The sequence below is a fragment of the Phocoena phocoena genome, chromosome 1, assembly GCF_963924675.1.
Source record: "Phocoena phocoena chromosome 1, mPhoPho1.1, whole genome shotgun sequence".
NCBI classification, from domain to species: domain Eukaryota; kingdom Metazoa; phylum Chordata; class Mammalia; order Artiodactyla; family Phocoenidae; genus Phocoena; species Phocoena phocoena.
Window position 1 is genome coordinate 56,438,735 of NC_089219.1, and position 144,179 is coordinate 56,582,913.

General features: G+C 37.8%; 1 protein-coding gene across 1 annotated transcript; it reads left to right on the top strand.

Moving 5' to 3' along the window:
• Window positions 1-17,452: 17,452 nt before the first annotated feature.
• LEPR (leptin receptor) lies at window positions 17,453-94,337 on the top strand. Its single transcript, XM_065884304.1, has 18 exons — window positions 17,453-17,512; window positions 22,254-22,583; window positions 25,158-25,281; window positions 40,477-40,685; window positions 44,594-44,739; window positions 46,556-46,700; window positions 50,829-51,119; window positions 51,279-51,396; window positions 53,904-54,103; window positions 56,515-56,663; window positions 57,677-57,836; window positions 57,954-58,036; window positions 61,092-61,308; window positions 62,122-62,304; window positions 63,725-63,820; window positions 65,203-65,305; window positions 66,238-66,313; window positions 92,993-94,337. The coding sequence occupies exons 1-18, from the start codon at window positions 17,473-17,475 to the stop codon at window positions 93,818-93,820; spliced, it is 3,498 nt and encodes a 1,165-aa protein (XP_065740376.1). The 5' UTR covers window positions 17,453-17,472; the 3' UTR covers window positions 93,821-94,337.
• The last annotated feature ends 49,842 nt before the right edge of the window (window positions 94,338-144,179 follow it).

The window sequence follows — 144,179 nt, forward strand, 5'->3', positions numbered from 1 at the left end:
AGACACAGAAATACTGATTATGTAGTAAAAAAATCCCTGTCAAATTTAAGTGCCATCAACTTGAAAGTTTAAAATCTTTTTTAAAAAAATATTTATTTATTTATTTGGCTGCATCAGGTCTTTGTTGCGACATGCAGGATCTTCATTGCAGCATGCAGGATCTTTCGTTGCAGTGCGTGGGCTTCTCTAGTTGCGGTGCGTGGGCTTCTCTCTAGTTGTGGTGCCCAGGCTCCAGAGCACTTGGGCTCAGTAGTTGCAGCGCACAGGCTTAGTTGCCCCGTGGCATGTGGGATCCCAGTTCCCCGACCAGGTATTGAACCTGCGTCCCCTGCACTGGAAGGCAGATCCTTAACCACTGGGCCACAAGGGAAGTCCCTAAAATCTTTTCCAGAATGTGAACACTGAATATGTCTAAGGTAGGCTATGTGAAATTTTTGTGGATATTGATTCTCACTGAATGAAAGTCAGCAAGTCTCTTATTCGTCCATAGAATTGATAGGCTAGATTCTTCCCACTTATACAATTTTATCGTACCAATAAAGTGTACTCCAAAGTGAATACAGCCCACTTTCAATTTTGCCTGGCATCAGCATCTTTAAGTGGTCCAGTCGGCTGGGTTAAAGCTGTGGCTTTGCTGAGCATAGATGGAGACTCGCTGAGGAGAGAACAGAGCTGTGGGAACCATTGTCCGTGGATGGTCTTAAAGGAGAGAGTCACGCATATGAGAACTATTTTAATGAAATTTTCTGGTACCCTGTGGACCTACTTAAATCAGACTAGAGTACTATGGACTAGCAAATAAAAATGACCCAAATGGAGACACCCTAAAGGGGCATTGTGATGTTGATATTAATTTTTAAGTCTTTGCCAATTAGAGAGAAAATTCAGAAACAGTACAGACTTACAAATCTGTATATATATATGTGTGTATAACAGTGAATGAAAAAGATAAAGAGAGAAGGAGGAAGGGAGGGAATGGGGGGAAGAGAGACAGACAGATTGACGGACTGACTGACCGACTCTACTCTTGGTCTAATAATTTCTATAATGTTTATGGAAATGTATAAATGTTTTATCTAGTTGTACCAGATAATAGCTAAAGATGTGAGCCGAGTAAGGATTCTCAGTGGCGTCTATAATGGTATTATAATAGGCTTTAAAATGTGAACTCATGTTTAAGAACAGCTGTTACCAAATAGCTGTTTAGTGAAGGCATAGGACAACTTAGTTTTTCTCAGAATTATATTTTCTCATTTTACTTTAACTAGCACGTGTTATTTGGGTGTCTAAACCTATGAGATAATCAAATAATTAGACTTCTGTATGCACCAACAAAGTTTCTGAACCAAACTGGTCAGTGTGTAGGAGATGAAAGAGAAAATAAATTATACACACACATATATGTGTGTGTGTATATGTGTTTATGCATAAACAGAGAGAAAACATACTGGCACATACATAATAAGCACCTGATAATTGTAGTTGCTGTTATATTATGAAGATGTTATCTGTTAGGATCATGACCTACCCAGGAGGTAGCTGAGTATTTCTCTAGTGACCTGGGTGTCTTGCGGTAACACTGCTGGTTACAGGTCTGATCTGAGAGAAGAAAAAGTTCTGTAAGAAAACCTTTTAAAATAATACTTACGATATGCTTCACATTCCTCCCCATTCTTCAAGAGGCAGTTAAATCCTCACTCCTCTCTGAAATCTGTTATGATTTATCCAAATTAAAAGTAATCTCTGATTCCTCCTAGTTACTGCTCTTTCCAGTTGTAATTCTTTAAGACATTGTGGATTTTTAAGATACACCACTGCTTTTGCACTGCTAAGAAAGAAAAAGCTCTGCCTATTTATTTTACAATGCTTTCTCATTGTTTAGAATTTTTGTTTTATATCTACTGAAAGAGCTCTTTTAGAATTACTTAGGTAAAGATTTTTGTTTAAATCATATCACTCTCATAAGGAAAGTAAAAGTCAAAGAAATCCATTAAGGAATTCGTTTTCTTATTCAGAATCCGGTTTTTCTGAATCATTTTTCAACTCAGTGTTGTTGATGTCAGTATTTTCCCAAATGGTATCATACTCTGGGTTATCAAGACTATTTGTTATATAGCACTTCAAAAGCACTTTCACTATGGTTTCTGAGATTTTCTTTTTTTTTTTTTTTTTTCCATCTGTTCCCTTGGGAGAGGGGGACTGTGGCCCAGGGGAATGCTGTTTGTGGGCTCTTACTATTTTTTTTTTGAATTTTGTTTTAATTATTTTTTTATACAGCACGTTCTTATTAGTCATCCATTTTATACACATCAGTCTATACATGTCAATCCAAATCTCCCAATTCATCCCACCCCCACCCCCACCCCCCACCGCTTTCCCCCCTTGGTGTCCATACATTTGTGCTCTACATCTGTGTCTCAATTTCTGCCCTATAAACCGGTTCATCTGTACCATTTTTCTAGGTTCCATATATATGCATTAATATATGATATTTGTTTTTTTCTTTCTGACTTACTTCACTCTGTATGACAGTCTCTAGATCCATCCACGTCTCTACAAATGACCCAATTATGTTCCTTTTTATGGCTGAGTAATATTCCAGTGTATATATGTACCACATCTTCTTTATCCCTTCATCTGTTGACAGACACTTAGGTTGCTTCCATGTCCTGGCTATTGTAAATAGAGCTGCAATGAACATTTTGGTACATGACTCTTTTTGAATTATGGTTTTCTCAGGGTATATGCCCAGTAGTGGGATTGCTGGGTCATATGGTAGTTCTATTTTTAGTTTTTTAAGGAACCTCCATAATGTTCTCCATAGTGGCTGTATCAATTTACATTCCCACCAACAGTGCAAGAGGGTTCCCTTTTCTCCACACCCTCCCAGCATTTATTGTTTGTAGATTTTTTGATGATGGCCACTCTGACTGGTGTGAGGTGATACCTCATTGTAGTTTTGATTTGCATTTCTCTCATGATTAGTGATGCTGAGCATTCTTTCATGTGTTTGTTGGCTATCTGTATATCTTCTTTGGAAATGTCTATTTAGGTGTTCTGCCCATTTTTGGATTGGGCTGTTTGTTTTTTTGATATTGAGTTGCATGAGCTGCTTGTAAGTTTTGGAGGTTAATCCTTTGTCCGTTGATTCATTTGCAAATATTTTCTCCCATTCTGAGGGTTGTCTTTTCATCTTGTTTATGGTTTCCTTTGCTGTGCAAAAGCTTTTAAGTTTCATTAGGTCCCATTTGTTTATTTTTGTTTTTATTTCCGTTACTCTAGGAGGTGGGACAAAAAAGATCTTGCTGTGATTTATGTCAAAGCTTGTTCTTCCTGTTTTCCACTAAAAGTTTTATAGTGTCTGGTCTTACATTTAGGTCTCTAATCCATTTTGAATTTATTTTTGTGTATGGTGTTAGGAGTGTTCTAATTTCATTCTTTTTTTTTTTTTTTTTCGCTATGCGGGCCTCTGACTGCTGTGGCCTCTCCCGTTGCAGAGCACAGGCTCCGGATGCTCAGGCCCAGCGGCCATGGCTCACAGGCCCAGCCGCTCTGCGGCACGTGGGATCCTCCCGGACTGGGGCACGAACCTGTGTCCCCTGCATCGGCAGGCGGACTCCCAACCACTGAGCCACCAGGGAAGCCCTCATTCTTTTACATGTAGCTGTCCAGTTTTCCCAACAGCACTTATTGAAGAGACTGTCTTTTCTCCATTGTGTATCCTTGCCTCCTTTGTCATCGACTAGTTGACTGTAGGTGTGTGGGTTTATCTCTGGTCTTTCTATCTTGTTCCATTGATCTATATTTTGTGCCAGTACCATATTGTCTTTGTGATTGTAGCTTTGTAGTGTAGTCTGAAGTCAGGGAGTCTGATTGCTCCAGCTCCGTTTTTTTCCCTCAAGACTGCTTTGGCTATTCGGGGTCTTTTAGGTCTCCATACAAATTTTAAGGTTTTTTGTTCTAGTTCTGTAAAAAATGCCATTGGTAATTTGTTAGGGATTGCATTGAATCTGTAGATTGCTTTGGGTAGTATAGTCATTTTCACAATGTTGATTCTTCCAGTCCAAGAACTTGGTATATCTCTCCATCTGTTGGTATCATCTTTAATTTCTTTCATCAGTGTCTTGTAGTTTTCTGCATATAGGTCTTTTGTCTCCCTAGGTAGGTTTATTCCTAGGTATTTTATTCTTTTTGTTGCAGCAGTAAATGGGAGTGTTTCCTTAATTTCTCTTTCAGATTTTTCATCATTAATATATAGGATTGCAAGAGATTTCTTTGCATTAATTTTGTATCCTGAAACTTTACCAAATTCATTGATTAGCTTTAGTAGTTTTCTGGTGGCATCTTTAGGATTCTCTATGTATAGTATCATGTCAAATGCCAAGTGACAGTTTTACCTCTTCTTTTCCAATTTGTATTCCTTTTATTTCTTTTTCTTCTCTGTTTGCCATGGCTAGGACTTCCAAAACTATGTTGAATAATAGTGGTGAGAGTGGACATCCTTGTCTTGTTCCTGAACTTAGAGGAAATGCTTACAGTTTTTCACCATTGAGAATGATGTTTGCTGTGGGTTTGTCATATATGCCCTTTGTTATGTTGAGGTAGGTTCCCTCTATGCCTACTTTCTGGAGAGTTTTTATCACAAATGGGTGTTGAATTTTGTCAAAAGCTTTTTTGCATCTATTGAGAGGATCATATGGTTTTTCATCTTCAATTTGTTAATATGGTGTATCACATTGATTGATTTGTGTATATTGAAGAATACTTGCATCCCTGGGTTAAGTCCCACTTGATCATGCTGTATGATACTTTTAATATGTTGTTGGATTCTGTTTGCTAGTATTTTGTTGAGGATTTTTGCATCTATATTCATCAGTGATATTCGTCTGTAATTTTCTTTTTTTGTAGTATCTTTGTTTGGTTTTGGTATCAGGGTGATGGTGGCCTCATAGAATGAGTTTGGGAGTGTTCCTTCCTCTGCAATTTTTGGAAGAGTTTGAGAAGGATGGGTGTTAGCTCTTCTCTAAATGTTTGATAGAATTCACCTGTGAAGCCCTCTGTTCCTGGACTTTTGTTTGTTGGAATATTTTTAATCACAGTTTCAATTTCATTACTTGTGATTGGTCTGTTCATATTTTCTACTTCTTCCTGGTTCAGTCTTGGAAGGTGATACCTTTCTAAGAATTTGTCCATTTCTTCCAGGTTGTCCAATTTATTGGCATAGAGTTGCTTGTAGTAGTCTCTTGAGATGCTTTGTATTTCTGTGGTGTCCTTTGTAATGTCTCCTTTTTTTTTTCACTGTATTTTTTTTTTTTGTGGTACGCAGGCCTCTCACTGTTGTGGCCTCTCCCGTTGCAGAGCACAGGCTCTGGATGTGCAGGCTCAAGCGGCCGTGGCTCATGGGCCCAGCCACTCCCCGGCATGTGGGATCTTCCCGGACCAGGGCATGAACCCGTGTCCCCTGCATCAGCAGGCGGACTCTCAACCACTGCGCCACCAGGGAAGCCCCGTAACTTCTCCTTTTTTATTTCTAATTTTACTGATTTTAGTCCTCTCCCTATTTTTCTTGATGAGTCTTGCTAATGGTTTGTCAATTTTGTTTATCTTCTCAAAGAACCAGTTTTTATGATCTTTGCTATTCTTTGTTTCTATTTCCTTTATTTCTGCTCTGTTCTTTATGATTTCTTTCCTTCTGCTATCTTAGGGTTTTGTTTGTTCTTTCTCTAGTTCCTTTAGATGTAAGGTTAGATTGTTCATTTGAGAGATTTTTCTTGTTTCTTGAAGTAGGCTTATATAGCTATAAACTTTGCTCTTAGAACTTCTTTTGCTGCATCCCATAGGTTTTGGATCATTGTGTTTTCATTGTCATTTGTCTCTAGGTATTTTTTGATATCCTTTTTGATTTCTTCAGTGATCTCTTGGTTATTTAGTAACGTGTTGTTTAGCCTCCATGTGTTTGTATTTTTTATGTTTTTTTCCCTGTAATTCATTTCTAATCTCATAGCATTGTGGTCAGAAAAGATGCTTGATATGATTTCAATTTTCTTAAATTTACTGAGGCTTCTTTGTGACCCAAGATGTGATCTATCCTGGAGAATGTTCCGTGCGCACTTGAGAAGAAAGTGTAATCTGCTGTTTTTGGATGGAATGTCCTATAAATATCAATTAAATCTATCTGGTCTATTGTGTCATTTAAGGCTTGTGTTTCCTTATTAATTTTCTGTTTGGATGATCTGTCCGTTGGTGTAAGTGAGATGTTAAATTCCCCCACTATTATTGTGTTAGTGTTGATTTCCTCTTTTATAGCTGTTAGCAGTTGCCTTATGTATTGAGGTGCTCCTATGTTGGGTGCATATATATTTATAATTGTTATATCTTCTTCTTGGGTTGATCCCTTGATCATTATGTAGCGTCCTTCCTTGTCTCTTGTAATAGTCTTTGTTTTAAAGTCCATTTTGTCTGATAGGAGAATTGCTACTCCAGCTTTATTTTGATTTCCATTTGCATGGAATATCTTTTTTTTTTTTTTTTTTTTTTTTTTTGCTGTATGCGGGCCGCTCACTGTTGTGGCCTCTCTCGTTGTGGAGCACAGGCTCCGGACGCACAGGCTCAGCGGCCATGGCTCACGGGCCCAGCCGCTGCGCAGCATGTGGGATCTTCCCGGACAGGGGCACGAACCGGTGTCCCCTGCATCGGCAGGTGGACTCTCAACCACTGCGCCACCAGGGAAGCCCTGGAATATCTTTTTTATCCCTTCACTTTCAGTCTGTATGTTTCCCTAGGTCTGAAGTGGGTCTCTTGTAGACAGCATATATATGAGTCTTGTTTTTGTATCCATTCAGCAAGCCTGTGCCTTTTGGTTGGCGCATTTAATCCATTCACGTTTAATTATCAAAATGTATGTTCCTATGACCATTTTGTTAATTGTTTTGGGTTTGTTTTTGTAGGTCCTTTTCTTCTCTTGTGTTTCCCATTTAGAGAAGTTCCTTTAGCCTTCGTTGTAGAGCTGGTTTGATGGTGCTGAATTCTCTTAGCTTTTGCTTGTCTGTAAAGCTTTTGACTTCTTCGTGGAATCTGAATGAGATCCTTGCCGGGTAGAGTAATCTTGGTTGTAGGTTCTTCCCTTTCATCACTTTAAGTATATCATGCTACTCCCTTCTGGCTTGTAGAGTTTCTGCTGAGAAATCAACTATTAACCTTATGGGAGTTCCCTTGTATGTTATTTGTTGTTTTTTCCTTGTTGCTTTCAATAATTTTTCATTGGCTTTAATTTTTGCCAGTTTGATTACTGTGTGTCTCGGCTTGCTTCTCCTTGGGCTTATCCTTTATGGGACTCTACGCTCTTCCTAGACTTGGGTGGCTATTTCCTTTCCCATGTTAGGGAAGTTTTCAACTCTAATCTCTTTAAATATTTTCTCCGGTCCTTTCTCTCTCTCTTCTCCTTCTGGGACCCCTATAATGTGAATGTTGTTGCATTTAATGTTATCCCAGAGGTCTCTTAGGCTATCTTCATTTCTTTTCATTCCTTTTTCTTTATTCTGTTCCGCAGCAGTGAATTCCAACATTCTGTCTTCCAGGTCACTTATCCACTCTTCTGTCTCAGTTATTCTGCTATTGATTCCTTCTAGTGTAGTTTTCACTTCAGTTATTGTATTGTTCATCTGTTTGTTTGTTCTTTAATTCTTCTAGGTCTTTGTTAAACATTTCTTGCATCTTCTCGATCTTTGCCTCCGTTCTGTTTCTGAGGTCCTGGATCATCTTCACTATCATTATTCTGAATTCTTTTTCTGGTAGGTTGCCTGTCTCCACTTCATTTAGTTGTTTTTCTGGGGTTTTATCTTGTTCCTCCATCTGTTACATAGCCCTCTGCCTTTTCATCTTGTCTATCTTTCTGTGAATGTGGTTTTTGTTCCACAGGCTGCATGGTTGTAGTTCTTCTTGCTTCTGCTCTCTGCCCTCTGGTGGATGAGGCTATTTACGGGGCTTGTGCAAGTTTCCTGATGGGAGGGAGTGGTGCTGGGTAGAGCTGGCTGTTGCTCTGGTGAGCAGAGCTCAGTAAAACTTTAATCCACTTGACTGCTGATGGGTGGGGCTGGGTTCCCTCCCTGTTGGTTGTTTGGCCTGAGGCGACCCAACACTGTAGCCTACCCGGGCTCTTTGGTGGGGCTAATTGCTGACTCTGAGAGGGCTCCCGCCAAGGAGTACTTCCCAGAACTTCTGTTGCCAGTGTCCTTGTCCTCACGGTGAGACAGAGCCATCCCCTGCCTCTGCAGGAGACCCTCCAACACTAGTAGGTAGGTCTGGTTCAGTCTTCTATGGGGTCACTGATCCTTCCCCTGGGTCCTGATGTGCACACTACTTTGTGTGTGCCCTCCAAGAGTGGAGTCTCTGTTCCCCCCAGTCCTGTCGAAGTCCTGCAATCAAATCCCGCTAGCCTTCAAAGTCTGATTCTCTTGGAATTCCCCCTCTGTTGCCGGACCCCCAGGTTCGGAAGCCTGACTTGAGGCTCAGATCCTTCACTCCAGTGGGTGGACTTCTGTGGTATAAGTGTTCTCCAGTCTGTGAGTCACCCACCCAGCAGTTATGAGATTTGATTTTATTGTGATTGTGCCCCTCCTACTGTCTCATTATGGCTTCTCCTTTGTCTTTGGATGTGGGGTATCTTTTTTTTTTTTTTTTTTTTGTGGTACGCGGGCCTCTCACTGTTGTGGCCTCTCCCGTTGCGGAGCACAGGCTCCGGACGCGCAGGCTCAGCGGCCATGGCTCACAGACCCAGCCGCTCCGCGGCATGTGGGATCTTCCCGGACCGGGGCACGAACTCGCGTCCCCTGCATCGGCAGGTGGACTCCCAACCACTACGCCACCAGGGAAGCCCCTGGGGTATCTTTTTTGGTGAGTTCCAGTGTCTTCCTGTTGATGATTTTCAGCAGTTAGTTGTGATTCTGGTGTTCTCGCAGGAGGGAGTGAGAGCACATCCTTCTACTCTGCCATCTTGAACCAATCTCCGAGAATTTCTTTTAAGTTGGTTCATTTTGCAAATTTTATGCTGGCTCTATATTGATCTTAGCAAAAGATGTCCACAGAAGGTTTTCAGATAGCACACAGGGCTCATATTCCTTCCTTCCTCAAATGGTCTTTCAATAGTTTGTTAACTGAAATATTGATGGATTAAAATTGTCCTGTCTGTCATTTGAAAAGCACCCCAGGTTTCTGTGTATGCAATCAATGACAACGAGGTCACAGCTGCTACCAGGCCATCAGTGGTTGTAAGATGACATCGATTTTAACAAGGATCCTGGTGTCAGAGGTGTTAAAATATTGTGAATCTTAGAATAGAGAAAATACAATACTACTCTCTCCCTTTGTATTGTATTTCTTGGAGTTCAACTAGTATGTCATGTCTGTGAACCTTTAATTAGCTCCTAGGACTTTGTTAGTAGCTACTTTCTTTGAAATCCATTAGCACTTAATTTAATTAAAAGGACAAAATAATAATTTTGCATGAAAAGAATCCATGCACATGGTTACAAAAACCTACTGTAATAAAACACAGTGGTCCCTTACCCCACTCACTTCACTTTTTTATTCCTGACTTTGAGAACAACTAACTTTAATCATTTCTGGGTTTGTTTCCTCCATTGGCTACCTCTGTAGGGCTAAATAATATGCTTATATTGACTTTTTTTCCTTTTATTTTCATTTATCAACTTTAAACAGGTACCATAGTAGGAAAGAATTTAGCTTACTAATTTCACCTTCTTTCTCTGACCCTCTTCTACATATAATTATATTAATTTTCTGACCTCTTTTATTGGTTCCGTTTATAATTCTATGACCATTTCTTGTTCCATTCAGTACAGATGGTTTCTCTTGACTCCCTACTTTATGAGGTTGGGATATTTCACCCTTTGCCTTCTCACCATCTCTCCTTTTATAATTATACGACTCCAATTTTGACAGCTGTACGGTGAGAATATTGATAATATTTTATGCTTAATATTTGCAATTAAATTTTTCATTTTTGTCTATTGGTTAGGCCAAAAAGTTGAAAAATGAATAAATAGCAACATTAATGTTATTGTGACTTTTTAAGTATTACTCATTGCAGAACTAGGAAGAGTTCTAGGATTATTTCGTTCAATATGACTTCTCAGCCACCCAAAGGAGAATGTTCCTAGAATCAAGGTTAAGGGGATTCTTTCTTCTTTCAAATGGATTTTTTAATTTCAGCATTTGCTCAAAATTGTGCCATATTTTATTTCAATTCATATTTAGATCAGGACTTTTTAATAAGGCTTTTCCCAATTAGCTGAATTTTTTCTTATTGGGAGAAGATATGTGAGCCTTGTTCATTATGGCTTTAATTTTAAGTTTTTTCCTCATTCCCTTTATTTTTTGGAATCCATTTCATTCTTCTTTTTGAAGCTTATTGAATGCGTATTCTTATTTGGACTAGTGGCTTCAATTTTGAACTAAGGCTTCCCTTTTTCCCTCATGTTATTCTGGTTTTTAGTTTGTTTTATTTTCAAATTTTTGCAGCTTCAGAATCATATTATGCATTAAGTTGCCTTCTGTCCTCACCTTTTTCTTGGCCATTTCCTTTCAGTGGTCATCTGTACCCCATCTACTATCTGGACAGTTCATTCTCAAGTCTGCAGAGTCATCAACTGGGTCGTAGTCAAGCTTTCCTGTATCCTGAGTCCCTGAATCCCTCTTTCTTGGTTTATTCCTCATTTTGCTGGAATACGTCATAAAATTACCTCTGAGAAAGAGATTCACGGGATATAAATTTTCTAAATCATTGCATTATTGAAAATATATTTGTTTTGCTCTGATACTTGCTTGATTGGCTAATAGAATTTTAAACTATAAATAATTTTCCATCAGCCATTACTGGATTGTTTTCTAGAATTCAGTGTTTTGAGATGAAACATTTGTTTTAATTCTGCTTACCATTCCTTTAGTGATTTTTTTCTCTCTGGAAACTCTTCCTATCTTCTCTTCTTCTTTGCTCTTCTGCAATTTCTTAATGATATGCTTAGGAATGGATTTTTTTTTTCCATTCCTCTTTCTTGGAAGTTGGTAGAATTTTTTTTTTTTTTTTTTTTTTTCAGTTTGAAGACTTATGTCTCTTATCAGCCCTGGGAAATTTTCTTATATTATTTCGCTGATCATTTTCTCTTTATTCTTTTTTTCTGTAACTGCTATTGGTTGGATATGAATCACTTGACTTTATTCCCCTCCCCCCCACCTTGGGGAGGAATTAATTATGCAAATGTGTTTTCTAACCTTTCCATTGGAAAAACTTTTTCATAACTCTTCCTTTTTTTTTTTCCCAAAGCTCTTTCTTCCTCTGATATTCCTTTGTCAGAACAATCTTTGAGTTTATGGGTGCAAAGTCTTTTGACACGTCCTCTTTAGCATTTGTTAAAGCTACTTTTTTTCCCTCTGATTTTTCTCTGTGTCCCCTGTGGTAGGTTTTCTTTTTTCTATCTTTCTTTATACAAAATTTTTCCATTATACTGAAGACTTCTTTCATGTCTTAGCTCACGTCTCCATTCAGGGTGGCTTTACGTGAAGAAATAAGAATGTGAATTCTGTGTGTATGAGCATTGTTTGCCATCTGACAGGCTTCATTTTAGGCCCTTGAGTAAGGAGCTGCCATTTATGCTGAAGGCTTATCCCCTTAAGTATCAGGATGTGTAAGGTCTTTACCATGTTGGTGCCAAGCCTATACTAGAAGCCCAAGTTCTCCTCCGATAACTTGTATTTCCCCCCCTTTATCATATAGGAGTATAAAGGACAATTATTTATTCTCTTTGGCCATTTGACACCTTTGAATACTTTGCTTGACTTTGGGGAATTCCCCACATTATAGATCCATATTTTACCAAGTTTTCTGGCTGTCTGAAGGTAGGTTGTGAATTAGGTTTTACCACTTAGAGGCATTCATGCCAGATTTTAGTTGAGAAGTGTGGGACATGAAAGGGCAGATGAGCTCAGAAGAACTCAGAGGTGGTAGGCACTATGATTTCAGTCATAACATACAGTGTCCTGTTGTGGTGTCAGGGCTGTGTTTTCTAGAGCAATTCTACATTAGATGTTGGGTATGGTTCTTGACTGTGTGCTTTACTGGCTGGGTTCTCTGGTCCTCGCTGAGGTTCTGTGACGTACCCAGTAATCTTTAGTAAGTTCCTTTTCTACTGTTGACTAAAAAAAATGCACAATATGAGAGTTGTAAGTTAAGTTTTATTTGGGGCAAAATGAGGGCTATAGCCCGGGAGAGAGCCTCTCAGACAGCTCTAAGAAACTGCTGTGAAGAGGTGTGGGGGGGCAGTATATATGTGATTTTGGTGAAGGGGGTACGTGCAATCAAGCACACATTTTGGCAGAGGGTAGCTGCTAGTCACGAGGATCAGATGTCTCCGTTAGTGACTGTGCTTTTCTAGATGTGAGAAGATGCAAGAAACTGGGCTCATAAAGTCTTCTGAAAATATCTAACTATCTGAAGGCCTGTTCTGCCAGGTTTTCCCAGAGCACAGAGTGCCTCATTCCTGATCTCCACCCTGAACTCACTTCAGGGTGTGTTGAAGGTCAGTGACTACAGTGGCTAATGACTTCATTCCAGATGGCAAGTGACAATTTTCAGTTGGCACTACTTAAACTAGGCAGAGTTGATTTTGGTTGTTTGTAAACCACTCCACTGACAGTTACAGGGAGCTAGATTTTGCTGTTTATGAGGGGATAAAAAAGTCAAACATTACATATAGAGACCAAACTATCCAACATCCAGGGTTCTCCCAAGCAAGTTTGTTTCCTCATTGATGACAGAGCCTTACCCAAATGTCCTAGGTAGTTTCTTCCTTCATTCTACTTTGTTAGTCTTTGTTTCGTCTTCCAGAAGTTTGTTTAAATCTCTTTTTTGCTGCTGGTCCCGTCATTTTCTCGTTCTAAGTGGATTGACTTTACTATAATTCTAAAGGCATCTCAGGAGGAAAAGAAGATCAATTTGTTTAGTTTGCCATCTTGAATCTGAAGTCCCATGGCACTTTATTCATACTGGAATTATAGTACTTTGACATGTAAAATAATAAAATAATGTCAGTATAAAATAAAAATTTAAAAATATTATTTCTTAAAGTAAATGATGATTTCTTCTTAATTTCTGTATAATTAGCACCCCATGTAATAACTTACATTTTACCAAGTATTCAACTAATATTTAAATGAGTTGATTTATGTACAGATTTTAAGTTACTTCGTATATTGGTAAGATGCCTATTTTGACTCAGCTGTGTTGACTTTGGTACTTAGGTTAATAAATCATAGCTTATTACTCTAATTTCAAGGAATCAATTTGCAACAAGAACACACAGTTAGAGTCATATCAGGAATTAAACTCGAAATTATGTTTTCAAAGGGACAAATGCTTACACCAGGATGAAGGAAGAAATTTATTATTTAATTAAAAAACTAATTTAAGTCTATAACAGCTACTTAATGGGAATAACATGACCAATTTCCTTCCTAAGTGAAGAAATAAAAGTAAACATACTTAAAATAATGAGGTTAATAGAAATAGACCAGGGTATATTTGCTAAATTTTGACACTCTAAGAGTTTTTTTCATTTATATTTAAATAAAATGCTTAAATGTTGTTATTTAGGTGAAAGATAAATGGCTGCTTCTCTAGCAGAAAGTAAACAAAAATTAGTGGCAGATGGAGCTCATTGAGTTTGTTCATCAAAACAACAGTATTGCCAGAATTGCTTTTCTTACTCGTAAAATTTTCTACAAATCTAGAGACTTTTTTAGATCATTGGAGAAAGTTGTAGTTAATTTCTTTTCTGCCCGGTGATTCATTCAAACACTAATTGAGACTATTCTGTTTATATATAAGTAGAATTTGATACATAAAAATCACACAAAAATTTTCTACAATAGATATTAAAGTCTGATAAAATATGTAGAGTACAGATTTTAATTTTTCCTTTTGTTTTAAGTTTAGTAATAACTGAAGAGTTAGTGATATGTTTAATATGCTTTACTATGTTTGGTATATTATGCAAATTGAATTAGTGCCTGTACATCCAGATATAATGGATGTGTCGTTTAGATCAGACTATGGGTGAATCTTTGTATAGTTTACTAAAGATTTCTTCAGATATTTCAGATAAGACACATTACTCTTTTTAACTATCAACGTAGAATGATTACATTCCAGGAATGATTACATTCCAGCAGAAATGCTAGGCCGTATTATCTCAAGCTCCTCATAACTTGATGTCTATCAATGACTCAATTCATGGAGCTATAATTATAGAGGGATGTGCACTTCATTTACCTACATTAGGAATTCTTAATCTGGGAGCTTTGGATAAATTTCAGAGAGTTTATTAACCCCTTGAAATTATAGCCCTAACTTTAGGTATATGTTCCTCCTCCTGCCAGTTGGTACATTGCTCTCACCAAATTCTCAACAATGTCAATGATCCAAAAGTAGTTAGGAATCACCATTCTGAAATTCTCTCTTATATTATGACAGTTTCTCAAAGAGCTGTATCTGGATGATATTAGAATGCCTCTTTTAAAGATTGCTTTTATTCAATTTTGTCTTGGTGTGATACCACCAGCCTATTTCGAAGGATATTTCAAGAAAGAGTCTTATCTTGACACTCATTTATTTATTTCTTCACTCATTCATTCAGTTACTACATATAGAGCACCTTCTATATGAGAGGCAGGCTTCTATGTGGGAAGGATATCATGAAAAGGACACAGCCAAAAAATCCCTTGGTCTAGAGGAGTTTAGATTCTAGCAGGAGGAGTTAGAAAATAAGCAAGAAAAATAATGGACCATATTCATGTTAGATAGTGTTAAGTAATAAGGAGAAAAAAAGTAAACAGAACAGCAGATATGACATGACGGGGTGGGGAAGGTGTTGGAATTTTAGGTAGGCTGTTCAGGGAAGGCTCCTCTGAGAAGGTGACTCGAGCAAAGGGGAGAGCAGCAGTTGATGAGATCAGAGGGGCACTAGAGATCCAGGACCTTGTAGTGTTGCACAGGACTGGGACTTTTACTCTGAGTGAAAATGTGAGCACTGCAGTGTTTTGTAAAAGAGACATGGGCTGACCCATATGTTACCAAGACCATTCTGGCTGCTGCATTGGAAACAGACTTAATTGGGGAGCGAGGGCTGCAGCCAGCAGACCAGTTAGGAGGCCCTTCTGATTGTCCGGGGAAGAGACGATCGTGCCTGGAGCAGGGTTTTGGCAGTGGAGGGAGAGAGAAATGATTGAATTTTGAACTTCCTGTGAAACTCGGTGCTGTTAGGATACCTATGAGGATGTTACTTGTTATCTTATGAAGTTACTCAGGCAAAATTTCTTTCTGTTCTTAGTGTTAGATTATTTTCCTAGATTATTCGTACTTTCCCCCTAAACTGTTGGTTTCACTTTTTCTCTGAATTAAAAAAAAAACTTAAAACAAATTAAAAGCTCATCTGTAGGAAGTGAATTTCAATTAATGGCGTTTTGCATATTATACTCATTTTGGTCATCTTACCATTAATTTTTCCCTTTGCTTGATTTTTTTCCTCACAGTTTTAAGATATGTCATTTTTTCCCTATTATTTACGTTTTTATAAACCTCCTCGTATATTCCTTTCTGGTACAATTTAGGGTGGATATAAATATTTCTTTCTTTGTGTCTGTCTAAATATCACCTTTCACAGTCTCTTCAGTGTTATGGCTATGCCCTCTTTACGCTTGTGATTGTTACTCTGTTATAGAAGAGTGAAACCTGATTGCAAGAATTCAAACCTAAGAGTAGTGTGTGTTTCGCCTGGAACATTAAATAAAAGAATGGTTGTCTTATGTAAGGAAGAACAATATGATGTATTGTTGATCCACTTGACTCAGTAGAACAGTTGAGTTAACAGTGAGTCAAATCAGTTGTTGGACTGAATTACTTAGTCATTAGTCACTTCAGTCGAAACACTTAGTCTAGTGATATGCTGCATTTATGACACATCCTGATTATGCAATGGACCTTGGGTTTGTTTTATGAGACAATGTTGTATCAGAAACAGCATAAAAAACCTGGGAGGACTTTGCATACATTTAATACCATTAGATAATTAAGATTGCACACTGAACCGATTTCTAGAAACCGTAAAGATACATTCTGATGTCAAGTGTGTAAAGAACCAAAATCCTGGTGAAAAACTCAGTCTGACAAACAAATTTATGAGACTACAAAATGGTCATACTCATCCATCTTTTTCCTAAGAGTCATGTAAGTTGTGAACTAAACAAACACGTTTTTCTGTTTGCTCATCACATGCTACCAGTTCTCAAATATGACTTATGAGACATGTTTCTCACTCAATACTTTATAATATTCTTTGTGCTCAAGCTGTGATTACTGTTTTAAACCAAAGTCTCCCCAGAATCATAGGCAGCTCTGAAAGGGATTGTAGAGATCGTCCTTCAGTCTGATTTGTAGATGAGGAACCTGAGGTCTAGAGTGGTGACGTCCCAAGTCCTATAGCTGATTAGTCAAAGAGCCTTGAATGGCACCCAACATTCCTGACGCTTAATTCAGGGTGTTTTACCTCAGATTAATTTTCATATAGTGAACCGAATTCCAAATATGAGATAATGAAAAAGACTCGGACATCAAAAGCCTTTAGTGTTTCCTTACAAATCTAAGTCCAATATGTTAACATAGTAGTACAAATAATCTTATTCATAATATATTCGAATTGAATAGAACTCATGGGAAAGTTTGTCTCTGAAGTCATCCCTATCATCTGCATATATGAAGCCATCAGACTTTCCTTCAATTACTGATAACTCGCCAATGTGAATGAATATTACCTCATTTGCAAATGAATGGGGGTTTCTAAAAGCATATGGGAAAATTTCCTCATCTTTATTGGAAATAAATGTGCAGTGCATTACCTATGCTATAATCATTTGGCTTTGTAGTATCATAGTGAAGATAAAGGCTTTAGGAAATAAGAGAAATTTAAGAACTGAGCACACACAAAAAATGAAGAGTGTGATACTTATAATGTTAGATCAGCTGTACATATTTAATTAATACTGTGAGCACTTTTCTTTAGTTAAAAATTCAATCTCATCTGTGATACCTGTCCTGGTTTGTCATGTCGTAAAGGAACATTGCCATTTTTTTTATTAAGCCATGTGTGAATGTATCACTTATATTTTAACTATGTAAAATAGTATGTGCAGAGGAATGAATCTATAACTTACAGTTTCACGTTAATGTTAAACACTGATACTGATCCAGAGTATTGTAGAGGATTACAATTTAAAGAATTCTTAATTATAATCCTTTTCCTTTTATATTTTTCCACAGACGGCTTGTGTATATGTCAGTTTTTTTATGTGCGTGTGTATTTGTTTTAGATTTACTGTTTTTCAGGCGCACTTCTCTGAAGTAAGATGAGTTGTCAAAAATTCTGTGTGGCTTTTTTACATTGGGGTAAGTTATTTGCTTTTTAAATATCCATATATGCGGTGGAGATTTTGCCCTTAGAGATGCTGTTTCCTTTAATGGCTAATCAAATTTCCCGTTTCCAGTTAGGAATTCTCTTGCCATGGTTAAAAATGCAAACCAAACAAACGTATAAGTGTGAAAATGAAAACTCTTCCCAACCTCCTGGAAACAATGTGATGTGTATCCTCCCAGGAACATAACACACACACACACACACATATTCATATCTCTAGTACAGTACACACACACACACACACACACATTCATATCTCTAGTTGCAAAAATAGAACTGGTCTATACATTCTGCATTTTTCTTTTTTCCACTTAACAGCTTTTCAATTTATCATGACAACTATTTTGCCAGTGTTTACTGATTTACTTATTTGTTTAATGGTTGCATGATAATGAACTGTATGAATGTACCTTAAATTATAAATTTAGTTGAACAATTCCCATTGATAGACAATTCTTTTTCCATAACAGATAATGCTACATTGAAATTCGTATACATATATCTTTGTGTATTTAGAAGAGTATTTCTGTAGATTAATTCCTAACGAGGAATTTCTGTGTTGAGTAGTAAGCACATGTTTGAATTTGATAGATACTGTGAAATCTTCTCCACAAAGCTCTGTGCCTTTTGCAGTCCCAACATGAGTATATGAGTGGTATTCCATTGTATTCCTGCCAAAGATGCATGTTATCATTCTTTTACTTTTTTGCCCTGTCAAAGCAAAATACAACATCTCACTTTAATTTTATTTATTTGGTTATTTGTGAGATTGAGTACTGTTTAGTGACCATTTCTATTTTTTTATGTGATTTTCTAATTCACATACTTTGACTATTTTGTTGTTGGATTTTATTTGTCTCAATTGATTTTTAGAAATTTCTAAAATGTAGATATTTAGCTCTGTATTATTCAAGGTTCTCCAGAGAAGCAGGAACAATAGGATTTATATATATCTAGGATGAGGTTTATTATAAGGAATTGGCTCACATGATTATGGAGGCTGAGAAGTCCCAAGATTTGCAGTTGGCAAGCTGGAGACCCAGGAGAGCTGATGTAAGTTCCTGTCCAAACAATGGCAGGTTTGGGACCCAGGAAGAGTAAAGCTTCAGTTTGAGTCCAAAGGAAGGAAAAGACTGACGTCCCAGTTCAAGCCTGTCAAACAGGAGGAGTTCCCTCTTACCCAGTCATTTTTGTTCTATTTAGGTCTTCAATTGATTGGATGAGGCCCACCCACATCAGGAATGGCATCTGCTTTACTCAAGTCTACTAGTTCATCCAGGAACAGCCTCACAGACACACTCAGATTAACATTTGACCAAATGTCTGAGCACCCCGTGGGCCTAGTGAAGTTGACACATAGCATTAACCATCACAAGCCCTAAGAATTTATTATGTTTTGCAAATTTTTTCTCCTTGCCCATCATTTATTTTCTAACTTGGTTTTCTTTTACAGTTCAGAATATTTATACATACACATTAACACCCTTATACATACTTGGAAACAAGATATCATGACATTTAAATATTTTAATTTTATTTAGCAAATGTAGCATTATTAAATTATGAATACATATATCAGATGATAGTCAAAACTTTAATTGTCTGTATCCAGGAGCAGTTTACTTGGTGATAATATTTAAAATAAATGGCTACCATACAGAATAACAGATTTGTTCTAAAATGCAAAGGAAATGTCATTTTAAATGGTATTCCCCATTATGACTCTAGTAAACAATGACAAGATAATGTTATAAGGGGATATTATCAAGGGATGATGTATACCTTGGGAATTCCCACCTTGACTATCACCAGAAGAATGTTTTCAAAAATTAAATGTGTACTAGTCTTTGGGGCTTCCCTGGTGGCACAGTGGTTGAGAGTCCGCCTGCCGATGCAGGGGACACGGGTTCGTGCCCCGGTCCGGGAAGATCCCACATGCCGCAGAGCGGCTGGGCCCGTGAGCCATGGCCGCTGAGCCTGCGCATCCGGAGCCTGTGCTCTGCAACGGGAGAGGCCGCAACAGTGAGAGGCCCGTGTACCGCAAAAAAAAAAAAAAAAAAAAAAAAAAAAAATTAAATGTATACTAGTCTTCCTCCTACCTATTCCTATCTCTCGAATATCCTTGAGAGAAAGCTTAATAGACATTTTTTTTAGAATCTTGTGTTTTAAATTTCTGTGAAGCATAGCAGGCTTCTGCTGGAAAGTAGTCACACAATGCCAGTGACTTTTGAGTATATAGTTGACCCTTGAAGAGCATGGGTTTTCGCAGGTCCACTTATACTCAGATTTTTTTCAATAGTAAATACTGCAGTACTGCATGATCCAAGGTTAGTTGAATCTGCAGATGCAGAAGAACTGTGTATACAGAGGAACCGTGTATAGGGAGGGCCAACTATAAGTTATATGCAAATTTTCCACTGCTCAGAGGGTCAGTGCCCTTAACCTCTGCATTGTACTATTCTTAGTTGTTTCTTACAGCATTCTAGAGATATTTTGATTTTTTTTAACTCAAATCATTTATTTAGACTGTGTTCCAAGTTTTGGAAATTAAAGTCAAGCTATCTTTAACAAAACCTGTTTTCTCTGGCAACGATCACCTGTGTGTCAGCTAGTTCTGGGCATCTTTTTGGCTACTCTAATCTTTTTTTTTTAATTTTTATTTTATATTGGAGTATAGTTTATTAACAATGATGTGTTAGTTTCAGGTGTACAGCAAAGAGATTCAGTTATACATATACATGTATGTATTCTTTTTCAAATTCTTTTTCCATTTAGATTATTTCAGAGTATTGAGCAGAGTTCCCTGTGCTGTACAGTAGGTCCTTGTTGGTTATCTGTTTTAAATATAGCAGTGTGTACATGTCAATCCCAAACTTCCAATCTTTAAAAGTGCTCTTGGAGCTTTCCTTGTTATATATACTGTTCTTTGTCATTTTAGCCATATATATATTTACTGAAAATATCCAGGATAATTCCACTGCTACAGATTTCAGAAAAACTAGACCACAGGGGGCTATCAAAGAGTGGTAACATTCTCTCTTACATTCTCTATCTAATTTTTATTAGGCTCCATGCTAATCTTTCACATTGGCTTTCCAAAAGGTTTGTGGTTTGGTCAAGCTTTGTGAATTGGAAGAGGTCTGGGGCCTTGTATAACATATGATAGGATGATAACAGATGTCATATGATAACATGATAACATATGCCTCCAGGTGAATATATATTTCCCTCTTTGGAGGGAAAGAAATATCATTTGCAAAGGAAGCATGTAAACAAAATAGAATCATCTTTTAATTAAACTGATTCAGTAGTTACTATGTCTAAGACATTCATTATTACATTTTAAGTTTTAAATAGTTCTTTGAGGATTTTAGGCTAATTTCAATTCAGCCAACCAAATCTTCCATGTGCAGCTATAAAATATAATGCTTTTAATTAGTACCAATACATATTCATGGTTTTGTAAAATGAAATACCCAGTTCTCTTTTTAGTGAGTTCTAATTTCAGAAATAAATGTTAGAAGGATTGAAGTCCAAAGGAACATAGTTGCAGTGAGGATTCACTTTTGGTGATGTTATAATACCTAATTGTTATCAGTGTGGGAAAAATAATACTAGTCGTGTTAATCATTTTTGCCTTAAATTTTGCATCTGATACATGTTTATATTAATTAACATTAATAGAAAGTTCTAGAAACCAAATTGTTAACAGTCATTACTTGTGTATTTGAATATTTTTACATGTATTACTTTTGTAATTTAGAACAATACTTTTGTGAATTTTTAAAAAAATTTCTATTTTCTTACATTTTTACGTTTACCATAATCCTTCAAAAGTCTCATTCTATACAAATTCATGAAAAATTCTTAGAATTTTAATTCTTCATTACTTTGTATATGAGGAAACACAGCTGTTGGATCGTTAGGGTAACTTATAAAAGAAAGAATTATGGAGAATTCATTATTTTATTATCAAACAACTACTCATTAAAATACAAGTATCACTTCTGAGGATTTTTGCGGGGGGTACAGGATTATAAAATTGTTCTTAATTTTATGTGTCTAAAAAGTGATAAATTGTCTTTAATCAGCAGTGGACGTTTCCTGTAAGAAGTCTGTCATTGTGCATCAGTTATTGGAGAATGCATTAAGGACATGTCTTATATGATGTCATATATCTGGAGAACCATGGGCAGATTCAGGAAATCATCCAGCTGTCCTGATGTTGAAGACAAACCCTTTCTAAAAGCACTCAGTGAAAGTAGTGTTAACATTTTGGTGTTATTCTCATTAAGAAATATTAAAACAGCACGTTAATGTTTGCTTATATAATTGCACATCCAGATACTTACCATTTATGCTGGAAGTTCATTAGAATAATTTATTTTTTAGAAAAGGAAATTGGAATATTTAGCTATAATTTCCTATCATTAAAATATAATTATGAGATGTTAGATTAATGAGGAAAATGAATTGTGAATTTCCAAAAAAGGGGTGCTAAGGAGTGAAGTTACCTCTATAAATAAATGCACCCTCTTAAGTGTAACACTTTGTTCAGTGGAAGCACAGAGCTATGCATTAGGCACTGATTGAGCACTTAGAAAGTTAAGTAATTACTATTGAGCACTACATGGCTTAATCTTAGATACTTCCTGTTTATGTCTAGTCAAAATGATTAATTGCTTTCTGTGTGTCTTTTAAATGTCCTAACAGAATTTATTTATGTGATAACTGCATTTAACTTGGCATATCCAATTACTCCCTGGAAATTTAAGTTGTCTTGCATGCCACGAAATACAACATATGACTTCCTCTTGCCTGCTGGAATCTCAAAGAACACTTCAAATTTGAGTGGACATTATGAGGCACTTGTTGAAACTAAACTTAATTCAAGTGGTACCTACTTATCTAACTTATCATCCAGAACAACTTTCCACTGTTGCTTTTGGAGCGAGGAAGATAAAAACTGCTCTGTACATGCAGACAACATTGAAGGGAAGGCATTTGTTTCAACAGTAAATTCTTTAGTTTTTCAACAAATAGGTAAGTATTTTAATGTTCCAAACATTACCTCTTACTTAACTGAATTGAACAAAATGGTTCTATTCTCTGAAACCTGTGTGAAATAGATGTCTTATGGATGTGATTCTGAGCACACATTATTATTTTATATTAGTAATAAAATTAGGACCAAACTAATAAGTCCCCAGTTACTTTCTATCCCCTAAAAATAAAATAAAAATGTAATGAGGGAACTTTTTAACCTTAGCATACATTTCTTGTAGTCTTCTAAATTGGCTTTAAAATAGAAAAAGCACAACTAATTTTTGTTAAGTAGATAAAATATCAAATGGCAGATAATACTGTTGAGTTAGTTAAAGCAAGCAAGGAATCTCTCCGTAACCAAGGAGAGATCAAAAAAACCAAATCAGGGTTTTTTTTGTTGTTTAAGTATAATGCATACTAAATGTAGCTCATGTTGTTAATAATTCTGCATGTGGAAATCTAAACAACAAAATTATCTCCAAGCCTCTGGAAAAGCTAAATAGAGCAGAGACAATTGACTTAACATTGTAGAGACCTACAGTATGAAAATAAAGACGTACATAATATAATACTCCTATGTAGGGTTAGTCAGAATTTCTCAACCTCAAAATTATTGACATTGTGGGCCAGATAATTCTTGGTTATGGGGGACTGTTCTGTGCATTGTGGGATGTTCGAAGCATCCCCGCCTTCTGCCCACTTAATGTCTGTTAACACTCACTCCCCAGTTGTGACAATCAAAACATATCTCTAGGGCTTCCCTGGTGGCGCAGTGGTTGAGAGTCCGCCTGCCAAAGCAGGGGACATGGGTTCGTGCCCCGGTCCGGGAAGATCCCACATGCCGCGGAGCGACTGGGCCCATCAGCCATGGTCGCTGAGCCTGTGCGTCCGGAGCCTGTGCTCCGCAACGGAGAGGCCACAACAGTGTCAGGCTCGCGTACCGCAAAAAAAAAAAAAACAAAAACATATCTCTAGACTTTGCCAGATGTCCCTTGGAGGGCCAAAGCAGCACTGATTAGATGGAAGAAACACTCAATTTGTTGAAATCAGGTTAGGAGTAAGGATAAAGTATAACTGTGCAATAAAATCAGAGTTTTTTTTTTTTTTTTTGCGGTACGCGGGCCTCTCACTGTTGTGGCCCCTCCCGCTGCGGAGCACAGGCTCCAGACGCGCAGGCCCAGCGGCCATGGCTCACGGGCCCAGCCGCTCCGCGGCATGTGGGATCCTCCTGGACCGGGGCACGAACCCGTGTCCCCTGCATCGGTAGGCGGGCTCTCAACCACTGCGCCACCAGGGAAGCCCCTAAAATCAGAGTTTTAAATCAAGTTAGATAACTCCCAGTGTCTCCAACTGACTATAAGCATTTAAGTTAATTTTAAATGACACAGTTCTTTAATTTGTAAGGGAACTTAACTTAGCCATTCCAATGATTATTAAATATATTAAGAATGAACTTAAAATGTTAGGGTCCCTGTGATGAGCTATAAAATGATCCAAAAATGTTAGGACTTTTTTCGATTATCAAGTGAAATGATTTTGATGCAGATTTTAATTTTACGTATATATATATAAAGGCTAATAATTCATTATTTTTAAATGAGTTTAAGTTTTTGTAACTAAAATTACTAGGTTAAGTGGTGGTTATTCAGGATTTCCATTTATATTCTGCCATATGGGCTGTTTACTTCATAGGGCTCAACCTATGCAAAGTCCCTACTAGCTAGAAATCCTTCAAATGGGGAAATATGTTAGTGGTGCTTAAAGATAAGTATTAGTGTTGTCTTAAGTTAGTCATGATTTTCAACTATTGCTATTCTTGCTCTCTAAATTACAAATCACTAATAGTTTATCATTGTCAGGTGAGTTTTTCAGTGTACAGTGAAATATACTCATATAAATTGTACGTGGGGTCTATAATATTACAATAACAAGAATTTAAGGGCTTCCCTGGTAGCGCAGTGGTTGAGAGTCCGCCTGCCGATGCAGCGGACACGGGTTCGTGCCCCGGTCTGGGAAGATCCCACATGCCGTGGAGCGGCTGGGCCCGTGAGCCGTGGCTGCTGAGCCTGCGCGTCTGGAGCCTGTGCTCCGCAACGGGAGAGGCCACAACAGTGAGAGGCCCGGGTATCGAAAAAAAAAAAAAAAAAATTTAAGATGTGCATCTTAGTTCCAATGTGAATCACCATGCTTTATTGCTAAAGCAGACACTTAAATACTGCCCCAAATTTGCTTGTACCTTGATATTTCATGTTCTCTCATCTCTTGGAAAGTGAGGATGAACTGAGCTAGGTGAATTTTGGGGTCTTCTGTCCTACTTAAGTGGTTCAGGATTTTAAAAATGTTTGAGAAACAATAATTGAATTTAATTATCTTACTTTGTGAAAAAGGAAACTGAAGGCCAAAGGGACTAAATGGGCAAACACATAGGATCAGTTAGAGCCTGTTCTTTTTCTTTCAGAATGGGCAGTGAAAGTTATATCAGAACACTGGTAAATTTAATTTAGCTCTTCTCTTTCACTGAGTTGTTCAGAATGTTTTTCTCGGGTTTAATTTAGTTTATTTTTAATTCAGGTGCAAACTGGAACATACAGTGCTGGATGAAAGAGGACTTGAAATTATTCATCTGTTATATGGAGTCATTATTTAAGAGTCCTTTCAAGAATTATGACCTTAAGGTCCATCTTTTATATCTTCTGTAAGTACCAAATAAATAAATTTGGACATTTCCATGACACAAGTTTTTTTGAAATGCAAGAGTTTCCATATGCAGAAGTAGATTATGAAAGCTCTTCTATCTCTGCATTTCCTTTTATATCAATGTACATTTCTGTACTTTTTATACAGCCATCTTCTCTATTAGGTTTCCTCTTTTCTCCTCATGTTGGTTCAGGTAGCAAAGCATTGCAGATATGGATGGGCGTATATTCTCAAAGAAGCGTGAACTTAATTCAGTAGTGTTAGATATTTGAGTGGAGAAGGGGAAATAGTTTATATTTATTTTTCTGGTGGATTTTTCTCTCATATTTGATCTTTTTATTATCTTAAAATGTAAGTGCTTTTTATTTATTTGTGCTAGGTAGAGAGCCATGATGGTGGTTTCAAACAGCCATACACTTATGATTCTAACAGCTAATATGTCATTCAATAATAATAATTCCAGTGATAATACATACCATTTCTATTTGAATTTTAACTCTTTAAAATTCATTCTCATTTGTTCTTTTATTTGATGCTTAAGAAGAATGTCACTCACCTCCCTCAGTTCTGCAGTTATTGAGGTCATATAATTAAGGGGCAGTGTGCTAGAAACTGTCCATATAAAGATGAATAGAGACAGAAAGTAGAATGATGGCTACTAGGGACTAGGGGAGGGGTAATGAAGAGTTCTTGTTTAAATGGGTTCAGAGTTTCAGTTTGGGGAGATGAAAAAAGTTCTGAAGTTGAATGGTAGGGATTGTTACCCAACAATGTGAATGTACTTAATATCATGAACTGTACACTTAAAATGGTAAATGTTATGTTATGTATATTTTACCACAGTAAAAAAATTTTTAAAGAAACAAAGATGTCAAGAAAAAGATGTATTCATAGACTTTACTAAATGTGTATTTTTAAAATCAATTTATTTATTTATTTTTGGCCGTGTTGGGTCTTCGTTTCTGTGCGAGGGCTTTCTCTAGTTATGGCAAGCGGGGGCCACTCTTCATCGCGGTGCGCGGACCTCTCACTGTCACTGCCTCTCTTGTTGCGGAGCATAGGCTCCAGACGCGCAGGCTCAGTAATTGTGGCTCACAGGCCCAGTTGCTCCGCAGTATGTGGGATCCTCCCAGACCAGGGCTCGAACCCGTGTCCCCTGCATTGGCAGGCAGATTCTCAACCACTGCGCCACCAGGGAAGCCCCAGTAGATGTGTATTTTACATCAACTTTTAAAAATAACTGCAATGGTTGATTTATGTATTTATTCTCACTGTTTTGCCGTATGTTGTTCTATGTATTTTTAGACTATATTGTTGGGTGGATCTATGTTCTTAGTTGTTACATCTTCTTGATGTATTTTCCCATTAACCTTTATACAACATTCTTCTTTGTTTTGTATCTTGCCTTTAGTTTTAAAAATATATTTTGTCTTATATATATTTTTTTTATTATTTTTATTTATTTATTTTTCGGTACGCGGGCCTCTCACTGTTGTGGCCTCTCCCATTGCAGAGCAACAGGCTCCGGACGCACAGGCTCAGCGGCCATGGCCCACGGGCCCAGCCGCTCTGTGGCATGTGGGATCTTCCCGGACCGGGGCACGAACCCGTGTCCCCTGCATTGGCAGGCGGACTCTCAACTGCTGCCCCACCAAGGAAGCCCGTCTTATATTTTTTTAAAAAAAGAATAGTTATGATCTCTGCTCTTGAGCCACTCACAGGCTAGTGGTTGGGACAGATATGTACAAATATGTATCAAAATAGGGCTTCAGTTTTAGTGGTTACTGATGTGCACTTGGTAGGCACATGAAGGTGTGGGAGCACAAGACTGGTGTGAGAGCCTTATGTGGGGATGTCTAGAGCACTGGTGGCAAGAGGAGTGAAGGTTTCCCAAAGAAGGAGATAGCTAAGTTGAAACTTCAGGAATGAATAAGAGCTAATAACAAAAATATGTGGGCAGGTAGCATTGAGAAGCATATCAACATCACCTGGAAATATTTTAGAAATTTAAATTTGATAACTCTGTCCCAGAACTAGAATCAGAAATTTTGGGGGTGAGGCCCATCAATCTGTATTTTATCAAGCCCTTTAGATGAATCTGATGGAACTAAAATTTGAAAATTTCTGGTGTAAAGGTAAATAAGACAAATTTTAGAAGAAAATTTGCATAGCTGCTACCATCCCCATTATGTACTGATTATCAGACTGTAGTTAATATTTATAACTTATGTTAGACTGCTGGACTAATTTTTTTTTGACCTCGCTGCAAGGCTTGTGGAATCTTAGTTCCCCACCAAGGGATTGAACCCGGGCCTCCAGCAGTGAAAGTGCTGAGTCCTAACCATTGGACCTCCAGGAAATTCCCTGGACTAATTCTTAAAGTCACCCCACAGGAGTAGCCCAGATAGGGTGCCCCTGCTGTCACATCTGGTCATTGAGTGTCTCTGTGATGATTTCCACCTCTAATGCTGGTCACTAGATGAATCTAGAAGCCCCTGCTAGCCCCTGCTGCTTTAATGAGTGCAATTCTCATTAGGGCCAGTGTCTTGAATGGGAGTATCTGATTGGTGAGAATGTGCCGTAGCTGCTAGTGTTTCAGCCTAACAGAAGAGTAGATTTCCCAGGCAGATCCTGGGCAGCCAGGTGGATAAATGTCCACAACAGAATGACTGGGCTATAAATCTCTAGAGGCCCAAGAAGCCTGCTGCAGTAGTAAAGTGAGAAGGTAGAGGAGTAATGGGCAAATGCACAGCCAAAGGTGAACATGTAAAGGATGGGAAAGAATGAGCTTGTTTCTAGTCTATAGAAAATGACCCAGCAGGGAGAGAAAAATTGAAGATGTGGTAGAAGGGGACCCATTGAAGATACATGACAGAGAGTGAATGGTTCAATAGGCAAGTTCCAGAAAAAGAGCACAGATGAAGGGTTGGTCTTAAAACGTATTGAGAGAAGAAAGGAAGCACTGTGGTGGATGAGGATATATTTGACGTCTGGGCAGAAAGTTTCCTGCTTTATTAACCAAGACAGATTTTAGCTCAGAGAAAAGAATTCCTTTGCAATGTAGTACATTTTTGTGATGACCTGAATACTTTGGGTGATGATTAAAATCTCACTAGGTGCCTATTCAAGAGAATTTCAAATATTATCAGTGGGCTAGGGTAATGTGCTCAGTTTTAAAGCTCTGTGACTATGTGTAAGGATTTATATTTTATAATTTTTATAATGTATAGGCCATAGTTATGTCTGAGGTCTGCATTGTCTGAAAAAGATATTATATATGAATATGTCAGAACATCACCAAATTGCATAGTAAGTTAGCTACAGCTGCGAATTTGAACTTCAGTCAGCTAAGTAGTCATTGGTCTGTTCATCTAAATGGTAAGACCCAGAAAAATGAGAAAATTATGATAAACGAAATAGATTTTTCAACTTGCTCATATGATGAATTTAGCAGATTCTTTTGACCTGCTTTTATTTGAACTCCAGACGCGCTCATATGATGAATTTAGCAGATTCTTTTGACCTGCTTTTATTTGAACTCAGGTTTCTAAAAAATATTAATACAGGAAAACCTAATTGCATGCAATTTGAGAAGCATTTTCTTTTCTTTTCTTTTTTTCTTGCCACTTTAATTGTTCTCTCCATTGTATGATTTGGTTAGTTTTACCAATTGTCACATACTATTTCCACCTTGAATTCTATTTTTGTGTGCATCTTTGGGCAATATATCTCCAAAAATTTAAATAAGACTCTTCAGATCAGGAGGAAGAGCTGGCCCATATAACAAATGAAACCTCTGTGGAAGAGGAAATCCATAAGGATGGTTACTATAGAAAAGTTTTCATCAAAATCACCTCCCCAAGACATTAGAGAATTCATGAGAGAAGTCTTTCAAATGCTTCCATGTGTAAATAAGTATGTATTTAAAAGGAACTAAAACCTAATGTTTATAAGGGACTTAAAGCCCTATAAATATGTCCCTTAAGGGAAAGCATTGTTCAAGGTCAGATATTAATGTTTGTCCGAGAAACTGAAGGAGAGATACCGTACAAATGTGTTATTTTTGAATTTTCTCTTAGACCTAGGAAGGAAATCCTCTTCTTCCTTTGTGAGGTGCCTATGTGTACATCAGACACTGAGCTCAGTGTAGGGAACAGTGTTAAACAGCTCAGACTCAACCCTTGCCTTCTTGGAGCTGATAGTAAAGACAAAGAACATAATAAAGTTTGAAAATGCTGTGATGTAATAAATATGGGGACTTTGAGAAACATATGCTAGAAGTATCTGCCTAGATTATAAGGGGGCAGAGAAGAATGAGCCAGAGAGAGTGAAGAGCATTTGCAAAGGAACACAGTCACATATAGACATTTGAGGACTTGAAAAGTTCTGTGGTTGGGAAGCTGGGGAATGATGAGAAATCAAGGTGGATGAATAAGCAAGGGTTGTCCAGGGAGTTTGGACTTTTGTAACTGCTAATACCTAGTTTACTTTGTCTCTTCACTGTCACTCTTGTCAGCATTCTTGGTGATTTCAGCATCAATCTGGATGATCTTCAATTTCTTGAAAGCTTTACTTTTACTCTTCTCTTTTTCATCCAACCTAGCTTACGCATTCTCATGGATCTTGTCATTAGCAGATAAGCTTGCTCTTTCTATAATCTCAGTTTCAAGGATCCCACTCTTTGACCATCTCTCCCCCTACCCGTCATGTCAGGCCTAGTCCCTCTGTCACCTCAGCCTCAGGAGTAAATCTCCATGCCCCTTGGCTCTGCTCTCTGGGCCCTTGGTTCTGCCCTCTGATTCGCCTTCCATTTTTTTTTGAAAAGTTACACATCTCTGCAGCTGAGTAGTTTTCTCAGCATGCTTCCGGTTGGCACAATTTTGGGAATCCAGTGGCTTTGTTTCATTTTGTACTCCTTCAGTCTAAGCTAGCAGTGTTTCTGCTACTGTAATTCTCTCACAAGATCACACAGCCTCCTGGGAATCTTACTGGGGTTCACTCCATTAGATAAAAGCCCGCAGGTCTCTTAGAAATAAGCTCTTCTCTTTGCTTAGAAGCCATTTCAAACATCCTTAGCCATCTGGAGAGGCTGGGAATTTTACAACTTTCAAGTCCTAGTTCCTTTGTTTAACAGCCCTTTTGTCAATGAATATCTCTCCTCTTGAAACAGTAAGGAACCAAGAGGCATTTTCAGCACTTGTTTGGAGATCTCCTGAAATAGATCACCAGATCAGTAGGCGCATTCTACACTGTCCACAGAACTGCCGATGTGTTACTTAGCTTTCGACCACTATGTAAGAAAGATTCCCTTTCCTCCAGTTTCCAATATCATGTCCCTCACTTCTTTTTGTGTCCTCGCTGGCAGTGTCCTCAAACTGTAGATTTCTACTAACAGTCTGTTCAAGGTGTTTTAGGTTTTCTCCATCATGCCTCTTCAAATACTTCCGGCCTGTGTCCATCACCTAGCTCCAAAGCCACACCCACATTTTTAGGTATTTGTTATGGCAGCATCCCACTTCCAGGTACCAATATCTTCCTGGGCTATCTATGCCATATGATAAATTACCAAAAATTTAGTGGCTTGAAACAACAGTTATTCATCATTTCACAGTTTCTGTGGGTCAGGAATCTAGGTGCGGCTTAGCTGGGACATCTGCCTTAAGGTCTTTCACAAGGTTGCAATGCAGATGTCAGGTAGGAGTGCAGTTATTTCAAGGTTCAACTTCAGGAGGATCTGTTTCCAATCTCACTCCCTAGGCTTCCAAATTCCTCATGGGCCGCTAGACAGAAAGCCTTAGTTCCTTCCAGGCTGTGACTGGAGGCCTTCTTCAGTTCTTTGTCCTGTGTATTCTCCATAGAGCACCTTACAACATGGCAGCTGGCTTCCCTTAGAGAGAGCCAGAGAGACCCGCTGATGACCTTGTTTTTGATTTTCACTGGGAAAGCAGGAGGTGGAGGGGGCGGGTTCAAGTTTTTGCTTTTCTCACCAAAATCTACCAGCCTGCTCATGTCAGTGCCTATGCAGTTTCCTTGTTTTCTTTAGTTGCTGATGAATTCTCTGGGTTCCAATATAAAATGAACCCTTTCTTCTGTGTTTTGAGTCCCATCTCCTGTTGTCACTCAAGGACTTTGTTCTGGCAATTATCCCCTCTCTCTCCTGCATCATCAAGTTTTCCTCTCAGCCGATACACATGCTGCAGTAACTCCCACTTAAAACATAGATTTCCTTGATCACACATTTCCATCAAGTCATCACCCCATTTCACTACTCCCTTTAAAGAAAACCAAGTTTTGAACTATGTGAATACATATCTTCAGAAGTTAATATAAAAAGTCAGCAAAAGTAACTTCTGGCCATGAGGGAATAATAAGTTCTAGGATTACTCTTCTGTCATAAACAACTAGAAAAGTCGATAAAAGTAGAAAACATCTATTTTCAGATATTGGACAAAGGCAGAACAGAACGTGATTCCTGAGAGGAGGAAACAAAGTAAGTTCTATTTTACTCAGGTTTTCCGGGCTGGAGGCAATTTCCAGGACATGGCACAAGGCTGGGGAACTCAAGCAGAGCCCAGCAATATTGCTGAATTGAGGAGACAGAGAGAAGAGTTCAGAGGGTAAAAGGGGGCTTGATTCATAGGGCAGGGTACCTGAAGCAGGGAGGTACACAGGAGTTAGCACTGGGGTCCCCTTGATTCTTTGGCTGAATACCCATCTGTCTATGATCTTGGGCAAGAAAACTTCTAGGAAGAGAACAACTACCAGGAGCTGTAATCTAAGCAACTCCCAGAGGTCACACAGGGCCAGGAATAATGAAAGTTTCCAACAGGGAGACTTGGAGAGACCTTGTTGAATATCACTGACATTCAGTAGAAACCCCATAATAGCCACACTTTAAAAGTGGGGCCAGATTAGCCCTAGAGTCAAGGCTATTCTATACTCCCCCCAAAAAAGCTTAAAAGAAGCTTAAAAGGTTCACACTTAAGTCACTCAAGTAACTTAGCTGATTGCCAGAACAAAATTCAACATTCTTTAAGGCAAAACAACATAATCCAACACTCAATTGTAATATTCATAATGTCTGGAATCCAGTAAAAAATGGTACATATATGAAGGAAGAGGAAAATATAACCCCAAAAGAAAAAGTAGACAATAGAAGCAGACCCAGAAACGGCAGAGATAATAGAATTAGCAGTTAGTTTTAGCATGCTCCACGTGCTCAAGGATATAAAGGAAAACATGAACATAATGAGGAGAGAAATTGACAATATAAAAAAGAACAACTGAAATTTTTAGAGAAGAAAGATGCATTATGTGTAAACAAAGGTGCTCAATGTTAATTGGGACATTTTAGGCATAGTGTTATTTAATTAAGAAACAGTGTGTGCAGGCCACAGTGCTAGGCTCTGTGAGAAGTACACTTTCCTCTCTTAACCTTTTTTCTTTCCTTCCCCCTCCTTTTTTCCTCCTCCCTCGCTCCCTCCCTTCCTTCCTTCCTTTCTTCCTTCCTATCAAGATGGACTCATGGATTATTATTTTATTTTGTGAGCTATATTTAGTTACTATCATTATTTATTTTATTGCTCACACTGTCCCATATTTGGCAGTGGGTGCTTATGTAAACTGGCCTCTGTGTCCTTTTGATGTGTTAGATCTTTTTTTTTTTTTTTAAATAGGACTCCTTACTTTCTAGCACTACAAGATGTTTCAGGTTGATTTTATACTTTTCCTGCTCTGACACTGGTATCAGCCATTTTTCCAAGGAGCCCTGATTCCTTTCTATTGGAGAATGATGTTTACAAAGTGGTATCGGGGGGCTAGATGCTCACTGTTACTTGGGTGGTATTGTTTCTAGGCCCACTCAGCTACATAGTTATATGTATACATACACACAGTACACACATGATGTGTATATATAATACTCACAAGTCTATATTTTTATATCTCTCTGTATATACACATATTAAAAGCATATTAAAACCCAAAGAATGTTGGATTTTGTTCTGGCAATACTAATGTCTCTTGTTCTAGTTCAAAACCACAGGATCTATCCTAGCCTTTCTTTTCTTTCTTTTTTTTTGTAACTCCTTTTTCTAGCACTGAGAAATCTTGCTTCCTTTTCCAACAATATATTACCTAGTTGCTCAGTCCTAGAATACACACAAAGTAGTTTTGGAATAGCTAAGCCATACCACCATAGAAAACAAATAGGGTAAGTAGAGTGCAATGTTTGTTTAGACTTATTTTGCCTTTGCTAAAATTCTGTGTTCTGAAGTTAATTAGGATATCCCCTCCCCTTCTGCCTCAGGTCGTTGGATTGTTAACTTGATGCACATTTAGGTCTATTTGTTTTCGTTTGCATTCCTTTTTTATTTTCTTTCTTTTTTCTTCCTCCCTCTCATCCTTGTTGATTTTCCATTCGTTTGGTGATATTGTACATCTGATGAGTACTTTGTGTTTTACAGAATGCTTCTTAAATTTGTCTCCTTGATGAAATACATCTAAGTCAACTTCTCACCTGGGCCTAATTCATGAGGTCTGGACTGGATTTGCATTTCTATCAATTTCCAGATGATGCTGATGTTACTGGCTTGGGGACCATACTTTGAGAACCGCTGGTCTATGACACTTATTAAAAACAGATTCCTTGGCTCCAGACCTACTGAATTCTCCATGGAGGGTCCAGGAATCTATTATGATGAGACTAGTCTGGGACACTAACCTGTTCTTTGAAATTACTTGGGATTGGTAAACTAGATTTTGGGGAGTAACATTTGTATAGGTTACCAGTCTGAGATTTAAAATGTGACTTGATTAAATTCTACACAAAGCTAATGCTAAATTTTCCAATTCATGTTTATTGGTTGGCCCACTATGTTTTGCTCTCAGTTTATGTCACAATCAAGAACACTCATTTGGTGTTATTCCTATAATAATTTAGTATAGATCTTTGCTTAGAGAAACATTCATATATTCATAGAAAAATTTGAGGGGAACAAGTAATTTGATCAAAGGTCAGATGATAGAATGTGCTTTCTATAAACCATTTGTGGCTAAAAGATGAAATTTCAGTACTAATTATATATCTAATTTTTGAGTAGAAATATTGCCAAAATTGTGAAATTTGCAAAGAAGCCAAATTTAAAATTTATTTGACCAATTTTTTCACTATTTTCACTTGCAAGTAAAGTTTACTCACATATAGAGAAATTAAATAGTGACACTGAATTTGTGTGTGTTGGCAACGCATAAAATATTTTGCTGCGTAAACATTTTTCAAGAATTTCAGAAATTCTTAAGTTTTGGTTATTTTAAGCCAGTGTATCTCTTTCTTATTTTAAAAATTTGATCACTATTTTAACTTATACTACTTTAAAATTTTGATGGTTTAAAAGTAGCATTATCAAAATTTTAAAGTATCATTTGATGTTCATAAATACTTAAAACTTTTTTTTTTTTTCGGTACGCGGGCCTCTCACTGTTGTGGCCTCTCCCGTTGCGGAGCACAGGCTCCGGACATGCAGGCTCAGCGGCCATGGCTCACGGGCCCAGCCGCTCCACGGCATGTGGGATCTTACCAGACCGGGGCATGAACCCGTGTCCCCTGCATCGGCAGGTGGACTCTCACCCACTGCACCACCAGGGAAGCCCCTGATGTTCATAAATACTTAAAACTTTAAAAAATCTTTTGGAAGGTAATAGAAGTTCTTATGCTGACTTTGGCAAGTAACAAGGCTGGTGTATTACAGGTTTCACACAAACTTGGAAAAACTTCTGCTGTCATAAATATGAGAAATATCTGATGTTTTCCTCAAGGAAAAAATAATTTGAAATAATTCTGTAATTCTCTAATATTCTGATTTATCGAAATATTAACATAATTCAGATTATAATTTTTCTTTAGTTGTGGCCATTAAAGTCTTTATCAATCCCCTAAATAAAATGACGATGGTAAAAGTGAAACTTATCTTGTAATGATAAGACAGCTTGTAATGATAAGACAGCTTGGGTGTGATGAAACAAGCACTGAACATGGAAGTATGAGACTTAAGATGAATTCCAGGTCTACGTTCTCTTTGAGCTCAGTTTTTTACTTGTAAAGTAGGTGTTATTAGTTCTCTCATAAGGGAACTAATAAGGTGGTTTGAAAAATTGAATTAGTGATCCTCAAGGTGTTTTGTGTACATTGCAAATATGTTATGTAATGAAATTTGATGATATATTTAATGTGGTTTCCTTATTTTTGTGTCTTTTGCCCATCAAATACCCACCTGTAGGGAGTACAAAATGTTTTTGGCCTATAGCTGGGATTAAAAATTTTTTTCTTAAAAGTCTAGAGTAAATATTTTAGACTTTGCCCACCATACTGTCTCTATCACAACCTTGTAGTCACAATTAATATGTAAATGAATGAGCACGACTGTGTTTATGGACACTGAAATTTGAATTTCATATAATTTACATGAATCATGGAATATTCTTCCTCTTTTCTTTGTATTGTTTTAAACCATTGGTTAATGTAAGAAGTCCTTCTAAAAACGGGTGTTATTTGGGCTGCAGGTTTCTCACCCCTGTTTAGAGCATTTGAAAACTAGGTTTAGGTTCATTCTTAGACTTTCATGATGGGGTTATCTGTTGGAGTGATTTGGGAAATTACTGAATGGAGTTTTTTTTTAAAAAAACACAAATTATGAAATACTACAATATATGTTGTATATGTACATACTATATAATATATAATCATTGTATATAGTCATTATTATGAATATATATTTGCATATATTTAAATTGTAAAGAAAATGAAAATAGATTGATTAAATAGAACACAACAGTGAAGTGGTAGAGAAACCACAGAGTTAATTTCATTGGTAATCAGCCATATTCTACAAATGTCCACTGTATTTAGAAAAAGATGGCATTGGTGAGACCGTGTAAAGTAAGACGGTGTAATTCTAAGTTTTCTTTTTGTTTTAAAAAAGAAAAATATCACCAGAATTTCCTATCCTTTAAAAAATATTACTGGAGTATATGTGTCTTGTTTTCTGTTCAGTTCTATTTGTGGCTTAAAATTTGGGAGTTCTTCAGTCAAAGCATAATACAAGCTGCAAGCATATTTCTGACATAAATAACCACAATTCATTTAATTTGTTCCATACTCTTCTGATAAAAGCTTTTATTTTAATATTTGAAAAACACATAAAAGCCATGGTGTGATATTTTTAAAAATAACATTTCATTGGATTTGTTTAAAGATTTAGATAAAGTTGAAAGTGCTAAGTCATACCACCTCCAATTCAAAATGGAATTTCATGGGTGTATAGCCCTTTAAAGTTTTTAAAAATACTTTTATGGGGCTTCCCTGGTGGTGCAGTGGTTTAGAGTCCGCCTGCCGATGCGGGGGACGCAGGTTCATGCCCCGGTCTGGGAGGATCCCACGTGCCGCGGAGCGGCTGGGCCCGTGGGCCATGGCCGCTGAGCCTGCGCGTCCGGAGCCTGTGCTCCGCAACGGGTGAGGCCACAACAGTGAGAGGCCCGCGTACTGCAAAAAAAAAAAAAAAACTTTCATGTAATTGTCTTTTATATTCACAAAAACTTAATAAAGACAGATGGTTCAGGCATTTTCTCTGTATTACTGTTTAAGGAGAGCAAGGCTCACAAAGATGAACTTACTTGTCTATGGTGTTATGGTTCATAAACAAACAGAAAAACCTAATTTAGGTCTCAATGTTAATTTAGCGAGCTTCTTACAATAACAGTATCCCTTCCACAGTGCCCAGGATATTGCTTTGCACATCAAAATGTCTTGTAAATGTTCCTGATTGATGTTTTTTTTTTAGGACTAAAGGAATACTAAAGTCTAGCTCAGGAAACTTGAAAAATCTATCATAATTCAAAACACTTAATAATTCGTGGGGTGTGTATGGAAAGGTTAGGGTCCGTTTCTCTCGTGTTTATATCTGAATACTCATGTATAGGCTAGTTAGCACAGTTTCTAAAGCAACACTTTCTCCACGTTGAATTTTTAGTTAGTATATTTATCTCTTACAGCTTTTTCCTCCAAAGGGACTGAGGTCTTTTCTGAAGGCAGTGATCATGCCTAAATATTAATACTCTTTCCCTGTCCCCAGGTTCTTTAAAAAGCGTGCAGTGGCTTGGATACGAGGCAGCAGGTGTTTATGGACAGAATGGGGGTAGCTCAAGCAAGACAGGGAATATGAGGCATGGATACCCCCCGCCCCTGTCATGAACTTCCACCCTAAATTAAGACTTCTCATTTATACCAAGGCTTAGACTCTCCATGGGATGAGGCAGATTAAAAAAACAAACACGAAAAAATCAGAAATAACAACTGTCTGTGTCTTGGTTGCAGGCTGTATTCTCTATGCCTTGAGTTGGGTAACCCTATAAGATAATTACAGTTATTTTTTAAAGTTAACCCATTCATTTGTAGGTTTACGGTGATAGGCAAAGTATTGCTTGAAAACTTTTCCCTAGGGCTTCCCTGGTGGCGCAGTGGTTGAGAGTCCGCCTGCAGATGCAGGGGACACAGGTTCGTGCCCCGGTCCGGGAAGATCCCACATGCCGCAGAGCGGCTGGGCCTGTGAGCCATGGCCGCTGAGCCTGCGCGTCCGGAGCCTGTGCTCCGCAACGGGAGAGGCCACAACAGTGAGAGGCCCGCGTACTGCAAAAAAAAAAAAAAAAAAAAAAAAAAGCTTTTCCCTAGATTTCCTTTTTTCTGTAAACAGCTTTTCTGACATATAAGAATATAAAATAAACTGTACATATTTAGTGTAAACTTATAAGTTTTGATATATGAAACCACTCATAAAGTCTTCACCATAATAAAGAAAATGAATCTATTGTCAATCACAAAATTTCTTCTTGCCCCTTTGTAATCCCACCCTCTACTCCTACCTGTGGTACCCTACCACCAGCTCCACCTCCCATCCCCCACTGTCCCCAGGCAATGACTGATCTGACCCTTTCTGTAACCAAAGGTTTCTTTGCATTTTCTAGAATTTTATATAAATGCATTCCTACAGAACTTTTGTCTTGCTTTCACATGGCATGATTATTTTGAGATTCATTAATGCTGTGTGAATCTACTGGCAGTCCATTCCTTTTCATTGCTGAGTAGCATTCCATTATATGAATATACCACAGTTTGTTTGTCTACTCACCTATTGATTGATAAATGAGTTGTTTACAGGTTTTGGCTCTTACAAAGAAAGCTGCTACAATTCTCTGTACTTGTTTGTGTACACATCTCTGTAAGGATATATGCTTTTACTTCTCCTGGATGAATGCCTGGGAATGGAATATGTAAATTATATAGTAGGTGTATGTTTAACAACTTAAGAAATTGCAAAACTGTTTTCCAAAGTTGTATCATTTTACATTCCTACCAGCAGTGTATTAGAGTTCCAGTTCCTGCATACCTCTTCAATATGTGATATGATGAATCTTTTCAATTTTGACCATTCTAATATGTGGATAGTAGTATTTCATTGGGGTTTTAATTTGCATTTCCTGAATAACTAGTGATTTGGGGCTTCTTTTCACATGTTTCTTTTCATTCTATGTATTCTGTGGAGAAGTGACTATTGACATTTTGGCCTATTTTTAATTGGATTTTTTAATATTATTATTGAGTTATGAAAGTTCTTTATATCTTCTGGATTCAAGTCTTTTATTAGAGAGATGACTGGCAAATGTATTCTCTCAGTCTATGACTTGTCTTTTGTTATTTTTTATCTTTCACAGTGTCTTTTGAAGAACAGAAGTTTTCAATCTTGATAGAAGTCCAATTATCAATTTGTTCTTTTTCTTTTTTAACATCTTTATTGGAGTATAATTGCTTTACAGTGGTGTGTTAGTTTCTACTTTATAACAATATCAATTTGTTCTTTTATGGATCATGCTTTTGTGTTTCATCTAAGAAATTTTTATCTAAACCAAGGCCACAAAAATTTTTTCCCATATTTTCTTCTAAAAGATTCATAGCTTTAGACTTGACATTTGGATTGATGATCGTTTTGAATTAATTTTTAGATCTGATGGGGGGTATGGATTAAAGTTGCTTTTTGGGGTGGGGAGCATGTAGATATCCCACTGTTCCAGCACAATTTATTGAAAAGATTACTTTTTCTCCACAGAACTGCTTGTACCTTGGTAGAAAATTGATTGTACATATAGGTGCTGGTCTCTCTTCTGTTCCATTAATCTATTTTCCTATCTTTACACTCATACTCCAATGGCTGATTATTGTAGCTTATTAGCTGTAACTTCTTGTTTTATTACTTTAGTGGTGGCTTTAGGATTTAGAATATAGTAGGTCTTTGACTTATTATAGTCGAACTGATATTATACCTCTAGCTGCTATGACACCACTTTGTGTATAGTAGAAGAACATTACAACTGTGTACTTACAGATCTCCCCCTTCCCCAAGTTTGGTACTAATGTCATACATTTTACTTCTACCTATGTTATAAACCCAACACTACATGGTTATTATTTTTGCTTTAATCAGTCAATAAATATATACCCTTTTAGTTAAATTTCATTTCTTTATGTGGAACCAGACTTCTATCTACTAACATTTTCTTTTTGCCTGAAGGACTTCCTTTAGCATTTTTTATAATGCAGGTCTGATGATAATGAGTTATTTCCATTTTGGCATGTCTGAAAAAGCCTTTATTGCATGTTTATTTTGAAAGATATTTTTACTGCATATAGGATTTAGGATCACAATTTTTCTTTCCTTTCAGTACTTCACTGTCTTCTTGTTTATTTTTTTTGCGGTACGCGGGCCTCTCGCTGTTGTGGCCTCTCCCGCTGCGGAGCACAGGCTCTGGATGTGCAGGCCCAGAGGCCATGGCTCACGGGCCCAGCCGCTCTGCGGGATGTGGGATCCTCCCGGACTGGGGCACAAATCCGTGTCCCCTGCATCGGCAGGCGGACTCTCAACCACTGCGCCACCAGCGAAGCCCATTGTTTATATTATTTCTGATAGCTAACCTGCTTTAACCCTTGTCTTTGTATCCTTGTTATAATGTATCTTTTTTCCCCAGATGCTCTTTAAGCTGAGTGTGCAGAATAGCTGCCCTCAATTTGGATATTGTGTCCTACATTTTAAATATATCCAGTGCTTTCACATCTGTGTTAATATTTAGCTCTTCTTTTTCCATATAGGCTTGAAGTATTAGAAGAGTCACCTCTGCTCCCCCAGAAAAGCAGTTTTCAGATTGTTCAGTGCAACTGCAGTGTTCATGAATGTTGTGAATGTCATGTGCCCGTGCCAACAGTCAAAATCAATTACACCCTTCTTATGTATTTGAAAATCACATCTGGTGGAGTAATTTTTCACTCACCTCCAATGTCAGTTCAGCCCATTAATGTTGGTAAGTTGTGCATAAAAAAGATAATAGATATCAACATCAGTCATACAAACAGGTTGAAGATTGCTTACAAAATTTTTCACTAGCTTATCTTGCTTTGCCCAACACTCTAAAGATGGTAAGTGTAGTTCTAGGGAGTATTAAAAGCAGCTTCTGGAATGATTTAACAGCAGTATAGATATCTCTGCAATTATAACTTAAATTCTTTTTGAAAACAGTTTGATTTCTTTAAATCCTGGATCCGTCTAATGAATATTTATTGCTTGGTTATTACTTTTTCACATCTCGGATAACTATTTCTGAAAATAATTGAAAGCTTGTTTTTACCTGAATTTATGCCTTCAGTAAGCATTTCTTAGAGGCTCATGGGTGTCAGCCACTGGCCTAGGAGCTGGGGAAACAATGGTGAATACCTCACAGAACAGGGGCAGACAGTAGTGGGCAGAGAGAAACAGTAAAAACATAAACAAATAATTTGCTGTACAAATCTGACCTTAAGAAAAACTCAAATAATAGGCAAAGGCCCATATTTTCAGTGCAAAGATTCCCCAAATTTATTTGATCAACTGGAATGTATAATTACATATATTCAGTGTATTGAGTTATTCAGTGTGAATAATATAGGCGAATGTTAACAAACTATTAACTCAGTTTTGTATGTGTATATTAAATTATATATTACATATGGTACATAATTTTACGGTGCTACTATTTTACATTTACATTTCCTAAAACGATTGTATACAAACGCTTTATATGCATCTCTGCATCATTGTTTTTGACATCACTAGAGCCACTTTTCCAAGTATCTGACACACTTTCCCACACCGCTTTACCTTCACTTCTGTCTAAGTTACTGAGGAAATAGCACTTTTTGAATCTGCATATGACATCATATTTAACATTAGGACTTTAAAATAACTTGTCCTCTAGGGATATATTTGTGATCTCCACAATGTAATTACAATGATATCCAAGGAATTCAGTCATGACGTTATACCACAGGGAAAAATACAAAATCTATAAAGTATCATCATTTTCTGTTTTTAAAACCAGTTCTCTCTGGTGATTTTTAGAAATATTTAGAGCCAGCATTGAATTAAATTGTTTTTAAAAGTAAAGTAGTTAAGAGAAGTTGCTGCGATAGACTTTATAAGAACCTTAAAAATGATTTTGTCTTATTTCGGATAATTTTGGGGAAAAAATCTTGCCTCGTATTGGGATATATGTGATAATATTTTTAAAAGTGCTATGAAAGAAATAAGAGAAGTTGTGTGATGGAGAATGTCAGGTGTAGGGGCTATTATTTCAGTTATAGATGTCCTCTTTTAGAAGATAGCATTTAAGCTGAAAGAAAAGAGATAGCCATGCGAAAACAAAAGGTGCTCCAAGCAGGAAGAATAGCACTCATAAAATTCCTGGGATGGAATGAGCTTGGAAGTTGGAAGAACCAAATACAAGACTCTTTTGCATGGAATGAATGAAGTAGGAGAATATTTAGAGATACGGTTAGAGAGTCATCTGGGTCCAGGTCATACCATAAACCAGGGTTACAACTTTTGGATTTTATTCTAATTGCAATGGAGGCATTTGAACCAGGAGAGTGATATGATCAAGGGTGTGTGTGTGCATGTGTGCGTGTGTACGCATGCCTATGTTTAAAATTTATGCTGCATGTGAAGAAGGAAATTGATGAGGAAGGAAGGAAGGATAGTTGCAAGAGTAGAAGCAGAGGAATCAGATAGGAAGCTGTTGGAATTGTCCCATTGGCTTAGGGTTGTTGCAGTGGAGAAGTAAAGAAATGATCAGGCTTGGGATCTATTTAGGAGATGGTGCTGACTGAACGTTCTAGTGGATTGGGTATGGAGTGTGAAGGACAGAGAGGAATCAAGGATAATAGTTAGGCTTGGACCTGGGTGGTACCAGAATAGTGGTACCAGATGCTGAGATGGGGATATTAGAGACGATTAGGTGTGTGGCATACTATGTTTGAGATGCTTATTAGAAACCGAAGAGATGTTGAGTATGTAGTTGGATATATGAGCCTGGAGTTCAGGGGAGATATATATTTGGGAGTCTGTAGCATACAGATGTTTATGGGATTGTATGAGATCACATATTTAGAGTTCAGTGAGAGAAAGACTGAGGGATGATGAGAGAGAAAAGAGGAGTAAAGGAGTGTGGTGGCCTGGAAGCCAAGTGAAAAAAGTATTTCAGCTACTCACGGAACAAGCAGTAGGAATACTGCTGAGAGATGGAGTAAAATGAATCAGACAGTTGACATTGGATTTGGCAAAGTGTAGTGACCTTGGTAAGAGTAGTTTCAGTGGACTAGTGAGAAGAAAGACCTGATCAGAATAGGTTGCTCAGGAAAATGGGATGCAAAGTGGAGAAAGTGAGTATGCCAGCTCTTTGGAGGAATTTTCCTCTGAAAGAAGCAGGTAGATGAGGTCTGGGACTGAGCACATAGGGGGTCCAGGGAAAGATTTATTTTTAGATTTCTAATATGAAGACATATATGTATGCAAATAGGAAATGTAAAATAGTTTATAATTTTATGATTTCACTTCTGTTTGGTGTCTTTGTTTTCTGTCTTATTGGTCACGATAACTCAGTGAATTTCACCTGTTGTTTCTGGACTTTACGGCTTAGATATACCTGCTTTAAAGTAACTAAAATTTGTAATATGTCACAGAAAGTAAAAACTTCATTAATTTTGACTCAAGGAAAGAAAAATACTATGACTAAATTCATGAAAATATGGAATGTGTAAAGAATGTGCCATTTTATTTCTTGAAAATAAAAGTCAGTAAATAGTTCAATGTAATGGTGATTTCTGTGTTCATGAATAATTCCTGTTAATCACAAAAATCTTGAAAACATAGAGATGCACAAAGAAGGAAAATTATTTTGTTCATTTATTATCTACTATTTTGGCATTTATTTCTAATTTAATATGTATTTACAAATATCCTTTAATTTATAAATTTTAATAAATCAGGAATCCAAGTACAGATGTTGTTTAATAAACTTTTAAAACTAACAGTATTAAACATTTTCAATATTATTCTCTAATATGATTTTTAAAGGCTGTATAGATTTCCCTTAAAGGGATGAATCATGATTTATTCAATCAATCCTTTATCGTAAGATGTTTGCGTTGTTTCTACAAATGATTTAAAGGTTATATTCTATGTTTAAAGCCACACACACACAAATCTCCATGTATGAATATACACAAATGCATAGGCGTACATAAAAACACATATACACATGAACTCAGAAATTATAAACTGAGTTAAATACCCCATTAGGATAAGAAACTCCATCCCCATTTCTGGTGACAAGCCAGGTCCTGCTAATGCTGTGTTTACTGCGTGTAAACTGTGCATGGTTTGGGCTATTTGAATGGGTATATCTGGATTTGTTGTATTTTAAAAGTAATAAATATACTGAATTTGCATGCATATTTACATGAATTTGCATGAATATATGCATTGATTTTTGCATGCAAAAGTTATATGCATTTTCCAAATAGTGCTCTGTAATATACTTTTTCCACTTGTCATTTGCTAAAACAGTGGGTTTTGTCAGGGGAGGATTCAAATAAGCATAGCAAAAGCTAGGTTAAATAAAGTAAGGCAGGCTTTTTTACAGCAGGAATTCACATTTATCAAAATAACATCATTTACTGGTTTATAGTTTTTACCATGTAGGGAAAAGGAAATGAAGATACATGGATTGCTATAGTAAGGTACAGGAGTAGAACCAATATTTTGGTTCTGTAAGTAGCCTTTGAATAAAGACATTTTAGTTGACAGAATAGGATATGCTAAAAACTCATTTTGACTTCACTTTATGATTATCATGAAAATGACATGACTTAAAAGTGTTGTTTTTTTTTTCTTAAGTGAAGCCTGATCCACCATTAGGTTTGTGTATGAAAATCACAGATACTGGTAATTTAAAGATTTCTTGGTCCAACCCAACATTGGTACCATTTCAACTTCAATATCAAGTGAAATATTCAGAGAATTCTACAAAAAATATGAGAAAAGTAAGTATATTTTAGTAAATAATATGAAAAGTTGAGAAGCAATTAAGGAAAGGTGAGACCCCCCCTCCCAATCCCATACAGAACACCTCTGCATACCAAATGTGCATACTGCTTCTGGAGCAGAATCAGTCATAATTTAATGTCATACCACTGGCTTTCATTCAAGAGCAGCATAAGAAATGAGCATATATACAGCATTTCTGCATCTTCCATAAAATGATTTTAGAAAAATTGTTTGATGTTACTCAATATGTCTTACATGTAGATCCATGTTGTATTCTGAGGAGCATGACAAATTCCTCCCAGAATTTACTGCGAGGAAAAGTTTCTTTTCCAAAAGTTTATGTATATTAAATTAATTCTCTGTCTCTCTCTCTCTCTCTCTCTCTCTCTTCTTCTCACCCTTCCTCTCACTCTCCTTCTCCCTCTCCCTCTCATTAACACCACACACACACACACACACACACACACACGCACAACTAATGGCTACAAGAAGTTCAGATACAGAATTATTGAATTCATAACTATAATATTTTCACGTAAAGACCTTCTCTGGTTTCTGATTTTACATGTCATCCTTATTTTTTCTTATTGCTCAATGTATTTCTTTACATGCAGTACAAACATGTATAGTGTGTCAAATCCTTTTTTCATTCTTTCAGTAAGTATTGAGAGCCTACTAGGTGCCAAGAACTCAGGATCCATTGTGTAGTAGAACAGGATGAGGGGAGCTTGGGAATGCTAGCGGGAGAGGGTGGGTTGAAATATTAAATGGAGGTAGGGGAAGCTCTCCTTGAGAAGGTGATATTTGAGCAGGGATTTGAAGGAAGTGGTGATGTAGATATCTGGGAGAATTGGGGTCTAAATAGGGAAAATAGCAATTCAGAGGCCCTAAGCTGGATGAGAAGCTGGAGGCCAGGGTGGTGAGTGAGGGCAGTAGTATTAGTGGATGGTCAAAGAGGGGGAGGGGAGGAGGAGGTCATAAAGAGCCTTGTGGGCCATGCAAAGACTTCGGCACTGTAATTTGTGAAACTAATTGTTATCTAATTTAGAGGTAAAAACCTGTCTTTTTAGATCTGGGCTAATTTTTTAAGACTTTATATTCATAAAGAACAGAATGAGAATCCAGTGTCATGTATGGAAAAAGCAGTTGAGGCTTCTCTGGGCTTTAGCTTTCTTATCTGTAAAATGGAGACAATAGGATTTTAACTACAGGTGATCTGAAATTGTTTAATGCATTTCTGATGCTTTTCGCCATTTTTAGTCTGCAGTGCTCCACAGTCTTAATGAGCCAGGGAGTTCAATATCTTTGGAGTACATCATTGGTTGTTTCATGCAGTTAGGTCTCTTAGATATTTTGATTCACTATAGCTGATCATCAGCCTTGGGTCCTTAAAACTATTCATGCCCTCCTTCTGTGACACTTTGCTCTAGGAATGCTTATAGTTCTCTGTCCACCCCTGTGCATCATCTTCTACCTTGTGTGTTACAGATGTCAGCAGAGGCTTGAAGCTTCCCACTGACTTTAGCTGTATCTCTCAAATTCTGAGAGGTCAACATTCATTATCATTCAGTTAAATGCTGATTATCATTGTGATTTTTGCCTTGGACTTACAGGCTATTTAAAATGTTATTGACTATTGTCAGTCAAACATTTGTTATTGGGTTATTGATTTCTTTTAAATTCCACTGTGGCCAGCTAACTACTCTGTAAGATTTTAATTCTTTGAGATTAGTCGAGACCTGCTTGTGATCAGTTTTGGTAAAGGTTTCACACCGACCTGATGCTCTGCTGTTTTCACATAATATTTAACAGGCTGATGAGATTGTCTCAGCTACATCTCTGCTAGTAGACAGTGTGCTTCCTGGGTCTTCGTATGAGGTTCAGGTGAGGAGCAAGAGACTGGATGGCCCAGGAATCTGGAGTGACTGGAGCACCCCCCTTACCTTTACCACACAAGGTAGGTTTTATAAGAGTCACTTCTACTGACAGGGGAATATGGTTCTTGAATTTGCCTTTGGCATATTATATGCATCTTAAATTTTGTGGCAGTAAACCTAAAGGAGGAACACCATATTAACTTTTTTTTTTTTTGTGGTACGCGGGCCTCTCACTGTTGTGGCCTCTCCCGTTGCGGAGCACAGGCTCCGGACGCGCAGGCTCAGCGGCCATGGCTCACGGGCCCAGCCGCTCCGTGGCATGTAGGATCTTCCCGGACTGGGGCATAAACCCATGTCCCCTGCATCGGCAGGCGGACTCTCACCACTGTGCCACCAAGAAAGCCCCAGTTTTCATATTTTTAAAGGTATCTTTAACATCAGAAAAACTGCAGTTTATTCACAGCTTCCTCGTGGAGTTGAGGTGCAGTATTTTACATAGAGGTCCAGGAGTCTAATGGTGCTAGCCCTGGCACAAACCAGGTTGTGACTATAGGAAGGCAGTTCATGGTCCTTTGACTAGTTGTCTGATCTGTCAAATGTGCAAAAATTATTCCTACTCAAACTCACTCAGGTTGATTATGGATATATGGAGATAGCAAGTACCATGTAAAACACTCAGCAGATATTCAACACATTTAACTTGTGCAATATCCAACAATATTACCATTAACAGCTAGCCTTTTACTTATTCAACACAGGTGTGTCCCTCTAGTGACTGTAGACATCCCATACAGAAAAACCTGAAAATGAGTGAGGAATAAATCCAGACAGTGAGCAAACGGCTGCTCCAAAGGGCAGAATTTGTTGATTTAGCAATGAGTGTAAAGTTAAGCTTACTAATTTAACAAACTTGGATAGCTCCTATGCCACTAAGTGGTACTATGCGATTATTAAGGGAAAGACAGAAACTTGCCAAATAGAAAGTAGACTAGGACACCAAGAGTGGGGAGAAAATCTTATACATTTTAGTATCTCCCAAGCACATTTCTCTATCACAGTATTGTCTACTGTAATGATGTAATGCGTATTAAATCACAAATAAAAGGTAGAAGTAGATAGATAATTCCTTATTGATTAATAATAATAATATTGACAATTATAGGGTGCCTCCTGTGTTTAGGCACTGTTCTAAGTGCTTTGCACGTACTATCATTTTATCCTTTCAACAGCCCTGTGAGATAGGTACTGTTATTCCTGTTTCATAGACAAATTGAGAGTTAGATAGGGTTAAATAACTTGTAAAAGTTAATGCAGTTAGAAAGTAGCCTAATTCCAAAGTTCATGTTTGTAACCACTAGTAAAACAATTAAGTGCATAAATGTATAATTATGCAAGATTTCTGGTGGCACTAAAAATTGATTCTTAGGGCGCAGTGGTTGAGAGTCCGCCTGCCGATGCAGGGGACACGGGTTCGTGCCCCAGTCCGGGAGGATCCCACATGCCGCGGAGCGGCTGGGCCCGTGAGCCATGGCCGCAGGGCCTGTGCGTCCGGAGCCTGTGCTCCGCAGCGGGAGAGGCCACAACAGTGTGAGGCCCGCGTACCGCAAAAAATAATAAATAAAAAATAAAATTGATTCTTAAAGCTAGTAAGCAGTAAGCTTAATTACATAGAGCATTTCAGTGGAACACCTCATTTCCTTCATGATTCCTGGTAAATGAGGTTTTAGTGCTGCTTAGGTTTTTTAGGTTTAGGTTTGCTGAGTTACGTTGGCTGCAATGTCTGCACTTCACAGTGCTGACCACACTTGAGGTTTATTCCCTGAAAGGTGTGCAACAGCAAAGTATGTCTCCAAACTCGGGGACTTCCTGTTCTTGTGTAAAGGGATTTGAATCCTTCTCCCTTAAGTCTAGTTACCTAATATTATTAGATTCACCTCCATTGTTCACTAATAGGTGCTGTAACGGCATCCACCAAACAGAAACATTCTGTAAGATTGAGGTGTTAATTTGTTTAGAATGAGTTAGCACACCCACCTTATCATTTTCAAACAGTTTGGGTTTGTTTTTTAAAAAAAAAATAGAGGTTACTTGATGTATTACTGCAGACAGAATGCTAATTCTCAGTACCTTTGTAACTACTACTTTTTATTCATTAATATATTAAAAGTGAACCTACCAAGTTCACAGTTAATGAAGCACTGACTATTCCTAGTCAAGGAATTCTTACGGATTCTTTTATTTATTTTTAAATGGGGTATGAATCCCTTTATTTTCTAATTTTGTAGGTCTTATGTCTTTTTTAAAAAAAATTAGTTTGTTTTTTTGGCCACCCGCCATGTGGGACCTTAGTTCCCCAACCAGGGATGGAATCCACGCCCCCTGCATTGGAAGTGTGGCGTCTTAACCACTGGACCGCCAGGGAAGTCGCATCTTATGGATTCTTTTAAAGTGAATTGGATAGGTTCTTTCTCTATAGCTGTTGGGAGATCTTGGGCTTTTAGAGGAAAACTCAGGACCTTCCCAGAACTTACAAAGTACAAGAATATTGCAATTTACATACTAAAAACAACTTTAGAATTGCTGAATTCTTGTAGTACCTTTATTAGCTGCATTCTTGTTGCTGTGAAAGAAGAGGAGAAACAGATATTAGATAATTTGTACACTTCCTGTGCAGCTCTTATACCAGGTTAAAGAAAATATTTTGTCCTTAAAGAAAGATAGGGGGCTTCCCTGGTGGCGCAGTGGTTGAGGGTCCGCCTGCCGATGCAGGGGACACGGGTTCGTGCCCCATGCCGGGAGGATCCCACATGCCGCGGAGCGGCTGGGCCCGTGAGCCATGGCCGCTGAGCCTGCGCTCCGCAACGGGAGAGGCCACAACAGTGAGAGGCCCGCGCAGAGCAAAAAAAAAAAAAAGAAAGATAGGTAATCTTCTCCAAGAATTAAAAAAAAAAGCTATTTTCTAGAGCTATGATAACACATTTTAAAATAACTTATCTAAAATGTTTTGATCCATGATTTATGTTCTTTTGAGTAATTCACTAATATTTATCAATAGAATTTCCTTTTTTAATAAAATTTATTAATGTAGATCCTGTAAAGGTATTGATACTTGGTCATGAGAAGAAAATCATTATTGTTTCCTTATTTTACAATAAAGAAATAAATTTTTTCCTGTTTATGCTTGACTGTAGACATACAAGATGCAAATATCTTATATGGATTATAAATATAAAGGCATTGGAGTTTAGCATGCTATTACTGAAAAGAGAAAAATAATAAAAACTAGTCAAGGTTTTTTTGGACTTGTTTTGAGGGTAATCCAAATATGTATGAAAACAGATATTCATATTCTATCAGCAGAAAATAGCTTACCTTAAATTGTACAACTGAAATACCCTGTTTTTGTAATACACTATGGCAGAAATAATTCCGTCCTATGTAAACATTCATTTATTTTTATTGTTTCTAATAAAACATAGAGACAAACTATGTTTCCAACAATAGGAGACTGAAAGAGTAGTATGGAATAGTGTATAGGCATTAAAAATGATATTTTAGAAAAATACTGATTCCCCTTGTCCTCAACCACAGGGTACTGGCACTAAATAACTTAAAATGATACTACAGAACAGTATTTACAGTTTTGCCTGCTTTGTTTACTGGTGCATCATTGATTTTACATTTCCTAACAAGTTTTCTTATTTAAAGCTTATTTCTCTACCTGCTTACTTGAAATTTTCATGTATCCAAACTAGACAGTGGCTATCACCATTTATTTTTCAGGATTTTGTTTTGTAGGGATTTGACTTAAGAACTTGCGCTAAGGTTCACTGATTCTGAAAGCAGAGTCTGATGGAAGACATACCATTGTGGAATTAGACTACATTTCATTTTCATTAATTTCCTGCCTATCAGTTAGCAAGTGACAATTACTGTCTAAAACATATTTTATAATGCATAAGTCTCTGTGTTTAGAAAATACTGAGGACATTTATGGAGGCTCAAGTCACTTGGGAATGGGAATGCTTGGGACACTTACTAACTGTACACGAACAGGCAGCTACAGTTCTGCAGTCTCTCAGTGCACTCATTTTATTTTGGGCAGTATAATCCTGAATGCCTTGTGAATCTTTTTTACATGGTATCAATTGCTTACGTGATGTTTTCTGTCTTCATCTAACATCCTACCTATTTTTTCCCCATTACAGATGTCATATACTTTCCACCTAAAATTCTGACAACCGTTGGGTCTAACGTTTCTTTTCACTGCATCTATAAAAATGAAAACAAGATAGTTTCCTCAAAAAAGATTGTTTGGTGGATGAATTTAGCTGAGAAAATTCCCCAAAGCCAGTATGATGTTGTGGGTGACCATGTTAGCAAAGTTACTTTTCCTAATTTGAATGCAACCAAACCCCGAGGAAAGTTCACCTATGACGCAGTGTACTGCTGCAATGAGCATGAGTGCCACCATCGCTATGCTGAGTTATATGTGATTGGTAAGAATTCCGGGATTTTCTTCATTTTATTCCATGAGATACATTTTTATTATGGACTCTATCTTAGAGTCCCATTGAAGATGTTAAGGAAATTTTATTTTCATTAAAAATGTTTTGGTGCTTTTGCTTTATAGTAATATTTTAATGTGTTTTAAATAGATGTCAATATCAATATATCATGTGAAACTGATGGGTACTTAACTAAAATGACTTGCAGATGGTCACCCAGTGCAATCCAATCACTTGTGGGAAGCACTTTGCAGTTGAGGTATCAGAGGTATGTATATTTTTGCTGTTTTATTTTTCTGTGGATATGGTGAGATAAACATCTCCTGTAGAATATCACCATAGCAGTAGTCTTGTAGATTTATTCCCAAAAGAGGAAGGTAGAATATTCTTAATTAGGAAATTTTTAGAGGGTTAAATAAATTGGTGATTCTTGAAAAAATTCACACACAAAAAGATTGTAATTTGTTTTTGCTTCAGATTATTTTTTTCTGATGATCAGTTAATTCTCCACAGTTGCATTTTAGTTAGTAAATGAAATCCAAAAAATTAATGTCTATACATTTTAATTTGACTTGGAGAATTAGCTAGAGGAGAATATCAAGGATTATAGAAGCCTCATATCATTTGCTGAAGATTAATGTTTTAGAAAAAGGTTGGAGGTAGTGGTACAGATATTGTAAGAGATAATATGAATGGTCTTTAGAAATAGGTAAGATTATTATTATTTTTTAATTGAAATATAGTTGATTTACAATGTTATGTTAGTTTCAGGTGTACAGCAAAGTGATTCAGTTATATATATATATATATATGTATCTATTCTTTTTCAAATTCTTTTCATTATAGGTTATTATAAGATACTGAATATAATTCTCTGTGCTATATAGTAAATCCTTGTTGTTTATCTATTATATATATAATACTGTGTATCTGTTAATCCCAAACTCCTAAATTATCCCTCCCTCCCCGCCCTTTCCCCTTTGGTAACTATAACTTTGTTTACTTAATAAGGATTAAACAATTCTAGTAAAGAGTAATTTGCGTGGCTTTTTTTTTTTTTTTAACCATTCTCTGATTTGAAAAGAATTCAAGTCATCGTCTTCCTATAGTATTCTTCTCTCTACAGAGACCTTTATCTAAAATAATAACACTCTTGATTAGGACAATTTTTATAACATTCTTTAGTAGTTTTCAAGTGTGTGTACTACTCTTAAACACCCTGTCTCAGTTTGTACTGGGACTTTCAATTTGTATAGCTTGTGCTCATTTATTCTTAAAATCTAAAATTTCTGCTTGAAAAACAAATCCATTTCCTCAAATACTGTGTTCTGATTCCTATTCCTAACGCTCCCAGTCTATTCTTAAGTAATATTAGAAAAAAATGAGGCAATTTCTTTGTTTCTCACATGGGAATCATAGCTGTCTTCATCTTACCTGATATGAGAACTTTAAAATCAATAGAATATTCATGGCATACCATTTTACTTTTGTAATCTGTCTTTACTTTCTTTCCATGGCATTTTCACATTAAAAATGGTGTTTGTGGACAACTATTCCCTAAGCATTTGGACTCATTTATCTTCCTAATATTTATAGAAGAACCATGAAACTAGCTGAATATATGTGTTCAAGTTTTTTTAACCTTTCTAAGGCCTCAATTTCCTTGTCTGTAAAATGGAATGAATAATAGGACTTGCAGGGTTTCTGTGAGAATTAATGACATTTTATTTAATTATAGTTAAGTGATATGATTTCTGCTGGTAAACATTCAATAAATGGTTATATCTGTCGTGACAATAATGATGCTAACCTTTGGATTCCAAGTGGACTATTAGCGTGCTTCTGTACAAGATCATGGTTCTTATTTTTTATGCACAGATGACTCTTCATCCCTCTTCCTCATTTAACCCCACCCACCACACTGATTCACACACACACACACACACACACAAACAGTTGTAATTTTGAGGAAATAGGAAGAAAAAGGAGTCACAAAAAATGGAAAATGAAAGACAGGAAAATTATAGATTTTTCATTTTCTTGTAACCTCCTTACTCCCATTCTTATGGAAACAGTAACTGCTACTTTAGCCACTTAAATACCATATTTAAAGCAAATAATGGCAGAAGGGCTATTGCAAAGAAGAGGAGAAATGATTTGTATTCTCTGAGGTGGAGTGTTGATTGGGATGTAGTGATAAAAAAATATTTTCTTAATTTTCTTCTCTGAGAAAATAAGTGATATACCTGACTATATGATCCATATAGAAGTCAATAATTGATATTATTTTAATTATATTGCTTTGAACTAGAAAAGATTAGGGCAATGTCAATTAAGCTACAATCTACTATCATTATGTTTTCAATTTGTTTTGTGGAATTTAAAGTGCAAGGAATTTATCTTCCTTTCCATATCAGGAATTCCCCATTACCACTTGTGATCTTTATTTTAAAAATTTGATCACTTTGGTATATTAGCATAGCTTCCAAAGTGTTGTAAGTTCTGTCTCCAATTGGATCCCTACCTCCCTGTTAGAACATTGCCATTTATTTCATTTGCATACCCACTTACTGTCTAGTGAAATATTTAAGAAGGGTTATTTTCTCTTTTCATGGAAAGATTGTGATATAGCTGAGAATTCAAAAATGCCTTTCTAATAAGAACAACTACTTTTAGATGGAGCAAAAACTGTCTATTTTAAACAACAAAGCAGAATTCTCAAATATTGCTTTCATCAGTGTTGTATATTTATTGATTGTTTTTGTATCTTTTAAGGAGCAGCCTTTACTGTTCTGATGTTCCATCTATTCATCCCATATCTGAACCCAAAGATTGCCACTTGCAGAGAGATGGTTTTTATGAATGCCTATTTCAGCCAATCTTTCTATTATCCGGCTATACAATGTGGATTAGAATTAATCACTCCTTGGGTTCACTGGACTCTCCACCAACATGTGTCATTCCTGATTCCGTGGGTATGTCAAAAACTATATGTATGTCTTCATTTTTATTAGCATATTTGGATTCAGGTTGGTTCAGGGTAACTGTTGAATTTTCTGATCACACTAGATTAAAAAATTTTTTTTCCTACTTACAGTGGAATTGAAAAGACAGTTAGCCTTAGAAAGTTTTATACTTTTGGTTTTATTTTAAATCAATAATAGGAAGATTTTCAGCATATAATTTGATGAATTATATTGATCACTGGGTATAAATTTAGTAGTAATATTATTCTAAATAATGTACTATTTTATGTTTTTTTTCCCAATGTACTTATGAAAACATTTGATGCTTTTAATCTAAAAGTTTAATTTGGATATTCTGACGGTTTTTGTAATCTGAGTAGTCATAGCTCAAGGCTTTAATTTGTAAGGCTGGGTAGGAAGCAGAAGGATTCACAATAACTCAAGTGAAATAAAGAGAAAATAGACAAGGATGATGACATCCATTACAACATTTTAAACATTCTTTTAAAAGGATATTTTGATTTCAAAGGAATAAGAGACCCCTTGGAGATTTTGATATGTTACTCTAAGTATCACTGTGAAATCTTTTTTTTTTTTTGCGGTACGCGGGCCTCTCACTGTTGTGGCCTCTCCCGTTGCGGAGCACAGGCTCCGGATGCACAGGCTCAGCGGCCATGGCTCACGGGCTCAGCTGCTCCGCAGCATGTGGGATCTTCCCGGACCGGGGCACGAACCCGTGTCCCCTGCATCGGCAGGCGGACTCTCAACCGCTGCGCCACCAGGGAAGCCCTACTGTGAAATCTTTGGGAAATGATCCATTTATGATTTTGCAGCAAATGTAGAAGAGTATCTTTTGATGCTATATAATATTTTGTTGGGGAATTGTACCAAAAATTAACATTGGATCCATTGTATTTTCAAATAATTAGTACACATCTGAATTCAAATCTATATTTTGTTAAATATAGCATGAAGTTGTCATAATTAAAAAAAAAATTTCAATATGAAGTCCCAGTTAATTGATCTGCCCTCTCACCGCCCCTTCCTATTTAGTTTGGTTCCATTTTAAGTGAGTTTACTGTAAGCAATACTTCTCTGGTACTAAATATCCTAAGATAGCAAGGAGCTGTCCTACCTCCCTACCCTACAGACATACACAGATATACCCTCACATGTATTATCTGACAACTGCAACATGGATTCAGTTCGATATCTGAACAATTTTTGATGTTATTCTTTTCAGTACTAACATAAGGCATTTAAATTGCACTTATATTGCCTACCTAGTACTAGAAAACAATGTGAAAATTCAACTTTGGAATCCAAATGCCAGCTCCACTTATTACTAGCTTTGTAAACGTGGGCTGGTCACTTAAGTGCGCCGTGACTATTTTGTCACCTATAGAATGTGGAAAGCTCCTTTTACCTCCCTAATGTGGGTATTGTGGGGATCACATAAACCATTGTACTTCAAAGCATTCTTTCTATAAACTAGATATTCATGGAATATATACATGTGATAGCCATATGATTCCGTCAAGTGCGATCACAGCTTTAATGTGTTGGGGTCTCTTGAATGCTATACTTCCTTTCCTGAAGAGGAATTATCTTTTCAAGAGATGAAATATATGTCATCTTACTGGTTGGTGAAGAACGTCTTCTTGGCATATGAGCAATTGAATAAGCATGAGATACTGTATAGTAATTAAAAAGTTTAGGTGTTTTGGTCATCAGTAGTCTAAAGAAGTATTGTTGATGAAGTCTGTAGCTTCAGAGGTTCACACTGTCGTGCTTGAGCTGTGAGATGTTAGTTCCCAAATACGTTGAGTTTGCATGTTGCCTTTTATTATTTTTTAAAGCCCTTGCTGTTCTGTTCATCTTTGCCTCTATTTCTGCCCTTTAAAAAGCTTATTTTCCTCAGATTGTAGAGAACCAAGGCTTTACTCTGCAAGACTTCCTCTGACCTTGACCTAGAAATACCTAACAACAGACAGTAGAAGATTTTGAAAATCACACATGTGGAAATGAATGTGGTGTATAGTTTTTTGCTTTTAATGAAAGCTCTACATAGAACAGAATTTGCTACTGATATTCCTCATGGGATCAGTATGGTATCTTTTGCATGCAGAGCCAATGGTTCCATTTCTAATCGGGTCTTACAGTTAACGTGCAGAGTGACATGGACGATGCATTGATCTTTTTTCAGTCAACCTCTCTATTTTCAAAATAGAGATAATCCCTTTCTTATGTATCACATAAAGTTGTAGGGGATCAAATGAGATAATGAAGGAGAAGGTTTTGAGAAAGAGATGTTACTTTACAAATAGAAGATATGGAATATTATAACATCATAATAACATTTTAAAAATATTGTTACTGTTTAAATTACTGGTATATAATACTTTAAAAAAATTTTCTAGTGAAACCACTGCCTCCATCTAGTGTGAAAGCAGAAATTACTGTAAAAATTGGATTATTGAAAATATCTTGGGAGAAGCCAGTCTTTCCAGAGAATAATCTTCAGTTCCAGATTCGCTATGGTTTAAGTGGAAAAAAAGTACAATGGAAGGTACCTTTTACCTGGAAATTTCTTCAGCTTGCCTCACTAAATGTTATTTCTTATAACTGTTGAAGAAGTTTATTGCATAAAGTTTATTTTATTGGCATAAAAGTACATCCTCCTGTATTCCATAGCTCTTTTTATTAAATAGATTGATCTAATTCTAACCCTTTTAAGAAATGAAATTTCCTGCTATTTATCACTTCCCAAAATGTGTTTTGTAGTACATTGATCCCATACAATGTTTCTTGAAGAAAGATCACATGGCTTAATAAAGTTTAAGAAACCCTGAATCACCATATGTCCCTAGTGTAGAATCATGGTATATTACATATTAAAGGTTTAGAGAAGTCCTGAATTTAAGAAACATTTGTGACTTTATTTCATCCTATGTTTCTCAAACTCATTTTACCAAGGAATCTTTTTCCCTTTAACAATGTTCTTTAGTACACACATGTTCAATGGGACACATTTTGGAAGAAGCTGCTTTTATCAAACAACCAGAATCACACCCATAGTGGCAAGTGTGCATATGATGCCTTCCTGTGTCAGTTTTCTGATGGCAGCCTGCAAAGACCTAGAAATAGCAGGAACCCTAGAATAGAATTAGATCACAATGAGTTCAGCTGTAATAAATGTGACAGTTTACTTGCTTATTGAGGAGACTGAATATCAGAGATTCTCGGCAGCAGGCCCTATCTAACCACTAGGTTAAAATTCTTAGAAGTCTTTGTGTATAGAGGATTAGTGGACAGAGATTAGTAATAGGGTAAAAGAGTGATTGGGAAGTGAGGCTGCAAGTGGGCCAGTCCAAATCTTGTCACGAGATGGAAATAACAAGATGACTGAGGCAATCCTTAACTTGAAGGAGCTCATGATTCAAGCCTAATAAGAGTATTTATAAAGCCAGAAATCTCTTAATTTTGGAACAGTGTTAGGGTTTAAAATAAAATGCACTTCAGGGCCCTTTAGCTACATAGGTGTTAGTAATGATCAATCTAATAGTTTGACTTATTTTACAGGTATTCGAGGTGTATGATGCAAAATTAAAGTCTGCCAGTTTCCCGGTGCCAGACCTGTGTGCAGTCTATGCTGTCCAGGTGCGCTGTAAGAGGCTAGATGGACTGGGATATTGGAGTAATTGGAGTACTCCAGCCTACACAATTGTCACGGATATAAAAGGTTTGCAAAGATTTTGTGAACGTGTCTTAAAAATGCACAAGTACGTGCTTCCAATGTGACTGAAAAGTAATCCTTCCAAGAACACATGTACAACTTGGGCTCCTTGTTATTTTGCAGTTCCTATCAGAGGACCTGAATTTTGGAGAATAATTAATGAAGACAACACTAAAAAAGAGAGAAATGTCACTTTGCTTTGGAAGGTATTCCTGATTTCTATGTTATTCTTAAATTTTACTTCTATACTCTTGAAAGATTTGTTTCATTGTAAAACAGACTTCATTGTAAAAAAGACTTACTTAATAATTCTATCATTTTTAGTCTCTGCAATCCCAAGTGTATTTCAATTTGGAGAAGTGATTACAGAGAGCCAAGGTGTAGAATGGAGGGAGCACTGGTCTGGAGTTTGGAGACTTTAATTCTATTCTTGGCTTAACATAGTATAGTTAATCAGTGCTATTTTGACAAGGTCACTTAGACCCTTCAACCTCAGTTTCCTCATCTGTGTCAACATAAGATTGGACTGGATGATATCTAGTGTTCCTTCAAGTCCAAAAATTCCATTTGTATTTAATTCTAAACAGAGTAAACGTGGCCTTCCCTACATATCTCAAGGGCATTTAAATTATTCTTTTTTTTTTTTTTTTTTTTTTTTTTTTGCCGTACGCGGGCCTCTCACTGTTGTGGACTCTCCCGTTGCGGAGCACAGGCTCCGGACGCGCAGGCTCAGCGGCCACGGCTCACGGGCCCAGCCGCTCCGCGGCACGTGGGATCCTCCCGGACCAGGGCACGAACCCATGTCCCCTGCATCGGCAGGCAGACTCTCAACCACTGCGCCACCAGGGAAGCCCGATTATTCTTTTTGTATGATGGCAGATACACGATGGATATTTCCAAAAACAATGAGTATACAGCTTAGAAATTTTCAAAGCGTTCTCTCCCCCAAATGAATTGATTTCTATCCCAAGTGATTGTATTTTTTTTGGTCCGAATTTTAGGGAGACACAAACATTCAATCCATAGCAAACATCATTAGTCTTTAGGGAAATACATATTAGAACAAAAATGAGATACCACTGCACACTTATTAGAATGGTTAAAATCCAAAAAAACTGACAATAAATTGCTGGCTAGCATGCAAAGCAACAGGAACGTTTATTCTCTGCTGGTGGGAATGGAAAATGGTATAGCCACTTTGGAATATAGTTTGGTAGCTTCTTACAAAAAACTTTGGTACTTTCATACAATGGAATATTATTCAGCGATAAAAAGAAACTGCTCTAAAGCCACAAAAAGATGGATGACTCTTAAATGAATGTTGTTAAGAGGTAGAAGGCTGCCTAAAGGGCTACATTATGATTCCATTTACAGGACATTCAAGAAAAGGCATAACTGTAGAGATGGCAGAAAGATCAATGGTTTCCAGGGGTTTGGTTGATGGGGAAAGGTTTGAATGGGTGAAGAACAGGGGATTTTTTTATGATGGTGAAACTATTCTGTATACTATTGTCCTGGTGAGTACATAGCATTATGCATTTGCCAAAACTCATAAAACCTTATACCACAAAGAAAAAACCTTAGTGTATACAAATTAAAGATAAATCGTTAGGAGGTTGGAGAATCCCAGGATGGAATCCAGACTGCAGTAAGAGAAACTAACTGTATGGAACAGTCTTACTGAAGGAGTTGGGAGAAAAAGGTTCAGGCCTAGGTAACCTTGTTAATGAGTAGATTCTTAAGACTATAGGCAAAAGAAACTGTACATAACCACTGTGTCCTAGCTGATAAAGTCATTTCTCTCACGAGATATGGGTTAACAATTCTTGTATCATTAGATATGCAAACTGGAATTGAACAATTAAGCATCGGATGATAGGAAGGACCCAGGTTTCTCACTGTCGAATTGGTTACAGACAAGCAAGGAGAAGATCGGAATGATCCATGTGGTAATGGATTAGGGTTGGAGACATCAGTATGAACTCATGTTTAGCTTAATATGGATACAGATGGATTCATTTAGAAATTTTCATAGATATGTGTGTATACAGATGTAGTATACACAGATGTATTTCCTTGATCTGTAAGCTGAGAAATCCATATTCTGGTAGTAAGGAGTATTTCCAGATTTGTTTCTAATACTATTCTCCAATAAAAGGAACTAGGGCTCTGTGAAAAAATGCTGGGTTATAGGGCTGGGGCAGGAAATAACACAAGATGAGCCTAGAGCAGCTTGTAGGACTAGAAAGTAAGGACTTTATCATCAATTTTACTTGATGGTTACAAAAGTAAATATTTGTATATGAAAACTGACATAGATTTTTTTAAAAAACAAAATGCAAAATTTGCATGAGTTTTCAGACATTTGTTTGTTGCAGAGGCTGCTAAAATCTTACCACCTACCCAGGTTCTTCCACGCCCTGCAGGGACATACTTATGTTTGTTTGTATTTATGTTTCTCAATTTCTGACTTAGAAGAATCTCAATGACAAAAATTGGGAAGCACTGTTCTAGTCTATTGTACAGAGTTAAGCTTTCTAAGGGTTTACGAGGGATTGGTAGCACTTAAATCTTACCTGAAACAGGTGAAGGTGATGGGGGAAGTGGGACATATTGTTATATTCTGTAGAATGGATGAATACAATTGGACTAATTATATATTTTACACTGAATCATCAGTGACCTGGTATGATATTTTTTTAACTAAAGGCACAAATTCTGGGGTTCCATGTACACTGTCCTGATAGCCTCTGTTACTGGAAAGGGCAGCATATCAAGGGAAGAAAAAAAATGAGTGACCAGTCTCACCAGGATTAATAGAAGTGATGATTAATATCTTTTCAACTCTCTCTAGTTGTTGCTTTATGAAAACAAAGGGTTATTCCTTTTTTGCTTTTTAGATGAAGAAACTCTCAACTCTCTTTCAGTCTTTCTTTTCTCTAGAATTAGAGTGAAACTTCCAGGTGGAAAAGTGTCCTATTTGTATCCATACTTCATTATCTTCAAATGATTTAGTCTTTGAGTCTTAAAAAAAAAAAAAACCAAAAAGGGGGGAGATAAGTTTCCTATGCTCCATAGCCACCCAGACGGCTTCAGGGAGACTGTGGTCAGAGCCCCATACCTCAGCCTTGAATTCAGCAGTGCTTGCTCTGGCCTGGCCCCTGCTTACCAATGGGAAATGTTTAATAGGAGTTCCGTGAGCTCAGTCAGTATAAAAAGCACTGTAGCCCTTGAGCTAATCAACTTTTATGTTTACCGCAGCCCCTGATGAAAAATGACTCATTGTGCAGTGTGAGAAGCTACGTGGTGAAACATCATACTTCCCGCAATGGAACATGGTCAGAAGATGTAGGAAATCACACTAAATTCACTTTCCTTTGGACAGAGCAATCACACTCTGTTACCGTTCTGGCCGTCAATTCAATTGGTGCTTCTTCTGCAAATTTTAATTTAACATTCTCATGGCCCATGAGCAAAGGTAAGAAAAGGTACACCTCACTTTGCATTCACAGAGTCCAATGGATGAGACAAACATTAATCAGATAATCATGCAAGTTAATGCCTATTTACAAACTGAGACGAGTGTTCCCAGGAAAAGAGTATAATTTTATAAAAGAAAAGAAAATAAGAGCCTAACCTGGTATTGAGTGTCAGAGAAGCTTTCTTGAGGATACAGTAGAGGAATTAAACTTCCCCAGAAGGTTGGGGGAAGTGCTCCCACGAGAGGAAAAATCTGACCAAAAGTCCTGTAGTCCAGGAGAGGATATGAAGGAAGACCTGGTTGGCGCTGGTGCAAAAAAAGTCCAGAAAGGCTGACAGAGGCTCTGAGGTATGGCCCTCAGGGAATTGTAGGCATGATAGGAGTTTTGTTCTCACGTGCGGAAGTCTGGAGGCTTTTAAGTGGGACTCTGTGGAGAGGGTGTTAAAATGATCAGATTTGTGCTTTGAAAGCACTGACTCCATCAGCAGGAGAGAAGATTTGGAGGGAATTAGAATGATTAATAGGCTTGTACAGTATTACAGTAGAGAACACCTTTTGACCATATCCAAAAATCTCTTTTTTGGATTTTAGGTAGAATCTTATTTCTCCTCATAGCATATATTCCCACACCTCTCTGCTTATATGACTCTTGTGATACAAAAATAATTGCCATGTATAAATGTCTGCTTTATTTATTTGTATAAATGTCTGCTTTCTCTTCCTTCTCCATAGGCTATATGTTCCTAAAGGCAATTAGGAGATCTTCATTAATTTTGAATTTAAAAATAAATTTCCTTGTTTTCCCCACAGTAAATATCGTGCAGTCACTCAGTGCATATCCTTTAAACAGCAGTTGTGTAATTCTTTCCTGGTTGCTATCACCCAGTGATTACAATCTGATGTATTTTATTCTTGAGTGGAAAATTCTTCATGAAGACAATGAAATTAAATGGCTTAGAATCCCTTCCTCTGTTAAGAAGTATTATGTCCACGGTAAGCTCACTGTACTTTAATTAAGTTTCTCCTATGGATTAGTATGACGCTACAGATTATTAATTCAAATAAGATAGTTAATGAAAACTTCAAAAATATAGATGATAGATCTTGCTGCCTAAACTGTCATCCTGTTACAAACATTTAATTCTATTTCATTTGATCCTTTTCCATTTAAATATTTTATGTAGTTGTAATCATATCATCTACCACTTTTCTTATGGTTCGTTCCTTTGATATATCACAAGCGTGTTTCTATTTTGTTCACAATCCTTATAACTACTTTTTAAATGATTGTATAGCATTTTATTCCAGAATCTACATAAACCATTTATTTATTTGAGAACATTTATGTTGCTTCCAGCTTAACCTTTTTTTAAAACCATTTTAATGGCTTTTGATATCTACTGACAAATTGTTTTCCCAAATTGTGTGCCAACTTACGATGTCACTAGCAGTGAGTGGGAGGGCCAGGCTGAAGGTCTGAGGATCATAAGCCAGCATACTATTCCCAAAGTAGACCAGTTACCCCACAAGGTGATTAAAATACAAAATATTAGTGCACAATACAGAGTCTCCAAGTCTGAGTAAGGTTTAAGCAGGGAAGCTAAGGGTTGCCATGTTCTTATTTACAACATCATCCCAAAGGCACATACTTCTATTTCGTTGCAAAGACCCTAGAATTTAGCATCAAGGTAGATAGGAACAAATTATTGATAGAGAACTAAATCCAGTTCATTACTATACTGTTGTCTAGGTGGTTACTCTCTGTGCTTCAAAGAGATTTATCTCTTGTGGAATAATATATCTTATTAGCATTTGTAAAAATGATAGATCACTGATAGATCCATTTTGAGCTTTGCTATGGAGGTGATCATGCTCCATAGATCTAGACGCCTGGATATATAAGGTAATTTCTGGTACCCACTCCCATCTTCTCTGCATGGGATTTCACGAGACTTTAGTCTCCCAGCTGCCTTGAATGGGGAGGCTAAGTAAACTAAATTCTTATGAAAAGGGAATATTGCTGGCTTTGGTCTTAGGAGGTAGACTGTATTGTCCTGGAAAGGGAAATAACACAACTCCTACACCCTGAACTTGAACAAACCGGCTATCACTGGAACATGCCTTTGAAAAATTGCAATCTTCTATCTTTGGGTAAGATTTTAAAACATTATTTGCGAAATTATTGTCATTACAGTAGAATTGGTAGTGCTTAGATTGTCTTTGAAACTCCCTAATTGTCAGTTTCAATCCATAGGTAACAATCATCAGTTTTTAATCCATCAGTTTCAACCCATAAGTCATCAATTTTACATCCATGGAAATATAAGAGTCACTTAACATTTTGTTTACATAGATTTCACTCATTTATATTAATTCAGTGGGAATGACTCTTTAAAATATTTTTTCTCCTCAGATCATTTTATCCCCATTGAGAAGTATCAGTTCAGTCTTTACCCAATATTTATGGAGGGAGTGGGGAAACCGAAGATAATTGATAGTTTCACCCAAGGTAAAAATGTTTACTTTTAGTTTCTTTTTACACAGATTTGTGGTTTCCTCCTTAGCTAGCAGTAATGCTGCCATCTGATTATTTTCTTTCTGATGGAATCATGGAATAGCCCAGAGTCTTATGTAGATGCCTCATGGGTGACTGAAGTAAGGGTACATGGTTCCATGGTGGTGGTAAGAAGAATAATCAGGAGTGGTATTGTACTTTTGCATTGGTAAGTAAAAATTTCAGTCTAAAAGTTGATGGAAACAAAATAAAGGGAGGTATCCAGCGATACAATAAAATACATCATCATAAAGATTAATTGGAAAAATATTAATTTTCTGTACAATTAATATAAATACACCTACCCCAAACAATATGTTTTGACTCATATTTATGAGTCTTTAAATTTTAATGATCTTCTAAAGGAAATCTTTTTCTAAAAATAAAACTGTAGCAATAATTATAGAAAAAAGTTCACAGGGTGTCTTATATTTCTGATTCACCTTACTGTACTTGAAGTGGAAACATTTTGATTCTGCTGTTACTTTTCAGATTGTCTTCAAATCCAAGCAACCCAATAATGAAGTTTCAAGAGAGAAACATTTCACCTGGTTTTAGAATTAAAATAATTATAAAGTTTCATTCATGTATCGTTCAACAAATATACACTGAACACTGTTCTAAGCACTGGGGATTGAACAGTGAACATAAGTCTGTGCCCTAAATGGAGCTTAAACTCCAGTACTCTAATAAGAATGACAGACAATAAACAAATCATGTATAATATAATGTCAGATAGAAATAAGTGCATGAAGCAAAATAAAATGAAGGGTAAGAGTTAAAATGTGGTGCTTTAGTAAGGATGGCCAAAAATGGTCTTTTTCTCTGTGAAGGTGATATTTGGGTAAAGCCCTGTAAGAACAAAGGGGAAGAGCATTTCAGTAAGGGGATAGCAAGTGCAAAGGCCCTGAAGAGTTAGCATGCTTTGTGGTTCAAGAAACAGTAAGGAGGTCAGTGTGTCGAGTGAGCAAGATGGAGGTTGGTGGGTGTTGTAGGTTGCCTTCTCTAAAAGCAGATGCTGAAACAAAGAGTCATCATAACAACTTTTATTGACACTTGGACTCAAATAACCTAAAAGTGACCAGATGGAGGGAGCTGGCAAATAAATACTTTTGAAAAAATGTTTTGCTAAATTACAAGAAGCATAATTCTGACCAAAGTAATAATTTTATTAATGTGATCAAAGCTATACTTTTAGCTTCCTCTTTCTGATTTTTATATCTTTAAAGGTCATTCAGATTTATGTTGAAATCAGAAAAAAAGTCTATTATAATTTCTGATTCAGAAAGATGTTATTTTCTCAAGCTTCAGAGTTGTGTGAATTTTTTCTTTTTCAGATGATGAAAAACACCAGCATGATGCAGGTCTATATGTAATTGTGCCAATAATTATTTCCTCTTCCATCTTATTGCTTGGAACATTGTTAATATCACACCAAAGGTATTGTACTTGGTGTTAAAATCTTGAACATATTTAAACCTTGGTTTTAGATCCAAATCAGAAACACTAAAGTGTTCTAAATATTTTTATATGTATTTGATGGCAATGAGATGGCGTAAAAAGAAAAAGCCTGATTTCAGGAAACCACGCTCCGTTTTGCTAGTACACATAAGCCTCAGGAAAGAAATTAGTTGTTTTTTTTTTTTTTTTTACTGTATATACATTCATGAAATAACAAGCTTATAATAGGAAATCCTAGGCAGTATGTTCTTAGAGGTGAGAAGAATGGCTTTCAAAGTTGTACAGTCTAGGTTGAGAACCTTTAGTGGTGAAGATTTATCTGAAGCCGTCAGTTCACTTATGGTCAGTAGGCATTCTGCTTTTTAAACGTCAGCGCTGAGTGGCTCCGTTCTGTTTGGTTTAGCAAATGGCCTTGAATTTCTTGGATGCTTCTTTGGGTGCCCCATTACTCTGTGCTGAGAGGTGCGGACCATTGAGGTTATTTCACACATGCCAAATCTCTACAGAAAATTTTGTCTTCTAGCAGTGAAGAGGGAAAAGTGATTTTACAATCTGAGTTTACCTTTCAGTCAAGTGAGCTGATCGGGCCATATCCAGTAGAATTGTTTCTGAAACTCAGTTGATGGCCATATTTAATAATTTTCTCTGAGAAAAACCTGTGCAAAGCATTTAGCACAGTGCCTGGCAAACAGTTTTTAATAAGAGTTGGCTATGTTTATTATAGTGATCAACTTTGGTCTAGACAGAAAGTTGGTGGAGATCTTCATGGTAGAGCATGTGAAAGTGAATCTGATCCTAGTGAGGCATAACCAGTCTGGTAGATAAATTTCTAGTTTGTATATTTATTACCTGTTAACATTTTCAATGTGCATGTTTTTCTTTACTTCTAATGCCTTGTTTATCTTTTGTAGGATGAAAAAGCTGTTTTGGGAAGATGTTCCAAACCCCAAGAATTGTTCCTGGGCACAAGGACTTAATTTTCAGAAGGTCCCTTTTTCAGTTTTTTAAACCCCAGAATATATAAGATCGCATTTTAGATGCTATATGCCTTCTAGAGCTTCAAACATTTTTAAGGTTTAAAACATTTTAAGGATAAGGTTTAAATCTTATTTTATTCAATTCATCTTAATATGAGTCTATTTAATCTGTTATTTGTTTTCAAGAATAGCAAGATGCAGGGATTTGAAACCAGGACAAAAAAAATTCAATAGGTAGTTTATCATCTGAGTTAACAAATACATATCTTTCTTCTGTGTCATAGTATATAATAAAATAAATATTAGAATATTAGAGTCAAATCTGGTGGAGAACAAATATTTGTATATACTTTTTTGGTATAATTGTCCTTAGGAAAAGGCTGGAATCAATATTTTTTTAACCCCTGTAATTATCTCCATAATTACTTAAATCAATTAAAAACTATATAAATAATCCTTTCCTCAAATACTGCAATCTGAAAAATGCAATTATCATAATAAAACTTACATTTATGGAGATAGTTCCTTTCAAGCTACTTTATGAAACAATTAGTCAACTCTAATAAAATAATTCGCACTTTATAATAGAATTTCTCAGAAAACTCTAGAGTTTAACAAATGTATCATTAATTCCCATAATTTCCCTTGAAGCAAGGTTGGCTTTCCACCCATAAAATTGGGAAAATAGAATTCAATTTTCATGGCAAAATATCTTCACGCTGTTTTGAACAATAATCATATGGAGGTTATTATGCAGTCTCAATAACTGTGTCATCATTAGTCACTGTTACCAGTCTTCAGTGGTTTTCTTTTAGTTACAAGATCAAGTACTCAATGACTTCTCTCTACAATCTGTTATCAACCTACAGATTTCATTTTTTCTGTCCGTGGGCCTTAGTCATGCCTACACTATTCTCCTCACCTCTACAGACCCTTCCACGTCAATGAAGACCTTGCTCTAAGCTCTTCTTTCCCCAAGCCTTTTGTGAACAAATGTAGTTCAGAAGAATTTCTGCCCCCTTTAAGTTCCTGGAGCATTTTATTTTTTATTGTGAAGAGTGTTCCAAGTTCAAGGGCTGTGTTTTACCAATCACAACTATTGTTGAGCTTCTCCTGCTAAAGGCAAAGTACTAGGGTCAGGATTTATTAATGACTTGCTGATATCTTATAATAATGTCCATTTATTTATGTGCAAATCACTGAGATACATATTCTTACACTCATTAAGATTTTTACTTCAATTCTCAGTATCTCTGTTTCCTCTCCTGTAAAATGAGGTTTAATAGAACTTACCTCATTGGGTTGTTTGGGGGACTAAAGAAGATAGTACTTCTGACATAGTATTGTCTCAACAAGTATTAGTTATCATTATTTTACATATTTACATGTTTTATGTTATTCTTTCAGTTACCCTGTGGGATAAGTATTATAATCTCCATTTTATAGAAGAAAAAACCTAAAGCTTATAATGGTTAGGTAACTTGTTTTAGAGTCTGGCTTAGTTTTCTAATTTGTCTGACTTTGGAGCCTGTTCTATTAGTAAGTGTTCTCTCTGGCTTTCGATTTTTTTTTTTTTTGACCATGACCCACAGTGAGAAAAATGCTTTACCTTGCAACCTAGTAAATGAGTAGATGTAGATAATATGCAAAACTGAAACAAAAGATGCTCAAAACAGTTTTACTATTTGCAACGCCCTCTGTTTTCAAAATTCTGTTTCATTTCAAAAATACTGGTTACAGCCCTCTACATTCATTCACATACTAACAGATATGATTTGCGGTTAGAAAACACTGCTCTACAGTTTACCGATGAATGAATTAGTGAACAGATATGTAATAATGTGGGCAAAATAATGCAGACATTTGAATTGTAATCTTTCAGTGGAAGAGACAGTGCCACATCTTCAGACATGGTAGCAGTGTAGTTTTACATATGGTCATTCTCGTTATAGGAACTTCACTTAGCCTGAATCTAACCAGCCCCACACCCATACACTTCTCAGCTATGCCCTTACTCACTGTAAGACACGGAGTCTCCTTTCATTAAAGCAGAGCTGATGGTTTTTTCAATTAGTAAAGTATTTGTTCCTCTTCTTTCTCTTCTGTTATGAATTCTTACAGTGACGTTTATTGTAGTGATAGTGATATTTCAGCCATATGTATTTGTTTGTCATTCATTCAGCAAGCACAAAATGAGAATAAGTATTTACATGTAAGTCTAGGATGTTGCTAGGCTCTGGGAAAGCAATTTGTAAGAGATTTTCCTTACCATCTAGGCAGTAAGACAGTGAGGTCATAGAGGAGTGACTTGGTTAAAAGCAGAATAGAAAAAACTTTTCTTTTCTCTCTCTAAAATGGTTTATTTATTTTAAAATTCATTAATTCATTCCATCCATTCATTCAAGGGGTATTTATTGAATAGTTATCCTATGCCAGTCACTATGCTAGGCCTTAGGGTTAAAATGGTCAGAAAACAGGAACTCTTGGAGTGTGCAGTCTATGGGGAAGATAAGCATTAATCAATTTATAACCGAAATAACAATATACATTATATATGTTATATGTAATATATATTATGATAATATTACAGACGCTAATAATGATAAACTACGTGTTGTGAAAGAAAGGGCCCAGTGTGCTGAGTGTCGTGTGTGGGATGGGGGTGAGCTGAGATCTGGAAAATGAGCAGTCATTAAGATTTGTGGTGGAGGGTAGAGCCCAGCAAGTCCGCTGGTGAATACAAAGCCCTGTGGTAGGAAGTACCTTAGCACATTTGCAAGCTGAAAGCAGGGAGATTAAAAGACAAAGAGTAAGGAGATTATTTTTCTTAAATATTGGGGTTTTTTCTTCTTTGAATGTGAGAGGAGTTTTGTCTAAAAAATCTAAATACCTATCTAAATAAAAAATTAAAAGCTTCACCATGTCAGTATATATAAATGTAGGGAATAACCACCTTACTGTCTCTTTCAGAGAAGCTCAAACACTCTGTCTTCAATATGTTAAGCTCTGAAATCTCCTCTATGAACCACCAGGAAAATGGTTTCTACGTGTTTACCAGGGCAGGGAAATGATTAGGCCCACCTAAGCAAAATGCAGTTTGGACCTGCACCAAATGGCTTTTCCCTTTTCCAGAAAATGCCCGACACAAAGGAACCACTTGGTGGATGTCGGTTCAGTCAGTGACTGTTTTTAGCCTATGCTCTACCCCGCTGAGCTCCCAGAGGAGGAGTGTAATGCCACAGCAGATCATCTGGCAGACATATACAATAGACGGAAATATCATCACATTTCCCCAGGTTCTGGTAAACTGAGGAAGTGTGAAGAATTTTTTAAGTACAGTAGGTGTGAATGTCCTTATTTGTAAGACTGATTTTTTTTTTTTTTTTTTTTTTACTTTTGCCAGTGTTAGACTTCATAATCTTGTTAAGATATTCTTTAAGCATAACTAGCCCTCAAGATGCTTAGTTTATTACTAGGGTTTAACAGGTACACAATTAGGAATAAATCAGTTTTGGGGATATTTGAAGAGTAAAGAAGAATATAATTTCAAAGGTTTTACTAATGATAAAAATCTAATCTTCTAAAATTCAATAACTTCTTAAAATTTCATCTTCTACTTTAATCTCCTAAATAACTAAAATATATTTTTTTAGGGAAAAATAATATAGTATAATTCACATTATATTTCTAAAGAGGACAAGACAAATTTACTCTCTGCTCCATACTTTCGTATTCATATTATTTTATTTAATTATCTCGTAGACCTAATAGCCTTATATTTTCTGATGACAAAACTGAGGCACAGAGTGGTTCTGTAGTTTGTCTTGATCATCCAGCCTGTAGGTGTGAATATCTTGGTTAACCTCAGGTCCATTGGACTCAAATTGATACCCTAGCCATCGATTCCATATTAACAATGTATTGCTTAATGTACTAATGCCCCTAAATTATACACTTAAAAATAGTTGAAATGGTAAATTTTATGTTACGCATATCAACACACAAAAAAATTGGCAAAGGAGCTGAATAGACACTTCTGCAAAGAAGATGTACCAATAGCCATAAGCACAAATGAATATATATATGCTCAACATCATTAGCGATTAGGGGAATGCAAACCAAAAACACAAGGTAGCACTTTACACTAGCTAGGATGGCTATAATTAAAATGACAGATAATAAGTGTTGGTGAGAATGTGGAGAAATTGTAACTCTCCTGCACTGCTGATGGGAATGTGAAAATGGTGCAGCGCTTTTGGAAAATAGTCTTGACAGTTCTCCAACAGTTAAACATAGAATTACCATATGACCCAACAATCCACTGCTAGGTATATATCCAATAGAAATGAAGTCATATATCTACACAGAAGCTTGTATATGAATGTTCATAGCAACAGTGTTCATAATGGTCAAAACATGGAAACAACCCAAATATCCATCAAATGATGAAATGGATAAGCAAAATTTGAGATTTCCAATTCTAAAACAAAAGGAAACACAAAAACCCCACAACGCATTGCAAAGCAAACGGACTATGGGAGCCCATTGTTTTTAAAAACAATTCAAATACAGTATTGTTTAAAAGGAGGTAATAATTTTTGTATAAACTATTTCCCTTAATTTGTTCTTCAAATTCAGATCTTTTTGAACATTGATTTTTATCTATACCTGTAATTTCTAGACAATAAACCCGATTTCTAAAATGTCCCCTAAAATTAATTAATTAATTTCTTCTACTTTTTAAGCTATCATTCTCCTTCCCTTTATAGTAAATCAAAATCCATACTAAACCTGTAAGTATTCAAATCAAAGATGAAAAAAACCAGTATTCTGAGGTATTTCCCAAAAACCCACATTTGTTTAAAACAACGTCGGTATAGGATGATACCATATGTGATGAAAATTCTCTCACATAATTTCCCCTTGATTTTCTTTCTTTTGTATGTTCCATTTCCTTTTACCCTTTAAAATTATTTTAAGACAATATAAGTACATAAAATGGAGTAATATAAAAACGTCTGTGTACTAACACAATATCTTAAAATTTTCTCATATTTGCCTCGTATATTTTTATTAAGAAAAATTATAGATAAAGTTTGTCCTGCTTGTTGCCCTTACTAGTTTTAGTCTCTCCTTCCCTTCCTAGGGCACCCACTTTCAAGAATATAGTATGTATTTGTCTAGTTCATGCTTTTATACAACACCTTTTTTCTTACATCTGCATGTATGTATCCATGACCAATGAACAATAATACATTTGGTTATTGTTAATATTAATACATCTCCCATATCATTCAAAAATTATTATTTTCTCAGCATTCTTTTTTTTCAGCATTCTTTTTGAGATATCTTCTTGTTGATATATTTCATTTAGTTTAATAATTTGATCCATAATATTTCATCCTATGAATATATACCACAATTCATATATCCATTCCCCTGCTGATGGATAGAAAACTCTTTTCTATTTATTATAAACAATGATACAGGACACATGGTTGTATATGTCTCTTTGTTCTCTGGGAGTATATGCCTTGATATGTCCCATTATTTTAAAAAATCATTTTGCATTATGGTATGCCTAGTGTGCATGGTTTAATAGTGAAATAGTATGGGAAAACATTTATTGGACAGTATAGTCTCTTCTGCACCCTTCTCTACCTTTAGTTTTGCTTCCCAAGTGCCATTACTTTAAATTGGATTGCTTTTAATTTTTCTGGCAGGTCACCTTTATATTTCTAAAAATAATATGCTTATGGCATATGAAATGTAGACATTATTTACTGATTTCTGGCTATAATGAGGATTTATTTATACACATACTTTTTCTCCCCTTCTTTCCCCATGCTCCTACCATATATAGTTTGTCACATTTTTCAATTCCTTCAGTAATCACTCTGCAACCTCAGAAGAATCTTCTTAAACTCCATTTCTTGTTCAACGAAATAGAGACTCTTTCTTGGAGCTCCCCTTCCCCCATTTTTTCTTTTTAATAAAATAAAGACATTAGCACTCTTACCCTTCCCTCCATTTCTCCCTCCACTTCCCAATCTCTGTCAACTGTAACTTTACACTTTTACTTAAGTCAGGGTTGATAATATGTTCTGTGCTATAATTTGTCTATGGGTTCATTTTAAAAAATAAAAAACCCAGTAAACTGCATTTGCATGAGTATGTAAATATTGTTCCTTGCAGAAGCAAGTAATATGTGATTATATTACCACACTTTTTGGTGGTTCCAGTGTCACAGGAGAATGTTTTTCAAAAAAATTTTAGAAACATTCCACCCTGTTCATTTAAATTGTGCCAAATTTTACTTGGCTTCATTTTTAGTTTTTATGTTTTGTTTTGTGTTTGTTTTGCTTTTTCTGGAGTTTCAAATTGCTTCTTTAAAAAAAAATTTTTTTTAACCTTCTGTGTGCTGATATTATATAAGCTTCTTCACTGAGACCTGTTCCCAGGGCACCCTGTCCAGGAAACCCTTTATCCTCCTGCTGCAATCTGGATTAGGCCTTTTCTAAAATTGCTGCAAGCCATCACTCTGAATTTTCCCTTAACTGGTTTCTAACGGATACTGTTTTCTAGATATTTTTCCCTTCCTCCTTATTGATTAACTAATTCCTTATATGACCTGCCAGGAAATATTGTGTAAGTCGGAATCTGTGTATGCCTGAAATTCTCTTTATTGTGCCTTCCTCGCTTGATAGTTTGGTGGAATATCAATTTCCAGGTCGACGAGCCTTTCCAATAAAACTTTGAGACAATTCCTGCCTTATCATTTAGCATCAGTATCACTTCTGAGAAGTCAGATGCCATTCTGATTTTTACTCCTCACTGGTTACTTGCAGATTTGTGACTTGTAAAATATCCTCCCCATTATTGATGTTCTAAAATTTTAGAGATAGGTCTAAATCTATTTAGGGGGGTTCTTTTTCATGTAACTTTGTCCTCATGTGAAGACACTTTTGATTCCATGTCTCCTGTCAACTCTAAGCAATTATATTATTTCTTTGATAACTTCCTCTCCTCTTATTTTTTTGGATCTCTTTCTAGAATCTGTATTAGATGGATGTTGAACCCTCTGCATAGATCTTCTATATTTCTTATCACTTCTCTAATATGTTTGTTTCACGTTTGAGACCTTGCCGTACCCTGTTTTTTCAGTGCTTCTATTAAACATTTATTTGCTATTTATATTTGTAAATTTCCAAATATTCATTTTCTTTTTATTCTGTTCTGGTTTTATGCATGCAATATTTTCTTAAGTCTTACTAGAAATACAAATTTAGAGGATCATTGTTTGTTTTAGAAATTCTCTTTTCTTTTATTCCCTGAATTCTCTGTTTCTGCTAGGATCATGTTCTCCTCCTATTTATCTTGGCTTTATTTTTTTTTAATCTCACAATTTCCCCGTATATCTAGAAACCCTTTGTTTTTCTTTCATGTTTAAGAATAAAATAATAGGCTGACTGGAAAAGCATGATGCACATAAGCAGGGATTGTTGGCCTAAATGGGTGGACAGGGCTCTGGCTAGATGAGGAGAGATATGGTCATAGACACCAGTACCTCACAGCTGCTAGATTCCTCCCCAGATAATGTCCTTTTTTTTTTGTATTTATTTATTTAACATCTTTATTGGAGTATAATTGCTTTAAAATGGTGTTCTAGTTTCTGCCTTACAGCAAAGTGAATCAGCTATACATACACACACATCCCCATATCTCCCCCTTCCTGTGTCTCCCCCCAAAGCTCCCTATCCCACCCCTCTAGGCAGTCACAAAGCACCAAGCTGATCTCGCTGTGCCATGCGGCCGCCTCCCACTAGCTGTCTATTTTACATTTCGTAGTGTATATATGTCCATGCCGATCTCTGACTTTGTCCCAGCTTATCCTTCCCCCTCCCTGTGTCCTCAAGTCCATTCTCTACATCTGGGTCGTTACGCTTGTCCTGCCCCTAGGTTCTTCAGAACCTTATTTATTTTCTATTTAATTCCATATATATTGTTAACATACGGTATTTGTTTATCTCTTTCTGACTCACTTCACTGTATATGACTATAGGTCCATCCACTTCACTACAAATAAATCAATTTTGTTTCTTTTTATGGCTGAGTAATATTCCATTGTATATATGTGCCACATCTTCTTTATCCATTGATCTGTCCATGGACACTTAGGTTGCTTCCATGTCCTGGCGATTGTGAATAGAGCTGCAATGAACATTTTGGTACATGACTCTTTTTGAATTATGGTTTTCGCAGGGTATATGCCCAGTAGTGGAATTGCTGGTTCGTATGGTAGTTCTCTTTTTAGTTTTTTAAGGAACCTCCATACTGTTCTCCATAGTGGCTGTATCAATTTACATTCTCACCAACAGTGCAAGAGGGTTCCCTTTTCTCCAAACCCTCTCCAGCATTTATTGTTTGTAGATTTTTTGATGGTGGCCATTTTGACTGGTGTGAGGTGATACCTCATGGTAGTTTTGATTTGCATTTCTCTCATGATTAGTGATGTTGAGCATTCTTTCATGTGTTTGTTGGCAGTCTGTATATCTTCTTTGGAGAAATGTCTGTTTAGGTCTTCTGCCCATTTTTGGATTGGGTTGTGTGTTTTTTTGATATTGAGCTGCATGGGCTGCTTGTAAATTTTGGAGATTAATCCTTTGTCCATTGATTCATTTGCAAATATTTTCTCCCATTCTGAGGGTTGTCTTTTGGTCTTGTTTATGGTGTGCTTTTCTTTTTTTTTAACATCTTTATTGGGGTATAATTGCTTTACAATGGTGTGTTAGTTTCTGCTTTATAACAAAGTGGATCAGTTATACATATACATATGTTCCCATATCTCTTCCCTCTTGCATGTTCCTCCCTGCCACCCTCCCTATCCCACCCTTCAAGGTGGTCACAAAGCACCAAGCTGATATCCCTGTGCTATACGGCTGCTTCCCAGTAGCTATCTACCTTACGTTTCGTAGTGTATATATGTCCATGCCTCTCTCTCGCTTTGTCACAGCTCACCCTTCCCCCTCCCCATATCCTCAAGTCCGTTCTCCAGTAGGTCTGTGTCTTTATTCCTGTCTTACCCCTAGGTTCTTCATGACATTTTTTTCTCTAAAATTCCATATATATGGGTTAGCACACAGTATTTGTCTTTCTCTTTCTGACTTACTTCACTCTGCATGACAGACTCTAGGTCTATCCACCTCATTACAAATAGCTCAATTTCGTTTCTTTTTATGGCTGAGTAATATTCCATTGTATATATGTGCCACATCTTCTTTATCCATTCATCCGATGATGGACACTTAGGTTGTTTCCATCTCCGGGCTATTGTAAATAGAGCTGCAATGAACATTTTGGTACATGACTCTTTTTGAATTATGGTTTTCTCAGGGTATATGCCCAGTAGTGGGATTGCTGGGTCATATGGTAGTTCTATTTGTAGTATTTTAAGGAACCTCCATACTGTTCTCCATAGTGGCTGTACCAATTCACATTCCCACCAGCAGTGCAGGAGTGTTCCCTTTTCTCCACACCCTCTCCAGCATTTATTGTTTCCAGATTTTTTGATGATGGCCATTCTGACTGGTGTGAGATGATATCTCTTTGTAGTTTTGATTTGCATTTCCCTAATGATTCGTGATGTAGAGCATTCTTTCATGTGTTTGTTGGCACTCTGTATATCTTCTTTGGAGAAATGTCTATTTAGATCTTCTGCCCATTTTTGGATTGGGTTGTTTGTTTTTTTGATATTGAGCTGCATGAGCTGCTTGTAAATTTTGGAAATTAATCCTTTGTCAGTAGCTTCATTTGCAAATATTTTCTCCCATTCTGAGGGTTGTCTTTTGGTCTTATTTATGGTTTCCTTTGCTGTGCAAAAGCTTTGAAGTTTCATTAGGTCCCATTTGTTTTGGTTTTTGTTTCCATTTCTCGAGGAGGTTGGTCAAAAAGGATCTTGCTGTGATTTGTCATAGAGTGTTCTGCCTATGTTGTCTTCTAAGAGTTTGATAGTTTCTGGCCCTACATTTAGGTCTTTAATCCATTTTGAGCTTATTTTTGTGTATGGTGTTAGGGAGTGATCTAATCTCATACTTTTACATGTACCTGTCCAGTTTTCCAGGCACCAGTTATTAAAGAGGCTGTCCTTTCTCCACTGTACATTCCTGCCTCCTTTATCAAAGATAAGGTGACCATATGTGCGTGGGTTTATCTCTGGAATTTCTATCCTGTTCCATTGATCTTTCTGTTTTTGTGCCAGTACCATATTGTCTTGATTACTGTAGCTTTGTAGTATAGTCTGAAGTCAGGGAGCCTGATTCCTCCAGCTCCGTTTTTCTTTCCCAAGATTGCTTTGGCTATTCGGGGTCTTTTGTGTTTCCATGCAAATTGTGAAATTTTTTGTTCTAGTTCTGTGAAAAATGCCAGTGGTAGTTTGATAGGGACTGCATTGAATCTGTAGATTGCTTTGGGTAGTAGAGTCATTTTCACATTGTTGATTCTTCCATTCCAAGAACATGGTATATCTCTCCATCTATTTGTATCATCTTTAATTTCTTTCATCAGTGTCTTATAATTTTCTGCATACAGGTCTTTTGTCTCCTTAGGTAGGTTTATTCCTAGATATTTTATTCTTTTTGTTGCAGTGGTAAATGGGAGTCTTCTCTTGTTTTCACTTTCAGATTTTTCATAATTAGTGTATAGGAATGCAAGAGATTTCTGTGCATTAACTTTGTATCCTGCAACTTAACCAAATTCATTGATTAGCTCTAGTAGTTTTCTGGTAACATCTTTAGGATTCTCTATGTATAGTATCATGTTATCTGCAAACAGTGACAGCTTTACTTCTTCTTTTCCAATTTGGATTCCTTTTATTTCCTTTTCTTCTCTGATTGCTGTGACTAAAACTTCCAAAACTATATTGAATAAGAGTGATGAGAGTGGGCAACCTTGTCTTGTTACTGATCTTAGTGGAAATGCTTTCAGTTTTTCACCATTGAGGATGATATTGGCTGTGGGTTTGTCATATATGGCCTTTATTATGTTGAGGTAAGTTCCCTCTATGCCTACTTTCTGGAGGGTTTTTATCATAAATGGATGTTGAATTTTGTCAAAAGCTTTCTCTGCATCTATTGAGGTGATCATATGGTTTTTCTCCTTCAATTTGTTAATATGGTGTATCACATTGATTAATTTGTGTATATTGAAGAATCCTTGCATTCCTGGCATAAACCCCACTTGATCATGGTGTATGATCCTTTTAATGTGCTGTTGGATTCTGTTTGCTAATATTTTGTTGAGCATTTTTGCATCTATGTTCATCAGTGATATTGACCTGTAGTTTTCTTTCTTTGTGACATCGTTGTCTGGTTTTGGTATCTAGGTGATGGTGGCCTCGTAGAAGGAATTTGGGAGTGTTCCTCCTTCTGCTATATTTCGGGAGAGTTTGGGAGGGATAGGTGTTAGCTCTTCTCTAAATGTTTGATAGAATTCGCCTGTGAAGCCATCTGGTCCTGGGCTTTTGTTTGTTGGAAGATTTTTAATCACAGTTTCAATTTCAGTGCTTGTGATTGGTCTGTTCATATTTTCTATTTCTTCCTGATTCAGTCTTGGCAGGTTGTGCATTTCTAAGAATTTGTCCATTTCTTCCAGGTTGTCCATTTTATTGGCATAGAGTTGCTTGTAGTAATCTCTCATGATCTTTTGTATTTCTGCAGTGTCAGTTGTTACTTCTCCTTTTTCATTTCTAATTCTATTGATTTGAGTCTTCTCCCTTTTTTTCTTGATGAGTCTGGCTAATGGTTTATCTATTTTGTTTATCTTCTCAAAGAACCAGCTTTTAGTTTTATTGATCTTTGCTGTTGTTTCCTTCATTTCTTCTTCATTTATTTCTGATCTGATTTTTATGATTTCTTTCCTTCTGCTAACTTTGGGGTTTTTTTGTTCTTCTTTCTCTAAATGCTTTAGGTGCAAGGTTAGGTTGTTTATTCGAGATGTTTCCTGTTTCTTAAGGTGGGCTTGTATTGCTATAAACTTCCCCCTTAGAACTGCTTTTGCTGCATCCCATAGGTTTTGGGTCATTGTCTCCATTGTTATTTGTTTCTAGGTATTTTTTAATTTCCTCTTTGATTTGTGCAGTGATCACTTCGTTATTAAGTAGTGTATTGTTTAGCCTCCATGTTTTTGTATTTTGTATGGATTTTTTTCCTGTAATTGATATCTAGTCTCATAGCATTGTAGTTGGAAAAGATACTTGATATGATTTCACTTTTCTTAAATTTACCAAGGCTTGATTTGTGACCCAAGATATCATCTATCCTGGAGAATGTTCCATGAGCACTTGAGAAGAAAGTGTATTCTGTTGTTTTGGGATGGAATGTCCTATAAATATCAATTAAGTCCATCTTGTTTAATGTATCATTTAAAGCTCATGTTTCCTTATTTATTTTCATTTTGGATGATCTGTCCATTGGTGAAAGTGGGGTGTTAAAGTCCCCTACTATGAATGTGTTACTGTCGATTTCCCCTTTTATGGCTGTTAGTATTTGCCTTATGTATTGAGGTGCTCCTATGTTGGGTGCATAAATATTTACAATTGTTATATCTTCTTCTTGGATCAATCCCTTGATCGTTATGTGGTGTCCTTCTTTGTCTCTTCTAATAGTCTTTATTTTAAAGTCTGTTTTGTATGATATGAGAATTGCTACTCCAGCTTTCTTTTGGTTTCCATTTGCATGGAATATCTTTTTCCATCCCCTCACTTTCAGTCTGTATGTGTCCTTAGTTCTGAAGTGGGTCTCTTTTAGACAGCATATATATGGGTCTTGTTTTTGTATCCATTCAGCCAATCTGTGTCTTTTGGTGGGAGCATTTAATCCATTTACATTTAAGGTAATTATCGATATGTATGTTCCTATTCCCATTTTCTAAATTGTTTTGGGTTCGTTATTATAGGTCTTTTCCTTCTCTTATGTTTCTTGTCTAGAGAAGTTCCTTTAGCATTTGTTTTAAAGCTGGTTTGGTGGTGCTGCACTCTCTCAACTTTTGCTTGTCTGTACAGGTTTTAATTTCTGTATCAAATCTGAATGAGATCCTTGCTGGGTAGAGTAATCTTGGTTGCAGGTTTTTCTCCTTCATCATTTTCAGTATGCCCTGCCACTCCCTTCTGGCTTGCAGAGTTTCTGCTGAGAGATCAGCTGTTAACCTTATGGGGATTCCCTTGTGTGTTATTTGTTGTTTTTCCCTTGCTGCTTTTAATATGCTTTCTTTGTATTTAATTTTTGACAGTTTGATTAATATGTGTCTTGGTGCATTTCTCCTTGGATTTATCCTGTATGGGATTCTCTGTGCTTCCTGGACTTGATTAACTATTTCCTTTCCCATCTTAGGGAAGTTTTCAACTATAATCTCTTCAAATATTTTCTCAGTTCCTTTCTTTTTCTCTTCTTCTTCTGGAACCCCTATAATTCGAATGTTCATGCATTTAATGTTGTCCAGAGGTCTCTGAGACTATCCTCAGTTCTTTTCATTCTTATTTCTTTATTCTGCTCTGCAGTAGTTATTTCCACTATTTTATCTTCCAGGTCACTTATCCGTTCTTCTGCCTCAGTTATTCTGCTATTGATCCCATCTAGAGTATTTTTCATGTCATTTATTGTGTTGTTCATCATTGTTTGTTTCATCTTTAGTTCTTCCTGGTCCTTGTTAAATGTTTCTTGCATTTTGTCTGTTCTATTTACAAGATTTTGGATCATCTTAGTATCATTATTCTGAATTCTTTTTCAGGTAGACTGCCTATTTCCTCTTCATTTGTTAGGTCTGGTGGGTTTTTATCTTGCTCCTTCATCTGCTGTGTGTTTTTCTGTCTTCTCATTTTGCTTATCTTACTGTGTTTGGGGTCTCCTTTTTGCAGGCTGCAGGTTCATAGTTCCTGTTGTGTTTGATGTCTGTCCCCAGTGGCAAAGGTTGGTTCTGTGGGTTGTGTAGGCTTCCTGGTGGAGGGGACTAGTGCCTGTGTTCTGGTGGATGAGTCTGGATCTTGTCTCTCTGGTCGGCAGGTCCACATCTGGTGGTGTGTTTTGGGGTGTCTGTGGACTTATTATGATTTTAGGCAGCCTCTCTGCTAATGGGTGGGGTTGTGTTCCTGTTTTGCTGGTTGTTTGGCATGTGGTGTCCAGCACTGTAGCTTGCTGGTCGTTGAGTGAAGCTGGGTGCTGGTGTTGAGATGGAGATCTCTGGGAGATTTTCACCTTTTGATATTCTGTGGAGCTGGGAGGTCTCTTTTTCACCAGTGTCCTGAAGTTGGCTCTCCCGCCTCAGAGGCACAGCCCTGACTCCTGGCTGCAGCACCAAGAGTCTTTCATCCACACAGCTCAGAATAAAAGGGAGAAAAAGTAGAGAGAAAGTATTAGTAGAAGTAGGAAGAAAGAAAGAAAGAAAGAAAGGGAAGGAAGGAAGGAGGGAAAAAAGAAAGGAAGAAAGAAGAAAATAAAAGAAAGAAAGGAGGGAGGGATGGTGGGAGGAAGGAAGGAGGGAAGGAAGGAAAAAAGAAAGAAATAAGATAAAGTAAAATAAAGTAATTAAATTAAAAAATAATTAGTAAAAAAAAAAAAAAAACGGACGGATAGAACCTTAGGACAGATGGTGGAATCAAAGCTATTCAGACAAAATCTCACAGAGAAGCATATACATACACACTCACAAAAAGAGAAAAAGGGGAAAAAAATCATAAATCCTGCTCTCAAAGTCCACCTCCTGGAGGGAAGGAAGGAAAGAGAGAGAGAGCGAGAAAGAAGATAAAGTAAAATTAAATAAAGTTATTAAAATTAATTATTTAGAAAAAATAAATTAAGAAAAAAAAAAACAGACGGATATAACCCTAGGACAAATGGTGGAAGCAAAGCTATACAGACAAAATCTCACACAGAAGCATACACGTACACACTCATAAAAAGGGGAAAGGGGAAAAAAATCATAGATCTTTCTCTGGAAGCCCACCTCCTCAATTTGGGATGACTCGTTGTCTATTCATGTATTCCACAGATGTAGGGTACATCAAGTTAATTGTGGAGCTTTAATCTGCTGCTTCTGAGGGTGCTGGGAGAGATTTCCCTTTCTCTTCTTTGTTTGCACAGCTCCCAGGGGCTCAGCTTTGGATTTGGCCCCACCTCTGCGTGTAGGTCGCTGGAGGGCATCTGTTTTTTGCTCAGACAGGACGGGGTTAAAGGAGCCACTGATTCGGGGCTCTGGCTCACTCAGGCCAGGGGAACAGAGGGGCGCGGAGTGAGGGGCGAGCCTGTGGCGGCAGAGGCCGGCGTGACGTTGCACCAGCCTGAGGCCCGCTGTGCGTTCTCCCGGGGAAGTTGTCCCTGGATCCCAGGAACCTGGCAGTGGCGGGCTGCACAGGCTCCCCTGAAGAGGGGTGTAGATAGTGACCTGTGCTTGCACACAGGCCCCTTGGTGGCGGCAGCAGCAGGCTTAGTGTCTCCCGCCCATCTCTGGGGTCCGCGGTTCTAGCCGCGGCTCACGCCCGTCTCAGGAGCTCCTTTTCTCCCATTCTAAGGGTTGTCTTTTGGTCTTGTTTATGGTGTGCTTTGCTGTGTGAAAGCTTTTAAGTTTCATTAGGTCCCATTTGTTTTTTTTTTGTTTCTATTTCCATTACACTAGGAGGTGGGAAAAAAAGGATCTTGCTATGATTTATGTCATAGAGTGTTCTGCCTGTGTTTTCCTCTAAGAGTTTGATAGTGTCTGGCCTTACATTTAGGTCTTTAATCCATTTTGTGTTGATTTTGTGTACGGTGTTAGCGAGTGTTCTAATTTCATTCTTTTACATGTAGCTGTCCAGTTTTCCCAGCACCACTTATTGAAGATGCTGTCCTTTCTCCACTGTACATTCCTGCCTCCTTTATCAAAGATAAGGTGACCATATGTGCGTGGGTTTATCTATGGGCTTTCTATCCTGTTCCATTGATCTATCTTTATGTCTTTGTGCCAGTACCATACTGTCTTGATTAGTGTAGCTTTGTAGTACAGTCTGAAGTCAGGGAGCCTGATTCCTCCAGCTCCGTTTTTCTTTCTCAAGATTGCTTTGGCTATTCGGGGTCTTTTGTGTTTCCAAACAAATTGTGAAATTTTTTGTTCTAGTTCATTGAAAAATGCCATTGGTAGTTTGATAGGGATTGCATTGAATCTGTAGATTGCTTTGGGTAGTAGAGTCATTTTCACAATGTTGATTCTTCCAATCCAAGAACATGGTATATCTCTCCATCTATTTGTATCATCTTTAATTTCTTTCATCAGTGTCTTAGAGTTTTCTGCATACTGATCTTTTGTCTCCTTAGGTAAGTTTATTCCTAGATATTTTGTTCTTTTTGTAGCAATGGTAAATGTGAGTGTTTGCTTAATTTCTGTTTCAGATTTTTCATAATTAGTGTATAGGAATGCAAGAGATTTCTGTGCATTAATTTTGTATCCTGCTACTTTACCAAATTCATTGATTAGCTCTAGTAGTTTTCTGGTAGCATCTTTAGGATTCTCTATGTATAGTATCATGTTATCTGCAAACAGTGACTGTTTCACTTCTTCTTTTCCAATTTGGATTCCTTTATTTCTCTTTCTTGTCTGATTGCTGTAGCTAAAACTTCCAAAACTATGTTGAATAATAGTGGTGACAGTGGACAGCCTTGTCTTGTTCCTAATCTTAGAGGAAATGGTTTCAGTTTTTCACCATTGAGAATGATGTTGGCTGTGGGTTTGTCATATATGGCCTTTATTATGTTGAGGTAAGTTCCCTGCATGCCTACTTTCTGGAGGGTTTTTATCATAAATGGGTGTTGAATTCTGTTGAAAGCTTTCTCTGCCTCTATAGAGATGATCATATGGTTTTTCTCCTTCAATTTGTTAATATGGTTTATCACATTGATTGATTTGCATATATTGAAGAATCCTTGCATTCCTGGAATAAACCCCACTTGATCATGGTGTATGATCCTTTTAATGTGCTGTTGGATTCTCTTTACTAGTATTTTGTTGAGGATTTTGCATCTATGTTCATCAGTCATATTGACCTGTAGTTTTCTTTCTTTGTGACATCTTTGTCTGGTTTTGGTATCAGGGTGATGGTGGCCTCGTCAAATGAGTTTTGGATTGTTCCTTCCTCTGCTCTATTTCGGAAGAATTTGAGAAGGTTTAGTGTTAGCTCTTCTCTAAATGTTTGATAGAATTCGCTTGTGAAGCCATCTGGTCCTGGGCTTTTGTTTGTTGGAAGATTTTTAATCACAGTCTCAATTTCAGTGCTTGTGATTGGTCTGTTTATGTTTTCGATTTCTTCCTGATTCAGTCTTGGAAGGTTGTGCTTTTCTAAGAATTTGTCCATTTCTTCCAGGTTGTCCATTTTATTGGCATAGAGTTGCTTGTAGTAATCTCTCATAATCCTTTGTGTTTCTGCAGTGTTGGTTGTTATTTCTCCTTTTTCATTTCTAATTCTGTTGACTTGAGTCTTCTCCCTTTTTTTCTCAATGCATCTGGCTAATGGTTTATCAATTTTGTTTATCTTCTCAAAGAACCAGCTTTTAGTTTCATTGATCTTTGCTGTTGTTTCCTTCATTTCTTTTTCATTTATTTCAGATCTGATGTTTATGATTTCTTTCCTTCTGCTAACTTTGGGGTTTTTTTGTTCTTCTTTCTCTTAGGTGTAAGGTTAGATTGTTTATTTGAGATGTTTGTTGTTTCTTGAGGTAGGGTTGTATTGCTACAAACTTCCCTGTTAGAACTGTTTTTGCTGCATCAGATAGGTTTTGGGTCATCCTGTTTTCATTGTCATCTGTTTCTAGGTATTTTTTGATTTTCTCTTTGATTTCTTCAGTGATCTCTCGGTTATTTAGTAGTGTATTGTTTAGCCTCCATGTTTTTGTATTTTGTATGGATTTTTTCCCTGTAATTGATATCTAGTCTCATAGCATTGTAGTTGGAAAAGATACTTGATATGATTTCAATTTTCTTAAATTTACCAAGGCTTGATTTGTGACCCAAGATATCATCTATCCTGGAGAATGTTCCATGAGCACTTGAGAAGAAAGTGTATTCTGTTGTTTTGGGATGGAATGTCCTATAAATATCAATTAAGTCCATCTTGTTTAATGTATCATTTAAAGCTCATGTTTCCTTATTTATTTTCATTTTGGATGATCTGTCCATTGGTGAAAGTGGGGTGTTAAAGTCCCCTACTATGAATGTGTTACTGTCGATTTCCCCTTTTATGGCTGTTAGTATTTGCCTTATGTATTGAGGTGCTCCTATGTTGGGTGCATAAATATTTACAATTTTTATATCTTCTTCTTGGATCAATCCCTTGATCGTTATGTGGTGTCCTTCTTTGTCTCTTGTAATAGTCTTTCTTTTAAAGTCTATTTTTTTGATATGCAAATTGCTACTCCAGCTTTCTTTTAATTTCCATTTGCATGGAATATCTTTTTCCATCCCCTCACTTTCAGTCTGTATGTGTCCTTAGGCCTGCAGTGGGTCTCTTTAGACAGCATATATACGGGTCCTGTTTCTGTATCCATTCAGCCAGTCTATGTCTTTTGGTGGGAGCATTTAATCCATTTACATTTAAGGTAATTATCGATATGCATGTTCCTATTCCCATTTTCTTAATTGCTTTGGGTTTGTTATTGTAGGTCTTTTCCTTCTCTTGTGTTTCTTGCCTAGAGAAGTTCCTTTAGCATTTGTTGTAAAGCTGGTTTGGTGGTGCTGAATTCTCTCAGCTTTTGCTTGTCTGTAAAGGTTTTAATTTCTCTGCTGTATCTGAATGAGATCCTTGCTGGGTAGAGTAATCTTGGTTGTAGGTTTTTCCCTTTCATCATTTTAAATATGTCCTGCCACTCCCTTCTGGCTTGCAGAGTTTCTGCTGAAAGTTCAGTTAGCCTTATGGGGATTCCCTTGTATGTTATTTGTTGTTTTTCCCTTGTTGCTTTTAATATTTTTCTTTGTATTTAATTTTTGATAGTTTGATTAATAAGTGCCTTGGTGTTTTTCTCCTTGCATTTATCCTGTATGGGATTCTCTGTGCTTCCTGGACTGGATTAACTATTTCTTTTCCCATATTAGGGAAGTTTTCAACTATAATTTCTTCAAATATTTTCTCAGTTCCTTTCTTTTTCTCTTCTTCTTCTGGCACCCCTGTAATTTGAATATTGGTGCATTTAATGTTGTCCCAGAGGTCTCTAAGACTGTCCTCAATTCATTTCATTCTGTTTTCTTTATTCTGCTCTGCAGTAGCTATTTCCACTATTTTATCTTCCAGGTCACTTATCCGTTCTTCTGCCTCAGTTATTCTGCTCTTGATTCCTTCTAGAGAATTTTATTTTCATTTATTGTGTTGTTCATCATTGTTTGTTTGCTCTTTAGTTCTTCTAGGTCCTTGTTAAATGTTTCTTGTATTTTCTCTATTCTATATCCAAGATTTTGGTTCATCTTTACTATCGTTACTCTGAATTATTTTTCAGGTAGACTACCTATTTCCTCTACATTTCTTTGGTCTGGTGGGTTTTTACGCTGCTCCTTCATCTGCTGTGTATTTCTCTGTCTTCTCATTTTGCTTAACTTACTATGTTTGGCATCTCCTTTTCACAGGCTGCAGGTTCGTAGTTCCCGTTGTTTTTGGTGTCTGCCCCCAGTGGCTAAGGTTGGTTCAGTGGGTTGTGTAGGCTTCCTGGTGGAGGGGACTAGTGCCTGTGTTCTGGTGGATGAGGCTGGATCTTGTCTTTCTGGTGGGCAGTTCTGTGTCTAGTGGTGTGTTTTGGGGTGTCTGTGGACTTATTATGATTTTAGGCAGCCTCTCTGATAATGGGTGGGATTGTGTTCTTGTCTTGCTAGTTGTTTGGCATATGGTGTGCAGCACTGTAGCTTGCTGGTCATTGAGTGGGGCTGGGTCTTAACGTTTAGATAGAGATCTCTGGGAGAGCTTTCACCATTTGATATTACGTGGAGCCAGGAGGTCTCTGGTGGACCAATGTCCTGAACTCATCTCTCCCACCTCAGAGGCACAGGCCTGTCACCCGGCCAGAGCACCAAGACCCTGTCAGCTTCATGGCTCAGAAGAAAAGGGAGAAAAAAAGAAAATAAAGTTATTAAAATAAAAAATAATTATTAAAATTAAAAAATTTAAAAATTTAAAAAAGAAAAAAAAAAGAAGAGAGCAACCAAACCAAAAAACCAATCACCAATTATAACAAGTGCCAAAATCTATACTTAAAAAAAAAAAAAAAACCAAAAACGGGCCGAACCCTAGGACAAATTGTAAAAGCAAAGATATACAGACAAAATCACACAAAGAAGCATACACATACACAGTCACAAACAGAGAAAAAGAAAAATATATATATAAACTATATAAAAAAATAGGAGGGAGAGAGCAACCAAATCAATAAAGAAATCTACCAATGATAATAAATTCAAAATACTACACAAAGTTAAATATAAAAGCAGAAACAAATTAGATGCAGAAAGCAAACCCCAAATCTACAGTTGCTCCCAAAATCCACTGCCTCAATTTTGGGGTGATTCATTGTCTATTCAGGTATTCCACAGATGCAGGGTACATCAAGTTGATTGTGGAGATTTAATCTACTACTCCTGAGGCTGGGGAGAGATTTCCCTTTCTGTTTTATGTTCGCACAGCTCCTGGGGTTCAGCTTTGGATTTGGCCTCGCCTCTGCATGTAGGTCGCCTGAGGGCGTGTGTTCTTCGCTCAGACAGGACCCGGTTAAAGGAGCAGCTGATTCGGGGGCTCTGGCTCGCTCAGGATTGGGGGAGGGAGAGGTACGGAATGCGGGGCAAGCCTGCGGCCGCAGAGACTGGCATGACATTGCCCTAGCCTGAGGCGTGCCGTGTGTTCTGCTGGGGAAGTTGTGACTGGATCACGGGACCCTGGCAGTAGCGGGCTGCACAGGCTCCCCGGAGGGGAGGTGTGCATAGTGACCTGTGCTTGCACACAGGCTTCTTGGTGGCTGCAGCAGCAGTCTTATCGTCTCATGCCCGTCTCTGGAGTCTGCGCTGATAGCCGCAGCTCGAGCCCGTCTCTGGAGGTCGTTTAGGCGGTCCTCTGAATCCCCTCTCCTCGTGCACCCTGAAACTGTGGTCTCTTGCCTCTTCGGCAGGTCCAGACTTTTTCCTGTACTTCCTCCCAGCTAGCTGTGGCGCACTAGCCCCCTTCAGGCTGTGTTCACGCCGCCAACCCCAGTCCTTTCCCTGGTATCCGACCTCCGAAGCTCAAGCCTAACCTTCCAGCCCCCATCCGCCCTGGCGGGTGAGCAGACAAGCCTCTCGGGCTGGTGAGTGCTGGTCGGCACCGATCCTCTGTGCGGGAATCTCTCTGCTTTGCCCTCCGCATCCCTGTTGCTGCCCTCTCCTCCATGGCTCTGAAGCTTCCCCCCGCCACCCCCGCCCCTGTCTCCACCAGTGAAGGGGCTTCTAGTGTGTGGAAAACTTTCCCCCTTCACAGCTCCCTCCCACTGGTGCAGGTCCCATCCCTATCCTTTAGTCTGCTTTTTTCTTTTTTGTTTTGCCCTACCCCGGTACGTGGGGAGTTTCTTGCCTTTTGGGAGGTCTGAGGTCTTCTGCCAGCGCTCAGTAGGTGTTCTGTAGGAGTTGTTCCACACGTAGATGTATTTCTGATGTATTTGTGGGGAGGAAGGTGATCTCCACATCTTACTCTTCTGCCATCTTGAAGGTCTCCTCCCCAGATAATTTCTTAATTACTTTTGAGAATAAAACCTCAATTTGGGTGTGGAGAGTATGAAGGCTCTTCCATGTGTAGCAGAGTTAGAAGAGCCCCATTCATATGCAGAGTTTCCAGTTTTCAGCCAAAGGTCTCATTTCTTCCTGTGTTTTTACCTTCCATTTTTTCACCCCGCTACTGCCCTCCCTCCCATCTCCACTGTATTCAACAGGGCAAACTGTCTTTTTTTCAGCTATAGCCCACTCTGGAGATATTCTGGTCTGCAGCTTCCTTTGTTCATCTCCTTCGGTTTTCCATCTTTTAGAAATTCAAAATCTCATAACCTCTTAACCTTCTCAGACTATCTTCTTTGTTGTGGGTATATATTTGATTTATTTATGTACTTTCATCCTAACTGAGTCTCTACAGAGATAAGAGAGAAATATATATATGCTCAAACTGCCAGCTTGAACCAGAATACTTCTCTACACCATTTCTCATGATACTTTAGAAATCAGAATCTTTAACAACATTGTAAATCAATTATACTTCAATAAAATAAATGAAAAAATCAGAATCTCTTAAAAAGTTCTTAAAGAGGATAAAAATAAAAATTTTAAACAAAGGCTGAATTCTTATGGTAGGAAAATGTATTGCAGTGAGTCAATAACCTTGCTTTTCTTCTAATTCATATTTCACAGTGTTTAAAAGACTGTAGCCAATTTGTTTTTGTTTTACCTTTTTCTTTAGCATTTTTGCCTAAAATATTACTTTCTTCCTCTAAATCCAAGCCATCCATATTTGAGGTGCGGGGAGTCTATCCCTGCTCCTTTGTTGTCTACATTTATGACTATTTCCATACGAGTGTACTCCACTTAACACCCTACTTTAGAGTGTTAAATCTAAAAACAAATGGATTTTTTTCTTGTGGTTCAAAGACCATCCTAGATTGCTCAGCCTGTTCTAGCTCTCCAAATAAGAAGCTCAGCAACCCACAAGCTCCCAGAACACCATTCTCATGGATCTGAGGCAGAGCATCCCTGAAATTGCTAGAATGGCTTTACAGAAGTGTAGAAGAGCTGGTGCAGCTTTGAGTAAGAAGTTCTTTCTAGAAGGGCACATGACTGGGCTTAGAAGTATATATTTCACTTCCCTAAAATATGACTTCAGTTTTCTCTATTTTCTTGTTCTTCTTAATATCTATATATATGCCCTTGGGTTATAAGGAACCAGAAGAGAGGATGAATTTAATCAGCTCAAATCTATGACAACAAATAGAAAAAGCAAAACAACATGTTCTCCTCCCTACTTGTGTTTGGAATATGTTTTCATCTTCCATTGTATTATAGAAAGCTTGTTGGAGTAGAAAAAAAGTCAGGGGCCTCACTCTGCTATAATTAGCTGTGCAACTTTAAGCCTTGATTGCTTTGTCTATAAAAAGGGAGAAATGTGGACCAGATGATTTCTTAGAACATTTCTCTAGATTAAAAAAAGCATGATAATGATTCTGTCATTCTATTCTTCTTCACTATTTCAATTCTTCTTTCTTTTAATTTTTAAATATTTGTTTTCAGAGATACACTCTTTTACTCTTTCTTCTTCCAAACTCTTTAATAGTGCTGTTCCTCTACTTCCTTTTTATTTTTCCAGCTCTTTGTTTTTCCTCATTCTACTTATTCTGTTATTCCTCTATAGTTTTTCCTTTTCTGGGATCATTAAGGCTGTCCTTAGAGTGTGATATTAGGGCATGCATTAAGAAAATGCAAGAGGCCACCTTAATTCGGAATTTTATCTTTTCCTAAAAACATGCATTACTGTAGTATAACACAAGAATTTATAATCCAGAACTCATGCTTGACAGAACATCTTTTTGAAATCTTTTATCTTTTGCTTTCTGAGTGATTTTTTTATTTTTCTTTCTTATTTTGTTTTATTTTATCTGAACAGAGAATGGACATTCTTTGAAGTTTAATCATGATCACTACAGATGAACCCAATCTACCAACTTCCCAACATTCTATAGAGTATTAGAAGATTTTTACATTTTGAAGAAGGGGAGACAATCTAAAAAATTTTGGTGGAACTATTGAGAACTAAAATATGGTGGATTATGTTGATTTAGAACTTAAAATAGATGGGTAAATTTGGGGTCAAGGTATACGTCTGAGTCTAATTCAGTTTGGATGTATGATTACTTTTCAAGTCATCTAAAGTTTAAAAAGTAATATTTATGATATCTAGCTTTTGATTTGTCATTTGGTCATAAAACATTAAAGAATTATGACTATTGCTCTTACCACGGATTTATTAGACATCATCAAATATATAGTAGACTATGCTGTGACTAGGTGAAAACTGCAACTTCTGACACATAGCTTTGCAAATACAATGGCTCTAAATATAGAATGCAGTCAAAATATTTAGTTCATATTTTATGTCCAAAATTTTCCATCTTATATTCTTTTAGACTCTTCAGCCTATAAACTGACCCATTTGGGTATTCTTTTGAATGTCTTATATTGATAGCTTTTATGTATATCTAACTTTGATCAATATGGGAATTTTCATTTTCAATAGCCTTAAAAATGGCTTAAGTGCTAACTTTCATTTCAGTTCAAAGAAAGACAGTTTGTTCTGGTCAAAGGCCAGTAGAAGTTACAGTTTGTACCAGGATGACCTGACATATCCAGGTCAGATTGACCAGATCAGAAAAGACATCAGCCTCCAATTCAACCTCCTCATGAAATTCCTTACTTAATTTAATTTATTTGCACTGAACCACCCAAAGCTCCTGGCAGTCAGGTAAGTGGGCAGTGATGCAAAAAAGGAGACTCTCTGGAGTTTTTAGAACTAGTCCAAGGCAAACATAGGACTTTTCTACCTGAAAAAAAGACCACCTGCTATTTCTATGAATTTAACTTGTGTGGTATATTGCTCACATTCAGAATAAACCAAAGCCTCTGTTTGATGAACCCAAATAACTCAGATTTAGGCTACATATATATTACTTACATTTAGATTTCATTCATAGTTTGATTTGAATCTTAAAAAAACCCCCAAAAATCAGGAAGAATGTGTCCTTTCCCCCTTCACTGACTTTTAATAGACATCATTGTAATGTAAAATTGAAGTGTGAAAATATGAAAGGTTATTCTTTAATTCTTACCAGCTGAATACATATTCAATATGCTTCCAGACTGTTCTAAAATCTTGAAAAGTTAGATGCATATGGTGATTGAAATGATTTTTTAATAAACATACTTTTAATAAATGTGACCCATTTATAAAATATACTCTAATAATATATGGATATGTGATTTCTTAATTATTAGTGAAATCTTTCATCAAATGCATTTGAAGACATGTAAATTATTTGACATAATAATTAGTTACCAATTATGAAGTTTTAGAGGGCATGAAATATGCCAAACACGTCATTTGAAGAACAGCTGTGAGTTTGACTGTATGCTATGTGCTATTTGTATTTTTTGTTTTCATGTTGATAGCATGACATTCCTTTATTTGGAGATCTTAATTTCTAGGTTACTTTAAATTTTAAGAAATTCTATACATATATAGTCATAACATTAGGAAACACAAAATAAGCAAGAAAATATTTGAAGGAAATTATAAATCTAATAGATTTCTGTCAGAAAGAAAATAGGCACAGGAACAGTTTTCTCTTCACATACTATGTTCATAGAATAAGAGAAACGGTTGTGTTAATATAGTATTTGTTATTATGCAGTATTTTAATATCTGTATAAGTCTATTCCATTATATTTGGTGTTTCATATATTTATTCCTTTATGGCTATAATCACCAATATATTTCATTTAAGAGTTCAAAACTATGTTAAATGAATTGTGTTTTTATATGGAATATATTTGCCATTATGAAGAATAGTTGGTTATATTGTTATTTCAAGCAATAAATCTGAATTCATTCTATTAGTTTAAAAATTGTAAAATTCAAAAGTTTAATTATATGTATAACAAAAATTGAGCACATTTTCTATAGCACCTCATTTAGTTGTGTTAATTTTTTAATGTGATGTGTCTACAGTATTTTTTATTTTGCATTTATTTTTTCAACGTGTTTACATTGTATGAGTTGAGCTTTTTTTATGCACAGATTCTCGCTTGTAGCTACTTGGCAGAATTTTTTGTTGTGATGTAACCACTGTTCTTATAAAAAATATAATGTGCATTTGTTTTGCATCTTTGTCTTCATTCCACATGTCCTATAGTTTGTATTTTTATATGAAGTTATTTATAAGGAATAGTAATTTAAAAGGCTGTGATCATCTCTTTTCACCTTCATTGTTTTCACAAACAGATATTCTTAGTTCTTACTTTCTGATAGTCATAAACAGATTTTTAGTATGATGTAAGGCAGATAAGGCCACATATAGTTTACCTTCATATCATATCTTATGTCATGGAGTACTTATTTTAGCTATCTTTGGACAAGTTGTTTTGCTCATTCAGTTTTATATCAATTTACTTTTTAAACTTGGGTTAAATTTTTTAGTTCATGGAAGTGTAATTTGCTATAAAATATTAGGAATTCTTCTGAAGATAGCACTTTCTAATTACAGTAACCAATCTTTATTGAGAGCTAAGCACTTTCAGACACTATCTAATTTATTCCTTGCACAACACCATGAAGTAAATATTGAACACAATTTTACAGATGAGGAAACTGAAAGGCAGAGAGGTTGATGTACTTGTCCGTGGTCATAGAAACAGAATGACTCACGTCTGTCTCATCCCACTTTTAAACACTATCTTATACTGCCTCTCCCTTATGATTTTTGGTCTGTTTATTTCAGACCAAAACCAGTTAATTTGTGCTTGACTTATGTCCTTTAGTATTAACCTTTCACACTTCTATTTCTTCCATGATATCACAGTGAAGCAAAAAGAAAAAAAATTAACACAATTGAGTATTAAAATGTGTCTTTTCTTTTAGCCAGAAACATTTGAGCATCTTTTTATCAAGCATACAGAATCAGTGACATTTGGTCCTCTTCTTTTGGAACCTGAAACCATTTCAGAAGATATCAGTGTTGATACATCATGGAAAAATAAAGATGAGATGGTACCACCAACTACAGTCTCTCTACTTTTGATGACTCGGGATCTTGAAAAGGGCTCTATTTGTATTAGTGACCAATGCAACAGTGCTCACTTCTCTGAGGTTGAGAGCACAGAGATAACCTGTGAGGAGGAAAGTAGGAGACAACCCTCTGTTAAATATGCCACCCTGCTCAGCAACTCTAAATCAGGTGAAACTGAGGGAGAGCAAAGGCTTGTAAATAGCGCAGTCAGCAAAAGCTTCTCTAGCAACAATTCTCTACCTAAAGATTCTTTCTCTAATAACTCATGGGAGATAGAAACCCAGGCATTTTTTATATTATCAGATCAGCATCCCAATATAATTTCACCACACCTTCCATTCTCAGGAGGATTGGATGAACTTTTGAAATTCGAGGGAAATTTCCGTGAAGAAAATAATGACGAAAGGTCTGTCTATTATTTAGGAGTCACTTCAATCAAAAAGAGAGAGAGTGATGTGCTTTTGACTGATGAGTCAAGAGTGTTGTCCCCATTCCCATCCCACTGTTTATTCACCGACATCAGAATCCTCCAGGACAGTTGCTCACACCTTGTAGAAAATAACTTCAATTTAGGAACTTCTGATCAGAAGACTTTTGTATCTTACATACCTCAATTTCAGACTTGTTCTACTCAGACTCAGAAAATAGTGGAAAACAAGATGTGTGACCTAACTGTCTAATTTCATTCCAGACACATCTCAGATTTATGATGTAATGAGTCATATGAAGGGTAATATATTCCACTATAGTGTTGGTTAGGGGAGAGAAAAGAAAACTGTCAGAGGCAAATTTGAAAATGATTGTTTCAAAACTAATGGTATCTGTCCTCACTCAGTAATATAGACAAAAAATGTGAGAAAGCCTTCAAAAGCCTAGCAGTGTAGACCGACTCTTCTAATGATTAATCAGCACCTTGGGAAGGTCTCCAGTGGCTTGTGTCTAGCTAGCCATAAACCCAACAGTACTATTTTCTTTGAACATCGAACCCACGTGGAAAGAGCTAGTCATCTGAATTACACTCACATCTGAAAGAACACTTCACACTAACACTTGTGAAATGTAACTGTATTTTCAAGGGTGTGGTTATTTTACCTTGAGTTGTCTTTTCTGTGCACTAATTTACATATACACACAATTATACCTAATAGGCATCCTTGTGCATTTTAAAAGTGTGCAATGTATTTGTACTTTGTGCTACTAGACTGTGTGATTTGAAGATGTTTCGATTTAACGTACTTTCCCTGAGTACTTACTCTGTGGTAGGCACTCAACTGAATGTTGCAGATAGATGATTTAGCCCTGGTCTAGGGGATATACTTGTGAAGATATACAAGAAACAAATGTTTATGTATCAAATCTAAGATCTGTACCATAGAATGAAACTACCTGTTAGAATGGTGATACCTACAACAAGTATTTTGATGAGAACACAAGCCCTTGTGAAAGCATAATGTCTGCTTCACCTCTTCTCTGTAAAAGATGTTGAAATGCTCACTTTCTGCTACAGTTAGATTGCTAAATGTTACTGTGTATCACTCTGGAATCATCTTCCCCATCCCCACTTGCATGTACATTGTTTTTTTCTTCACTTACCGAGCATTCTTCCTGTATATAAATCAACCACTGTGCTAATATTTTCCATACTTTAGCTCAATTAATTATTGAAATAATTGTATGAGACATGTACTACTATTACATTCCTTTTAAAGATTAGAAGATTAAGTAATTTGCCCAAGGTCACAGAGTTAGTGGAATCCATATATAAACCCGGATCTTTTGAATGCTAGTGATTATGTTTTTAACCCATACCTTACATTATCATCCATTAAAAAAAACTGACTTGTAATCAAATAAAATTTATTAAGTAGAAATATAACACTGGATGAAAATTAAGTGAGAATTACACAGATGTTGTCTTTGCCTTTAGAGACTTTAATGTTTATTGTTTATTTCAGTTCTTGGTACGGCAAGAAAACCCAGACAGCACATTGAACAACAAACTAAATTAAGAAACCTGCAGAGATAGTTGCTCAATGGCAATAAGAATTTCAAGATTATCGGTATCATCAAAATAAATACTTCAGTCCTCAAAAATATTCCTATGAGTTGTTAAACATCACTAGTTTCATACTTAGACTGAGAGAGGATTCCACTGATTTACTATTACCATAAATAAAATCCTCCGCCTTTCTCTATTCCAGTTGTGACCATATGAAATGAGCTGTTCAGACCCCAATTGACAGATATTTTTTCACACCTTTCATGATCATTTGCCAACTAGAAGTCAATAAAGCTGTTTCATGACACAAGTATTGTTGAGATATCTCAGGATCTCACACACTCAACCAGTGACTCTCTTACAAGAGAAAGGTAGAGGACCCATATCAACTCACTGAATAATTAGTTCTATACAAAGATAAAGAGAGAAAAAAATTTTTTCAATGATTTTTCAGTGATTTATAGTTTCAGAAACAGAATTATTACATGTATTGAAATTTTAGTAAAATTGACCATTATTTTTAATACTGCTCACAGAATATACATAGATAGAAAATTACATTTTGCCCCATTCTGCATATAATTAGAGATTAAACACTCAGCAAGTCCTCTGAGATATGACATCCTCCCATTCTCCTGTGGTGTGGGACCCAGAACAACAGGGAAGAGAAACTGATAAATGTTCCAGTCAGCCCAAGGTTTTGCCATGCTGTGTGTACTCTGTAGTGAATTCAGACATCCCGGGACCACCGTAGTGCTGCAGGTCTGAGTTAAAGGAATTTTGTGACAGCACCTTAAACCTGAGATCACTGATACCATTCTGGTGCAGCTTCAGTTACCAAAACAAACAAAAACATTTCAGAAATTGAAATTCCAAGGGACTTTCTTTTCATAGAGCAGGTTGAAGTGGTGCAGTCTGGCCTATTGGTATATATAAATTTAGATCATATTTACTGTCAGTGTGCTAGGGCTCTGATTTTCACTTTCAAAAGTTCATTTCACTGTATGTATTACTGTATGTTATTGGGTCTTTATGAAAATTACCATTTAGATGAAAGTTTAGAATGTTTTGTACTTCAGTTTGGTTAGATATTCTCCATTTCTTTGCAGAGATTCTGTAAAAAAAATTTTTTTAAGGGAGAGAAGAGCTGAAATATAGGTTTGGACTTTTAAACTTAGGATAAATCTGGAATTTTGAGTATTTTATTTAAAGGCCTAAAATTGCAACACAAGCTGTGAATCAGTCTCTCTAAATCTGAGCTTCATGAAAATAAACTCAGAAATTAATAATTTGAGCTATGGCTTCAAGTTTAAACAGATTGTTTGAAGATAAATCATTTGTCAGGGTTAATGAGATTATAGATGTCCTAGGTTAAAGCCCCCAAGAACAAAGAAGAAGAAAGAAGACGAGATACACATCAGTATGAATAGGGGCCTCCTATTGGAGCCCTGTGTTCCCATTTAGAGATGAGCTACATAGTGACAAGAGGAATAGGAACAGATAGTCTTTTATTTTTAAACCTAGTCTCGAGTAGTAAAAAGACCTGGATGAAAGTCCCAAACCAGTGGGTGATCCTGGACCTATAATAAGGTTTTATGACCCTAAGCATGACATTCTTCTACCTCCTCTCATCCATTTCCAATAAAACCAACTCCCTCTTTCCATATATCAAACATATGGTCATATTCTCTTAGGAATATCCATTTTAACTACTCATAAGTTGAGAGAAGATAAACTTCCTCCACAAATTGATACCAGATTCCAAAGCTACTTTCGTTGGCACAATATAAAGATTAGGCTGTAAGAGTTGTGCCCACGGGTCTCCCGTGGGCTTGGACGACGTGCTAAATGAATCAAGACATACTGCAACCATATGTCACGTAGACTTGGCTGAAAAAAAACCTCTTTCTAAATTATTTCCTGTAGTTTTTAAAAGAAATGTGTTCTACTTTTCATCTTCCAAGGGTCATCTTGATAGTTACAGACTCTTCTAAAGTATTTACTATTGAGAAAACACATTCTCAATTTTAAAACACAAAATTAAAATTGTCCACTCTATTATGATTAAAAGAAGCCACATTTGAGAAAAAAATTTAAACATAGTTACCAAAAATGTGAAGAACTGTTTATAAAAAGAAACTGGGTAAGTAAGTAGTTTTACTCCTTCTTGAACAATTGTTTAAAGTTGGAAAGTGTTCCTGTACCTCATCATGATGTTGGGAGAGCAGCTTAGAATACAACAGACTGCTTTAGAACTGAAATATTGTTACTTGCATTTGTATGAACATTAAGAAATTGTTTTCATGGGTTTTTATATTGAATGAAATATTTTTATACAAAGTTTATCAATATTTATTGTGGAAAATTGCTATTTTTCAAAATTAATTATACGTAAAATGTATGGCATCAAATTCAATTTTGTAAGGATCTTTGACAGGATATTTTAAATAACATGTCCACTCAAAAAGTCTGAACTGAGAATAAAATTGGAAGATATTTAATTTTGTAGTGAAATACTTATATTGTAGATACTGTACTTTTTAAACTTGTCATTAAGTATTTGGCATGCAGATAACACTTTCTCTTTAGTCACAATTGGTATGTTAATAAACGTTATAAACATAAGTGTTGAGACATGCATCACTAATTGTTTTATAAAGTTTAATTATCCTAATTCTCCTTTTTTGTCCCTAAAGTCATAAAGAAAGATGTGTAAATTATGACTGTGAAATTTTTATCATTATAAATCATAAACAATGTTGGAATTGATATGAGATCAAATATGAGAAATGGAAAGTCCAAGTAAAATTTTTATGAATTTAAGTTATTTTAGGATTATTTTATGTTTGTATGATTACTGCTTTCAGCAAAGATTTGGAAAATATGAAATAATCCTTGTATTTTATGTGAATAGTTACTATATTATTTTTACCCATTGTTAGCATTTGTGTTTTTAAAATTGTTACAAACATGCCTTGCCTTTGGAAGGGATTTGTAAACATTTTAGATCCAGCTGTCTCTCTTTACTGTTATTCTTTCTGTATTCTCAATATATCACCCACACCAAATACTTGCTGGCATTACAGCCACTTGCAATGAAAAATTATTCATTTTAAACATCAAGAGCTCTGTAGTTTGATTCTTTACTTCCTTTAGAAATCTTGATTTACAGTCATTTGTGAACATTTGTTTCATCACTTAGTTTTCTAGCAATTTGAGTTTGGGGGCTAGTATTTGGGCTAGGATTCAGATATGTTCTCCTTGCTTAGTTTTAAAATGTAAATGAAATGAACATAAAAAATTTCAGATAGTACATGGAAATATAAAATAAAAATTGTTGTCCCCCTCCACTCTCAATCTTTAGTTCCTATTCCCTAAAAATAACCTGTTATTATTATACCACATACATTTAAAGTTTTTATATAGTTGGGATCATATTCTGCTTGCTGTTATAAAATTACCCTTTTCCCTTAATATATCTTAGTGATATTTCCATAGAAACTCAAATATACCTACTTTATTATTTTAATGGTTACATAGTTATTCCACTATATCAAAGTACAATGATTTATGTAAATGATTCAAACTTGGTGAACATTTAGGTTGTTTCTAATCTTTTATTTTTATGGACAATACTGAAGTGAGCATTCTCATACATAATTATGTCTTGGCATACTTGTACAAATCTACTTGTCAGGACTCTTGTGTAAGAAAGTGTAAGAAACTTACAAGTGTAAGAAACCAACTGAAATTGTCTAAAGTATCTTTTTGCTATTTTAATTTTAACTTGATGAATGAAGTTGAGCATATTTTCATGTTTATAAGCCATTTGTTTTTCTCTACCTTCCTATTCTTTGCCTAATTTTCTACTGGGCTATTATAATTTTATTGCTTTCTTATTATTTTTCATATATGTGATCTAAGTCTTCTTAATTAAGATATGACTTATGTACTGTAAAGTACACAAGTCTTCAGTGTAAGCTTAATGAATTTTTACATACTTCATATCTGAGTAGAATCACTGAATCACAGGACAGGTTTTAGTTTAGCTTTAATAGATACATACTGCCAAATACATATGTAAATACATACTAATTTACACTGCTGTCAGTAAGGTAGAAGAGTTCTGTTGCTTTATATACCAATTCCTAATCAACATTGATACTGTCAGCCTTTTGAATTTTAGTCAGTCTGATGGTTGTGTAAGGGTTTCTTAGAGTTTATTTTGCACTTCTCTAATATGTAATAATTTTGAGAGACATTTAACGAATCCCTCTCCTATTTCTGTGTATTTCATAAACATCTAAAATATTGTTACATTGCTGCTTTAGGCAGTACCGAGTCTTTCAAATTTCCCTTTTGTACTGTTTGTTTATTACTTCTTGCATCTTTGTGCTTCCATCTGGGATAATTTCCCTTCATCCTAAAGAACTTTCTTGTACTGTGGATCAACCGTGACAAATTCTTTCAGGCTTTGTTTGGGAACATCTATATTTTCTCTTCAATTTTGATACATATTTTTGCTCAATATTGAATTCTAAGTTTGCAGTTATTTTCCATCTTTGTAAGTTGTCTTTTTATTGTCTTCCAGTGTCTGGTATCCATTGTTAATGTTGAGAAGTTAGCCATCATTTTAATTGTTGTTTCCTTAAGGTAATTTCTCGTTGTTTATTTGTTTTTAAGATTTTTCTCTTTATCTTTTGTTTTTAGTTGTTTGATTATTATAAGTCGAGGTGTGCTTTCTTTTTTACTTGTCCAGATTGGTATTCATTGAGCTTCTTTTATTTGACCACCAATAGGTTTTATTAGACTTGAAAATTCTCAGCCATTATTTCTTCACATGTCAATGTCATCCCATTTTATTTATCCTTCCCTTGTGAAACTTGTTTTTTAACATCTTTATTGGAGTATAATTGCTTTATAATGTTGTTAGTTTCTGTATAACAAAGTGAATCAGCTATATGCATATGTATATCCCCATATCCCCTCCCTCTTGTGTCTCCCTCCAACACTCCTAATCCCACCCCTCTAGGTGGTTGCAAAGCTCCGAGCTGATCTCCCTGTGCTATGCAGCTGCCACCCACTAGTTATCTATTTCACATTTCATAGTATATATATGTCAATGTTACTCTCTCACTTTGTCCCAGTTTACCCTTCCAACTCCCTGCGTCCTCAAGTCCATTCTCTATGTCTGCGGCTTTATTCCTGTCGTGCCCCTAGGTTCATCAGAACAATTTTGCTTTTAGATTCCATATATATGTGTTAACATACAGTATTTGTTTTTCTCTTTCTGACTTACTTCACTCTGTAAGACAGACTCTAGGTCCATCCACCTCACTACAAATAACTCAATTTTGTTTCTTTTTATGGCTGAGTAATATTCCATTGTATATATGTGGCACATCTTCTTTATCCATTCATCTATTGACAGACACTTAGGTTGCTTCCATGTCCTGGCGATTGTAAATAGTGCTGCAGTGAATACTGTGGTACATGACTCTTTTTGAATTATGGTTTTCTCAGGGTATATGCCCAGTAGTGGGATTGCTGGGTTGTATGGTAGTTCTATTTTTAGTTTTTAAGGAACCTCCATGCTGTTCTTCATAGTGGCTGTATCAATTTATCTTCCCACCAACAGTGCAAGAGGGTTCCCTTTTCTCCACACCCTCTCCAGCATTTATTGTTTGTAGATTATTTGATGATGGGCATTCTGAAAGGTGTGAGGTGATACCTCATTGTAGTTTTGATTTGCATTTCTCTCATGATTAGTGATGTTGAGCAACTTTTCACGTGTTTGTTGGCAGTCTGTATAGCTTCTTAGGAGAAATGTCTATTTAGGTCTTCTGCCTATTTTTGGATTGGGTTATTTGTTTTTTTGATATCGAGCTTCATGAGCTGCTTGTATATGTTGGTGATTAATCCTTTGTCAGTGTCTTCATTTGCAAACACTTTCTCCCATTCTGAGGGTTGTCTTTTCGTCTTGCTTATGGTTTCCTTTGCTGTGCAAAAGCTTTTAAGTTTCACTAGGTTCCATTTGTGTATTTTTGTTTTTATTTCCATTTCTCTAGGAGGTGGGTCCAAAAGGATCTTGCTGTTATTTATGTCATAGAGCGTTCTGCCTATGTTTTCCTCTAAGAGTTTCATACTGTCTGGCCTTACATTTAGGTCTTTAATCCATTTTGAGTTTATTTCTGTGTATGGTGTTAGGAAGTGTTCTGATTTCATTCTTTTACGTATAGCTGTCCCATTTTCCCAGCACCACTTATTGAAGAGGGTGTCTTTTCTCCATTGTATACTTTTCGCCTCCTTTATCAAAAAATAAGGTGACTGTATGTGCATGGGTTTATCTCTGGACTTTCTATCCTGTTCCATTGATCTATATTTCTGGTTTTGTGCCAGTACCATACTGTCCTGATTACTGTAGTATTGTAGTATAGTCTGAAGCCAGGGAGCCTGATTCGTCCAGCTCCATTTTTACTTCGCAAGATTGTTTTGGCTGTTCGAGGTCTTTGGGGTTTCCATACAAATTGTGCAATTTTTTGTTCTGATTCTGTGAAAAATGCCATTGGTAATTTGATAGGGATTGCATTGAATCTGTAGATTGCTTTAGGTAGTAGAGTCATTTGCACAATGTTGATTTTTCCAATCCAAGAACATGGTATATCTCCCCATCTGTTTGTATCATCTTTAATTTCTTTCATCGGTGTCCTATAGTTTTATGCATACAGGTCTTTTTTCTCCGTAGGTAGGTTTATTCCTAGGTATTTTATTCTTTTGTTGCAATGGCAAATGTGAGTGTTTCCTTAATTTCTCTTTCAGATTTTTCATAATTAGTATATAGGAATGCAAGAGATTTCTGTGCATTAATTTTATATCCTGCTAGTCTACCAAATTCACTGATTAGCTCTAGTAGTTTTCTGGTAGCATTGTTAGGGTTCTCTATGTATAGTATCTTGTCATCTTCAAACAGTGACAGCTTTACTTCTTCTTTTCTGATTTGGATTCCTTTGATTTCTTTTACTTGTCTGATTGCTATGGCCAAAACTTCCAAAACTATGTTGAATGATAGTGGTGAGAGTGGGTAACCTTTTCTTGTCCCTGATCTTAGAGGAAATGGTTTCAGTTTTTCACCTTTAAGGATGATGTTGGCTGTGGGTTTGTCATATATGGCCTTTATTATGTTGAGGTAGGTTCCCTCTCTGCCTATTTTCTGGAAAGTTTTTATCATAAATGGGTGTTGAATTTTGTCAAAACTTTTTCTACATCTATTGAGATGATCATATGGTTTTTCTCCTTCAATTTGTTAATATGGTGTATCACATTGATTCCTTTGCATATATTGAAGAATCCTTGCATTCCTGGGATAAACCCCACTTGATCATGGTGTATGATCCTTTTAATGTGCTGTTGGATTCTGTTTGCTAGTATTTTCTTGAGGATTTTTGCATCTATGTTCATCAGAGATATTGGCCTATAGTTTTCTTTTTTTGTGACATCTTTGTTTGGTTTTAGATGGTGGCCTCGCAGAATGACTTTGGGAGTGTTCCTCCCTCTGCTATATTTTGGAAGAGTGTGAGAAGTTAGCCCTTCTCTAAATGCTTGATCGAATTCACCTGTGAAGCCATCTGGTCCTGGGCTTTTGTTTTTTGGAAGATTTTTAATCACAGGTTCAATTTCAGTGCCTGTGATTGGTTTGTTTATATTTTCTATTTCTTCCTGGTTCAGTCTTGGAAGCTTGTCCTTTTCTAAGAATTTGTCCATTTCTTCTAGGATGTCCATTTTATTGGCATATAGTTGCTTGTAGTAATCTCTATTGATCCTTTGTATTTCTGCAGTGTCAATTGTTACTCCTTTTTCATTTTTAGTTCTGTTGATTTGAGTCTTCTCCCTATTTTTCTTGATGAGTCTGGCTAGTGGTTTATCAATTTTGTTTATCTTCTCAAAGGAGCAGCTTTTAATTTTATTGATCTTTTCTGTTGTTTTCTTCATTTCTTTTTCATTTATTTCTGATCAGAACTTTATGATTTCTTTCCTTCTGCTATCTTTGGGTTTTTTTTTGTTCTTCTTTTTATAATTGCTTTAGGTGTAAGGTTAGGTTGTTTGAGATTTTTCTCTTTTCTTGAGGTAGGATTGTATTGCTATAAACTTCTGTCTTAGAACTGCTTTTGCTGCATCCCATAGGTTTTGAGTCGTCATGTTTTCACTGTCATTTTTTTCCAGGTATTTTTTTATTTCCTCTTTGATTTCTTCCATGCTCTTGGTTATTTAGTAATGTATTGTTTAGCTGCCACGTGTTTGTATTTTTTACAGTGCTTTTCCTGTAATTGATATCTAGTCTCATAGCATTGTGGTCAGAAAAGATATTTGATATGATTTCAATTTTCTTAAATTTACCAAAGCTTGATTTCTGACCCAGATATGGTCTATCCCAGAGAATGTTACATGAGCACTTGAGCAGAAAGTGTATTCTGTTGTTTTTGGATGAAATGTCCTATAAATATCATTCAAATCCATCTTGTTTAATATATCATCTAAAGCTTGTATTTCCTTATTTATTTTCATTTTGGGTGATCTGTCCATTGGTGAAAGTTGTGTGTTAAAGTCCCTTAGTATTATTGTGTTACTGTTGATTTCCCCTTTTGTGGCTGTCAGCATTTGCCTTATGTATTGAGGTGCTCCTATGTGGGGTGCATAAATATTTACAATTGTTATATCTTCTTCTTGGATTGATCCCTTGATCGTTATGTAGTGTCCTTCTCTGTCTCTTGTAATACTCTTTGTTTTGAAGTCTATTTTGTCTGATATGAGAATTGCTACTCCAGCTTTCCTTTGGTTTCCATTTGCATGGAATATCTTTTTCCATCCCCTCACTTTCAGTCTGTATGTGTCCCTAAGTCTCAAGTGGGTATCTTGTAGATAGCATATATATGGGTCTTGTTTTGTATCCATTCAGGCAGTCTATGTCTTTTGGTTGGAGCATTTAATCCATTTACATTTAAGGTAATTATCAATCTTTATGCTCCTATTACCATTTTCTTAATTGTTTGGGGTTTGTTTTTGTAGGTCTTTTCCTTCTCTTGTGTTTCCTGTCTAGAGAAGTTCCTTTAGCATTTGTTGTAAAGCTGGTGGTGCTGAATTCTCTTAACTTTTGCTTGTCTGTAAAGGTTTTAATTTCTCCATTGAATCTGTATGAGATCCTTGCTGGGTAGAGCAATCTTGGTTGTAGATTTTTCCCTTTCATCACTTTAAATATGTCCTGCTACTCCCCTCCGGCTTGCAGAGTTTCTACTGAAAGATCAGCTGCTAACCTTAAGGGGATTCCCTTGTATGTTATTTGTTGCTTTTCCTTGCTGCTTTTAATATTTTTTCTTTGTATTTAATTTTTGATAGCTTGATTAATATGTGTCTTGGCCTATTTCTCTTTAGGTTTTTCCTGAATGGTACTCTCTGTGCTTCCTGGACTTGATTGACTATATCCTTTCCCGTGTTAGGGAAGTTTTTGACTATAATCTCTTCAAATATTTTCTCACACCCTTTCTTTTTCTTTTCTTCTTCTGGGACCCCTATAATGCAAATATTGGTGCATTTAATGTTGCCCCAGATGTCTCTAAGACTGTCCTCAATTCTTTTCATTCTGTTTTCTTTGTTTTGCTCTGCAGTAGTTATTTCCACCATTTTATCTTCCAACTCACTTATCCATTCTTCTGCCTCAGTTATTCTGCTACTGATTCCTTCTAGAGTATTTTTAATTTCAGTAATTGTGTTGTTCATCTCTGTTTGTTTGCTCTTTAGTTCTTCTAGATACTTGTTAAATGTTGCTTGTATTTTCTCCGTTCTGTTTCTGAGATTTTGGATCAGCTTTACTGTCATTACTCTGAATTCTTTTTCAGGTAGGTTGCCTATTTTGTCTTCATTTATTTGGTCTTGTAGGTTTTTATGTTGCTCCTTCATCTGTAACATATTTTTTGCCATTTATTTATTTATTTATTTTGATGGGTGGTGCTATATTCTTATCTTAGTGGTTGTTTGGGCTGAGACGTCCAGCACTGAAGTTTGAATGCAGTTGCATACAGCCAGGTGAGGACCTCCAGGAGGCCTCACTTCAATTAATATTCCCTGGGGTCTGAGGTTCTCTGTTAGTCAGGCAGTTTGGAGTTGGAGCTCCCACCACAGGAGCTCGAGCCCAACCTCCAGCCTGGGAACCAATATCCCACAAGCTTCGTGGCACCATAAAAAAGAAAGAAAGAAAAAAAGGAGCAGTACAATATCAAAGAATAGAAAACAAAATAAAATTAGAAAGATAAAAAAATATTAGGTAAAATAAAACTATAATTGAAACAACTGCAACAAGGTCAAATAAAACCACAACAGAAAAAAGAAAAAAGGAAAAAAATAAAAGGAGGGGGGGTAACAAGCCAAAAGGAGAGAACAATAACAAAGTATTAAGAATAAAATAAAATTAGAAAAATAAAGATTTATTAGAAAAAATAACCATATAAAAAAATCAACAACAATGAATCAACAAGGTAAAACAGAACCCCAATCTAAAAGAGGAAGAAAGAAAGAAAAAAAAGCCTTGCCTATGGTGGCAGAGTTTAGGCAGGTGTGGGACTTAGGTGGGGCACGGTTTAGGGTGGGAAGGGGCCTAGGTGGGTGGAAGGGTGACGTTTGAGCTTGAGGCGGGGCCTAGGCAGGGTGATGTTCAAGTGTGGGGTGGGGCCTCTACTTAGGACCTGCACAGAAGGGGAGATGCAGCATGTAGAAAGGAGGGCCTCTGGAGTGTGGAGTTCCTGAGTTTGGAGGTAAGGCCCTGAGTGAGGGTGTGTGGTTGGGATTTAGGCCCAGCACATTGAAGGGGGTCTCCGAGTGTAGAGGTAGGGCTGAGTGGGGGTGTAGGGGTGGGGCTTGGGTTCTGCGCAGCAGGAGGGAGACTCCGAGGGCAGAGGATTAGGCCCAGGAGCCCAACAGCCTCCCCAGTGCTTAAGTGGACAGGGAAAGCACTGGCCGTGTTCCTTTCGCAACACTCCCCCACTGTCTCCCCCAGGGTCTCCCCCATCGCCGCTGGACCCCAAACTGTGGGTGCCTCCCACTGGGTGTAGGAACTCCTCCCCGCCCCCAACCACCCCTCAGGGGTGTCAGTCCCAGAGGTCTGGCCTTTACTTTTGCTCCCCCTTCCCTCCCTCCCACTCCCTCAGGATGCACGTGGGTGGAGCGGGTCTTGGTGGGCAGAGGATCAGGCCTGGCATCTCAGCAGGTTCCTGGGTGCCCAAGTGGGCAGGGAAACTTGGCCACACTCTCTTTTGATCCTCTACCCTCCCAATGGTTCCCCAATTTCCCCCTTCTGTGGGATCCCTTCCCCTCCCCCAGCCGCCCCTCAGGGGCACCAGCCCCATCCCCCCTCACTTCTCCGCTCCTTTCACTCCCCCCATGCCCCACGTCCTACCTGGTCACTGGGGGTTCCTCCCGTCCCATTAGGTGTCTGTGGTCCCGCCACTGGTGCCTGGTAGGTGCCTTAGTTGTGCCCCCTTCTGAAACTCTTGAGTCACATGTTAGTTATTCTGGTCTAGGTCCACATGTCTATTTCTTTCCCAATCTTTTTTTGTCCTTATTCTTGGTTTTGTTTATTTTTTCTTGATCTGTCTTTGAGGTCACTAGTTAATGTCATTTCTATGAACACTGTGTAGTTAAAACTATCCAATGTGTTCTAGTTCTTTTAATTCTTTCTTATAGCTTTTAATAGTCTCTTGAAATGTTACACTTTTCCTCTAATTTGTCCATATTTTCTTCTATTTCCTTTTTGTTAATTATAATTATTTTAACATGTTTCTCTAACTTCAATGTGTGAATTTCTGAGCCTGCTTCCATTAATTGGTTTATCTCCTGATTTCCTGTTTTTTTTCACATATGTAGTAATTTTTGTTTGTATGCTGGATATTATGAATAATATGCTGTAGGGGCTCTGGATTGTGTTATCTTTTCCCTCCAAATGTTGAGTTTCATTCTTTTTGGCAGTTAAAGAATTTATGGATCACTTGGATCCTATTTACATTTGTTTTAGGCTACTTGAGGAGGGTCTATTTCAGTTTTGTCCCATCCTAGGTTTTAGTCTTTACTATTATTCCTAGGTATGACCTTTCTAGAGTTACAACTAAATCTCCTGGGTGTTGTTCAATGTCTTTTCATTATGGCTGGGATGAAATTCTAAACTTTACCCAATATTGTGCAATTATTACTAATCAGCTCTTAATTCACAAGCAGCTCTTTTCTACTAGGGATATTAGAGTTTCACCCAGTAAATACATAGCTTAGAATTTGGCCAAGGACCCAAGGAATTGCACCTCATGTGGAGTTTTGAAGATTCTTAACAACTTGTTCCTATTGAGTATCTTGCCCTCTAAATACCAACTGCCTTACCACTCAAACTTTGACACTCCCGGAAACACTGATGCTCTCTTCTGGGCCTAATTTTCTTGTGCTTAGAGAACAAGGGAGAAAGCTATGTTAAATATGGGGTTTCTCCATGTGCTTCCTTCCCTCCTCTCCTTGTGATAGCTTCTGTCTAATGCCAGAAAGCAGTTGTGTTAAGTTTTATAGTTGTTTATGGGAGAGTAAATCTGATAAGACTCTGCCATGGCTACTACTAGAAGTATGCAATAATTCTTTTATTAAAAAGCTGTTCCTTTTCTCTCATATATTGAAACATTTGTTACAGTTTTTCACTTATATTTTGACTTTGTAGTATTATTCCATTCATACATTTTGCATCCTTACATTTTTCAACTTTTCCTTCATTCCTTCTGGGTTTTGCATCATACTTAGAAAAGTATACCAAATTCTAACACTTCATTGATAATTAATTTTTCTTATATTTATGCTGTTATTTTGGGGTTAATATTTTTCATTTATTTGGAATTAATTTTGACATAAGGAGTGGAATAATAAGGAGTGGAATAATGATTTAGCTTTTATGTTTTCCAAGTGGCTAATCAGTTGTCCCAACACAATTTGTTTCTGGGAAAAAAAACTTTTTTTCACTCACATAAAATGCCACATTTATCACCTACTAATCCTCAAGTATATTTTTATTTCCGGGCTCTCTATTCTTTTTTATTGATTATTCAATCTATTTTCCTCTACTACTAAGTTTATTAATTATCACCAGTTACTCAATATTTTAATATCTGGATGGTTGGATCCCTCAGCTCTGCTCATTATACCTCACTGATATCTTTGTAGACCAATTGTAGTTTAATTAAATTTTTATAAAAAAAATTCTTTGATATTTCTTTCAGAGTTAAGATAAAAATACTGAAAAATATCATCACTACAGTATTTAGTTGCCCAAGATTATCTGTCAATTTTTAAATGTTGAGAGCAAAATATTACTTTTATCTTCCTAAATAATAAAGACAAATAATTCATATCTATAATATTAAACTCTTCCCAAAATTCACCTTTGATACTAGAGAATAGAAATGTGATAGGTGCTCTAAACTTTGTGCTTTAGATGTGGAGTCATAAATAAGGTGATTATCCATCTCACTGTTCCTGGCCTACTCTCCCTTTATGTATATATGAGACGCCTTTCAATCTTATACATGTCTCAGTTTCAACAACAGAGTATATGTTCATACTGTAAAGAACTAACCTTGTTGACAATAATTGTTACCATTGCTTTTTTCTCTTTTATCTCAGTTTTTATCAAATTTTTTCAGGTGTAGAATATTTGGAAATCATGGAACACTTTAAAGAACATCAAGATATTGCTTTAATTTTCTTGTTTTATCACCTGGAAACAACTGTCTATTAGCAAATTACTATTATTTGTATATATGTATCTCCTTCTCAAAAATGACGTAAAAGCTCTCTTTATTCATCAATACAGTAAACTAGATGTCCAGAGAAATCTCTCCCAATATAGCATAGCTAAAAAAAAAATGCTAGATTAAAACATCATTTTAGGGCTTCCCTGGTGGTGCAGTGGTTGAGAGTCTGCCTGCCAATTCAGGGGACACGGGTTCGTGCCCCAGTCCGGGAAGATCCCACGTGCTGCGGAGCGGCTAGGCCCGTGAGCCATGGCCGCTGAGCCTGCGCGTCCGGAGCCTGTGCTCTGCAACGGGAGAGGCCACAACAGTGAGAGGCCTGCGTACCGCAACAAAGCAAAACAAAACAAAACAAACGAACAAACAAAACAAACAAACAAAAAAACCCATCATTTTAATGTATGGTTACAGTGAAGAGAAAGTAAGAAAATCCCAGAGGAGTATGCTAACTTTGGAGTCAACTGATTTCCATGACCTTTAACCTAGTTTTGAGAGGGCGACATCTAGGGAGAGAAAGAGTGGGGAGACCTTCCCATGAGTTGAGGACCTCAGAGGTGAACAGGATAAAATCGTGCTCAGCAGAGAAAAATGGTGGCGTTTACGTTTTTATCTCAGCCATTGCTCAGGACTGAGTCGAAAAAAGAAAAGGAAAAAGAAAAGCTGCTCTGAGTGTTCCTACCTCAGGTTTCCGTCCCCCTCAGATTTCTGTCCTCAGATTTCCCATCACATGGATTTGGGGTCAAAATTCATACTACTTGTGTGGCCCAGCAAAACATAAGCAGAATATTTAGTCTTAAGAGTCTCAGATGGGTTGAGAATTGCTTGCAATTTCACGCAGACTATTTTGGCAACACACTGGGGTACATGACAGAGAGAAGTGTGTGTGTGTGTGTGTGTGTGTGTGTGTGTGTGTGTGTGTGTGTGTGTATAAATAGAGGTAGTTTTGTATGTATATATTTTAAAGCAAAATGATATACTTATAAAACAAGACACCAGAGTACATTAAATGAATATTGATGGACTATCTTTATGAAAATCTCTTTAGTAAATATTTTGTCTACAGCCTCAAAGTCTGATATTTCAAGGCACTGTGAATTCATGGGAAGGCTATCAGGGAATATTTTTGAATCTGTAATGGTTTTCAAGTCCCTCTACCACCATTCTAATCCAGGCTTCCATGATATCTCATTAGATGATGGCAATTGTCTGTTTATTTCAGGCATCTGGGTGAATGTGTAATAGTATGGTAGACCAATGTTTTGCATTTCTCTGTTGAGAAATGAGATTAAGCATCGTTTCTTATATGTTTTGGTCATTCAGATAATCTGCTTTTTAAAAGTATTTGACTAAGTCTTCTTCCTATTTGTTTTACTTGGTCATTTGCTTTTGTTTTCAATTGATTTGTAAAATTTTTAAAATATATTCTGGATGTGAATCTTTTGTCACATATGTGAATTTGCAAACATAATTGTAATATAGTACAATTTATTATTTTTCTCAATAGTTAGCATTTTTGGAGTTCTGTTTAAGAACTTTTAACCTATCCTAGGATCATCAATATATTCTACTTATTTTCACAATCCATCTAGAGTTAGTTTTTTTTTTTTTAGTTTTTCTTGTTTGTTTTTTTTTTGTGTGGTATCAGTTAAGATCCTCTGTATTAGTTTTTTATTGCTGTGTACAAATCACCATAAATATAGTAGCTTAAAACAACACATATTTTATTATCTCATAGTTTCCATGAGTCAGCAGTCCTTGAAATTGCTTAGCTGGGTCTTCCACTCAGAAAGCTACAATCAAGGTGTAAACTCGGCTAGGGGCTCATCTGAGGTTCAATGTCCTCTTCCAAGCTAATACCACAGCAGCATTAATTTTCTTGCAGATTTGAATCATGGCAGCTTGTTTCTTCAAAGTCAGCTAGGGAGAGGGGGATATTTGGCTTGTTTGGGTTGCTCACCCCTAGATCCTATTGTAAAGGGCTCTCTTGGTTAGGTGAGGCCCACTCAGGATTATCTGCCCTTTGGTTAATTTAAAGTCCACTGATAGAGAACTTAATAACCTCCAAAAAAAATCCCTTAACCTTTGCCATATTCTATTGATTAAAAGCAAGTTACAGGTCCTGCCAACAGTCAAGGGGAAGGGAATTTACAAAGGCATGGATACCAGGGGGTAGAAATCATGGGAGACCATTCTTAGTACTCTGCTTCCCACAATTCTCTATTTTTTTCCCATTGTATAATAGACTCATGTCCATTTATTGAAGAAACTATCATCTCCCTCACTGAATTATAGTATCACTTTGTCTTAAACATATTATGTGACACCATTCTGTTCCATTATTTTTTGTCTGCCCTTGTGCCAGTATCCATATTGTTTCATGACTGTAGCTTTACCATAAATCTTGATATCTGATAATATAAGTCCCTCAGCTTTGTTCTTTCTCAGATTGCATTGACTGATCTTGGTCCTTTATATTTCCATACAAACCCTATACAGTAGGTCCCCTACCTACGAATCTTCAAGTTGTGAACTTTCAAAGATGCGAACGTGCGTTCCATCAACATCAGGCGTGAGTGAACTTGAAACTTGCCCTCCGTCTCCTATTGCTGATGATCCTTCAGCTCCACCATCTCCCATTCTCTCCTCTCCCTCCTCCAGTCAGTAACTCTTCTTGCCTGTTCACTCTATGCCAGCCCCTGTATGCCAGCTCTTGTACTGTACTACTGTGCTTTTCAAGGTGCTGTACTGTAAGATTAAGAATGTTTTATTTTTTGTGTTTGTTTGTTTTTTATGTATTATTTGTGTGGAAAGTATTATAAACCTATTACAGTACAGTACAATATAGTTGATTGTGTTAGTTGGGTACCTAAGCTAACTTTGCTGGACTAATGAACAAATTGGACTTACAAATGCACTCTTGGAATGGAACTGGTTCATATGTAGGGGACTTACTGTAATCAACTGGTTAATTTCCCAAATCAGTGTGTCAAAAATTTTGAGGGGAATTTCCTTGACTTTATATTTCCAAAGTATCAGATATTCAGGGCTTCCCTGGTGGCGCAGCGGTTGAGAGTCTGCCTGCCGATGCAAGGGACACGGGTTCATGCCCCGGTCTGGGAAGATCCCACATGCTGCGGAGCGGCTAGGCCCGTGAGCCATGGCCGCTGAGCCTGCGTGTCCAGAGACTGTGCTCCGCAACGGGAGAGGCCACAGCAGTGAGAGGCCCGCGTACTGCAAAAAAAAAAAAAAAAAAAAAAGTATCAAATATTCCAATGCATGAACATGGTATAGCTCTTCATTCATTTAGATTTCCTTTAATTCGACTAAATAATGTTTTTTTTTTCAGTGTGGAGGTTCATATATAATTTTCTTAGATATATTACTAGATATTGGATGGTTTTTTGATGCTATTATAAGTGATATAATTTAAAAATATTTATTTCCTATTAGTATTGTCAGTATATAGGAATACATTTGGTTTTGTATACAAACCTTATAGTGTTTATAAATATATTGATTAATTATAATTAATAAAAGGTCTGTAGATCCTTTTGGATTTTCTACATCCACAATGACTTAATTTGTGAATAGTGACAGTTTTATTTGTTCTCATACATTCTTTTTTAAAATTTTATTTATTTATTTTTGGCTGTGTTGGGTCTTCATTGCTACATGTGGGCTTTCCCTATTTGCAGTGAGTGGAGGCTACTCTTTGTTGTGGTGCAGAGGCTTCTCATTGCAGTGGCTTCTCTTGTTGTGGAGCGTGGGCTCTAGGTGTGTTGGCTTCAGTAGATGTGGCACGTAGGCTCTGCAGTTGTGGTTTGTGGGCTCTAGAGTGCAGGCTCAGTAGTTGTGGAGCACGGGCTTAGTTGCTCTGCAGCATGTGGGATCTTCCTGGACCAGGGCTCAAACCCATGTCTCCTGCATTGGCAGGAGGATTCTTAACCACTGCACCACCAGGGAAGCCCTGTTCTCATACATTCTTAATCCATTTATTTCTTTTTCTTGTTTTATTTCACTGGCTAGCTCTTCCATTATAATGTTGAATAGAAGTGGTGAGAAGAAGCATCTTTATCTCATTACCAATACTGGGGGGATCTTTCAACAATTTACTGTTAAATATAATATTTTCAGTAGGTTTCTTCTGGCAGTTTCTTTTATCAAGATGAAATATGTAAGAGCTACACCTGATCATAGCAACCTATTTTAAACATAAAGACACAAATAAGCTAAAAGTAAAATGATGAAACAAGTTATATGATGCTAACACTAATTAAAAGAAAGCTGAAGTGCCTATAATAATATCAGACACAGTAGATTTTAAGGCAAAAAAGTAATAAAGACCTAAGCAGAAAACAATGATTATAAACATTCTTTTCTCAGTAAAATCAATACTTAGATGATATGGACAAATTCCTTGAATGACCCAAACTACCAAAGATCCCTCAAGTAGAAGTAGATAATTTAAACATCGTAATAACTATTAAAGAAATTAAATTTGTAGTTAAAAATCTTCACACAAAGAGAATTCCTGGCCCACTTAACTTCACCAGTGAATCCTACCAAATATTTAAGGAATAAATAATACTAATTCTACAGAAATTCCTCAGGAAAAATGAAAGTAGAGGGACTTTTTTCCCTATTCACACAAGAAATAAAACCAGTTTTTCCTGATGCTAAAATCAAGAAAAAGACCTTACGACTAAATAAAACTACAGAATAACATCCTTCCTGAATATAAATTCAAAAATTTCTAATAAAATGTTACCTAGTTATTTCAACAATATATAAAGGAATTATATATCATATCCAAGTGAGATTTATTCCAAACCTGCAAGGTTGCTTTAACATTCTTAAAATGTTATATACACCTCACATATGATCCAGCCATTTCACCCAGAGAAATAAAAGCACATGTTCATACAAAGATTTGCGCACCATTTTTAATATATACCAATGTCTGTAATATATACAGTAACATGGATATATCTTTTTTTATTGAAGTATAGTTGATTTACTATTGTGTTAATTTCTGCTGTACAGCAAAGTGATTCAGTTATACATACATATATATATATATATATATATATATATACATTCTTTTTAAAAATATTCTTTTCCATTATGGTTTGTCACAGGATACTGAATATAGTTCCCTGTGCTATACAGTAGGACCTTGCTGTTTATCCATTCCATACATAACAGCTTATATCTGCTAACCCCAACATATCATTCCATCCCTCCCCCAACTCCCTCCCCCTTTGCAACCATAAGTCTGTTCTCTATATCTGTGATTCTATTTCTGTTTTGTAGATAGGTTCTTTTGTGTCATGTTTTAGGTTCCACATATAAGTGTATCATATGGTATTTGTCCTCTCTTTCTGACTTACTTCACTTTGTATGATGATCTCTATTCGCATCCTAACATGGATGAATCTTAACATAATTTTATTGAGTGAAAAAAACCAGACCCCAACACCACCACCACCACCACCAAAACAAAAAAGGGTATATACCATATAATTTTATTTATTTAAAATTCTGGAAAATTCAAAGTAATTTATGGTTACAGAAAGTAGGACAACGTATGCCTGGGGTCAGTGGGTTGGGGAGGGGTGAGAGGAGGAATTACCAAGGAGCACACTTAGGTCTAAGTTCTTGTCAATAAAACATGAACAGAATAGAAGTATACCACTTCCAGGATGGAAATGTAAGGCCTATTCATAACTCCTCCATTCTCTTCTCCCTTCTAGCTATCTGGAACCCATGACAACTCACTACCCCAGCTATAGATGAAAACAGGGACCTGGAGGATAGTGTATCGCTGAACGGCCAAATGAAATAGAGGCTCAACATTTATCTTGAATATTCCCTCAGACTATTATGTGGGAGGAAAGTAAACTTTAGTCTCCTTTATGGCACTGAATTATTGTTGGATCTTTTTGTTAGAGTAGCTTAGCCTTATTGTATCAAATATTTATTGAATTTTAAATTTCAATGACATTAGTTTTTAACTTCAGGAATCCTTTTACAAATCTTCTAGGCATTTTTATTGTATCTTGTTTTATGCTTATTTTAAAAATCTCAATATCTATTTTTAACATAACTTATTAGTAATTACCTTATATTCGGTAGCTGATAATGTCAATATTTGGAGTCCTAGGTCATCTAAATCTATTGTTATTTCTGTTAACTCTAACTCATAGTGGCTTGTTTACTGTTGCATGTTTTTTAAAATTGTGGAATCTTTTTTTTTTTTTTTTTCGGTACGCGGGCCTCTCACCGCTGTGGCCTCTCCCATTGCGGAGCACAGGCTCCGGACGCGCAGGCCCAGTGGCCATGGCTCACGGGCCCAGCCGCTCCGTGGCACGTAGGATCCTCCCGGACCGGGGCATGAACCCGTGTCCCCTGCATCGGCAGGCGGACTCTCAACCACTACGCCACCAGGGAAGCCCTGTGGAATCATTTTTGATTGAACTTCATTTTTGGAAACGATAAGAGATCTGAGTTAAACATGCTTTCCCTCAGAGTGAATTTGCATCGTCTTCTGAGTCAGGGGCTCTACCAAGCTTTTAGAACTTTAATTTCACCCACCAAACTGTAAATACAAATTGAATTCCAGTCCATGTTCTCATGGGGAGACTTACTAGGGCTATGTTTTTTTTACTAATCAGAGATATAGGAGAGACAGACATATTTCCCTATTGGTTCCCTTGGACAGAAAGAGGGTCCTAGCTTTGTGTGAAGCTCCCAGGTTTAGCCCCCACTGTTTGCAAATACAAAGCCTCAGCCCAGTAGCATATAAGCAGTAACCATTTGATCCTGGGACAGTGTTGTCAGATAAAATACAGGTCACTCGGTTATATATGAATTTAGGATGAACAATGGATAATTTTTTAGTACAAGCATGTCCCATGAAATAATTTTTTTTCACCTAAAATTCAAATTTAACTGGATGTTCTATATTTTTATTTGCTAAATTTAATACCTGAATTTTGATTTTCTTATCTTTCTTGTTTCAGCTCCCTTGTCAAGTTTTTAGACCTTGAGGATTTCATTAACTTTTTGTCCAGCATTAAGTGTTTTGCAGTGGGATGTCTATTTGTTTGAGAATCTCTAGTCTACCCTCCTGTTTAAAGCAGAATCCCCACTTCTGCTTTATGTAATACTTTATTTAGTCTTGGACCTTATCTAATTACTTTAAGGTGTTATATATCTCTGAGTGAGATAAGCTCTTTGATTTAAAAGAATAGTTAGGAGAATTTAAGGAAATAAGTGTTTATTTTTAGGAAATAACCTTAGCCAGATAGATCTTCTATGGTATGTTTCCCAATTATTCTGGGAATAATGGAGCTACAAAAGAATCACTTTATCAACCTTACTATTTCAGACCTAATGTAAATCTCCCAAACTCAAGAAGTTTTTATATGCAAGAATCTTTCCTACTTACTACTTTAGTTGGCTCCAACTGTATGTAAAATCTTTCATCTTTGCAGAACTGATATTATTTGAATGAATGGAGATACTTTAGATTTAATTTTGAAAAATTACGTTCTTAGTTACCTTAGTAGTGAGCCCCTGGGCTCTTAGTCTGCCCCTTTTGATTTCCCTGTGATGATCCATGAGCCCCCACCTATCCGGCCAACTACTTCAGATTAAGATTGGAGCTGGCACTGGAACCGGAACCGGAAGCTTGTCAGCGACCGAGGCAGCTCCAGGAGATGCTAATTTCATGATCTCTGTCCCAACTCCAGGGCAGGTTGTCTTTCAGGCATCTCTTTTTCTGAATATGTGTAGATTCAAGGTCTTCTCTGTATTCTACTCTCTGAATAACAGAGGGAGATAGTTTGATTTGTTTCACTAATCTCCAGCACTCCTATTAGGCAGTTCTATCTGCTTGGATGCATGTCGCCTTTAGTCATGCACCCACCGCTGATACAGTTGTTGGGTATCAGTGTGGAAAGAATTGCCTGTTGTTTCTTCCCTGGGGTAGGGTTGGGAGGAAGCTTAAAAGTAGAAGGTCACTTTGAGTGCTGTGTGCTCTAAAGCCCTCTGTGCCACATAGAATTATCACATTTTTATGCTTCTTAATATCATCAAAACATCAGAGGAAAGGATGATTGTATCTAACAAATGAGGTCATTTAAATAGGAAAATGACGAAAGGAAATGAAAGCCTGGTGAAGTGGATGAGAGGTGCACAGGAGGCAGCTATACTTTCTCAGCTCTGAGGTACTGGATCTGCAGTAGAGGGCACTTGAAGTGAGAAGTGTTCATCATTTTCTCCAGGGCAACTGACCCATTAGAGTCCTTGTAGCAAATTGACTGCCTCAAATTCCCCTTTCAGTAACTTCAGCAATATGTTCTCAGCATTTTCTGGTACAAGCCTATATGCCCTGCGTGCTCTGGTCATGAAGACTGAGCAGAGAAACTTCTCCCAGCTGAGATTTGCAGATAGATTCAATAGCTCCACCAGATGTGTAGGCCAAGCCTGCTGGAGAGTAAGGGGATTAGCAGGTGTTTTGGCCATGGAGAGTATAGCATAGCACAAGAGAGAGAATATTTAGAGAGAAAAATCAGGCTGGGAAGGAGGAGATTCATGCTGTGTAGTACCTGGATGTATAGAAATGCAGGTCAGCCATATCAGCCTTAACTTCATCAGAAATACGCACACTTACAGCTAAAAATAAAAATTCCTTACAGACATGTAATGTTAATCCTATATTAAATAGCTAACATATTATGATCACTACTTTTGAAATCTTACCCAGTTAAAGACTAGCATCTGAAGCACTGGGAGGCATATGCCAGGGAATTTACAAATTGAAAAATGAAGCCATTGGCTTTATAGTAATGGCAAAATGTTAGCTGGAGCTAAACTGTAGCTCTGAATGGCTTGATGTGAATCAGGCCAAGATGGTGTTTTTGTATATTTGTGTTGTCTGCTTTATTACAGCTAGGGTATGCATCAGCTTTCTAGACCAACTCACTTATACCCCTTGTGGCTACCTTAGGAGCTGGCTAGCTAGGTGCATATTCATGAATCATGGCTGGGAAACAAAGAGAGGCAGACTCAGTGCTCACGCCCTCAGTCCTAAGGTGACTATCACAGGTAGTTTTTGAAAGCCTAAATCGAAAGTATAACTATTCGTTTTCTGTAATAATATCTGTTCTGCAAGGATTAAAAAGTTTATGTGTAGTTGGAACCAACTAACATTCTAAATAGGAAACATTATAGCATATAAAAATTTGTTGAGTTTGGGAGATTTATATTAGATCTGAAAAACTGAGGTTGATAAAGTGACTCTTGCAGCTCCAATATCCTCACATACTGGAAAATGAAGAATATTTATTTAGATTATATCCTTCTTTTCAAGGGCTTTTTGTACAAATAATGAAATAACCATCCCCTTCTTCCAAAGCTTTGGCATACTAAAAACATCCAATATCAACCAAGAGTGTTCTCTTTATCTAAAACTGCTAAGGGTGTGGGGAAAGCTATAATACACACTTGGACATTTACAAATGGACTGGAAATTAGATGGTATCTGGAAATTATTGTTCAACGTTCTTAGGTTATGTAGGAAAACGTCTTTACTCTTAGGTGAGGTACAAAATGTCTACAACTTACTTTCAAATGATTGTATATAAGTGTATATACAAATACATACCTATATAATCTCTTTATGCATACATATCATTTAAAATGTAGAAAAATGTAAACAATTATTGAATCCAGGTGGTAGATTTGTAGGTGTGCATTATATCATTCTTTTAACTTTCTATTTGAAATTTTTATAATAAAATGTTGAAAGAAAGAGAACCATATTTAAAAAAGAAGATACTGGAAAAGATAAGCCTTATTAGCAGTATATTGTGAACTATTACCTGACATACTTTTTCTTCCCAGTAATTTCCTGACTACCTTATTCCACAGCCATGTTCTTATTAACACTAAGTCATGGGCTAAAGTTCATTAGTCCAGGGAATGGGGAAGATATATACAGCTCAAAGAGGTCACTTTCCAGCTTTGACTTTCCAAATAAAGTTTTTAAGACTGTGGCCAAAATAATAGTCTTTTAAGACTATGGACAAAACAAGAGTCTGGAAAGCCAGAACTTCATTTAAAAGAGCCATGCTTTGCTGGTAGTGATAAAGTGCTGTGTACAAAGAGCCATAGCTTAGAGGATTAATATTAGAATTATATTCTAAATAATGCAGAAGGAGGTCTCTTCTCCCAGCATTAGAGTAGGTTAAATAAGTTAAACATTCTTCTTATTAAAAAAACTAGAAATACTCATTAATTATGAAAAAAATATCTTTTTAAATGCTTAGATAATCCCACAAAAATGAAGACGTAATTTTGTGGGCTTAAAACAAATAGGAACTGAACCGTAAGCACCTGAACTGCTGCTGCTGATTCTCTGCACTGTTTGCTGGTCTAACACAGGAGTTTGATGTTTTAGTAGCATCTTAGGGGCAAATGAGATGTCAAGTCTTTGGGAGACATAGATTTAGAACTAAGATCAGGTTCCTTGAAGAACTCCACCACCAGTGAAAATATTAGATAAAATTTTGCTATTAGCAAGGGGGAATAACAATAACCTTGTCTATTTTGTCCTGGGATATGAGTAGGAAGAAAATCTTCCCTGAGAATTTATAACCAGAGTTCTGTCCTGGCAAAAGTTTGGGAAATAAATTTATACCCTTTGCAAGGTCTATAACCAACAAGTCAAGATGTTAATATACATGTGGTCCTGTGTAATATCCTTACAGCTTTTGCCAAAAGCAAATTCAAAACTACTCTAGAGGGATACATCTTCAATCCAGACTCCACAGGATTACATAGATTTAAATCAGCCAAACATGAACTCACAGTCCAAAATTATGAAACACATGAGGACACAACCATCCATGAATAAGAGAGAGAAGAAAAACATCACAATAAGACCCTTCAAGAATTTAAGAAATTGGAATTATCAGACTCTAAGATGAATGAGAGTAACTTAATTGAAGTAACAAAGGAATAAAATATATGAGATAAGAAAGAGATATTAACAAAGATCAGGCAGATCTGAAGAACACACAAGTACAACTTACAGAAATAAAATATATAGTTATTGAAATTAAAAAGTAGTGACTGCCACTGGTAAATCTAAGGTACACAGCAGAAGCAATTGCCTTCAACTGAGCTACACCTGATTCCCACAGATAACTTTCACTAAAGAGAAGCTCACAATCAAAAGAATAAACCATGCACTATGGGAATAAGTTATCATACCCAATGAAAACCAGGTTAGATACATAAGAACTTTAAAATTAGCGTGCTGATAATAACTAAAGATATAAAATAAAAAATGGAAAGTGACACAGAAAATCATTATTACTAATCAAACATGTGGATTCTAAAAAGAACCAAATTAACTTCCAGAAAGTAAAACAATAGTCATTACAATTTAAAAAGTAATGGAAAATTCAACAACAGAATAAACACAATCAAAGAGAGATTTAGTGAGCTAGGAGATAACGCTCATGCATTTACCCAGAATGCTGCCTCTAAAAATAAAGAAAAAGAATATAGGAAAGAGAAGTTAAAAGATATGGGGGTGAAGAGAAAAGGTGTGTAATAGGAATTCTAGGAAGAGATAATGAAGAGAATAAAAGAACAGTACTATTCAGAGTTGTCTGACAGACAATGGCTCAGAATTAGAGAAAAACATGAATCTTAAAACCCAGGAATCACAAGGCCAAATTGTAAATAAAACTATATCCATACCCAGACATATGATGAAACTTCCAAACCATGAACACAAAGAAAAGATACTAAAAGAAACCAGAGAAAAAAATGACAATCTATGAAGGAAGAACAATTAAGCTTTAAATAGACTTCTCAAAAGCAACAGTGGGAACCAAAATAGAATAATATCTGTGAAGTCATGAGAGAAAAGAACAGAGCACCTAGAGTTTACCACTGACAGATCTTTGCTAAAAGAGCCACCCAATAACATTGATAAGAAAGAAATGGGGCTTCCCTGGTGGTGCAGTGGGTTCGAGCCCTGGTCCGGGAAGATCCCACATGCCGTGGAGCAACTAAGCCCGTGTGCCACAACTGCTGAGCCTGTGGTCTGAGCTCGCAAGCCACAACTACTGAACCCGCAAGCCACAACTACTGAAGCCTGTGTGGCTAGAGCCTGTGCTTCTCAACGGGGGAAGCCACCGCACTGAGAAGCCCGTGCACCGCAACCAAGAGCACCCCCCACTCGCGGCAACTGGAGAAAGCCTGTGCGCACCAACGAACACCCAACGCAGCTAAAAATAAATAAATGAATAAATGTATATGAAAAAACAAAAGAAAGAAATGAAATCCAGAAGGACAGAGTGAGATACAAGATGTATTCTTCAGCAAACAAATTGGTAAGCATATGGGTAAACTGACTGAATTAAACAATAATACAAATGCTGACTAACTCACAAGGAGAAATTTCTGCATATAATATTAAAGCATTACCTTGCAAATTTTTTATATCCATAGGCACTGCAATGTAAACCTTAAACCTTACCACAAATTCCCAAGCTCTCCCTTGAAATGAACAAACTCAAATGGTGGGTATCCCTAACAAACCTCAGATATTTCTCATGTTCAAGACCATGACTGGGTTTACCTTCAGACTTTTAACCAAAGAACATTCTTTCCTCTTCTGTGATGTCAGACCTACTAATTTGATAGGGAAAGCAGAATTGCAGGATTGTTTTAACCACAAGGATCTGTGGTGATGGCTAACTGATAACAGTCTCTAGAAATGAAATGGATGGGCAGCCTAGTAAGATGTTGCTTGACATATATAGGATGAAACTTTGGGGGTTTGCTGAGAAGACATGGGGACCCATAGTGGAGATTCACGGCTTCTTACCAGAATTAAGCCAGTTTATAGAACCAAAGACCCTTGACAAAGAGAAGCTGCAGCCATTTACTAAGTTAACGGTACACTGCAGACAGGTAAATACCCAGATCTTCCAAATGTTATTAGATACTCTCTGTGAATTTACACTGATTCCCAGAGATCAGAAACATCACAGTGTTCCACGGATTAGAGTTTATGGAGATCAGTGATGGGGGAGTCTTGGCCTGAGCCTCAGATTTACGTTATTTCTTTTCCCACTCCCAGATTATGGAGTGGGCATAGACTTTCTTTGTAACTGTCAGAATCACCATGTTTGTTCTCCGACCAAGGAGTGAGAGCTATTATGGTGGGAAAGGCCGAGTGGAAGGCCTTGGAGCTGCTCCACTCAGGAGGACAATTGTAGAGCTAACTGCCACCATGACAGCTGCAACTGTGGTGCTTCCTACCAGACCTCAAGCTGGGGATTCTTGGGAATCTTCTGGAAACCTATGGTCTCCTTTAAGATGACAGGTCTCACCCTAGACCCTCAAACCTTCAAACATGCAGATGACTGCATGAAATATATAAATCTTTTTCTCCAGATTCAATGAACAAGACATAGATTGTCATGCTTAAATCTTCATTCTTTTGTTCTTTATTTTCCTAGCTATCTTCTTTCTTCATTTTCTAGTTTAAGGCTACTGTTAAATACTCGGATTAACTCTCTGTCCGGTGGCTTACAGTAGCATATGTGCCACTTTATTGCTTTTCTTTTTTTTTGCGTTACGCGGGCCTCTCACTGTTGTTGCCTCTCCCGTTGCGGAGCACAGGCTCCGGACGCACAGGCTCAGTGGCCATGGCTCACGGGCCCAGCTGCTTCGCGGCATGTGGGATCTTCCCAGACCGGGGCACGAACCCGTCTCCCTTGCATCGGGCAGGTGGACTCTCAACCACTGCGCCACCAGGGAAGACTTGCTTTCCTTAAGTGCCATCTCCTGGCCTCTACCACACCCATATCTATTTTTCCCATTGAAGCCAGGAACCCAATTCCACAGCATCATACTGTATGGTCATTTCCAGTCCCAGAGGAGTCACCACCAAGCTCTTCAAGATGCAGGTGCCTCTTCACAAGGACTTGGTTAGTGAAGGGAGGGTCCTCAAGTCCTCTGAGGAGGGTGTGATAAGAGATCCTGAGCAGGTCGCCCATCATATATCCATTCCAACCCACCTATTTCTCTAAGACTTTGGTCTCCTTTTTCAAAAGGATGCTATAAAAATAACAAAACTGTTACTGTCCTGGGTCCTAAGAGATGAGGGCATGGAGCTCCCACCCGAGAACATGAGAGAGAGAGACAGAGAGAGAAAGTACCAGCCACAGTGAGAGGAGCAGTGGGGTTGGCTGAAGTACACAGAAAACTGGAGGCCTTGCAACTCCCCTCAGTGAGAGATCCAGGGAATAACCACGTCAACACTGCTCTCCTCACCTCCCTCCGGTTTCCTCTCAGAGCTTCAACCAGCCAAACCCAACCTGAGAAAGAGGGCTTGGAGCCCTGTTGCTGCAGTTCATACAGGTCAGCCTTCTGGGGCAAAGAGAAGTGTGGAAAAGAGGGGCGCAAGGCAGAGGAAAGGCAGAGAAATGTTTGTATCCTCTCAGCAGAAAAGAAATGGAAATTCATAAGTTAGTGTCTTTGTAGAAAGAAAAACGTTACATTTCTTCCAACATGGCAGTAATATATGTTAAAATGGGCTGCATGTGTATTTTTCTGCTCTTCCTAAAGAAAGCTAAAGAAAAACACAAATAAGGAGGACCCACAAAGATCCTTGTCAAGAGGTCAGATAAATTAACCTGGATAAGAACATATTGAGAGTCAGACTGTCAGAACACTGACACCCTGGTTCTCACTTAGGACCTGTGAACCTGAAATGCTCCGGTCTGTTTGTGGGTCACTGCCTCACTTCAGGCAGATCTCTGCTCAAATTGATTGCCTCACCTTAGAGAGACCATCCAAAACCAAACTAGCTAAGGTGTGCCTTTTCAAGTCATTCTTCTTTTTTTTTTAAAAAATAAAACCATTCTTTAAAGTTATATTAATAACTTATTTTTTATAGCCTATATATTTCATTAAAATATAATCTTATAAGTTTCAAAGGGCATGGAATTGTTTTTTCAATTTTATACCCTTAATGCCTAGAACAGTGCCTGAAATAAAGTACACCCATCATTTGTTTTTTTCCCGAATAAATACATATTGAGCTGCTAGAAGCCCAACCATAATCTCAGCGTCACCGGGCTCCTCACCACATTTCAAGCCAGGCGCTTTTCAAAGTCAGTCTTTTTCTAGGTGTTATTTTCTGCCCATTGTGCTCTCCGTTTAATAGCTCAGAGTGGCACAACTCAATAAAAATTTAGAGAGTACAACAACTTACATAAATTTTACCAATTCCTTGAAAAACACAAACTACTAAAGCTTAGTCGGAAAGGAATAGTTAACCTGACCAGTTCTATATCTATTAAAGACATTGAATTTGTTGTAAAAAATTTTCCCACAGGGCTTCCCTGGTGGCGCAGTGGTTGAGAGTCCGCCTGCCGATGCAGGGGACACAGGTTCGTGCCCCGGTCCGGGAGGATCCCACATGCCGCGGAGCGGCTGGGCCCGTGAGCCATGGTCGGTGAGCCTGCGCATCCGGAGCCTGTGCTCCGCAACGGGAGAGGCCACAACAGTGAGAGGCCCGCGTACTGCAAAAAAAAAAAAAAAAAAAAAAAAAGTTACACATGAGGTGAAAAGAGCATCCATCAATAAATAAATTTTTAAAAAAGCATAATGGTTCCAACTTCTCTTTCCCAGATCTTGCCCACAGCCCTCCTGATTTGAGTTGTGCTCTGCTACCACCTTCTGGTCATCTATGGGAAGCTTCGCATGTGAAGCTGTCATTACCAGTCCAGCCCTACAGAGTGACTACAGCGTCACCTGCAGTTGTTCTTAAGGGGCTGGTTTTGAAATCCTTGGCTTGTCTCTATTTTTCAGGTGTTTCTGAAAAATTCAGAGTGAAGGACTTCTCCCCAGAGTCTGACGTTCCGGCCGGCCTTCAAAAACAGGATGCCGACAGAGGCCTCTCCCCTGCGTCCCCTGAACCTTTCATATAAATAATGGTTCACTCAGCAGTGCCTGACTGGCGCATAGTGGGCGTTTTCCAAATGAGAGTTCTTCATTCTTCTCTCCGTCCTCCCCAACTATCCCCCGCCCCAAAGGAAATACTTGGCCCTTGTAGTCCTCCCATTTGGAGCACGCTTAAAGCCTGAAATAGTCCCAAGAATTCGGAGACTTCTTGCTGGCATTTAGGATTCCCTAGCTGAAAAAATCTGTTATGGACTTATGCAAGAGAGACCCTCCTCATTTGGGGTGTGTGCACCACTGCAGAGTTGGCAGGCAGCTGACCTGGTTATGCCAGGGCTTTAGCTAGGTGGACTTTTGAGGTCAGCAGGGGACTCAGACTCCAGATTGTGCAGTAGGACTGAAAAACATCCATTAGTGACTTCAGAAGACTGACCATTATTTTTTTCCACCTAAAATCTGGGGGAAACATTAAGAAATAACGTGTGAATGCATATATTCACATATATACAAATAATATAAATTTCCGATAAAAAACAAAATATCAACAGTACTTATCTGAGAAGACAAGGTGATGAGATGATTATTTTCCCTTACTGCATTTTCTAGGTGTTTTTTTTTTTTCCCCCTAAAGTGAATATTTATTACTGGTGAAATATTTTTTAACCTAAAAAAACCCCCCAATATTTCTTAATCAGAGATCTGGCACTTGGGAATTTTTGCTGTGGGTAGGATGGATACACGTCTCCCAGGCTGGAGAAGGGAAAGCAGAAAAGAAAAGGGAATTCTGGGGAGTTCCCTGGTGGCCTAGTGGTTAGGATTCCAGGCTTACACTGCTGTGGCCTGGGTTCAATTCCTGGTCCAGGAACTGAGATGCCACAAGCTGCACGGAGGCCAAAAGAAAAAAAGAAAAGGCAATTCTATTTCACGATTGCAGCTCACTCACATCAGCAATTTGAACATGGTAGACAGTTATGCAGCCTCTTTTATGCCACCACTAGCTTGGCTTGGATGGCACGCTGCTGGCCCTGGAGTCCAGAGGCCTGGCACTGCCTTATGTCCCCACCTGTTTTCATTCCTGCTTCATCCATGATCTCCTGCCACTTCCTCTGTCCCTAACCCTCCCTGCTAATGGTAATCGTCCCATCCTCACTATGACATCTCTTTCCATCGCCTGGGGAAATGTTCACAAACAGGTGGCTAGAGACAGACATTGATCATTCAGTATTAAGTCAAGGGAGAGAGGGAGGGAACCACAAGGACTTTTTTTTACCATTGGAGATGTTTGTGAAATCAAAGTCTAAGACTTATGAACCTATACAATTTAGCATGAGCTGAGAGAGGCTAAAATCGAGGCTATCCCCATTAGCAACCGAAATACCACATGAGTGAAATTGGACCCAGCTTCTCCTCACTCCCAATGAACTCGTTTTTTCTCCTCTTCGCCTTTCTGAAAATGGGGCCATCACCCTTCAAGAAACCTACGCATAAAGTCTGGGAGTTTGCCTCTTCTCCCCATGTAAACAAGTATTCAGCGTTGAAGATTCTTTCTCCAGGATATTTGTATCTTCTCTCCTTCCCACTGTGCTTTCCTTCCTCCATTCCATTGCCCTTGCTCACCCCATACCACTGGTTTCCTAAGAGGTTTCACGCTCCCAGTCTGCCCTGGTCCAGTCCGTCTAACTACGAGGAGGGTCAGTTTTCACCATGCTGTCAAAAACATTCTCAAGTTACCCAGTGTGGACTAAGAATGTCGCCTGCCTTATCAGTGAAGAAAAGGATGTTGCGGCCATCAAGCCATCAGCCATGGCAGCTGCCCCAGACTGTGCACTCTGAGGGGATTCAGGATGAAGAAAAGCAGGATACTGGCCCAGCAGTTAAGGTGCAGATCAAAGGAATGATTTCAGTGAGCCCAGGCTCCTGCATCCTCCCATACATAGAAAAGCGCTAGATTCATTAACTTGACATGTTTTATTTAATTATCGGTAGTCGTTTTTTTTTTGAATCTTATTATTTTTTTTATACAGCAGGTTCTCATTAGTTATCTAGTTTATACATATTAGTGTATACATGTCAATCCCAGTCTCCCAGTTCATACCACCACCACCACCACACACCCATCAGTAGTCTTTTATGTTCCTTTTTTTTTGGCAGATATATCCTGGCTCCTCTCTTACCTCTTTAGAGCAGTCCCTCAGAACTATCTGAGAAGCTTCCAGGCTTAGGTCCTCAGCAAGTCCGCCAAAGAAAATATAATTCTCAACTTTTAGGTTGTGTATTTTTTTTCAGTCGACACCCAGTACTGACCAAATAAAGTCTGAATTCCAAAGCTGGGCATATAAGCCCCTCCACAATCCAATCTCAGGCTTATCATCTCTACTCCCCTCCTTGTAACTTCTTAGTCAACAGCCAGATTTGATGATTATGTTCCGGGCATGCTAATGGCCCCTGGGGCTGTGGACACAAGTGAGACACAGTGCACGCCCACCAGCAGCCCCAAGTCCTGTTAGAGAAGTAGCCACAGTGTAATAAGGGATGCCCAAGTCTCTTCAGGAGTCCAAGCTGGAGAGTGTCAGGCTGGGGACAGGTAAGGAATGGGAATTAGCTCACCGACTTGGAGTAGATAAAGGGGCTGGGGAATCGGTGGACATTTCAGGCAGAGGCAACAGACGCACAGATGAGTGGAATTGGAAGAGTACATGGCAAGTACATGGCAGGTTTAGCATGGCTAAAGCAGTTTAGGATGCCAGCTGCTTCTCTATTCGGTTTTGCCAATAGGAGGCACTAGAAAGCGCTGGAGAGCGAAAGAAGGAGAAAGTTGACTTCTCCTGTTGTCCATGTTTCTCGAGAGTCATGGACAGTTGGCTCTAGCCTTTCCAAGGCCCCTTGGGTGCCAGCAGCTGCTGGGTTGTAACCCCTTTGACAATCAGTGAACCAGCCCTGCTAGTCCTTCACCAGATAGGCCTTAAAATTCCTTGATAATTAATCGAAGCCTCTGCTGGATTCTCCTTCCTCGGTGGTCTGAGTACCAGCTTTGAAGAGCTTCCTCCAAGAAGTCTAAATTCCAGGCTCTCAGAACTCCTCCTTTAAGTTCTCTGGTTCTGGAAACATCATCTTTCCCTTTAGGTTCCCCGTTCTGAGGAGGAGCTCTTGCTTCCTGCAGTTCTTACTCTCCAGGTTATCGTCCTGTTCCCCTTTACACTCTCAGCCTGCCAGCACTTGAGTGACCAACTCCTGATCCTATGTGCCTCTGTTTAAAAAACTTCATGTGTCCTGAGCAGATCCCAATTATTACGTCATGTTCATGACTATTTCTCTGTAGGGAAAGGTGAGTTTTTGAAGACATTTAGGCAGAAAAATGACTCCTCGCTGCAGACCTTATTTTATTTCATCTTTTGGCAACATTTGACTCTGTGGATAACTTTTCCTTCCTCTAAATATTACATCATCTTGGCTTCTATAATGTCATACTCTCATAGTTCCTCAATAGCTTGACTAGATGGATCAGGAGGCAATGCATAGAACTAGGCTTGACTTTGTTACTTCCAGTGACTCAGGTAGGGTACGGTGCTTTCTGTCCTCACAACCTTCAGTTCTGCTATGTGAGAGGTCCTGATTCCCAGGGGAGTGGGAGAGGCCCCTTTCAGGGCAGGCTGAAATTGAGAAGCAGTGACAGCCACCTGGCCACATTGGGCGCCTCATGCATGTAAGCTGTCCAGTAAATAAAGGAATTACTGTATTGATTGTCACAGTGGACCCTGATTACCATGAGGGGCTAGTATTGCTGCTACACAATGGGGAGGGGTAGGAAATTGAAATTCTGAGAATTCATTGAATTTATTCAAGCCTCTAGATCAGCAATTGGCAAACGTTTTCTTGAAGGGCCATATTTTCAGCATTTCAGGCAATACAGTCTCTGTCATAACTATTTAACTCTACGGATGTAGTAGTCATAGACAAGACGTAAATAAACGAGCATGGCCGTGTTCCAAAAATAGTTATTTACAAAAACAGGTAGCTGGCCTATAGTTTTGGCCTATGGTTTGCTGACTTCTCCTCTAGATTTAACCTCAAGTAACCAAGGATTACAGAGCATAGAGGAAGATGTCAAATGATACCATGAAGGTGCCATCAGCCAAATCCAGAATGTGAGAAATTCCACAAAACAAATGACTTGTTTTCTTCAACAGATACGTGATATGAAAACAAAGGAGGAAGAGCTTCTATATATTGAAATATACCTAAGAAACATATTAATAAAATTCAATATGTGGACCTTCGATTATGAAAAAATATTTTTAGATTATCAGGAAAAATCAAACACAGGTGGGAATTACATGATTTTGAAGAATTGAAAAAAATTTTATTGGGTAGTATATTGTGGTTATGTTCATGTCATATATAGCGTATATGCAAATATATATACAGAGAAAGAATGCAATATCTGGGACTTGTTTTAATATAGTCCAGCCAAAGGAAAGAAAATTGTGTTTGTGTGTGTGTGTGTGTGTGTGTGTGTGTGTGTGTATGTACTGTGTGTGTGGGGGGTAGGTATCAGTGAAATAATGGCAAAATATTGATATTAGTTGAAACTGGTTGATGGGCACTTCATTATACTATTCTCTCTGCTTTTGTGAATGTGTGAAAAATTCCATAATAAAGACTTTAAAGAACAGCAAAAATAATTTAAATTGAAGGAAAATGTTGAAGATGTTGCCATTTATTATTTAGGTACACACCAAACGAAAAAAATGTTGGATGTTCAATTCTTTAGGTGCACATCTTTCTCAGTTTTTCCTGTTGTAGTTGGGTTTCTGATCTAAACCTTTGGGTAAATAACTTATTCTACTAAATTGTAATTTCCACAAGGAATTCTTTAATCTTTTTATGAAGCTAAAGTATGTCTGCTGAATATGTACAAGAGGACATGAGAGATAACATCCTCTCCCTTCCTTGAGTCTCTCAGTGAAAAATTTAGGGAAAGAAAATGTTCATTCACTTGCTTTTTTCCATTTGAACCTTGGGCACATACACTCCCTGTGCTACACACTCCACATGTCCAGTTATTTTATAACTGGCCGTTTCCAACATTAACCTTACCAGCCTGGTCCCTAAAGGCATTTGAGCTTGGACCCCTCTGTGCTACCACCTTTGATACCTAGAAAGTATCTGTCCCTGCCAGGCTGGCATGTGCTCTAAAGTTCAATCTCTTGTTATAATGCCATTTTTAGATTAGGGAGACTCTTCATCTTTAGCTTCCCTCCCCCATCTTTTTAGTGATTTGTATTGACTCAAGCTTTCAACACCCATGATGAAGGTAATGAACCCCCAAGCCCAAGGATCTTTCAAATACATATCTTGGGAAAAGTTCAGCCTTAGAGGTTTCAACCTTAATCTTTATTGAAAGCCAGAAAAGATAGAGAATAAAGGCTATTAATTAGAAAGTGAGTGGTGGGCTAAGGACTTTAGCCTCCCTGAATATCACTTGGAGGGATTGCCTGATGAAGGGCAGGAGGAATCCAGGTGAGAAGCCCAGGCTTCTCAACCTTGAGCCTTTAAACTCACCCCACACAGAACCTCAGACCCAACCTCAGTCCTCCTTGGCTTAGGAAGGCAGCTTCTTAGCTCTGATGCTCCTCCACCTACCTTCTATCACCTGCTGAATCCTAACTGGAAGGACAAAGGCCTTGACTTTAACCCAAGAAGGGTGAGCATTTTTAAAAATTCAATTGCCTCGAGGGAGGCACCTTTGTTCAATTTTGTAGGACAGCCCTAAAGCCAAAATCTCTAGGGCCAACTTGCCGAGAGCTTATGAAAATATTCAAGGCCTAAAGAACAAAACACATTGGCCTCAAAATACACACACAAAAAAACTGCAAAACTGAAATGAATAAATGAGTAATTACATGTCTTTCCCGGAAAAGTTTGTCACTGAACTGAAACATATTGCACCTGCATTACATGTAATATGGGATGTGGGTGCTTGTAATATGCTTGGTATTTGAAGGGTAGGCTCTTCAAAAGTAAGAGAGCTCAGGGCCTCTAAAGACTAGAAAACAACCCCACAGGCCACAATAACACTGGGGTCCCACTTCTTCTCTGGAGTCAACATAGATTCCATTATAGCCTTTCGGGAATCAGAACACTGACTGTCTCACGCCAGACTCAAAGTGAGAATTTTACTCTGCCCTGGAGTTTTGTCATCTTCCACTCTCAGAGTGGCCCTGGCTTCGTGTATTCCCCATTCTGAGTTTCCATTTCCTTCAGGGAAGTAGACTAGGTTCAGAAGGAAGCCCGGGTCCTGGGTTCAGGAAGAAGAATTTTTTTTTTTAACATCTTTATTGGAGTATAATTTCTTTACAATGGTGTCTTAGTTTCTGCTTTATAACAAAGTGAATCAGTTAAACATATACACATGTTCCCATATCTCTTCCCTCTTGCGTCTCCCTTCCTCCCACCCTCCCTATCCCACCCCTCTAGGTGGTCACAAACCACCTAGCTGATCTCCCTGTGCTACGCGGCTACTTCCCACTAGCTATCTATTTTACGTTTGGTAGTGTATATATGTCTATGCCACTCTCTCACTTTGTCACAGCTTACCCTTCCCCCTCTCCATATCCTAAAGTCCATGCTCTAATAGGTCTGTGTCTTTATTCCCGTCTTACCCCTAGGTTCTTCATGACCTTTTTTTTTTTCTTAGATTCCATATATATGTGTTAGCATATGGTATTTGTTTTTCTCTTTCTGACTTACTTTGCTCTGTATGACAGACTCTAGGCCCATCCACCTCACTACAAATAACTCAATTTCATTTCTTTTTATGGCTGAGTAATATTCCATTGTATATATGTGCTACATCTTCTTTACCCATTCATCTGTCAATGGACACTTAGGTGGCTTCCATGTCCTGGCTATTGTAAATAGAGCTGCAGTGAACATTTTGGTACATGACTCTTTTTGAATTATGGTTTTCTCAAGAATAATTTGAAGGTCAGAACTGAACGCAGCTCTCCAGCCAGTAGAGGTAATCTGGAGCAAAAGGCTCCTCCCACTACCGCAAGGAGTTTCAAGAAGCAAATCTCCTTCTCACACCTCCTAATCTTAACATCCACTTCACCTCCACCACACACACTCCCAGAAGTCTGTTCAGCTCTGGGTTTCTAGTACAAATGAAGTGTCTTGGCTGAAATTGATCTGAAGTTCTGCACAGGACTCTAGCCAGGAGCCTTGAAACCAAGACCTGAACCCCAATCCCAAAGTGATATTCTGATTTCATTTGTCATCTCAGTGAGTGGCTACCTGGTGGTATCTTGGTGAAAGAAAATAATAAAGTGGCATCTGAAAACAGCCTGTACTTTTAAATGTCTCATTTAACAAACAAATAGTAGCCAAACACCTACTCTGTGCCAGGTTCTTTGCTGCTCATGTCTCCTGTCTTTCCCAAGGCACCAAACCACTCCTTCCTCAGCCCTTTATTTACTTATTTATTTTAATTAATTAATTAATTAATTTTTGGCTGCGTTGCGTCTTCGTTGGCTATGCGCAGGGTTTCTCTAGTTGCGGCAAGCAGGGGCTACTCTTCGTTGCGGTGCTCGGGTTTCTCATTGCAGCGGCTTTTCTCATTGCAGAGCATGGGCTCTAGGCACACAGGCTCAGTAGTTGTGGCATGTGGACTTCAGTAGTTGTGGCATGCGGGCTCAGCAGTTGTGGCATGCAGGCTCTAGAGTGCAGGCTCAGTACTTGTGGCGCATGGGCTTCGGTGCTCCCCGGCATGTGAGATCGTCGCAGACCAGGGCTAGAGTCCGTGTCCCCTGCATTGGCAGGTGGATTCCCAACCACTGCGCCACCAGGGAAGCCCCTGCCCTTTATACTTTAATTTAAGTGCTTAGCACATCAATCCAGATGGTACCCAAAGGAGCAATGGAAAAAGACTGGAGAGGCTGCTAGAATATGCCTGTGTGGAGTTCGCATTTGTGGGCGCCTCCGTTTCAAGGAGGTGGTGGGAGCAGGAGGGAGCTTGGAATTCAGCAGGTTGTGGGTGGAGCCCCTGCTTTGCAAGTTATCTGCAGCAGGGTCACATAGGTCACTTAATCTTCTTGAGTTCCAATTACATCCTTTAAAAATAGCAATGACTATAATAACTACCTAGACAGTAACTGAGGGATTAAATAATATATGTAGGCAAATTGCTGGGCCGTAGTAGATGCTTAACAAATATTAGATCCTTCGCACCCTTCCAACCTCCAGCATGGTCTCACTGAATATTTACCGTGCACCACAAAAGTGCTTTTTATTGAAAAGTTTAAACGGACCCTTCCGATGTTACTGAGCTCAGGTTCGGCAGCTTGCTGTTTGAAAGCCAATACTTGAGAGCCAAGCGTTAGTTGGAAAGGAAAGTTTGCTTTGTTCTGCAGCCCAGAAACCTGGGGAGAAGGTGGACTCATGTCCAGGAACCAACTCCCAAGATTCTGCTTGACCATGAAAGTTTTTAAAGGGAGAATCATTTGGGGAGTGGGGTCAGAGTCTTCGTTATCTTCCATCATGTGCAAACTTTCTTCTGATTGGTTGGTGGTGAGGTAACAGGGTGGTGGTCCAGGACTCTTGTGTTCAGCCTGAAGTCACCATCATCCACCTGGTTGGGCCTTAGTTCCTGCAGAAGGACTCAAAGACAGTGTCCTGCTTGGTTTCACCAAGAGCTATCTAACAGCAAAGGTGGAAATTCACTTTCATACACACACTCCCAGTGAAGTGACAAGTGAACAGGAATAGGCAGAAAGTATTGTAGTCACTAATGGGAATGGACTAGAGGTGATACAAATTAATTGACCAAATACAAGGAATGTCGTTTTATGAAAGAAATACATGACCAGAAATGCCACCGAACATTTGTGTCATTTTCCTCACCTCTTGGCTTTTATCTTTTCCTCTAGACATGGGATAAATTTTGCTGTGTCCCCAGTTAGGTATGCATTCAGGTTTCACCCACAAATTGTCCTTACTCTTGGACAGATGCATAACCTCCAGCAAGTGTCTACATTATTGTGACGAAAAATGACACCCAGTGAGTTCCCTATTTATAATACAAACTTTCTGAAGAGTATCTTTGAAACCAAGCAGGACCCTCGCAGGGGCCCTCCTGGGTACAAATCCTTTCTGGGTCTCCCACTTCCTGTTTGCCAGAAAAAAGCTTCCACCTCCTAGACCTTCCCTGAGTTCCAAAGGGCCGATTCAAATAGTGGCTAATCAGAAAGGTGAGGGAATGCAGAAACAAAGGAGGAACAATCAAGAAACAATAACGCAGTGATAAAGCAGGGTCCTGGTTTCTCCTCAAGGGATACACATAACAATACCTTTGAGTGGAACTAAGTCCCCCACCGAGGTAGAGGAGCACAAGAGTTCTGGAGCACCGCACTCTTACCTCACCACCAGCCAAACAGAAGAAAGTCTACACAGGGTGGGAAGACAATGAAGACTCTGACCCCCTCCCCAAATGATTAACTGCGATCAACTTCCCCTTTCTCCCTTTAAAAGCTTTCATGATCAAGTAGACTCTTTGGAGTTGGTTCCTGGACATGAGTCCATTTTCTCCCCAGGTTTCTGGCCTCCTGAACAACAAAGAAACCTTTCCTTTCCAACCAACACTTGTTACACGAATTCGGTAACACCTTGACTGTACGTATACATCGAAAGCCTTAAAATGGATATACTCCTTAACTTGGCAATTCTAATTCTAGGAAATCATTCAAAGGAAATAATTAAAATGTGCTAAAAATGTATGAACAGCATGCTATTTATAAATTAACATGGGATGTTATGTAGCTATTAAAAATGTGCTGTGGAAGAATAATGACATGGGGAAATATTCATAATGAACTTCTATTCTGAAAAGCAATTAGGCCTTATGAAGTCTAGAAAGAAATAGGCAAATTATTTAGTGATTATTTCTGGATAATAAAATTGTCAGGGAGAAAAATTTTCCTCTGTCCTCCTAGGTTCTGGCTTGTCTAAGGATTAAATTGACGTGAGACAAACAGGAGAAAAACAAAAGTTTAGTAACATTTATACATGGGAGAGTAGGGGAGTAGAGTTTGCCACCCTAAAATATGTGTCTTTGGCATATTCATTGTTTTAGTGTGGTTATTTTTTGAGAAACAGCAGACATGGGAAGGGCTCTGAAAACCAACTAGAAGTTGCCCTTTTTTAAGAAACACATCTGTAAAGGAAACCTCCACTTAAGTGTGTCTCCCTCTCTGTACCTGGAAGAGGAAGATGACAAAATCTCTAGAAAATCTTATCATGAAGAAGGCTACAACTTAAATCTGCATCACAATCACCCTTGTTTACTGTGCTTCTCCTAGAAACCTCCCATAACTGACTCTCTCCACCCTCAACATTCTCTTCTGTCTTTAAGTACAGAATGAATATTTATTATGATAGAGAAGAAGTAGAAGGAAGGGGAGAAGAAGGAGAAAGAGGAAAGAGAAGGGGAAGAAACAAAGAGGCAGAACAGGAAAAATAGGATTGCAGAGAGAATAAAAAGTATGTGAAGCTTTGGGATCATACAACTGACAACCCACTCACCTCTGCTTTGCAGAGATCCTCATTCAGTGATTTAAAAACAATTTTTTTTAAAGCTTCAGACTTTTTTTTTTTTCATCAAGTGACATGTTGTACTGAACACTAACATATAAAATGGATGAGACTGGGATGGAACTTGCTGTACTCATCCAGGTAATTCCTAGCCTGCCGTGGCCCTCCTCCAGCTCTGAGACAACTCTGAAGAATTGTTAGGATCTGAGAAAAATTTGAAAGCCACTGACTTAATTCATTTCTAGATGATGGTCACAGGAGTGCCTTTGTGAGTAGAACCCTTATCTCCTATAGGATCAATGCTAAAATTTGTGATCTGTTTCTGAGACTCCATTTCAAACCATAGTAAATCTAAGATCAGTCATTAAAATAAGGGTAAAGAAAAATGAAAGTTATGAACATGGAATTCACATTAAAGATGTTCCCTTTGGAAGACTTTTTCCTACATGAGTTTTATTGGCTGAAGAATTTGTTTAACTTGAACCTGATAAACATTTCTACACCAAGTATAGGTCATCTCATTGCTCCAAGGATTTTCAAACTGTTTTCAATATTAGTATTATTTATCCAGAAATTTTTTATGGTTATTTGATATGCATGAATGCCTCTGAAAACATTTGAATGAAATAAGAGAAGGTGAGGGAGATTTTCCAAGGTCACTTTACCTTCTTCATTGATTCCTTGCTCAAAACACAGAGTGTATCTGACTTCAACCAGGTAATCTATTTATTGCCAAGCAGGATCCATGATAGAATTGCCCAAAGTCATTAGCAATTATACATAAAAGTGCTGATCATTACAATGGGGTTTTATTTATGGTAAGGAAGATTACAGAAGCAAGATTTTTTGGGTCAGATTAATATACTGGCTTTATCCTGTACATTAGTCTATAGCTACTGAGTGAAGCAGATGTAATTTTATTTCAGCCATAACAGGCATGGGGAGGTCTTGAGAATGGTATTTATAGATGATGTGGAGGAGATATTTATGTAACATAGGTTATGTTGCAAATGTCTTCTATACCAGTTTACACATCTGGGACGTGATGTGTGAAGTATAATATAGCTTCCTTGATAGTAGGCTAGCTTGTGGTAAATTCACGTCATTAACTAGAAAGGGCTCTCCAAGTATCTACCTTATAATCATGTATCCTTTAAATAAGCATTGCATTTGCAAATTAACTTTGCTGTATCGTTGATATTTCAATTGTTTTATGAATCAGGAAAATAGCTGCCATTTATTACTTTCTAAATGCAATCATCTTATCATTAATTTGACATGCGTCATCTGATTTTTATCCTCAAGACAACTCTATGAGTAGGTACCATTAATGTCCATTTATAAAAATGGCTCATAGTCTTTGACTTGCCCAAGGTGACACAGGTGGTAAGAAGGGTAGGGGTGGAAAAATTTTCCCTTCTTCTCTTCTAGGTTCTTTGGCTGGTCTGATAATTAAATTGACATAAGACAGAGTAACAGAAGAAAAACAAATTTAATTTTGTATATACTGGAGTCCCAAAGATATGAGACCCAAGGGCAAGTTGAGACTTATATGCCATCCTGGGATAGGGGTTTGGGGCTTCAAAGGGGAGGAGAAAACTTCACAGAACAATAAAAAGAGCAGATGTTTGGTAATTAGATGTCTACCCTGCCATTTCAGATAAAAAAGTTATGTCTGGTATTAGCTCTCTTTCTGGGTCAGGCCCACTATATAAATTCTTTTTTTTTTTTTTTTTTGCGGTACACGGGTCTCTCACTGTTGCGGCTTCTCCCATTGCGGAGCACAGGCTCCGGACACGCAGGCTCAGCGGCCATGGCTCACGGGCCCAGCTGCTCTGCGGCATGTGGCATCTTCCCGGACCGGGGCACGGACCCGTGTCCCCTGAATCGGCAGGCGGACTCTCAACCACTGCGCCACCAGGGAAGCCCAAGTCTGCTGAATCTTGATTGCCTTTGGTTCAAAACAATCCACATGCCAAAGTGACATATTTTGGGGTCACATATTCTGCTCCTCATTAGAAGCATGGTCAGAAATCAAACCAGTCTATCTGACTCTTACGCCCACACTCTTGACTGTCCTGCTAAATGGATGCTAGCAACGTTTTCCAGTTAGAACTGTATCTTTATTCATTGTACTTATTCTTCCACAGTCTAGCACATACGCATTTAAGAAATATTTGTTTAGTGAATTAATGAATAAAAATGATGATTTGAATTGTGAATAACCAAAATAATATACCAATTGCTTCTTAAATACATCTAGGCTCTATTTACTTTTTTCCATTTGTATTGTCAGCATTAGCCCAAGCCCCCATCCGTTTTGCCTAGACTCCTTCAAACTTGGCTTCCTCCAATCTATTCTCACTGTAGCAACCAGAAAGTACATTCCAAAATGCAAAACCTTTCCCGCTTTGATGCAGGAAAGAGAGTGGGGTGCGAAAGGATGGTCCCAGGTCATGTCCTAGTCCTTGGGACGGCTGCCAAGTGTGGGTTCTTGGCTTTGCACAGGAAAGAATTCAAGAATGAGCCATAGTAAAATGAAAGAAGGTTTATTCATGGAGATGCACACTCCATAGACAGAGTGTGGGCCATCTTGGAAGGTGAGAGTGACACCAGGGTATAGGGGTTGTCAGTTTTTATGGGGGTGGGTAATTTCATAGGCTAATGAGTGGATGGAGTATTCCAGCCATTTTGAGGAAGGGGGGTGGACTTCCAGGAATTGGGCCACCACCTACTTTTGACCTTTATGGTCAGCCTTGGAACTGTCATGGCCCCTGTGGGTGTGTCACTTAGCGTGCTGATGTGTTACAAAGAGCATATACTGAGGCTCAAGGTTTAGGGGAAGTCAACCCATCTTGGACCTTCTTGGTTCCAATCAGTTTATGTCATGTCCTTGGGCTATGTCATTCTTTTAAAGGTTGTGCCCTGCCCCCTTCCTGTCTCACCTTCACCCTCAGAAAAATTCTTAAATGGTTTTCCCTTGCCTCTAGGATCAAGTCCCAAATCCTTAACACAGGATACAAATGCCTTTCAGCCTCATCTCATACTGTGTCCCCCATGGCTCTCATAATCCCCCTGTTTGGGCCTTCAGTCCTCACGGTGCTGTTTCTGACCTCAGGAATTTGCCCGTGCTCTTCCATGTGTTGGAAATATACTTTCCTCTTCCTTCCATCCTCCACCTCTAGTAATTCTTCTTCATCTTTTAGATCTCAGGTCAATTGTCCTTGCTCAGAAAAGACCTCCTAGACCCCTTAGTCTAGATCAAATTCTTCTAAAATTCCCCCTTTTGGCACCTTGAACTTCTCCTTGTTAGCACTGATCACTATTACAAATTCACACTTATTTGACTTATTTTCCTCCATTTAAATGTAACTTCCAAGGGACAGGGCTATGACCATTTTTATTCACTTTTATGAAGACCATCAGTGTCTGTCCCATAGTAATCACTCAACAGCTACTTAACATTCAAAGATTTGTTTATTTGTTTGTTTTCTGCTGTACGCGGGCCTCTCACTGGTGTGGCCTCTCCCGTTGCGGAGCACAGACTCTGGACGCGCAGGCTCAGCGGCCATGACTCACAGGCCCAGCTGCTCCGCAGCATGTGGGATCTTCCCAGACCGAGGCACGAACCCGTGTCCCCTGCATCGGCAGGCGGACTCTCAACCACTGCGCCACCAGGGAAGCCCCAAAGATTTGTTTGAATGTAAGAATACAATCAAGATATTGTGAGCTTAGGTTTTCTCATGTTCCCATCCTCCACCCTTATGATCATGATCGAACATTTCTGGAGCAACTATTTTGCTCAGGGCACAGCGATGTTTAGAGTGGATTTTAAAACTATCAGCACATCTGCTGCCAGGGCTCAATGCTAGGGAAGCTCACAGAGTTAGGAATAGAAAAAGCAAAGCACATGTGTGATAGGCAGGTCATAATGGGAGGCAACAGTCCCAGCATGGCTGGGTCACTGACCACCTGTGAGTTGCCTTCACTTTCTTCTCATTATCACCCTCTATTTTCCTTCAAGTGGGAGGAAAGGCAAGTACAGAATGCACACTGCCTGCTGGCCTGGGTGCTGCTGAGAGCCACTGATTAAAGCGGGGGAGGAAACTCTTTTTCTCAGTTTCATCTTCTTGATCCTCATACCAGCTGTGTTTCAAGCTGAGCTACCACACACCTGCTGGGAAGCCGTTTGCTACATGATGTTATGAAAAGGATGGCATTTAGTCCTTCAAGTGAGAGAGATGATCAGCTCATTAGGAGGCCAGAGGAAGAAAAAAAATTTTAATTTGGTGTGCGTCTTTCACCCTGTGACCAGTTGAAGGGTTAAGAACAAAAGCACAAGTGTGTGTGTGCGTGTGCGTGTGCGTGTGTGTGAGTGAGAAGCAGTGTTGATGTGAGGTTCTCTATTTCCAAAGCATCCATCACTGTGGGCAAATTTAATTTCATGAAATTGAAATGGTGGGTGTCGTGCTGGCTCTTGAAAGCGCCGCTGGCCTGAAGCTCTGGAGTCCTTCCTATGCTTTGTCTCTGACACCTCTGGCTCCACTTGCAGAACTGGAATCTAAAGAGGCAGAGTGTTCGTACCCTCCTTGACTACATTATCAAAAAGCATGATTACTTACCAAAAAAGAACAGAGAGAAGCCAAAGAGAAGAACAAAGCTTTTCTCTACTGGGCACAGCATGTTTTCTAAGACCTTTTAGAACTCACCCTAGAGAAAAGAAAGAATTCAATATGCAGTTATCTTCTAAGGGAAAAAATGAACTGTGCTAAGATGGATATTTCTATTCAAATTTGCACATCATATCTGCCCTGAATGATTAGCGCTCTCAAGGAGTAAGAATTTTCTTATTTTTACTTTTTTTGTGTTTTTGTTTTTGCAGTATGCGGGCCTCTCACTGTTGTGGCCTCTCCCGTTGCGGAGCACAGGCTCCGGATGCGCAGGCTCAGCGGCCATGGCTCACGGGCCCAGCCGCTCCGCGGCATGTGGGATCTTCCCGGACCGGGGCACGAACCCGTGTCCCGTGCATCGGCAGGCAGACTCTCAACCACTGCGCCACCAGGGAAGCCCTTATTTTTACTTTTTTAAAAAAGCTTCTTTTAAGATTTGAATTTAGAAGTGTTAGATTAGGTGCTGCCTAGGGTTGAGAGCTTTGGGGTCAGATCGTGAAATTTATAATCTAAATATTTCTAGGATGCCAGCCAAACAAATTTGTGGAAGTCAGCAGCTCCCTTTCAAAGTAAAGAGCATTTACCTTCCTACATGGTCACTACAAGTTTTTAAGGGTGGTAAGTTTGGAATATTGTGTAGTATTCATCTGGACCTGCTAGACCATGTCTGTCTTGGTCTCTATTGCATTCCCATTGTAAAGCATAGTGCTTAGGTCACACTAAACCCTCAAGAAAATGTTCTGATGGGATGAATAATTAAATGATTCTTTCATCATCATGATCATCATCAACACTATTCTCTTGAGCACCCAAATTTTGTAGGGAACCCAGGAAGGTCCTTGTTCCTTCCACTCTGCTTAGCTATAGACATCAATGATCATCATCCCATAGATCAGTACCCTACTCCATCCCTGAGTTTGTGTTAGGAGACTTCGCCATATATCACTTCCTTACCAGCGGGTGGATTCTGGAGTAAATCTCATTGCCGTAAGCCCAGCATCTGTTGTATCTGGATGAAACCTCAGAGTGAGATGCCTGGATGTGCTTGACCTCCCAGTCTCGTTTCTGTGCTTGGGAGTATGTCCCTCTTTTACTGTCTAGCAGGGGTTTTGCTACAACAATGGCTAACTAATAAACAGCCTTAGACAGTCTGACTGCAAGTTCCACCTCTGCCTGGTGCCTCCTACCAGGCTACGTGCACAGACTTGGCCTTGTAACTCAGAGAAATTAACAAATATAACCAATACTTACTGAGCATCTATATACTTGTTATAATTCTAAATGTGTTGTCTATTCTAGCATATTTAATCTTCTTAACAACACTGTGAAGAAAACACTATTTTTATACAGCCTTTAAAGATAAGGAAACTGGGGGGGGGGGACCTTGAAGATGGCGGAAGAGTAAGATGCGGAGATCGCCTTCCTCCCCACGGATACACCAGAAATACATCTACACGTGGAACAACTCCTACAGAACACCTACTGAAGGCTGGCAGAAGGCCTCAGACCTCCCCAAAGGCAAGAAACTCCCCACATACCTGGGTAGGGCAAAAGAAAAAAAGAAAAAACAGAGAAAAAAGAATAAGGACGGCACCTGCACCAGTGGGAGGGAGCTGTGAAGGAGGAAAAGTTTCCACACACTAGGAAGCCCCTTCGTGGGCGGAGACTGCGGGAGGCGGAGGGGGGAGCTTCGGGACCGCGGAGGAGTGCACAGCGACGGGTGCGGAGGGCAAAGCGGGGAGATTCCCGCACAGAGGATCAGTGCCAACCGGCACTCACCAGCCCGAGAAGCTTATCTGCTCACCCGCCGGGGCGGGCGGGGCTGCGAGCTGAGGCTCGGGTTTCGGTTTCGGACGGAGCGCAGGGAGAGGACTGGGGCTGGCGGCTTGAACATAGCCTGAAGGGGTTAGTGCACCACGGCTAGCCGGGAGGGAGTCCGGGAAAAGTCTGCACCTGCCAAAAAGGCAAGAGACCTTTTTCTTCCCTTTTTGTTTCCTGGTGCGTGAGGAGAAGGGTTTAAGAGCGCTGCTTAAAGGAACTCCAGAGACGGGCGCGAGCCGCGGCTAAAATCGCGGACCCCAGAGACGGGCGGGAGACGCTAAGGCTGCTGCTGCCGCCACCAAGGGGCCTGTGTGCGAGCACAGGTCACTCTCCACACCCCTCTTCCGCGGAGCCTGTGCAGCCCGCCACTGCCAGGTTCCCGGGATCCAGGGACAACTTCCCCGGGAGAACGCACGGCGGGCCTCAGGCTGGAGCAACGTCACGCCGGCCTCTGCCCCCGCAGGCCCGCCCACACGCAGTGCCCCTCCCGCCCCCCCTCCGCCCCCTGCCTGAGTGAGCCGGAGCCCCCGAATCAGCGGCTCCTTTAACCCCGTCCTGTCTGAGCAAAAAGCAGACGCCCTCCAGCGACCTACACGCAGAGGCAGGGCCAAATCCAAAGCTGAGCTCCTGTGAGCTGTGAGAACAAAGAAGAGAAAGGGAAATCTCTCCCAGCAGCCACAGAAGCAGCGGATTAAAGCTCCACAATCAACTTGATATACCCTGCATCTGTGGAATACCTGAATAGACAAGGAATGATCCCAAATTGAAGAGGTGGACTTTAGGAGCGAGATCTATGATTTTTTTCCCTTTTCCTCTTTTTGTGAATGTGTACGTCTATGCTTCTGTGTGAGATCTTGTCTGTATACTCTTGCTTCCACCATTTGTCCTAGGGCTCTATCCGTCCATGGTTTTTTTTTTTTTTTAATTTTTTTCTTAATAATTAATTTTAATTGTAATAACTTTATTATACTTTACCTTCATTCATTCTTTCTTTCTTTCCTTCCTTCCTTCCCTCCTTTAGACAACGAATCACCCCAAATTGAGGAGGTGGTCTCTGAGAGCAAGATTTATCCCCCTTTACCTCTTTTTGTGAGGGTGTATGTGTATGCTTCTGTATAAGATTTTCTCTGTATAGCTTTGCTTCCAACATTTGTCCTAAGGTTCTATCCGTCACTTTTTTTCTAAATATTTTTTAATTCAATAACTATATTATATTTTATTTTATTTTTACTATCTCTTCTTTCTTTCTGTCTCTTTTCCTTCTTTCCCTCCCTCCTTCCTTCCTTCCTCCCTCCCTCCCTCCTTTCTTTCCTTCTTTGATTCTTTCTTCCTTCCTTCCTTTCCTCCTTTCCTTCTTTCTTTCCTCATACTTCTACTAATTCTCTCTACATTTTCTCCCTTTTATTCTGAGCCGTGTGGATGAAAGGCTCTTGGTGCTCCAGCCAGGAGTCAGGGCTCTGCCTCTGAGGTAGGAGAGCCAACTTCAGGACACTGGTCAGCAAGAGACCTCCCAGCTCCACATAATATTAAACGACAGAAGTCTCCCAGAGACCTCCATCTTAACACCAGCACCCAGCTTCACTCAACGACCAGCAAGCCACAGTGCTGGACAACCTATGCCAAACAACTAGCAAAACAGGAACACAACCCCACCCATTAGCAGAGAGGCTGCCTAAAATCATAATAAGGCCACAGACACCCCCAAACACACCACTAGACGTGAACCTGCCCACTAGAGAGACAAGATCCAGCCTCATCCACCACAACACAGGCACTAGTCCCTCCACCAGGAAGCCTACACAACCCACTGAAACAACCTTAGCCACTGGAGACAGACATCAAAAACAACGGGAACTACGAACCTGCAGCCGGCAAAAAGGAGACCTCAAACACAGTAAGATAAGCAAAATGAGAAGACAGAAAAACACACAGCAGATGAAGGAGCAAGATAAAAACCCATCAGACCTAACAAATGAAGAGGAAATAGGCAGTCTACCTGAAAAAGAACTCAGAATTATGATACTAAGATGATCCAAAGTCTTGGAAATAGAACAGACAAAATGCAAGAAACATTTAACAAGGACCAGGAAGAACTAAAGATGAAACAAACAATGATGAACAACACAATAAATGACATGAAAAA

What these genes read in the sequence shown, in the direction of transcription:
- LEPR (XM_065884304.1), top strand. Translation starts at nt 17,473, where the DNA reads ATGAGTTGTCAAAAATTCTGTGTGGCTTTTTTACATTGGG. An exon ending in TTTAGTTTTTCAACAAATAG is followed by an intron (nt 22,584 to 25,157) that starts GTAAGTATTTTA and finishes TTTTTAATTCAG; the next exon opens with GTGCAAACTGGAACATACAG. An exon ending in CCTTACCTTTACCACACAAG is followed by an intron (nt 46,701 to 50,828) that starts GTAGGTTTTATA and finishes TCCCCATTACAG; the next exon opens with ATGTCATATACTTTCCACCT.